The 143845-nt window shown below is 44.9% G+C and overlaps 3 protein-coding genes across 8 annotated transcripts; 1 reads left to right on the plus strand and 2 right to left on the minus strand.

The window, feature by feature from the left end:
• Positions 1-28763: 28763 nt before the first annotated feature.
• On the minus strand, positions 28764-33399 carry RPL15 (ribosomal protein L15). 2 transcript variants are annotated; one of them, XM_036760896.1, is made up of 4 exons: positions 33132-33399; positions 32635-32823; positions 31977-32113; positions 28764-29123 (listed from the first exon to the last, which is right to left on the minus strand). In XM_036760896.1, exons 2-4 carry the CDS (start codon positions 32804-32806, stop codon positions 28818-28820), a joined length of 615 nt encoding a protein of 204 aa, XP_036616791.1. In that variant the 5' UTR covers positions 32807-32823; positions 33132-33399; the 3' UTR covers positions 28764-28817. The 2 variants fall into 2 exon arrangements, with proteins under 2 accessions (XP_036616791.1, XP_036616792.1); XM_036760897.1 differs by having other exon boundaries at positions 32635-32818; positions 33132-33175.
• NKIRAS1 (NFKB inhibitor interacting Ras like 1) lies at positions 33303-48406 on the plus strand. Of its 4 annotated transcripts, none has more exons than XM_036760899.1 (4): positions 33303-33548; positions 43434-43542; positions 45646-45887; positions 47843-48406. In XM_036760899.1, exons 2-4 carry the CDS (start codon positions 43449-43451, stop codon positions 48083-48085), a joined length of 579 nt encoding a protein of 192 aa, XP_036616794.1. In that variant the 5' UTR covers positions 33303-33548; positions 43434-43448; the 3' UTR covers positions 48086-48406. The 4 variants fall into 4 exon arrangements, with proteins under 4 accessions (XP_036616794.1, XP_036616796.1, XP_036616795.1 ...); XM_036760901.1 differs by having other exon boundaries at positions 33326-33480; positions 47843-48405; XM_036760900.1 differs by lacking the exon at positions 33303-33548 and adding an exon at positions 33630-33881.
• A 3598-nt stretch (positions 48407-52004) lies between these two features.
• Positions 52005-108472, minus strand: UBE2E1 (ubiquitin conjugating enzyme E2 E1). Of its 2 annotated transcripts, XM_036758482.1 has the most exons (6): positions 108239-108472; positions 107455-107546; positions 99236-99286; positions 60655-60787; positions 55502-55649; positions 52005-52851 (listed from the first exon to the last, which is right to left on the minus strand). In XM_036758482.1, exons 2-6 carry the CDS (start codon positions 107493-107495, stop codon positions 52754-52756), a joined length of 471 nt encoding a protein of 156 aa, XP_036614377.1. In that variant the 5' UTR covers positions 107496-107546; positions 108239-108472; the 3' UTR covers positions 52005-52753. The 2 variants fall into 2 exon arrangements, with proteins under 2 accessions (XP_036614377.1, XP_036614376.1); XM_036758481.1 differs by lacking the exon at positions 108239-108472 and having other exon boundaries at positions 107455-107638.
• Positions 108473-143845: the final 35373 nt, after the last annotated feature.

Below are 143845 nucleotides of genomic sequence, written 5' to 3' on the forward strand. Positions count from 1 at the left end.
TTGTTCAGGTTCAGGGGAGAGAGGGACAGAGAGGAGGAAAGGCTCACTTCAGTGGCTTGTTACTGTTGCAAATATTTGGAATCCTCCTTCCTTCAAAGCCCTGGGCAGAGCAGCTCTTCAGAAGTTGAGATCTGAGGTCACTCAGTCTCAAACTTCGCTGAGTGGGTGCCAAAATACAAGTCCTGCCATATGGGGTGGGAGGCCAGGTGCATAATTGAATCCTAAAATTGTGAATTTCAAGCTGGAAAGGACTTGAGAGGTCATCTAGTCCAACCCCTTCAATTTTCTCATGAGGAAACTGCCCCAGAGACATTGTTATGTGCAAACAGTAACAGCCCAGCTTCAAACCCAGGTCCTCAGACTCCAAAATTTGTTCCAGAGATAACTCTAGCACAGTTTGCCGCTAGTCCCCCAAGGCCTTTCTGCCTGGCAAAGGGACTAGGTTGTGTTTCTTGCCCACACTTCTGTATCATGAGCTGTTAGGAGTGTATGAAATTCCAGAATTAAATGTTAAGATTGTAACAATCCTGAAAATGGTGCATCCATTCAGGGATCTAGTCTAGCTCTGAGCTGATTTCCAGTCTTGCTGCAGTAGGTATTCAGATATTTGTTGAATAAATAAATGTCTTTTACCAGGTTTTCATTTTTTTTCTTCAGGGGTCCGTGAAGTGCTAGATTGATTTTACTCGTATTTCAACAATCCGGCTAGCAGCTTCTGTGGGGGTGTAAGATCCACCCACAGCCAGCACCCAGAAAGCTGCCAACAGCACAGGTTCTTTTGATCTGCTTAACTAAGGAAAGCAAGGTTGACAAGCTTACTTTAATTCAGCATACAAATATCATTCACTTAGTTCAGGGGAAGAGACCAGCACACTGAACTTCAGACCAAATTACAAACATCAACAGACAGACCAAATACAGATTCATAGTTACCAACATCTAGGTTCAGCCCAGGAGCTCGGAACAAGGGCTGGCCCAGAGTCACACTCGCCACCACAGCTGTGGGGAAGAGCTCCAAGGAAGAGGAGGCCAACCCCTGGTTTTATATCTTTTTCAGCATCAGGGGTGAGTCACACATGTGACTCACCCACATGACCTAGAATCATCACCAAGAGGTGACAAACCCACGTGGTCTAAAAGCCTCTGCTGTCCCAGACAGGTAAACTAGGCCCTCCCTGGAGTTAGCCCCACCTTAGTTGCCAATCCACACGCACATAGGTTTTACACCTAATAGGGGTTTGAGCCTGGGGCTTAGTACTTAGTAAGACTCAATGAAATACATTGAATTACTCAAAGCAAACAAAAGCCAAACTCTTCCAGGGCACTTGTTGAACTAAGTGCTAAGGAGCCCATTTTGCTTACCAACACAACTCGGACCAGCTGTCCGAAGATATCCTCAAAGTTTATCGAGATCATTTATGCTGGGTATTCAGGATCAACCTATACTTTGACCTTTTGGATTTCATGACTCATTTTAAACCAGAGTGAAAAATCTTCCAAATGACTCGAGCAAGACCTTTGTGGCCCATTCCTATACAAACCTACACCTCTGCAGCTATAAAATCACTTTAGTAGTTGAAAATAAAGATCCAACAGTAATCATGCAGGGATGGTCATCCCACACACAATAAGCAAAAAAGGGTGGGTTATGAATACCTTCTTAGATCTTGGCAACCTGCTCAAGGACCCTTGGCCCAAGTGACGAGAAGTAGTTTTCCCTGACAAATGACTACTTGGAGAGCCTTCCACCAAATAAGAAAAACACCTCCATACAAGGACATTTCCAAGAGAAAGGTTGGGTAGAGAAAGGCAAGATTAAACAATATCTGGGAGGCATTTTAAGAAAGTTGTTTAATTAAATTAGGAGTCTACAAATACAGACTTCAGTTTTTTCGCTGAAAGTGGTAGAAATGTTCCAAGTATAAAATCATAATTATATTCTTTTAATGTGTGTGGTCTGTTGAGCTAACTATAATAATTAGATTAATACATCTAATACCATCCTCATTCAAAGATGTTACTGACAGTGATTATTATGTGCATATACAGGCAGAGGGTGACAAATATAAGTTCAACCAACAATTTCTCCATGGTACATGCCTTTGACTTGTGGCTGCAGTTTTCTTTGGCCTAGTTTAATCATTCTGCTTCCTAGACTGACCTTTGACATGAGTTCTTCACCCAGAAACCCCTATCCCTCTCTTCATAGCCACATGAATATTTGCTACACAAATGCGCACACACACACACACACACACACACACACACACACCATCGGGTACTCTGCCATTGAGTATAACTCCTGGATTATATTCAAGTGGTCAAGAAACTAGCTATATCCACAATTACAGACACTCTATCTGTAAGGACTAACTTTGATAGACTTGACTCTTCTCATCAATGCAAGGTTCAAAGACAGCTCCAAAAGACTCATGATGGAAAAAGCTATGTGCATCCAGAGAAAGAATTACAGAGTCTGAATGCAGATGGAGGCAAACTATTTGCTCTCTTTTTTTTCTCCTTTTTTGGTTTCATTTCTTCTTTTTCATGATTCATTCCACTGGTTATAATTCTTCTTTACAACTGGAATATTATGTAAATAAGTTCAATGTGAAGGTATATGTAGAGCCTATATCTGCTTACATGCCGTCTTGGGGGGGGGGAGCGGGGGGGGGGAGGAGGAGAGAGGGAGAGAAAATTTGGAACTCAAAAACTTGTGGAACAGAGTGTTGTAAACTAAAAATAAAAAATAATTTAAAAAATGCTTTGGAAATTGTAAAAAAAAAAAAAAAGAAAAGAAAGAAACTAGCCATATCTACAGTGTATGAGTAGGCCACATAGGAAATTAGGAGGCATAGACCCTATAAAAAGCTTCAGTCTAATTTGGAGCCTAATACCATATTGGTTCCAGACTTGATCTATTCATATTCCAAAAAGCCCACCATCATTTTTTGACTTGAGTTTCCCCTTTTTTGTCAATTAATGCATCATTGGACAGTACTGCCTGCCTAGTAGAGTTCAGTAACAGTGTTCATCCTGGTGTTACCACCAAGAATCTTATGCCATACATAGGGAGGTCTTCCTTGGTACAAGCATTCTTTCATTAATTCATTCAATATTTATTGAGCTTTTTTCCGTGAGCAAGATCTTGTGTCTGCAAAGGTGACAAGACACAATCCCTGTACTCCAGGAGCCTCTCGGTCTTCTCCAGGATTATTGCCAGCCAGTATTTTTGAATTGGCCCTGCAGAGTAGTACACAATTAGTCATATCTTGCTTGGCGTGTGCATTCAAGTGCAATCACCCCTCTTATCAGTTCAGTTCCTGGATGACTTCCCTAGGACTCTGATGATGTTCCTAGGCTATTCAATTGGAGTTTCCTAGAGGACCTGACTGTAATTGCAGGCATCAGCATGCTTAATTTTGGATGCCTAGAACAGGTTGAATAACAATCTACTTCTCTTTCAACCCTACTTAATTACATCAATTCAAATCAACAAGCATTGGTGATGGAAATGGGTCACAAGGAGCACCCGTCATCCACTCTAACCAGCCTATGATGAAGTAAACTTTGGATGCACCCAAACTGACTTAGTGGCATTTTTCTCTCATCCTCCTCTTATTAGCATTTCACCAAGTCAGCGAGGGGGGATGGGGGAGAAAGCAGTGCTGGAGAAAGAAGGAAACCATCAGATAAATATGAAGGACAGCAGAATCACCACCCTTCATAAAGTCCCATTGCCCTCTTCCTGTTTGTTATTCAGTTGTGTCCAACTCTTCGTGACCCCATTTGGGGTTTTCTTGGCAATGCTACAGGAGTGTTTTGCCATTTTCCTCTCTAGCTCATTTTACAAATGAGGAAACTGAAGCAAACAGGGATAAGTGACTTGCCCACAGTCATACAGCTAGTGTCAGAGGCTGAATTTGAACTCTAGGCCCAACACTATCCACTGCACCACCATCTAGCTGCCCCACCCTATGCAACAGGCAAAAAGTGTTCTCGTTGAGCTGCCTTCTTTGCTTGGTTCAATCTGTTGCCCTCTTGGAGTTTCTTCCTGGTCCATTCCCAACAGAGGAAGGGAATGTTGTCTTTTATGTCTCACCTCCCACTCATAGATTAATCTTTGAGGGAAAAATGTTACAGTTATACCCAATGAGTGTAACCTATATAACATTAAAAGAAATCAAAGATAATTCATAACGAAAACCATCTAGCCAAGATGGCCCATTAAGTAGAGTGAAAAAAATACGTGATTCCACCTGGTTGCCCAAGTAGAATTCTTGAAGTTGCATCAGCTTAACAACGTCCTTCAACTGAAAGAAAGAGCATAAAAAGAAGAAAATGATGACTCAAGCATGCACAAATAGAAGTGCTTTTAGAACTGTCCAATTGTATCCAATACTCTGAAATTTTTTCTAACAGCTTCACAATTCAAGTAATAACTTCCTAGAAGTGAATCATTAAAACATCAAACCTAGCTTTAAAAAAAGGTTGTGTGTCATCTTACCAAAAGAGCACTGGAAAAGAAAAAACATTTTTCCAGTGAAAATTTCTTGAAATGCTGTCATTTTATATGACTTGCAGTCTATGGACTAATCTAATTTTAATTGGTCAGCTCTGATTTTCTGTTTTGGGCTTCAGGTATTGATGTATCAGCTTTGTGACCATCTTATAATAAGGGCCAAAGGAAAATTATTTCCTTAAATGCTGAGCAACAACCTAAATTTCTTTAAACACTACAATATTCAGATATGTTAGCAATGTTAGAAATGTCTGCAGCAAAATTAGGGTTTGAGATTTTATGATTGTTTTATGGGCTACTTTCTCTCCAAGAAGCTACTAAGTATAACAGAAGATGCTGGGTTTTTTTCTTTAAAGTTAATTTTAAATTAATATAAAATTAATTTTATGTAAAAAAGCCATACTTATGGCTTATCAATGCCATAATGCAAAGTATTCAATATCCAAATTATTGCACTCACAAAACCAATAAGGGTTAGGGAATGGAAGGGGGGAAAAGGAGTAACCGTAAGAGAGAGCCTGCAGACACCACAGGACAAAGCTGAGAAGCTGGTTTTCCAAATCTTCCAACTCTTCCACTGACCCCATGACTGAATTGTTTTTCTTTGTTACAAGGCAGGGTTTAGTTCCAGGGTGGGATTACTATTGTTAATGATAACAACAGCAACCAATTATATAATGCTTTAAGGTTTGCAAAATGTTTTTCAAATATCTCATTTGACCCCCCTACCTGAGAAACAGGTCCTCCTATTGTCTCCATTTTACAGATGAGGAAACCAAGACAGAGGTTAAGTGACTTGCCCTGAGTCGCACAGCCAGTAAGTGTCTCAGACTGAATTTGAACTCAGGTCTTCCTGACTCCAGGCCCAGTACTCTGTCTATTGCCCCACCTAGCTGTGATAGAAAAACAAAAAGCAACAAAAAACTTTTTTTTAAATATAATGTTTTCACTCTCAGAATGTCCAAGACCCCCATTAGAGACGGAGAAACTCATCATACTATTTATCTTGAGTTCTACGAAATGAGAGGTATAAAGTTACCTTGGAACTATGAAAGAGAATGATTAGAACTAAATATCATGTTAGCAAAGAAATAATTTTATCCTCAGAATTCAGCAACTTGGTTTTAGCAGGGACAACAGAAGGCTTGGTTCTCCCTTCTAAATTCTATTCTTTTGTCCTGGATATTGCCAACCCAAGTTAATCTGAATAACTCTGACCAGTGTGTTACTGCCTGGGTGCTTGGGGAGAGAGGAAGAAAAACTGTGAGATTCACCTGGACCTACCCTGATGGTGAGACGACAATGGCCTTGGAAGATGACAGGAACCACTTGTTCCTGATCATTTGAGAGGCTTCCAAGAAGCCAGAGGTCAGCAAGAGCTTCTTAGAGTTGGGGGGACTAAGTCAAAGCTTAACACAGGGAGGACAAATGTCTCAAGCTAAGTGACAGTGCCTTGAAATGTGACCCTTGTCTAGTATGTGTCACTCAAATGAGAAACTCAGGTGACCAAAAGGGCTGAGGTACACTTGAGGCCATTTCTCCCTTCTCTGGCTCATTGCCCTCACCTAAACAATCTGGGAACTTTACTGTTCCATACCATCCAGTGAGTTATCATTAACTCTCTTTGGAAGCACACAGTTTACAAAACACAAAGAATGAAAAGATATATTTACATGGATTCTCCATGGTTCCTGTGGGAGCTCAAGCTGTGTGACTCTAATCCATTTCTCCTGTAAATTCTAGATCAGGACATGTTATAAGGATTTTGTTTTTCTTTCTTTTCCTATGAGGGCAAGCGTGGGGTGAGGGGAGATGGAAAGGAGAGAAGATAGATTTTCATTCATCAAAAAATGAATAATAAAAAAGCATGGAACAAAAATAACGATAAAGTTTAGTAGCACCCAACATGATACTGACCTTCTTGTAATTCTCTTGATGTCAAATGGATACCAGTGAAGCATGCAGGCTGCTGGTTAACTTGGCTGCCTTGTTCTTGTTACGTGACCAACCCACCTTTTCCCAGCCACATTATCTCTGATAAAATCCTTCATGATGCTTCTTCACAATCCTTTTTTTGGTAATGTGTTGCAGCTAATTCACTACCACCCTGTGCCTTTCCATCGTTCTTTGGGTGACCTGTCATGTTAATGCTTTGTTGACTGTGGCGTTCCATTTCTAGGAGCTGGATGAAATCAGTGGAAGAATATCTATATAAAATATATAGCCCTATTTCATGGAAAAGTTTGTGGATCACCGAAACAGCTATATTCTTTCCCTATTGCAATCCAGCCTGCCTTCCTCGTGTTTTACTGGTAAGGAAAGCTTTTTGGTTCTTTCCTGGGCACTCATTCAAAAGATACTATCCAAATCAAGGGTTTCTCTCCTTTCTTTCCTATTTGGCTGCTTTCAAATGAGGAAGCAATGACTGCTGCAAGCCTCAGGGTAGGAGAGAGCTCGTACTAGTACCTTTATCTTCCTAGATGATTGACATAAAGCCAGGAGCACATGGCCCAGCAGTATCTTCTATCCCATTTGTATATATTCATTTCTGGTTTAGGTGAAAGAGTGTTGGAGATAGTACAAACTAGGCTGTGACCCTGTGACTTTCAAAAGGTTAGAAGAATGAGCCACCAGAGGTCAAGTAGTAGAAAACTATGCCAGAATTCACAAACCACTTACTCCAATGGATCAAAGGTGACCAAGAAAGAACAGTCCATGAGCTATGTTGCAAGGTGGATGGTGAATACTTTGCAGAACATGCTTTAAGTTTGAGCTCACTCTCCCCAGGGACTGAGGAAGAATAAATGTCCCCAGGTACTGGGGGAATGCTTTGTGCTTCTGTTCATTCTAGATTTCCTGAGAAAATAACTAAAAGCTAATTGATGTTATTTGGTTAAGTGATACCGAAGGGCTAACCATTGGATCAATCAATGGTATAATGATATGGAAGAGATATTAACTAGCTAACAATGTTGGGGGAACTAAACTGGAATGGGACTTGAAACGGTAGCAATACAAAAATAACCCTGATCCCTCAAGGGTATTCCTAGAACCCTGAAGGTAAAATGTAGCTAAACCTTTGGAGGGGGGGGAGGGGGGACAGGATCTGCCTTGCTGATAAGAGATGGGCTGTAGATGGGCTGCATAGTACCCTTTCAGCCTTTACAACAGACATTGCTCATAAGCTTTGATTATGCGTATGGCAGTCTTTTTGAAAATGTTCATCTTGGGCTCTATAATACAAGATGACCGAACGGTGCATAGTGTCATATTTCTTTTTGTTTTTGGACATGTGGTAAAACCAACTTCACAAATTCCTTTACTTGCCTCTTCAAAGAGAACCTATGAGTCATTATTCCATTTAACTAGAACTTCCATTTGTTATTTGACTTCACCGCTAGCAAGCATATCAAAAGAGATGTGACTCCGTTCCTCCAGTGGTCTATCCCCTCAGTGACCACTCTACAAGAAACTCAAATTTAGAATACCAGCAGCTTAATTAATAAATAATAAATTAATAAATTTAAAACTTCAGTGATTCTTAAGTCTTCTGCCTCTTTTCCTACCACTGCCAAGTTCACTGTAGAAACAGAAAGGATATATAGAAGGTTGTGGTCCATTTTGTATTCTTTGTTTCATGGGTCACCATAACCAGAGAGATAATTCATCACCAAGCCTCCATACTACTGGTTATGTGCCTCTCTGCACTTAACTAGGCTGGTCCTCAGAAAGTGAATATACTATCATCTGTTTCTAGGACTATACTCACAGCTTTTCCAGAATAGAAAAAAAAGAAGGGGGGGAATTAACTCACCCAAGCTCAAATGGGTAAGAAATAGCAGAGCTGGGATTTGAACCTAGACCTTCTAAATCCAAAGCCAACACATTTTCCAAGCTACCATACAAAATAGCAATGCTGATCTATGACCAGTCTGCCCTCAGTGGCCCATATAGTTTCAGTCACTTAAAATCACGCTCTGGATAAGGCTCCCAGCAGAGGTGTTGCCCCTAGGGAGGCTGCTTTGTACAGCTCCAGCAGGAGAAACTCATGGTCAAGCCTCATCTCGTTCTCTAGTTGTGGTTCTTCTCATAGCCACCACATCATCACTCTCCTGTTGTCTTCTACAGCTCTTGGCCAGCTGTTACCCAGTGAGTCGGGTCCCAATAAATATACCTTCCCTTAGAAGTCCATCCCAGAGGTAGGGGGGATTCTTCAGAGCTCCTTTGCTTGACCAGAGATACCTAACCCCTCTGCATCCAGCTCTTATCACAATGCCAAGCAAGGACCCCCACTCTGGGTTTCTTCAGTGTGCTCCAGCTTCTGCTAGCCCCCAGCCTCACAGGTTGCCCAGTGATCAAAAACACACCATTCTTCTCATTTTCCAAAATATTCTCCATTCCCAAATCAAGTTGCAACAGAGTAAATTACATAATCAGCTAGCCTGTCTACTACAGCACTTTCTGCCTCCCTCAGCAGGCCCCCCCTTCTAGGTCTGGAGGCTCAGAAGAGCCCCAATATCCCCCTAATACTAGTTTTTGAGCTACGCAAAGCTCCTTTTCACTACATAAGGATGACAAGGGGGAAGTCAAGTAAGGAGTCAATACATTTTTACAACCTCTCCTACATGTATTAGCCATAGTGAACAAGGACCCCTATTCAGTCATGCCACTCTTTCGGATTTGAAAACCATTTATAATGCCCTTCCCTTAAGCATCCCTCTAAAGACTGTAAATAAAATTCTGCAGGATAGTGAGTCTCTTGAGATTCCTGAGACATATTTAATGCTTCACAGAGCATGAAGGAAGGAAACTAGATGCCTATAGGTCCCCTCAATTTTTAAAACACTGAAGGATTTGTCTTATTCCCCACCCCACTTGAAGAACACAGGCAAGCTGTGAATAATCACCATTGTAGTTATCTTTAATTCCTGCACAGTTGGTCCTTGTAGGTCAACCAGCTCTCTTTCTTATAGTTTATAAATTACACTGAAACAGTTCCTGCTGACCTGCTCATGCTGGCAGTGTTCCCAGAAGTGCCACCCCTGAAGGCATCGTTGAAATGAGCAGATCCAGAAAGTTGATCTCAGCATAAATAGCATTTCAAGCTGAGATTTAAATTTTTAACACATTTGCAGCACTAAAACAAAATAGCCAGAAGGAGCCAGGGCAGAATGACATCATTCAGATAACAGAATAATCATTTAAAGAGCTTAATATCAGAAACAACATGTAATTGGAGCATAATGTTACTTGCAATTTCCCTCGAAGCTGCTTTTAGGGTCACTATGTGCTTCATATATGTGCCTTGGATAAAACATATGGATCCAATCAATGGAACGCTTCATCATCTTTTTTTTTTAATGAGATTTTCCATATGTGGAAATAAAGAGAGGAGAAGATGAAAAACTCCTGAATTTCTTCTTGACTGGTCAAAAGTACACAAAGAATATCTAGCTCATTAATTTAATGCCATTTTGTATATTTAAAAATTATATACCACAGTAAAAAGCACCTTTAAAGTTTAAAATGTAGAACACATAAACAAAGAAGCTAAAAAAAAACTACTCATAAATATATCAAGGCTGAATAAACTTACAGAGATCATTCCAGTGAGCATATTCCCCTATAAACAACCAGGGAGTATTAAAAAAAAGGTGACTTTGGGTGATCAGGCCTTTGGGATAATGAATTTTCTAGCTACTACCAACCATGGGGTAGCCTAGCAATGAAAGGATTTTTTTGTGCTTTAAAATGATGTGATAGAGCCTGAACAGTCCCTTAGTCACTGACGGCAGCCCCATAACAGCAGAAGATGTGGGGTGCTACATTGGATAAAAGAGACTCCTGGCTGGTGGGTCTCTCTTTGGCAGAGGTTTCCCAGACAACAAGATGTGATGCGATTGAGGGACAGATAGAGGTATCCTTATCCCAAGGTCAGAGAGGTCTCACCAATCTGCCATCATCCAAGGCTGGGGGAGTTCACCAGACAAGCCTGAGCCAGGGGCTGATTTTGTCTCCTTCTTTTAGTTTTTTCTTTTAGTAGGTCTGCAGTGGTGGTGGCAGTGAGGGGAAAGTAGTACCCAGGTCAGAGGCTTCCAAATCGACCGTTGCAGCAACAGTGAAAATAGATTAGATGGAGGGAAAGAGTCAGCATCAGAGAGAGAAAGGCCACCAGAAAGAAAATTTTGATTGGTGCTTGATTGCACTATGCTCAGAAGAGGTAAAATATATGCTAATTAGCAGCCTTGTAAAAACTATTTATGTCCCTATGAGACTTAAATACTAACCTCCCAGTTGATTGTACAAGGAGTGACAAGTTACTAAACTTTCTTCTAATCATTCTGTAATACACACCGTGATGCTTTATGGTTAGCATTCCCTTTTCTGAGAGAGAATAAACATATTCCATACCTAACACATATTTGTACATTGAGTACCTTTTTATACACACTCAGCCTTTGAGAAAACCCTAGGACCAAAGATAGCCTTATCATAATTAACAACTTTCCACAGGAAACTGAGCTGAAGATGATGAGCCAATGAGAGTGCGAACTGAGGAGCATACTTTTCTTATCAAGAAGTCAGTCTTTCCCAGCAGAGAACCAGGTATAAGACTAGTTCTGGGTATGGAACAGGGAAGAAAGTACGTACCCTGAGCCCCTTTAAGTCCTAATGCCATGAAATCCAACCATCTGTACCTGTGGTTGGTTACTGCCAGCATCCCCCAAGCACAGAAAGAAAGCAGTGATCACTAGAAACCAGTATGAGTTCGCTAAAAATAAATCATGGTGTCAAGTATAGTCACTGTATTTGATGTTTTTGCTTAATAGTTCTCAGTAGCTAAACTCAGATTAAATGTAATGAACAACCTTGGCACCAAAAAAGAGGTAAGCCCCTTTCCCCCCATCTTAGCAGAAAGGAGAAAGACTAGATATTAAGAATGTTTCATATGCTGGGAGAGGAGGTAATTATGTTAGCTGGTTTTGCTTAATGGTTTTTTTACTCAAATAGGGCTGGGGTATATCAAGATTTAGCTGTGTAGCACAAAACAAAAAGTATCCACAAAACTTCTAAATAGATAGTTTATGTGTATCACTTTCATGTTGTTAATCAGCAAGCATTTATTAAATGCCTGTTGTGTGCTAGGCATTATGCCCCCCATGGAGCTTATAAAGACAGAAACAAGAACATTCATTCCCTCAAGGAGTCCACATTTTAACAAGGGAAACCACATAGGTGCAAATGTTCAAAGTATCGACTTCAATAATTCCATGGATCTGTAACATGGGATCTCCTCCAAAAAAGTGCACATAGCATTCACAGCTGGTGCCATGGAATGAGCAGAGGGTCCAGGGTGGAGGTTCTGCTACTAAATTACCTGTGTAAGGGCCTCTCTGTGCCTCAGTTTCCTCACCTATAAAATGAGGGGTTTGGACTAGATGATTTCTCAGTTTCTTTCTTGTTCTAAATCTGCAATTTCACGCAGTGTGACTCTTGTCCATGTTCTTCCATAAAGAATCCTCCACGGCGGGTATACCTAACATAATAAACAACAAAGTTATTACATGCTACAGTAGGGGGAAGGTCTTCCTCTACACTTTTTTTTAAATTTCTTTTATTTTTAGTTTACCACACACGGCTCCACACAATTCCGAGCTCCAGACCCTCTCCCCCCCCTCCCCCCTCCCTCCCCAAGACGGCATGGAATCCAACTACCATGTGTAACTTCGCATTGAATTAATTTATACACTAGTCAAGTTGTGGAGAAGAACCACGACCAATGGAATGAATCATGAGAAAGAAGGGACAGAACCAAAAAAAAAAAAACCCAAAAACAAAAACAAAAGAGAAGAAAAAAGGTGAGCACTCAGTGTGCCCCAATCTGCACTCAAACCCCACAGTTCCTTCTCCTGACGAAGACAGCACTCTCCACCGTGAGTCCCCCAGAGCTGTCCCTGCACCCTGCGCTGCTGAGAAGAGCAAAGTCCGCCAGGTTCGGTCCTCACGGAATCCATACATCTGTGGTTGTGCACAATGTTCTCCGGGCTCCGCTCAGCTCAGTCAGCACTACGTCGTGTAGGCCCCTCCAGGCCGCTACGAAGTCCGCATCATCCCCACCTCCTACGGCACAACAGCACTCCACCACCTTCATACTCCACAGCTTGCTCAGCCACTCCCCAATTGATGGGCATCCCCCCCGATTCCCAACTCCTGGCTACCACAAAGAGAGCCGCCACAAATATCCCTGTACATACGGGTCCCCTTCCCTCCCATGTGATTTCTTTGGGATACTACCCTAGAAGTGGTATTGCCGGGTCAAAGGGCATGAACATTCCCATGGCTCCCTGGGCATAGTTCCAAACTACTCTCCAAAACGGCCGGATCATCTCACAACTCCACCAGCAATGCAACAATGTTCCAATCTCCCCACATCCTCTCCAGCATTTATCATCCTCCTGCTTTGTTATTTTAGCCAATCTTAGGAGAGATGTGGTATCTAAGAGTTGTTTTGATTTGCATTTCTCTAATCAGTAGTGATCCAGAGCATTTTTCCATATGCCTGTAGATAGCTTTAATTTCTTCCTCTGAAAACTTCCTGTTCATATCCTTTGACCATTTCTCAATTGGGGAATGGCTTGTATTCATTCCTATATATTTGGCTCAGTTCCCTGTATATTTTCTTCCTCTACACTTTTAATGTCATATAGGTACTGATGCAACATAAAGTCTGTCTGTTACCTTTCATTCTTGCTAGATAATAATATAGCTAACATCAATACAACGCTTACTATATACCAGACACTGGGCTAAGCACTTTATAATTATTATCTTATTTGGCCCTCACAACAATCCTGTCCCCATTTTTACAGATGGGGAAACTGAGGCAGATAGCAGTTAAGTAACTTGCCCAGGGTCACACAGCTAGTAAGTGAACTCAAGTCTTCCTGACTCCAGGTCCAGTACTCTATCCACTGCACCACCTATGTGCCCTTGCTCTTAGATGAGTGGCTCACCCCCTTTTCCGTTGTACTTTGAATGCCTTCTCTTGTTTCAAAGTTGTTACTGATAACATTTAGAGCACACGGTCATCTTTCTCCATTGCCCTCTACGGGAATTAGGATTTTGATTCTTCAGAAATTGTGATTTTCTATGGGTTGAGGCCGTTTTACATGACCAGAAGATTAGTCGTGTTAGAAAGGTTGGGTTTTGTTTCAGGGAAAAGGGGGTTATTGGAAGCATTGGCAAGTTTGCCAAATGTAACCTGGTCTAATTGAAAACTGACAGTTTATTTCTGGGACTCACTGGTGATGCATGTTCAGAGCATGTTAGCTACATTACATGATTTAAGCTTTTTTAAGAAGGGGGTGGGTGGCATAATAGAGCGCTGTGCCTGGAGTCAGGAAGACCTGAGTTCAAATCCAACCTGAGACACTTGCTAGCTATGTGACCCCAGGCAAGTCACTTAACCTCTGTCTGTCTTAATTTCTTTAACTATAAAATGAGGATAAAAATAGCACCTATCTCCCCAGGTTGTTGTGAGAATAAAATGAGACAATATTTGTGAAAAAAATTGTGAACAGTTAGCACAGTAGGTGGTACATAGTAGATACTTAATAAATATTTATTTCCTTCCTTTTTTCTTTCCTATAAATCTTCCCTGCAAAGAAATGAATGTGTACTGTGAATGGTTGGGCTGAAAAAGAGTTGTTAGTGGTTTTGTGTTAATTTAAAGGAAGGTCTCTAATGGAGCGTCACAGGGATCTGTGCTTTGCTTTGTACCATGTGTTTTCATTATTAATTTGGATGGTATGCCTCTCAATCTGCATATGATGTAAAGTTATTGCAAACTAACATATTGGATATGTCAGGATCCCAAAAATCTAGACAGACTAGAACATAAGCATGAATCTATCAAGAGTGCATAAAATAGGGATAAAAGTAAAATATTACATTTCGGTTAAAAACATAATTTTACAAGTATGAGAAGCAGGAGGCATCTCATGCCCTATTAGTATATTTGGGGAGGGGGTAGGGGAAATGGGGGTTTTCTTTATTGTTTTAAAATATGTTTAATCAATGACTCTTCCCTTTACAAGCCATTTCTCATCCTAACCCCATTTCAAATTTCAACTCTGCCTTGTAACAAAGAGAAACAATTAAGCAAAATACAACTATTATGGAGACCTTGTCTAACAACGTATACAACATTCTGTCCTAGTAGTCTCCAGCCTTGACGCTATATGGGAGACAGGCCAAGGAATTTCATTGAACTATAAGCTTGCTGTGGGCTATTAAGTGAACTAATGCAATATTATGGGACTTCTTCCATTTTCCTTTTATTTAATTTTATTAAGCTATTCCTCCTGGAACATTTGGCTAATTGAAGTCTGTTTCCTGTTAATATTAATCTCACCTGGCTAAAACATGACTTATGGAATAATAGTATTAAGGGAAGACTTTTGACATTCCTGAGATAAGAAACCAAAGGAGAGGAAGAAGGAAATTTAGCATAAGAACTTGTCTGACACCAAACCTTTGGTTCTCTTTGTGACATATATATATATATATATATATACACATACATACATACATACATATATCACTTCCCTTCAATTAGTCCATTGTGACATCTTTAAAATGAAGGCTTGTAGTTTTCTAAGTATAGGATTTCAAAAACTCTGTTTAAATCTATAACTTAATCTACTTACTAAATTGTACTAACTTAGTTTGTTCAACTTTAATTTAAGGAAGCATAAGATAAGGAATCTGACTAGACCTGTGTGACCTTTATAATTTGAAGCCATAAAGGCTGTTATATGTTAAAAAAAATTATATCTCTGTCACTCTGACATAATTTTCTCTATAAAGCCTCTGTCAGAAACTCCACTCTTGGTTCCTAAACCTATGCTTAAACATAATAAAACCTAGGTTTTCACCTCTATAATTTCTGCGTTGTGATAGGTTTATTCTGTAGCAGAAGCCTACCTACCACATGAACTCAAAAAGGAGATATTTTCCCATAACAGCAGTATTGGGCTAGGTTAAGAGAAGCCTAGCTTCCTGTAATCAGAATGTTCCAGCTAGTCCCACTATACCCTGCCCTGCTCAGATTAAATCTAGAGTGGCACGTTCAGTCTGGGGAGCCAAGATTTAGGAAGAACATAGATAAATTGGAGAATGTCAATGGGAGAGCTACCCAGAGAGATAAGGACCTCAAGTTTGTGCTGTATAAGTATTAGTTAAAAATAATAGCATTTATATAGCTTTTTAAGGTTTGCAAAGCTCAGTACATATGTTCTCTCATTTAATCCTCACAACAGCCATGGGAAGTGGGGGCTATTATTATTTCTGTTTCACAGATGATGAAACTGAGACTACCCAGGGTCACAGTTAAGTGTGCGAGGGCAGATTCTACCTGAGACTTACCTGACTTCAAGTCCAAGTGGGTAAGCACCCACTGCATCACTTAGATGTTCATTCCAGGATTAGGGAATATTAGAGGGACATGGTGACTGTCTTTGAGGATCTGAAGGCCTGTCCTGTGGAAAGGGAATCAGATTTGTTTGGGCTGGCCTTAAAGGGCAGAACTAGGAGCAATAATGGAACCTCAGTCTAAGGAGAACAATGTCTGTATGTTGTCGGTAAACATTGCTTAACCCTAAGAGTGGTTCCAAACTGAAATGGGTTGCTTGATTGCAAGGTGGTGGTTTTCCTTTACTGAAGGTGTAAAAGCAGGAGCTGAACACTCACTTGTTGGGTGGGTGAACTGTGGGGATTCTCTTTCATGTAGGGGCTGGACTAGACAGGTCCCTTTCCACTCTGAAATTCTTGGATCTAAACACCCCACACGAGAGTACGTGTATGATAACCACAGACTGGACACTTCAATGTGCCGGCCAGCAAACGGCACTAACCCGGCAGCAGATTCTCTAACGGCTGAGACACCAGACTGAGCAGCTGTTCATATAAATAGCCTCCACTGTCAGTTTATTTTTTCTCCATAAAAACATGTTGTGATAGAGTCTTTGGAGTAATATATTATTAGTAGCACAGAGCATTTCGACTTAAATATCTGATGTGTTTTAAAGTATACGGATGTGAATAGAAGACAAATGACAGGGATGTAATCCTGGCATCCCAAACTCAACATGGCCAAACTGTCCCCCCACATCTGTCCCACTTCCCAAATTCTCTATTTCTACTGAGGATGTGACAATTACTACAATTACTTTCACTTGAAAGTTTAGCATCATCTTAGACTCTTCTCTTTCTGTCGGGTTGTAATACCTCAATGATTTTCCCTCCCCACCCTTGCACTCCATCCCCTTCATTCCACTAACACTGCCACTCCCCTAGTTCTGGCCCTCATCCTTTCTTGCCTAAACTATTTTAATAGTCTAATTGTGTTTCCTCTACCTCCACTCATGTCCCTCTTCAATCTATTTTTCACATTTCTGCCTTAAGAATCTCTTTTTCCCTTTCTGTTTTTAAATTTACTTTTATTTATTTCACTAAATATTTTATGATTATATGTCAAAATTTTTAATGATCATTTTTAAAATTTTGAGTTCCAAATTCTCTCCCCCCTCTTTCCCCTGCCTCCTTCTTGAGAAGGCAAACAAGATTTCAATTATACATCTGTACTCATACGACATATTTCCATATTAGCCATGTTACAAAATAAAACACAACCAAAATAAAACCATAAAACTAAAGAAATTTTTAAAAGTATGCTTCATTCTTTATTCAGAGTTCATCAGTTCTCTCTCTGGAGGTGAATAGCATTTTTTATCATGGATCCTTTGGAATTGTCTTAGATCATTATCTTAATCAGAAGAGCTAAATCTTTCACAGTTGATCATCTTTACAACATTGCTGTAACTGTGCACAATGTTCTGGTTCTGCTCACTTCACTTTGCTTTAGTTCATATAAGACTTCCCAAGATTTTCTGAAACCATCCTGCTCATCATATTTTACAGCATAATAGTATTCCATTACAATCATATACCACAACTTGTTCAGCCATTCCCCAAATCAAAGTACCCCCTCAATTCCCAATTCTTTGCCACCACAAAAAGAAGTGCTATAAATATTTTGGTACAGATGAGTCCTCTTCACTTTTCTTTGATCTCTTTGGGATGCAGACCTAGTAGTATATTGCTGGGTCAAAGGTTATGCGAAGTTTTATAGTCCTTTCAGTGTAGTTCCAAATTGTTCTCCAGAATGGTTGGATTAGTTCACAACTCTAACAGCTGTATATTAGTGTCCCAATTTTTCCACACTCCCTCCAACATTTGTCATTTTCCTTTCCTATCATTTTAGCCAATCTGATATGTATAAGGTGGTATCTAAAATTTGTTTTAATTTACATTTCTCTAATCAATATTGATTTAGAGCATTTTTTTCATGTGGCCATTGATAGCTTTGATTTCTTCTTCTGAAAACTGCCTGTTCATATCCTTTGACCACTTATTAGCTGGGGAATGACTCTTGTTTTGATAAATTTGGTTCAGTTCCCGATATAATTGAAAAATGAGTCCTTTATCAAAGAAACTTGCTGCAAAGTATTCCTCCCAGTTTCCTGTTTTACTTTTAATTTTGGTGACATTAGTTTTGTTTGTGCAAAAGCTTTTTAATTTCATGAAATAAAAATTACCAATTTTACTTTCTGAGATCCTCTTTATCTCTTATTTGGTCATAAACTTTTCCCTAATCCATAGATTTGATAGGTACATTTTTCCTGCTCCCCTAATTAACTTATATCACTGTTTATGTCTATATCATTTATCCATTTTGACCTTATTTTGGTATATGGCATGAGATGTTGGTCTATGCCTAGTTTCTGTCAAACTGCTTTCCACTATTCTTAGCAATTTTTGTCACATGTTGAGCTCTGACCTCCAAACCTTGGGTCTTTGAATTTGTCAAACACTATATTACTGTGGTCATTTACTACTGTGTATTGTGTATCTAATCTATTCCACTGATCTACTAGTCTATTTCTTAGCCAGAGCAGATTGTTTTGATGATTACCACTTTGTAATATAGTTTGAAATCTGGAACTGCTAGTCTGCCTTCCTTAACAATTTTTTTCACTTATTCCCTTTGACCTTTTATTCTTTCAGATGAATTTCATTAATATTTTTTAGCTCTGTAAAATAATTCTTTGGTAATTTGATTGGTATGGCACTGAATAAGTAAATTAACTTAAGTAGAATTGTCATTTTTGTTATTTTGGCTCAGCCTACTGATGAGCAATTAACATTTCTCCAGTTGTTTAGATCTGTCTTTATTTGTGTGAAGTGTTTTGCAATTGTGTTCATATAATTCCTGGGTTTGTCTTGGCAGATAAACTCCCAAGTGTTTTGTATTATCTGCAGTTATATTAAATGGAATTTCTCTGTCTGTCACTTCCTGCTGGGTTTTGTTGGTAGTATATAGAAAGGCTGATGATTCATGTGGGTTTATTTTATATTCTACAAATTTGCTTAAATTGTTAACTATTTAAAACTAGTTTTTTAGTTGATTCTCTAGAACTTTCTAAGTATACCATTATATTATCTGCAAATAGCGATAGTTTTGTTTCCGCGTTGCCTACTTTTATTCCTTTGATTTCTTTTTCTTGTCTTATTGCTATTATTTCTAGTACAATACTGAACAATAGTCGTGATAATGTACATCCTTGCTTCACTCCTGATCTTATGGGGAAGGCTTCAAGTTATTCCCATTACAGATAACACTTGCTCTTGGTTTTACATAGATCCTACTCATCATTTTAGGAAAGTCTGCACTGATTCCTATGTTTTCCAGTGTTTTTAATAGGAATGGGCACTGTATTTTGTCAAAGGCTTTTTCTGCATCTGTTGATATAATCATAGGAGTTTCCTTATTATTGTTATTGACATGATGAAGGCAAGCAATTCAACATAGGCCACATGTGTATCATTATGCAAAACCTTTCCACAATGCTCATGTTGTGAAAGACTAACTATATTTTGCTCCTTCTTATCCTATCCCCCTTTATTCAATTTTCTCTCTTGACCCTGTCCCTTTTCGAAAGTGTTTGCTTTTGATGACCTTCTCTCCCTATCTGCCCTCCCTTCTATAATCCCCCCTTTTTTATCTCCTTCCTCCTTCTTTTCTGTGGGGTAAGATACCCAATTGAGTTTGTATGTTATTCCCTCCTCAGGTCAATTCTGATGAGAGCAAGATTCACTCATTCCCCCTCACCTGCTGCCCCTTCCCTTCCTACAGAACTGATTTTTCTTGCCACTTTTATGCGAGATAATTTATCCCATTCTATCTCTCCCTTTCTCCCTCTCTCAATATATTCTTCTCTCATCCCTTAATTTCATTTTATTTTTTCAGATATCATCCCTTCACATTCAACTCACCCTGTACCCTCTGTCTCTCTATATATGTATATTCCCTTCAGCTACCCTAGTACTGAGGTCCCATGAATTATACACATCATCTTTCCACGTAGGAATGTAAACAAAACAGTTCCACTTTAGCAAGTCCCTTATGATTTCTCTTTCTTGTTTACCTTTTCATGCTTCTCTTGATTCTTGTGTTTGAAAGTTAAATTTTCTATTCAGCTCTGGTCTTTTCACTGAGAAAGCTTGAAAGTCCTCTATTTTATTGAAAATCCATATTTTGCCTTGTAGCATGATACTCAGTTTTGCGGGGTCGGTGATTCTTCGTTTTAATCCTAGCTCCACTGACCTCCAGAATATTATATTCCAAGTCTTTCAATCCCTTATGTAGAAGCTGCTAGATCTTGTATTATTCTGATTGTGTTTCCACAATAGTCAAATTGTTTCTTTCTGGCTGCTTGCAGTATTTTCTCCTTGATCTGGGAGTTCTGGAATTTGGTGACAATATTCCTAGGAATTTTCTTTTTTGGATCTTTTTCAGGAGGCAATCGGTGGATTCTTTCAATTTCTATTTTACCCTCTGGCTTTAGAATATCAGGGCAGTTCTCCTTGATAATTTCTTCAAAGATGATAATCTAGGCTCTTTTTTTGATCATGGCTTTCAGGTAGTCCAATAATTTTTAAATTATCTCTCCTGGATCTATTTTCCAGGTCAGTGGTTTTTCGAATGAGATATTTCACATTGTCTTCCATTTGTTCATTCCTTTGGTTCTGTTTTATAATATCTTGATTTCTCATAAAGTCACTAGCTTCCACTTGCTCCAATCTCATTTTTAAGGTAGTATTTTCTTCAGTGGTCTTTTGGACCTCCTTTTCCATTTGGCTAATTCTGCCTTTCAAGGCGTTCTTCTCCTCATTGGCTTTTTGGAGCTCTTTTCCCATTTGAGTTAGTCTATTTTTTAAGGTGTTATTTTCTTCAGTATTTTTGGGGTCTCCTTTAGCAAATCATTGACTTGTTTTTCATGGTTTTCTCACATCACTCTCATTTCTCTTCCCAATTTTTCCTTTACTTCTCTAACATGTTTTTCCAAATCCTTTTTGAGCTCTTCCATGGCCTGAGACCAGTTCATGTTTTTCTTGGAGGCCTTTGATGTAGGCTCTTTGACTTTGTTGACTTCTTCTGGCTGTATGTTTTGGTCCTTCTTTGTCACCAAAGAAAGATTCCAAAGTCTGTGTCTGAATCTGAGTCCATTTTCGCTGCCTGGCCATGATCCCAGACAGCTACTTGATCCTTGAGTTTTTTGTTGGGGTATGACTGCTTGTGGAGTAGAGAGTACTTTGTCCCAAGCTTGAGGGGCTGCGCTGTTGTTTTCAGAGCTATTTCTACACAGCAAGCTCTGCCACACCAGTGCTCCTCCACCCCCAAGAACCACCACCCTGGACCACAACTCAAATCTAAGCAGGCTCTGCACTCTTGCTCTGATCTGCCACTTAATTCCTCCCACCAGGTGGGCCTGGGGCTGGAAGCAACTGCAGCTGTAGTTCTGTCAGAGCTGCACCACCCCCCGAGGTCCCAGGGCGGTGGCCGAACTGTGAACTCCTTTCACTCTGTCCCGGCAGCTTTTCCCATTAAGCTTCTCTGTTGTCTTTGATGTTTGTGGTTTGAGAAGTCTGGTAACTGCCACAGCTCACTGATTCAGGGCGTGTTCCACCCAGCTCCCAGTCTGGTTGGTCCGGGTGTGTCCCACGCTGGGCTCTGCTCTTCTCCCAGCTCCATGCGATAGACCTTACCCAGTGACCATCCAGGCTGTCCTGGGCTGGAGTCCTGCTTCCCTCTGCTATTTTGTTGGTTCTGCAGCTCTAGAATTTTTTCAGAGCCATTTTTATAGATGTTTGGAGGGTCCTGGGGGAGAGCTTTTGGCAAGTCCCTGCTTTCCAGTCACCATCTTGGCTTCATCCCCCATATCTGGGGGAGGGGGATGGAGAGAGGAAGAGACTGTCTCAAACTTCAGGTTTTTTCACACAGCTGTTTTCAGAGCTAGTTCTGGGGATTTGGCAGTTTTCAGTGTTTTCAAAGTAGAGTAATCCGGGGGGTAGTCACTGCTTTCCTGGTCTGAAATCTGGTCCTTACCAAGGAATGGCCCTGATCCCTTGGAATTGCAGTCAGTACTGCCCCTCAGGGCTCTCACTCACTCTGGACTGAAAGTGCTCCTCTTTGCCCTTGAACTATGACCCCGAAGTGGACATAGGCAATGGAATTGCCAAATGGTGTCTGGTCCTGTGTCCATTGCTAGCACAGGCTTACTTGTAATCTGTTTCTGACCTGTTGCTGGGTCCCCTTACCATCTCTGGCTTAAGAGCTCCTGAAACTGCTGCTGCTTCTGTTACCACCACCTATTCCCACCACTGGTGTTTCATCTAGTCTCCTACTCTATGTCATAGATCTCTCTGACCTCCTCTGTTGTCTTGGGCTGGAAGAATGTCCCTATCTGAACTTTTATTGGCTCTGCCACTCCGGAATTTAATTTGAAGCATCATTTTAAAGTTATTTGGAAGGAATGTTGGGAGAACTCAACTTTCTTTTACTCTGCCATCTTGGCTCCCCTGGGAGTCACCTAAGAATATTTTTAGTGCACAGGATTGAATATGTCATGAATATAAGGTTTCCCCAAGTCTCAGTGCAGATAATGCTAAGTTATAAAAGCTTAACAGTGTGTTAGGACTTGGAGATACCCTGTACTAAGGAAATGTAAGCCCCTTGAGAGCAGGGACTGTTCTGGTTTTGAGACAAAGGTAACTCCAGCACCCAGAACAGTGCCTGGCGCATAGATAGCAGGGGCTTATAAATGCTAAAAGATTGAATGTAACAACAATGCTGCTAGCAGCCAGTAACTCCAGCATGCAGGAGGGCTGCTAGCACAGGTTCTTTTATCTAAAGAGAGCAACTTTAAGGGGTTTGCAATCTCACTTTAATTAAACATACATTTATCATTCACTTAGTTCAGGGGAAAAAGCCAGCACCCTGAACTTCAGAGAAAACATAAACAGAAATTATAAGTAGAAATTATATAAACAGAGCAAATAACACAAATCAGCAGACAGGGCTTTTGTCTGTCCATGGCAATACATACATAGTTACCAAAGAAAGAAGCACCAACATCTGGGTTTTCAAAGCTGGGGAGGGGTGGGGGGCTCTTTAACGGCTATCCAGAGTCTCCTCTGCTAAATCACAGGAATACTCCTGGAATGAGTAAGCCCCCAAAGCCAAATTCTAATGTCACAATATATACATGCTTCTTCAGGGTCAGAGGGTAACACAACCATGTGACTCAAACTCATGTGACTTAGGCTTTCTTATGACTTAAACAGGTCATAAAAGACTCTTGATTCAATCAAAGACTCAATCAAAAGGCACTTGATTGCCTTAGTGCTGAGAAGCACTCCAAAAGAAAAAATAATGAAAAGTCCCACTTTGCTTGCCATGAAATTGAATGAATGTCATTTCCCTGCTCCAAAAACATTCAGGGGCTCTCATTGCCTGGAAAATAAAATGCAAACTCCTTAGCCTGGTTGTAAAGGATTTCCAGAGTTGCAGTCTGCCTTAGCATTATGATCTGACTCGATATTTATACCCTTCCTAGACTCTGCTCCAGAACAGAGGTATTAAACATATGGCCTACAACAGTCCTGAGTTCATTCAGAAATGGATTAAAATGTAATTGGGAAATAATAAATAAATGAAGATACAATAAAACATAGATAATATCACATTTTAAAGCTGCCAATATGTGGCCAGCAGAGAATTTTGTGTACAGCTTTGTGGTCCCCTATTTCATTTGAGTTTGATATCACTTTGCCAGACCAGAAGTTATCAAACTTTTTGGTCTCAGGATCCTTTTTAAAAACCTCCTCCCCCAAAGTTCTTTTGTTTGCCAATATTTACTGCATTAGAAATTAAAATATCTTAGTATTATGATAAAAATAATTTTTACCTCACAGTTATCCTGAAAGAATCTGGTGGACCACATTTGAGAACCATTGTGCTAGATATAACAGATGACTCATTATTACTCGAATTTCAGTATGGTTTGCTCAAGGTCTTCCTCCATACCTGGAATGCATTAAACTTCCCCAACTCTGCATTTGAGATGGATCCTATCTTCCTTCAACACCCAGCTCAGGTATAATTAGGAAAATAGCAGGCACATATTTATGGCACTTAAACCTCGCAAAGTACTTTTGTCTCCATCAGATCATTTGATCTTCCTGAGCTCGTGAAATAGATACCATTATAGGCATTTTCATTCCTACTTCATAGATGAGGAAACTGAAGCTCAGAGAAATGAAATGTTTTCCTTTCCTACAGTTACACAGACAATGGGACCCGGAGCCAGAATTTCTTCCTGATTTCAAATTCAGAGTTCTTTTTGTATGGCCTCTCCACCAAATACTTTTCCTGACTGAATGACAGTTTTAAGTATTCTCAAGTTTTCTTAGGGTGTTTTGTCTGTCTCATTTTTGCACTTCATACACCTGCTTTGTACTATACATATAAATAAGAAAAAAGCTGCTGAATATATATTAAATTAAAATGGTTTTGCACAAACAAAGCCAAATGCAACTAAGATTAGAAGCAAAGCAGGAAGCTGGGAAACAATTTTTACTGCCAGTTTTTTTGATAAAGGTTTCATTTCTAAAATACTATATATAGAAAACTGAGTCAAATTTCTAAGAATACAAATCACTTCCCAATTGATAAATGGTCAAAGGATATGAACAGGTAGTTTTTAGATGACAAAATTAAAGCTATCTATAGTCATATGAAAAAATGCTCTAAATCACAATTGATTAGAGAAATGAAAATCAAAACAACTCTGAGCTTCCACTTCACACCTATCAGATTGGCTAACAATGACAAAAAAGGAAAGTGATAAATGTTGGAGATGTGGGAAAATTGGAACACTAATGCATTGTTGGTGGAGTAGTGAACTGATCCAACCATTCTGGAGAGCAATTTGGAACTATGCCCAAAGAGCTGCAAGATTGCATACCCTTTGACACAGCAGCACCCCTATTAGGTCTGCATACCACAAAGATCAAATGAAAGTGAAAAAGACCCACATATACAAAAACATTTATAGCAGCTCTTTTTCGTGGTGGCAAAGACTTGGAAATGGAGGGGATGTCCATCAATTGGGGAATGACTGAACAAGTTGTGGTGTGGGAATGTAATAGAATACTATTGTGCTACAGGAAATGATGAGCAGGCAGATTTCAGAAAAACCCAGAAAGACTCACATGAACTGATGCTGAGTGAAATGAGCAGAACCAAGAGAACACTGTACACAGTAAAGCAACATTATGCTATGATTAACTATGATTGACCTAGCTCTTCTCAGCAACAGAACGATTTAAGACAATTCCAAAAGACTTGTGATAGAAAACGCTGTCCTCATCCAGAGAAAGAACTATGGAGTCTGAATGCAAATCGAAGCAGACTATCTGCTCTTTTTTTCTTTCTCATGGTTTTCCCCTTTTGTTCTTATTCTTCTTTCACAACATGACTGACGTGGAAATATGTTTAATATGACTGTACATGTATAGCCTATATCAGATTGCTTGCTATCTTGGGGAGAGGGGAGGGCAGAAAGGGAGGGAAGGAGAAAAAAATTTGGAATTCAAGATCTCATCAAAGTGAATGTCGAAAACTAAAAAAATAAAATAAATAATAAAATAAAATAAAAATAAATAATAAAAAAATAAAAAAGCTGCTCAATATAGAGCAGAGTTTGGAGTTAGGAAGACCTGGGTTCAAATTCAGCCTCAGACAAGTACTAGCTGTGTGAGTCTATTTCCTTATACATAATAATAGCATCTGCTTCACAGGGCTGTAGCGAGGGGGAGATAAATGTTCATAAAATACTCAACTTGTGCATTGGTGACATCTCTACTACTTTGAGAGCAGAGGCTGTCATTGTTTATCTTTGTATTCCCAGAACCTAGCTATTTGGCACACATATTAGGTACTTAATGTTTGTCGCATTCACTGAGTTGAAGGTCCATTTGTTTAATTGCTTTTTCATTTGTCTTTTTTATTGAATCATTTAAATATAAAATTAAGATACAAGGCCACATTAAGAAAAGACAGTTTGGGATGGTAGAGCAGTACATATCTATCACATTTAATTTGTAAATTGGTAAATTTAGATCAAATTTGCTAAAAACTAATTGACCCATTGCTTAATGAAATTACAGTTTGAGCTTAAGAGTAGTCAATCACAAAAATCAAACTTGTAAAAGGGATCCTGGCCTGTACATCACAAGAAAACTGACCCATTTGGCATATCCTTACTGGGGTCAGTTGACTTCTGGTAACTCCTTATGTTGTCAGTCAAGAAGTGTTTGTAGGCAGTTGAAACCACCTCGTGAATAGATTAAGAACAGGGCTGGCTGTACTGGATCCAGATATCTGCCATCTCTGCAACCCTTAAGGCAATGGGCAAGAGAGGCTAATCGATACCCAAGCAACAAAGGATGCCAGCCCAAAGGCCTGCAACTGTGTGAAGGTGACCATCATTAACAAGCCCAGGAACTACAGCACAGAGCAGCCCCACAAGACCCTTTGAAGAGCCAATTGCTACACAGACTTAGTTTGTATATGCTCTAAGAATGATGTGATTCTTAGCTTACAGGTTGTTGTATTTGTCCTTCGTTCTCAAAGAAGACCGTGACATCAGGGGCTTTTTTTTTTTTTGGAGTTTTGATTGAAGAGGCCATCCTTTGATTAACTTCTTAAAGAGGCCTATTCACTGAATGGACTTTACCTCCTCAAAGTTAGAACCTAAAAAGACCTTAGCCGGAAAGGGCCAGGGTCTCCCAATGCATCCTGGGCCATCTCCAGTCATCCTGGTGAATATCAGGCCACTGGACTTGGATGGCTTTGGAGGAGAAAGTGAGGCTGGTGACCTTGCACAGCCCTCCTCACTCAAATCAGTCAACTGCAAGTCAGTCATTTTCCTGATGTCTTGGTCCTCTTCAAGAACAAAGGACAAACACAACATTCTTGGCTTATCTTTCCTTCTTCTGTCATTGCTAGAAGTTGGGTGGAAATAGGCCACGTGGGATTTGTATATCATTTTCATGACCAGCCATGATACCCATCCCCATTCCTCACCCCCAGCCAGATCAACTGATAATCTGATGGCCAACCTAGGCTGGTCTCTAGCCTGTCAAGAGCTTCTAATTGAAACCTTTCAGACTCGGAAAAGCCTTGAGTTCTGCTGCATATCTTTAGAGGACTGAGGCTCATCATCATAACATGATGCCATATAGTGCTCTCAAAGGAATACTCTTAAAAGTAACAATCCAAAGATCAGGGTTATAACACTTTTTCTCTCATCAGATCTGTTAATTTAAATGGAATTACATTTTTGCTTCTGGCTAATTTGCCACAGGGCCATACTTAACTGCTTTAGAAGTATTAGTTAAACTAGGCATTTAGAGTACAGTATACTCCCAGATCTTTCAATTTGTAACCCTAATCAGTCAACCAAAAAGGCAAGTGCCAAACATTAGACAGGATGGGAGAACACAGGCACATGTGTTATTGGTGGAGCTGTGAATGTGTGCACCCATTCGAGAAAATCAAACTATACAGAGTTACTAAATCGTGTATAATCTGACCCCGGAATGTCATCAGGAAATATCCCAATGATATCAGAGGGGAGGCTCATATACAAAACCGTTTATCTAAGTTCTTTGATGATGGCAAATACCTGGAAATAAGCACAAATACTACTGTGCCACAGGATGAAAAAGATGGTTTAAGACACCTAGATGTATGAGCTGATGCTGAGTTGTGAACAAATCCAAAGTGACTGTATATTAGAAAAAGAAACAACTTCGAAAATTTAACACTTGGGCCAACTAATCTATAGGCAGAAAATACATTTTCACCCAGGGATCTTTTCCAAACTAGAATCAAGTACATAAAGCACTTTATATCTAGTACCTGTGATTTCTAAGCACTTGATGAATTCCAGAAGCGTACATGAATTAAATCCTTTCATTCTCTTTGCTCCCCTTCTGCCAAAGAATATATAATAAAAGCACCGATCATCAAGCTTTTTGAAAACTTGGGTTCACCCAAGAAGCTATTCTATGGAAGCCCACAGTAGTTACATTGCAGGGCAGGGGTTGTAATACCCCTGTGGAACATCTGACCACCTGTCATTTAGCAAATGATTTCACACAGAACCTTGAACGCAGCTATTTAAAATCAATTACTACAAGCTACAATTTAGACATCACCTTAATAATTTGACCCTAAGTATCCTAGAATTTCATCTAATCTCTTGCAGCCTGTCATTTCCATGTAGGCCCCTCCCAGTGAAGAGCTGACCATCACAGAACGCTGCTTGCTCTAAAGCTTCAGTGAGGACTTGAATCTGGGTCTTTTATCCAAGGCCAGCTGTCTATGCTCTTTTCTGTAATTGTAAAAACTTAACTTCTGGTGCCAATTCTTAGATGACTTTTTCTAATGCATTAGGGGGAAAAAATCCATTCAAATAATAACATTACATTTCTGATACTTTCCTTTACCTTTTGGTAGGATTCCGTATTACAGACTCAGTTTCAACTTAGGGTCATAAATTAAAATAGCATGGCAGTATGTTGCCATAATTATCAAGTTTAGGTTGCAATACACCTATCAGTTAAATCTGCATAATGAGTGAATTAGTTTTCTTCAAAGATTTGGCCACAAAGTTTACATTTTCCACAATTACTGCCTTTTGTTAACCCTTATCATCTGGCAATCCCTTTATGATACCTACATTTTGGACACATCGAAGACAACATAACATTGTCACAAATGTCATTTATTAAACACTTAAGTTTACAAATTAATGTGCACCAATTAGCGGTATCGATGTAGTTGGAGAGTATTGCGCCTTCTCCAAGCAGCACGACGAGAACCTCCAATGGTATGGTGGAATTTGTGACCCTTTCCAAGACCCCGGCTCTTTCGGCCAGCTGAGGTAAGCCCCCGCATCTCTCTGTGTTTGTGCACTGGCTTGGTGATCCATTGAGTGTCGGGGTTTCGTCTGATAGCTTTATGGAATGGGTCAATAAGAATAACCTCAAAGAATTTGTAGGTTGAATCTTCACCCACCCAGTATGAGTTCAAGACTCTCAGGGCCCCACAGTGGCGGCCAGCACGTTCCTAAAATAGAAGAAAGCGAATGTTAAAAATCCAATTCCTGTATTTTTACTGGAGATGCTTACAAGACACAGTGCTAAAACAGTACAGTCTAAAGCCTGTAAAAAAAAAAATAACCAACACACACAGACAGACCAGAACACACTGTTCAAGGAACACCTACATACTATGTATCCCCAGAAAAATAGGTCCTTGGGAAGAGCGGAAGGTAGTTCTTCTATCATAGTACTTAGCGATAACTGCTTAACCAATGTCTACTGAAGTAACTGGTATTATGCTCAGGGAGGCAGTGTATGTAAAACTACCATCACACTTCTACAAGATTGTTTTCCAATGTGTGTTGCTTCTGTGCAGTCTTAAGGGAAAGGGAGATGTAAACCAAGATAACAAAAATATCCAAAGTAACTTTTTATCCCCCATAAGAAAAAAAGGTGTCATAGTATCATAATTAAGAGTTGGAATCAGCTTTAGAGTAGTCTAATCCAACTCCTGGGAAACTGAAGCTGCTCAGTCATCTGTCCCCCACTGCTTTCCTTGTCTCCTCCAAGACTAAGCTTACGCCCTAACTTGTACAGGAAGTATTTCCTAGGACCACCAGCTACTGAGTGCCCTCCGAAATGGCCTTCCACCTCCTGATCAGATGGAGGATGCACCTCAGTCAGGTTCATCATTATGTGGGAAGGTTGTCTTGTTTTTCCCCCAACCTTTGTATCCAATAGAAAGCACTGAAATGCTTGTTGCCTGCTGAGTGCTGCTGGGTCACTGGACTCAACTCCAGCGCTCTTTCACTAAAACATAACGCTTCCCAATTTGTGACAAAACGGTGAAAATTAAGCAAAGCACCAAGGGAGAATAAGCATATCATCCAATGTGCTTATTAGATATGCCACATGTCATCTGATCCTCATAGCAACCCTGGGAAGTAGGTGCTATTATGATTCCCATTTGACAGTTGAGGAAACTGAGGCAAGGGAAAATTAAATGAGTTGCCCAGGGGTCACAGAGACAGGAAGTGTCTGAGGCCAGATTTGAACTCTGATCTTCCTGATTCCAGAACCAGAACTCTACCTCCTCCACACCCCCCTCACCTGTCTCTGGGTTCCCAGGTTAGAATACCTAGCTTCAGGTCACTAAATGCCCCAGGGATTGTTTAGAGTACACCCATGAAACTTCCACAAAGCCTAAGCTTGACCTAGTGCTGAACTTTATTGATGACTTGCTTCCCAACACTTAGGGGTGTGACCCTGGGTCACCTAAATCTTATTTTCTTGCCAACAGCCCTCCCCCCTCCCCTTTCAGGGGGGGAAAATTAAATCAACACTACCATTGCTAAGGAAAAGGGTGTGTTATTTGATTCTTCTGGCTTCTCCCACAATTTAAAAATCCCTTTTCTGGCCCAGATCCACTCTAAATTCATTTTCAAGGTAAGTTCCTTGAGGGCAGGACTGATTTGCTGTGTTATCTCCAGGGCTTAGAACAAAGTTTGGTTCAAAAGAATCAACAGATGCATAAAGGACTTATATATAAATGCTTTAAGGGTTTGCTGAACATAAACTGACAACAGCAGATCCCTTAGGAAAAACTAGTAGAGCTATTAAGTGTGTATGATGAGGATGTTATGGTGATGGTGGGTTTTATGGTAACTGCAAAACAAAAGACTAGTGGTTTTCCATACCATAAATAACAAAACTAATATAGACCTAGAACATATGCCTCCTGTTAACACATCCAACTCTTCCCAATCGAAAACAAAAAATTTTGAGTATAATCTGTTTTTAACTTTTAGCAATCAAACTGCAATCAGTAAAGGCTTCCAGAAAGATAGTCTCTGCCTCTGCCCTCAAGGGGTTTACCACCTAATGAGGTAATCTAAGGGTACGGTTAGAATTAAGTTCTTTTGGCCATTACAGCTTTTCAAAGTACCATCAAAACAATTTCTAAGATATTTCTGCAGTTGGATTAGTTTTGTTTGTGCAAAGTTCTGTTCAAGTCTGAAGTTAAGAGCCGTAATATTTAATGAGTCCCCACTCCTGAGCTTATGAATAAATAAATGCCTTTAACTCTTCAAGTTCCACCTACCCCTGTCATGCATTAATAATCTTTCCATACCAACATTTATGCCAATTATTAAGATTGATGTTAAAGCTGAACATGAGTAACAGTTCATCTCTTCTCAACAGCCAATAAGCACTATTAAGCATCTCCTATGTACTTGCCATGTGCACTAGGGATGAAAAGAAAAGCAAAAAAACCTGTCCTTGCTCTCAATCTTAGTCTAACGAGAGACAAGCTTTGCACAAGATACATACAGGGATAAAATGATAATCAACAGAAGGAAGACACTGGGTATACACTTTTTCTCAGGAAAACCTAAGGGCTTCTCAACCTTTTTTGTGACATGTTTAACACCCATAGCAATCTGGAGAAGCCTATGGATTCTCAGAATGTGTTATTGCTTACACTTCTAATTGAAGGAAATACTAAATTAAAGTTAAAGGCTACTGAAAATAAAAATTTAATTTTCTCCCTCTCATCCAATTCATTGGCCCTAAGTTAAGCACCTTTGGCCTAACCAGCTGACACCCATATACTATCTTTCAGTACCCAAATTCCACGGCATTTCTTTTGAAGGATATCTTAATGGCAATTTTAGTTCTGAGCTTGTTGAAAATGCCCTGTAGAAAAGCAAACCACGACCTCTGAAGCTCACAGTTAACTAACTTCAGAGTCACACAGCTCATGCTAAGGCTTGGACAGACCTGAGCCCAGGTGTTCTGCCTCAGTTGAAACAGGATTATTTCATCACACCATATTGTTTTTCATCTCCAAAAGAACTACTAGTTTACTAAGTCTTACTTCTGCTACAGACTGAAGGCTCCTGGCAAACTTCAGCTGATTGACGCCATGATGCACGGGTTTACCGTAGGTTGCACCCTTGGGAACTGGACGCTTCCGGCCACCACGGCGAACTCGGATACGGTAGATGACATAACCTAAAACGAACAAGGTTTTTCTAAAACGGAAGCTATCACAGCCAGCTGCCTGTAAACCTCCCCCGCCACAACAAAGATTTACATGCCTCAACCTCGAGTCAATTGTTAAAAATCAGAGACTAAATTATATCAGAAATTACTCTTCTGGGCACAGGAATACCTTAACTTGCATGAGGCTTTCCAGTTAGGTGGGCATTATACTATTTTGTCAAAGAGTAAAGAGAGGCTCAGTGGAGTCAAGTGACAGAATCTACCCGCGCCTCTTAACCCGATGCTCTACTATGACATAGTAGGAGTTCTCGAACTCGAAATGGTAAAAGCAAATCACCTAAGACACCGAAGGTAAATAACTGGAATGAAATACGCCCAGCCTCCCCCGGAATCTCTGCATGGACTCCCTGGGCTCCAAGCTGAAAAGCACCATGCTCCCTGCCTACGCTCTTTCGACATTCGTGCAAAGGCAGGGCCAGGTGAGCAGGCCCCTTTCCCGAGTCCCGTCCCGCCCCTGCCCGCGCCGTCACCTTGCTTGGCCTTGTAGCCCAGCCTGCGGGCTTTGTCGGGTCTGGTGGGCCGCGGCGCGCGATGCAGCGCTGATAGCTGGCGGTACTGCCAGCAGCGCACGCGCAGCAGGAACCGCATGACATCCGACTGCTTCTTCCTCCACAGCTCCTGAATGTACTTGTATGCCCCCATCCTGGCTCACGCCTATCCTGCAAGAGAGCGCGCCCGCCTCACAACCGCGTTCCTGGAAGGCTCACCGGCCGCAGGCCCGAGTGTGCCCGGCCGGCGCCGAGAGTCGGCGGGCCGGCGGCGTCGCCTCCCCGGCTCCGGCCCAGTCTCCCCCCCGCCCTGCCACCGAGGCCTCCTCTCCCCGCTCCCGCTGCCCCGGGCCCCGACCAGGGCCCTCATCACGCGGCACACGGGCCGAGGCCCCCGGGCGCATGGGGCCCGGGTTCGGATGGCCCAAGAAAAGGGCAGATTACAAGCGGATGGCCACAACGCCGCAAACGCTGCCTACCTGCCTGATGGCTGCCGCCGACCGGAAAGGAAGAGTCTGCCTTCCCACAATCCTTTATGGGTTCTTCCTCTCCACAAACCCTCTTTCCGGCTCAGGCATTGGGCGGGCGCACAGCCTCATGGGAATCGTAGTCCTGGAGGCCTCGGAGGGGGCGGGACGGAGGCTCGGCCTACACGAAGGGGAGGAGCCGGGGATGGCAGTGCCTGCCCCGAACGCTTCTCCTCCTGAGGGGCACCCCGGGCGGCTCTTGCTCCGCTGTTCCCTCTCTGGTCGGAGCATGCTCGGCGCCGCTCCAGAGGGGCAGTCGAGAGCCTAACGTACGGATCCCGCTGGGGCGGGGGAGGGGCGGGTAAGCCCGAACTGTGCCGGCGAGAGGACGCATGCGCGGCATCCCCGGCTCGGCCCCTCTCCGGGCAGGTAACGCAGGGAATAGAGCGTGCTTCCCTCGGCCTGTAGACGGGGAGGGAAGGGGGCGCCTCTCCCTTGTTGGGGCAGGGCGAGTACCGCTTACCCCGCCTCACCCCCTCAGCACCCTGCACCCCTATCCTCACCTCGGGAGGACCTGGGGGCGGGGGCGAGGTACGAAGAGCTCTGACGGAATCGTGACCCTGCCGGGCCACCGTCTCTCGCAACCCCCTCACCCCCGCCCGAGGGGCTCTCCTTGCACTTCCCAACCCCCCGGGCAAGGAGTTGGGGGCGGGGCACCCCCCCCTCCAGCTGCTTCGGAAACCCACCCCTGTCGTGGACCGGGTGAGCTAGTCCGGGCGGTTTCCCGGGCAACCCCCTTCCCCCGCGGAGAAGCGCCGACAGCGGGGGTCTGGGTTCGAGTCCCGGCTCTGCCTCCTGACTCCCCGGGAGCTTGGGAGAGTCCAATTCTTTAGGTCGGTGGCTAGGGCCTGGAGTCAGCAGGACACTGCCCCAGCGCGACCCTGGGCAGGTCCCCCTTCCATCCGCCTCAGTTTCCCCTTCCGAGAAATGGGGACAATAAGAGCCCCTCCCCCGCGGTGGGCTGTGAGGATCGCGTGAGATGAGGACAAAAGGAGGACGCTTATCCGCAGTTTGGGCCCTTCCAGTAACGAGGTCCCCTGGGGATAGACCGCTCGAGGTTTCCGCCCAAAGCCGCGGGGTGCCTCGGGGGCTCGGAGCCAAACCTCTGGAGCCTGCCCCTTGTTTGGGAGACGCCGAGGTTAAAAGCAGGGCAATGCCCAGGACGCCTGAAGGGCATTTGAAATGATCCGTACACGCGCGCACCGGGCATAGAATAAGGATGCTTCTCATCCCTCGGAAGTTCTCCTTTGGAGTTGTTAGATTTTCCTGCCACATAAAAAACGGGGACGGTCTTAGTGTTGTCAGTAAAAGGGCCGCGTGCCGTAGAAACGGGAACCACGCGGGCGGTGGGGGGCCGAGGATCGCCTCCGCGGTTTAATAGCGCGCTCCCCCACGCGCTGTGCCCTTAGGCTGTATATCTTAGGTGACCCATACTTCTGCTGCCGTTCCTTCTCCCCACCATCCGAGCCGTCTCATACCGGTGTGAGACGGGAGGGCCAGGGCAAAGTGAAGACTCGATTTGGAGTCATAGGACCTGGATTCAAATGATGACTGCTACTTTCTGTGCCAGGAGGCAATTCGATTCTCCCCGCCGGCCTTCAGATTCCTCACCTGTAAAGGAACTGGGCTGATGCTATCTCAAGTTGATTCCGGCTCTGGAGCCCATGATTCTGTGAATATGATGTCCGTTTGATGCATTTTGGAATTAAAAAGTTTTTAAAGATTTCGTGTTAGATGAGTATTTTAAATGTTGTTTCAGTCAGTAAGAATTATGCTGTTGAGCGTGGCTTCCCGTAATTAGAGTATTGAAGTCCGTATACATAGGAAATTGAGTATTTTACATGATTACGTTTTGTAACCCAAAAGGGCAGGATTTAGTTACTTAGGTCAGACTGAACTCTGTGTCCTTTTCAGATCTCACTGTTTTCACTTGGTAGATTGTGGCCACTGTATAGTAATACATTATTTAAAAGAACTTTTTAAAATTATCTTAACAAACGTGAATATTTCTGGATGCAAAGAATAGAAAAGGAGGATTGCATATGAAACAGGGTCTCTTAAGTATAGCTTCTTCTTTCTAAAGTGTATATTACATTAACCTGGTAGAGCCAACAGGGCCGTGCTTGTCCATATTCCTTTCTCAGTGTGCTTCTGCCTTTGTTTTAAAAATGTTTTATTGACACTTTGTTTCTGCATGACTAGCACTCTCCCCCCGGATTCATTACTTTGATGGAGCCCTGGCTCCTTCCTCCGGGACAGGATAGTGCAGGGTGGGGAACCTGCCGCCTGGAGACCACATGTGGCCTCCTTGGGTTCCAGGCCTCGGGATAGAGGAAGAGATTTAAAGTTGAGAGAGATCTCTCGTACAGATGAGGAAACTGAGGCCCAAGAAGGGGGATGGCTCACTCAAAGTCAGGAAATAATGACGTAGCAAGAGCCTTCCCCAGATCATCCTACTGCCAGCAAGTTCCTGTCCGCTTGCCATGACTCTCTCTTACTGGGGGCGCTCTGAATCGGCCACCTAATCCTCGTGAAACTCACTGTATTTTCTGAAAGATGCTGATAATAGTACTTACGCTGCCTTTCCCCTAGGGGTGTTACTAGTATCAAATTAGGTAATATATGCAAAGCTCTTTGTAAACCTTAAAGCATATAAATGCTGAGCTTAGCTATTGTAAGTTTTTTTGGGGGGGTGGGGAGGAGAGAGAATGGGATCCTGGACTCAAACTCAAATATAAACAGATTCCTGCAGGCTGTATACTGATTTAGAAAACCACAAATTAATGTTATGTTGCATCTTGATTTATTTTGTTAAACATTTCCCAATGACTTTTTAATCCAGTTCTGCTGAATTTGACACCTCTGCTGGGAATTCCTGATGAGGAAATTGCTTTTACTACTTGTTAAAATTTAATTTTTCAGTTAATAAGTATTTGTTTTCTCTCCTTCCCACCCCTAGTTAAAAAGAAAAAAGAGCCATTGCTATATTTATGCACAGTGAGGCAAACCATTCCATAGTATCCAAAAATGTATCTCTGTTTTGCATCTTGAATCCATAAGCACTCTGTCAGAAGGAGGGTTGCTTGCTTCATGAGTCTCATGGAATCATGGATGGTCTTTGTGTCAATCAGTGTTCTTGGGTCTTTGACAGTTGGCTTTGCGGTGTTGTCACTGTATCCATTGTTCCCTTGAGTTTGCTTTGCTCTTTTTGGCTTACTTTTCTCATTTACATTTCTTATGGCATAATATTCCTAGACATTCATATATCTTAATTTTATGATATAAAATTCAAAAGGGAAACAGTTAATTGGGGGAAAAGTCTATGCAACTAATTTCTCTAAAGATTTCATTTCTGTGATGTATAAGGAATTGATGGAAATGTCTAAGAGTCAGGCCATTCCCTGCAGTGGTCATATGAACAGGCAGTTCCCCAAGGAAGAAATACAAGCTATCCACAGCTATAGGAAAAAATACTACAAATCGCTCATGTTTTGAGAAGTGTAGATTAAAGCAACTCTGAGGTTATACCTTGGCTTATACCCACTGTATTGGCAAAGATGGCAAAAAAGGAAAATGACCAGTTAGAAGAGATGGAGTAGAACAGGCACATTGATGCTCTGTTATTAAAACTTTGAATTGGTACAGCCAGTCTTGGAAGCAATTTGTCATTATGCCCGAGTCACTAAATTTTATTATGCTTTGACTTAGCCACAGCCCACTAGGTCATACCCAAAACCATCCAGGAGAGAGAAAAAGACCCACATGTACAAAAATATTTCTGTCAGCCCTTTTCAGTGGTGAAGGACTGGACCAGTGGCACCCGACCCCCACCCGAGGGGCAAGGAGGGGCTTCACTTGGTGTGAAACTCTCACTGCAGATCAACATCTATTCTGTAATTGAAGTCTTTTAGACTTTAAGTGATGGCACTGCCCTTACAAACGAGGCCTGGCTGACTTCAAAGCCAGCTCCAGCTTCTTGGCTAAACTGCCTCATTTATTGTCATGAACAATTGTGGTATCACCTTTCCTTTTGAGCAACTTAATCCCTTTCAAATACCCACATTTTAAGTAATTTGATTGGAAATTGGCTTTTTATAGGCTTTGTAGTTTTCACACTTGGTAAACTGTAATTTCTAACTTCTGTCTGCTTTCTGGGTTCTTGCCCTCAGTTATACCCATCCCTTTAATCTTCTGTGGTCTGGGAATCCAGATAACTAAACTAATTGGAATTGTGCATGAAGCAAGAATCAATAAATCCTGGGCACTTTTGCTATGAAGTAAAAGTACGTGGGGTTTATGACGGTGATTTGAACTGCTCATTGGCATTTTCTGCTGTTCCCAGATTCAGGCTCTGTTCTACAGTCTAGATAGTTGAGGTGGCCTAATTGGGTAAGTGTCTTTCAAACAAATGAGGTGTTACTCCAAAAAAAGATGTAAACTTGATTCCTCTATGTCATGTTTAATATTTTGAAAGCCTTACTTTTACAGAGGGAACCAAAGGAGGAACTTTTTTTTAATAGTGAGTTGGCTACACTTGACAATTCATTTGTCCATTGACAAAATATTAACTTTAAAAATAACTTCCGAACTCAAAATTTTTTAAAATGAATGTTAAAAGTTGTCTTTACATGTAACTGTGGGAAAACAAAGTATTGTTTTTTAAAAAAAGAGGAAAACCAAATAACCAACATCAAAAATAAAAAGGGTGAATTCACCACAAAATAACATAAAATGTAATCATTGACTAATAAAATAAAAATTAAAACTTCAGAGACATGTATCTTTTGTGGAAAGTAAGATTCATTAGCTGCTTCCTCTTGCCTCTGTATTGGTAATTAAGGTGGGACTTTTTTTTTTTAACTGTTTCAGAATGCTAAATTAAGTGTCTTTGATTGAGTCTTACTAGGTACCAAGCTCCAGGCACACACCCTTTTGCTAATTGAGTATAAAGCCCCAGGTTCATGCCCTTTTGCTGATTAGGTGTGAATCCTTTGAGCCCTGCACTGAGTATAAAAGCTCAAAAGTTGATGTTCTGTCTGGCGGCTCTCAGTCACTGGAAGAGTGGTGCAGGACTCTGGGCAGCCTCTTTAAAGCTTGTGAACCCAGATGTTGATGCTTTTCTGGTAACTATGATTTGTACTTGCTCTTAGGTTCAGGTTGTTGGCTTTTCCTCCTGAACTAAGTGAATGATATTTGTATGTTGGATTAAAGTAAGATTGTTAGCCCCTTAACGTTGCTTTCCTTAGTAAAGCAGATCAAAGACCCTGTGTTAGCGGTCTTCTGTGTGCTGGTTGTTGTTGGTTTTACACAGCCACAGTAGCTGCTAGCAAGATTGTTGCTACACCCTCATCCTTTTTTCCCCTTTGAACATGTTATATCTGGATCCTTTTAGCTAGGGGAAGTGAGGGTGAAATTAGGATATGTGATTTATTTGATTAGCATTAATTTCTATTAAGGGAATTGTTTTTTATTGTCAATGGATTTTAATTCTAGCAGAGTGATGTCCTTTGAGCCTTTTCTGTTTTACTTTCTCAGCATTGGCAAGCTATTTAGAAATAGGAATGTTTAAAACTTTGGCTTTGTGTACAAAATGAAAGGTGAAAAAAGTGTTTTCTCCAGGTTGACTATTTACTTTTTAAAGAGTTGAATTGTGAAACTGGCTTGGTTTTTGATTCATGGAGAAACAGCGTTCTATGTATTTTTCTGACTAGTTGTTTCCCGACTTCTAAGAGACTCCAGGCCTTAGCCTAAAAGGGCCAGGGTCTCCCATTGCAGCCGGAGTCATCCCCAGTCATCCTGATGAATATCAGGCCACTGGACCCAGATGGCTCTGGAGGAGGAAGTGAGGCTGGTGACCTTGCACAGCCCTCCCTCACTCAAATCAGTCAACTGCAACTCACATCATCATTTCCCTGATGTCATGGTCCTTTTCAAAAATGAAGGACAAACACAACAAGAGACCCTAGTGTTTAGCAATCAAGTATTTAAAAAAAATTATAAGAATTCTGAGAAAGAAGGGTTAGTACTTAATAGATGCTTCTGGGATGAAACTTAGACCTTGTACCAACTAGAGGGAGAGATAGGAAATAACGATAGGAATTTAAATTTAGATTGCAAAATCTCCTAATAAGGACCTTACCACTTTGTCTTTTTGGTGGCAATATTCTTCCTTTCCCTCTGAGTTTTTAAATTTAAATTCAAGCAGTACAGTGAAAAACCTTTATTAAAATAATGACCTGTGGGGACAGAGCCAAGATGGCAGCTGGAAAGCAGGGACTTGCGTGAGCTCCCACCCAGGTCCCTCCAAACACCTAAAAAAATGGCTCTGAACAAGTTCTAGAGCTGCAGAACCCACGAAATAGCATAGGGAAGCAGGGCTGCAGCCCAGGACAGCCTGGATGGTCGCTGGGTAAGGTCTATCGCGCCGTGCCCAGACCAACCAGACTGGGAGCCGGGCAGAACAGGCCCTAGCACCCTGAATCAGTGCGCTGTGGCAGTTACCAGACTTTGCAACCCACAAACACCAAAGACAACAGAGAAGGTTAGTGGGAAAAGCTGCTGGGACAGAGTGAAAGGAGTTCTTGGTTCAGCCGCTGCCCCAGGGGCAGCAGAGGTGGTGCAGCTCTGACAGAACTACAGCTGCAGTTGCTTCCAGCCCCAGGCCCACCTGGTGGGAGGAATTAAGTGGCAGATCAGAGCAGGAGTGCAGAGCCAGCTTAGATCTGAGTCCAGGTCTGGGTTGGTGGTTCTTGGGGGAGGAGTAGTGCTGGTGTGGCAGAGCTTGCTGTATAGAAATGGCTCTGAAAACAACGGCACAGCCCCTCAAGCTTGGGACAAAGTACTCTCTACAAGCAGTCATACCTTGATGAAAAACTCAAGGGTCAAGTAAGTTGGCTGGGAACGTGGCCAGGCAGCGAAAATGGACTCACATTCAGACTCAGACTTTGGAATCTTTCTTTGGTGACAAAGAAAACCAAAACATATAGCCAGAAGAAGTCAACAAAGTCAAAGAGCCTACATCAAAAGCCTCCAAGAAAAACATGAATTGGCCTAGGAAGCTCAGAAAGGATTTGGAAAAGCAAGTTAGAGAAGTAGAGGAAAAATTGGGAAGAGAAATGAGAGTGATGTGAGAAAACCATGAAAAACAAGTCAGTGACCTAAAAAAAAAACTGAAGAAAATAACAACTTAAAAAATAGACTAACTCAAATGGCAAAAGCATTCCAAAACGCCAATGAGGAGAAGCATGCCTTGAAAGGCACAATTAGCCAAATGGAAAAGGAAATCCAAAAGACCACTGAAGAAAATACTACCTTAAAAATCAGATTGGAGCAAGTGGAAGCTAGTGACTTTATGAGAAATCAAGATCTTATAAAACAGAACCAAAGGAATGAAAAAGTGGAAGATAATGTGAAATATCTCATTGGAAAAACCACTGACCTGGAAAATAGATCCAGGAGAGATAATTTAAAAATTATTGGACTACCTGAAAGCCATGATCAAAAAAAGAGCCTGATATCATCTTTCAAGAAATTATCAAGGAGAACTGCCCTGATATTCTAGAGCCAGAGGGTAAAATGGAAATTGAAAGAATCCACTGATTGCCTCCTGAAAAAGATCCAAAAAAGAAAACTCCTAGGCATATTGTGGCCAAATTCCAGAGCTCCCAGATCAAGGAGAAAATACTGCAAGCAGCCAGAAAGAAACAATTTGAGTATTGTGGAAACAAAGCCAGGATAACACAAGATCTAGCAGCTTCTACATTAAGGGATCGAAGGGCTTAGAATATAATATTCTGGAGGTCAGTGGAGCTAGAATTAAAACGAAGAATCACCTACCCAGCAAAACTGAGTATCATGCTACAAGGCAAAATATGGATTTTCAATAAAATAGAGGACTTTCAAGCTTTCTCAGTGAAAAGACCAGAGTTGAATAGAAAATTTGACTTTCAAACACAAGAATCAAGAGAAGCATGAAAAGGTAAACAAGAAAGAGAAATCATAAGGGACTTACTAAAGTGGAACTGATTTTTTTTTTTTACATTCCTACATGTAAAGATGATGTGTATAATTCATGAGACCTCAGTATTAGGGTAGCTGAAGAGAATAAACATATATAGATAGACAGAGGGTACAGGGTGAGTTGAATATGAAGGGATGATATTTAAAAAAAAATAATCAAATTAAGGGATGAGAGGAATATATTGAGAAAGGGAGAGATGGAATGGGGTAAATTATCTTGCATAAAAGTGGCAAGAAAAATCAGTTCTGTAGGAAGGGAAGGGGCGGCAGGTGAGAGGGAATGAATGAATCTTGCTCTTATAATTGACCTGAGGAGGAAATAACATACACACGCAATTGGGTATCTTACCCCACAGGAAAGGAGGAAGGAGATAAAAAGGTGGGGATGATAGAAGGGAGGGCAGATGGGGGAGGAGGTAATCAAAAGCACTTTTGAAAAGGGACAGGGTCAAGGGAGAAAATTGAATAAAGGGGGATAGGATAGGAAGGAGTAAAAGTCTTTCACAACATGAGTATTGTGGAAGGGTTTTGCATAATGATACACATGTGCCCTATGTGGAATTGCTTGCCTTCCTAGGGAGGGTGGGTGGGGAGGGAAGAGGGGAGAGAATTTGGAACTCAAAGTTTTAAAAACAGATGTTCAAAAAAAAATTTTTTTGCATGCAACTAGGAAATAAGATATACAGGCAATGGGGCATAGAAATCTATCTTGCCCTACAAGAAAGTAAGGGAAAAAGGGATGGGGAGGAGTGGGGTGACAGAAGGGAGGGCTGATTGGGGAACGGGGCAACCAGAATATATGCCATCTTGGAGTGGGGGGAGGGTAGAAATGGGGAGAAATTTTGTAATTCAAACTCTTGTGAAAATCAATGCTGAAAACTAAAAACATCAAATAAGTAAATAAATAAATAATCAAAAAAATGACCTGTGACGTTTTGGCTTGGATTTTTCTTTTTTTTTCCTATTGGCTTGTATTCGTTTATGTATACTTTATTACCCCCATCTGCTGCCACCTCCTTGATGAGCTAGATTGGGAAATAGAGAAAAATGAATTGACTCACCCAGTTATCCGTCACCTCCTAACTTCTGCACTGAGCGTTGGCCCACCCTCTCTAGAAGACAGCAAGAAAATTATAGGGGGAAAAGACCCTAATTTTCCAATAGTCAAAGTTGATATCATCCATGCTACTTTCCTATGTAAATGATAAACCCTTTAGGGAGGTAACTTTTTTAGGTGTACACAAAGATGGGAAGAGATGACCTGAGATAGACTAAGCTTTGCTTTTCTTTGGAATATTTATTTGGAATATTCCAATGTTTTTGTTAGCAGGGGAATTGTGTTGTACAATTTAGGCAGGAGTCAGTGAAGCATCTGCCATGTGTTAGGCACTGTGCCAAGTGCTGGGGATAGGCAAAAGTCCTGGGGATAGGGATAAGGCAAAAGATGGTCTCATGGGGGAGATGAGTAATAACTGTAGAAACAAAATGTACACGGGATAAATTGGCGATAATGGACTGAGGGGTGGCAGTAGCCTTAAAGGGAATCACGAAGGCTTCTTGCAGAAGATGGGATTTTAGCTGAGCTAAGGAAGGGCAGTAGGTAGTGGCTTTGTTCCCCATCGCCTTCCAGTCAAGAGAATTTTGAGTGGGCAGTGGTGGAAAGAAATGTGGAGATGCTTCACTTCCTCATTCTTGTGTGAAGATATTTTCTGCCCTTTTAACCAGTGGGAAGAACTTCTTGTAGAGAAGGAAACCTTCTCCCCTTCCTCCTTCCCCTTCCTGAGGTAGCTGCTGAGAGTAGAGTTGGAGGTACGATTACCCTGTCCACCCCCCACTCTCCTCCCACTTCTCTGTAGTTCAACCCACCTAAGCAGTTTTCTAGACCCAAGCTTATGTGGCCCAGCTGAACTATTAGGAGGGTTAACTAGTACCACAGTTATTGAGTCTTTGCTAGACTGCTCTCCAGATTTTTAGCTATACTTTTTTTACCTTTGGAAAAATTTTCCAAGCATTTATGATGAGTAGACAAGCTCTCTTTTCTGTTTTCAGCCTAATCCATGACTGTAATAGGAATTTTTCAGATTAAGTGTGGCAACCATTCCTATATACTCTGAAGTAAAACTATTAAATTTAGTTTCAACAAAATAACATTTTAGCTAAGTTAGCTAACTTCATATTCTCTCCACTTATCTATAATGTTCTTTAATGAAAACAAATGTACTTTTGTCTGTGCAGAATTTGGCAGAAAAGATGGGAAAAGGCTGCAGGGTCGTGGTCTGTGGAGCAGTATCTGTGGGGAAAACGGCGATTTTGGAGCAGCTTCTTTATGGGAATCACATTATTGGTGAGGCTGGTTTCCTTTAGTGGGGCCTGGGCACTACATGAGGCAGTTGGGACTCCTTCCCAAAGTATGCTATTGGAATAAAGACTAGAGGTCATGTCCACAAAGGCTCAAGTCATAGAGAGAAAACTTCATTAGTTTTAATATATGCAACACCTCTAATACTTGGATCATGCCTGAAGTTATCATAGGGCCTTCCAGACACCCTATTTGGGCACTATTTAACTGCTACTGGTAATCAGTGTATACAAGTGGCAGCCACTTTGTCTAGAGCACGTGATGGGGGTTGGGAAGAGAAGGATGGTCAGTGCATTGAGATCAATGAGGAAGGCTCATTAGTAAGAGGATTTAAGCCTGAGATGGGAGATACATCCCAGAACAATAAATTTGTAAGCCAACATATATTTAAGGACATTTGTTCTATGCACTGTGCCAGGTGCTAAAGATATTAGGATAAAGAATGAAATAATCCTTTCTCTCAAGGTATTTGCATTCTTCTCGGGAGACAACTATACACATAGACATAAAATGAATAAATACAAATATGTACAAAGTCATTGAGTATCAGGTAATCCAGAGGGGAAGGCATTAGAAATTGAGAGGCAGCAGTGATGACTTTATGCAGATGATGGTGTTTGAACCAAGAAGGATTTTGAGGTGGATGGAGAGAGGAGACAGGGAGATGGGAGACAGTGTCATGTGTGAGGAACAGAGAGAGGCCAGTTTGGCTGGATGAGAGAGAGAGATGGATGTAGTTGGGGTGAGCTTGTGCATAGGGCTTTAAAAGCGAAACAGAAAAGTTGGTGTTTTCTAGAGGCAACAAAGAGCCTTTGGGGCTGGTGGAGTTGCTTGAGGAAGGTTCTTTTGGTGGCACTATTGTTGGGTGGATTGGAATAGTGAGGGACTTGAGGTACAGAGACCATTGAGAAGGCAGTTTTGGTAATGTCCATGAGCGATGAGGAGGATCTGGACTGGGGCCTAGCCGGGCTGGCTGTGAGAGATGTTGTGAAGGCATCGCTTGGGCATGTGGAGTTAGGGAGAGTAAGGAGGCTCGGTTAGCACTGAGGTTATAGATGTGGGAGACTAGGACAGTGCTGCTACCAGCTGAACAAGGCATGTTTGGAAGGAAGAGCTTGGAAAGGGAGGAGGTCAGGAGTTCAGTTTGGGACATACTAAGTTTGATAGGAAGAGAGACATGTACATTGCAATGACAAGGCAGCCCGAGCGCTGGAGAGGCTGCCCAGCAAGAGTGTGGAGAGCGTCTCAGTCAGACCTTGGGGGGATGCCCACACTTAGCTCCTGAGGTATGGATGTAGGAGCTGGCAGAGGACACAGAGAAGTCACATGGGTAGGAGGAAGACTGGGAGAGAAGAGGGAGCATCCCTGAGGAGGTGGCAGCGGGACTTATGGAAGCACATCCACAAAGAAGGTAGAGGTACTGGGCAGTTTTTATTCATTTTTATTGCAGGGCAGTGGAGGGGGCTGATGGAGGGAGGTCAGAGTGGAAGTGGTGGCTGTCTTGAAAGGAGAGAAGGGTTTGGGGGAAGGGGTTTTTTCTTTCATACATTTCTGCTTTCTGTAGCTATGACTAAGTTTTGAAAGTTATAATACTTTCAAAACTTAGTTTTATTCCAGTTTAGTTCTTTATATTATTACCATCAGTCATGTAACCGATTTTTTGTGTGTAGTAGTGATTCTGGTAGGAACTGCCTGGGTTTTTACCGCTTCTCTCAACACTAGAGTGGGAGCATTTAAAAAGAATGTTTGTGTGCTCTTCAGCATCAGAAAGATTCATGAATTCATCAGTGTTGGATGCACTCTCTCCTGGCACAGAATGTAATCTTCCATATCACTATGGCAGGTTTCAGGAATCACTGTGATCAAACCATTTATGACCTTGTAGCTCTGTTCACTTTGGGTAAATTTGAGATTATTGTCCTTTGGCTGGTCCACACTGGAAGCCTTTCCAAGATAGTAGGATTTGCACTCATAGCTTTGAATCCCCTCCACCTCACAGTGGGATTAGGATATTTTACAAACAATGACATCCTGATAGCAAAAGAAAAATGGAATGATTTACAGTGCGTGTTTTCCATCAAACAACAGGTAAGGAAGACAGTGAAACGGTGGAAGATGTGTATGTGGCATCAGTTGAAACTGACCGAGGGGTGAGGGAGCAGCTGCGCCTGTATGACACCCGGGGCCTGCAGGACGGCGAGGAGCTCCCCAAGCACTACTTCTCCTTTGCCGATGGGTTTGTGCTGGTCTATGCTGTGAACGACATGGAATCTCTTCGGAGGGTGGAGAGCATTAAGAAAGACATAGATAAGTTCAGAGACAAAAAAGAGGTAAGCAGCTTTGTTAGAAGTGCTGAGTGTTTCCCATCCAAATTGTAGGTGGGATTTGTAAAACTAAATTGGACTTTAAAAGATTGTATTATGTGTAACCTCGTCATAAAATAAAAATCTGTTTTTCTTGATAGATTATGAAAGCTGGCACCAGCCACTTGGCCTCATCACTCACCAACTAGTTGCATTTTCTGCCTTCATTCTTTAGTTGAGAGATCAAAACGACTTTTCCTGTTGTCCCATATAGAAAATATGATGTGGCATGATAAGCTACGCTTAACTCCTTTTAGGATGTCAGAAGGGCTGGAGCAGCTACTTTTATCCATGCTGAGCAAGGGGCTTCTTACTGTTTTCATTAGAATAAATATAACTTGTCTCAGAGGCCATCTAGGCTAACGCCTATGTGGAAGAATCCGTACTGTAACACACCCAGCAAACCATATTGTACACATGCAGCTATACCACGGACATTGGCTTACTAAAAGCCTAACATATTGTCACTTTAGAGCTAGGTGTGGCAGGGTTTGGGGAGGGGTGGGGAGCCTGTGGCCTTTTAGGGTCCTTAGGTGCAGCCTCTTGACTGAGTCCAAGTTTTACAGAACAAATCACTTTATTAAGGGGCTTTGTCCTGTGAAGTTTGGATTCAGTCAAAAGGCCACACTTGAGGACCTAGAGGGCCACATGTGGCCTTGATGCTGCAGGTTCCCCACCCCTGGTTTGGGGGGTGGAGAAAACAGAATGGTCTTCCTCCATGTCCAGAGAAGTACATTCTGATAAAGTAGCAAAGTAGGGGGAAAGATAGGAGTTTAAAAGTGAAATGAAATTTATACTCGCTTAGAAGAGTTGGAATCCCGTTCTTCTTGCCCCATCTTTTCTGGAATTCTGCACATTCTTTGACATTTTTTTTTTTGCTTTTTCTGAAGTATGCTCAAACTATTGAAAATAACCAAGACTTTTCAGCCGTTTTTTCTTGGTTTGCTTCCTGGCTTCCAAACAGCTTAAAATTCTTTAAAAAAAAATCACACTGATTAGATTCCATGCTGGTCTTCATTTTCTTCCCTGCTGCTGGCATTGAGGAATTTAAAGGATATGAAGTGTGCCATTGCTGCCGTAAATCCCTGTAATAAAATATTGCTTAGAGAAATTTGAAGTTGTGGCCTAAAATGACTGGTATTTTGGAAATTGCAATGAACTCAATTTTAAGGTGCAAAAAACAACGGCAAATTGTGCTCTTACCTTTTTTTTAAATGACCTCACTACCTTCTCCACTTGGTCACCTCTATTGACTTTTCCCAGTGTTGCCACCTGTGTGCCAGGGAAGGAAGGAGTGGGTAAAGCAAAAGCATGGGATGTCTTGATGGCCTATTGAGCTGGAGCTTTATTCCTTTGTTTCGAACTTATTAATTCCCCAAATATTAGGCATAGCCATACTAAAATTTGTTGTATTTCAGTCAGATAATAGTATTTTGATTCTCTGTGTGACACCTCCATTCTATTACTAGGGATGATCAGTAGTTGGCTGTGACCATGGATTTAAATATTCGTCTCATCTTTCATTAGTACCTGTAACCAAGTTACCTCCAGATACTGATGGGTTATGTACCATGTGGAAAGCTGAAAGCATCAGCAGTGTAATGATGTGGGGGCTGTGAGAAGTTCCCTTTGCCCTTCTCCCAAATACCTCCCTTCCCTCCCTCTGCCTAGAGGGATGCTCCAGTCAGAAAGGCACTACTGCCTGCTGATACCCCATCAATTCTTACCTGTCTTCTTAGTTTCAGGATGAGGTGCGGCCTCAAGAGTAGATGTTTGACTGCCAGAAGGCAGAAGGAACAAGGCTAGGGACCCTGGCGCTTCATGTTTCTGCACTCCCAGGCTGCTTGACAAAAACACTCCTCAGTTTTGTGCTGGGGGAGGTTCGTGGCACAAATTTTATGTATCCTTTTTTTTTCTTTCAGGTGGTAATTGTGGTCTTGGGAAATAAATCTGACTTATCTGAGCAAAGGCAAGTGGATGCTGACATGGCCCAGCAGTGGGCAAGGACCGAGAAAGTGAGACTGTGGGAGGTGAGCGTGACTGATCGGAAAACGCTGATTGAACCATTCATCCTCTTAGCCAGTAAGCTCACCCAGCCCCAGAGCAAGTCAGCTTTCCCCCTGCCTGGGAGGAAGAACAAAGGGAATGCCACCTCAGAGAATTAGCCAGAATGGCAGGAAAATGGCATCTAGGGAAAAATCCGCCTCATTCTCTACTTCTGTTAAGAGTGGGCAGATCGAAAATAATAAGCTATTGCCTTTTCCCCTTAGGAAACAGGTCCAGCCAGGTCTCTAAAAGCACTTTATAAAGTTGGGTTAGAGGGGAAGGGAGAGAACAGGGAAGGGAGATCGCTTACCATTTCAATGTGAAATCATCATATAGGCTGTAAATACAATTTAAGTATTCATTTCAAAGCAGTGTTTTTTAAAAATGATGATGTACTTGTATTAAAGACTATGAAAATAAAATGTGGGTGGCATAAATGCAGCCATGTAGACTTTTGATTTTCCTTTCACCTAAACAAAGATGCCTTAAGGTGACTGAGACCCCCCCTCCCCCGCTTCTCACTGAGAACACTTTAATACATCAGTAACATGATTAACTTGAGGCCTTAAAGTGCCTTACTGCTCTCATTCAAGAAACTTAACCTTTCATGTTTTTCAAATGTTAAACTAGTGTAGTGTAACAAAAGCAGTGCTAGGGGTTGTTACCTCTTGATTGAGGCCATCTCTACAGTCACAACTCAAGTCAGCTCTTGATTTTACCACTGGCAACAGCAGGATGCATGGGCATTAGGTAGAGATAGGGCACCTCTGGGGGTATGTGTACTGTGTACACACACACACACCCCAAACCCAACCACCCACACTCTCACTCTATATTACAGTGGAGAATCAGGGTTGCTTTCACCCTGGGGCTACCCTCTTGCCTTCTGTTCCTTTGTCAGCTACCTCCCAGTTACCCTGTTCAAGAGCATGGGTGGTGGGAGATACTAACTCTGGAGAACTTAATAACCGGGGTGGATGGGAGAAAAGGCCTAATTACTGTGGCTGAGGTAGATTTCATGAGTAAAGAGCAAAATTAAGATTCTAAAAATATTTTCAACTTTTTCACCCAACTGTACTTTGGACATAAAATATGGGGTGTTGGACACCATTAGCAACAAAGATTCCTTTAGGGCAGGACTGTCCAACCTTAGGTTATCTTAGGGCCGCATTAAAATAAAATAATTATTCGAGGGCCACACCCAGAATAAAAAAATACAGTACACTAATAGAAAGTGAGGGAACGTGTGTCATCACTATGACACACGAAGGCGCGAAGGATGAAAGCAAACACAAAACAACAAAGCAACAACACAACAGTATAAAGGTAGGTGCATACTAACTAGTCTGCATTATGCAGATGGAACGCATCCCACAGATTGATTGAAAATTCTGTGTGATGTGTTCTGTCCATAATACTGCTTAAAAACACCAAAGAAAATTAACAATCAACAAGATTATTTATTAGTGATGGAATTAAAAAAATCTAATATGCATTCCATGCAAATTATTTTTATTTTTTTGCTTGTGAAAATTAAAACCCACAGGCAGGCTGCTTAAAATTGCATATGGTGGAGCTAAGAAGGCAGCTGGAAAGCAGGGACTTGCTTAAATTCTCCCCCAGGTCCCTCCAAACACCTGTAAAAAATCGCTCTGAACAAATTCTAGAGCTGTGGAACCCACAAAATAGCAGAGGGAAGCAGGTCTCCAGCCCAGGACAGCTTGGATGGTCGCTGGGAAGGGTGTATCTCACTGTACTGGGAGCACAGCACAGTCCAGTGCGGGCTGCGCCAGGACCAAGCAGACTGGGAGTTAGGCAGAGCAGGCCTGGGAACCATGAATCACTGAACTGTGGCAATTGCCAGACTTCTCAACCCACAGACACTAAAGACAACAGAGAAGGTTAGTGGGGAAACTGCTGAATTGGGGCAAGAGAGGTACGTGGGCTGGCCAGCCCCAGGGGCAGCAGCAGTGGGAAGTTCCTGTGGTTGCTTCCAGAGCTCCAGCATCAGCTGCTTTGTTGGCGCAGAAGCAGGGTTCTTTTGCTTTGCCCTGATCGGATCTGGGTTGTAGTCCTGGTTGGTGGTTCTTGGGGGAGGAGGAGTGCTGCTGTGGCAGAGCTTGCAGTGATGGTGGAGCAGAAGTAGCTCTGAAAACAGCAGCGCAGCCCCTAAAGCTTGGGACAAAGTACTCCCTACTCTATAAGCAGTCATACCCTGACAAAAAGCTCAAGGGTCAAGTAGTTGGCTGGGAACATGACCAGGCAGTTAAAAAAGACTCAGACTCAGACTCCAGAATCTTTTTTTGGTGACAAAAAAGATCAAAACATACAGCCAAAGGAAGTCAACAAAGTCAAAGAGCCTACATCAAAAGCCTCCAAGAAAAATAGGAATTGGTCTCGGGCCATTGAAGAGCTCAAAAAGGATTTGGAAAAGCAAGTAAGAGAAGTAGAGGAAACTCAGAAGAGAAGTAAGAGTGATGCAAGAAAACCATGAAAAACAGGTCAGTGACTTGCTAAAGGAGACCCAAAAAAATACTGAAGAAAATAACACCTTAAAAAATAGACTAACCCAAATGGCAAAAGAGCTACAAAAGGCCAATGAGGAGAAGAATGCCTTAAAAGGCAGAATTAGCCAAATGGAAAAGGAGGCCTAAAAGACCACTGAAGAAAATACCACCTTATAAGCAAGTGGAAGCTAGTGACTTTATGAGAAATCAAGAAATTATAAAACAGAACCCAAGAAATGAAAAAAAGGAAGACAATGTGAAATATCTCATTGGAAAAACTACTAACCTGGAGAATAGATCCAGGACAGATAATGTATCCCTGAAAGCCATGATCAAAAAAAGAGCCTACATGGAAAGATATTTGTAACTCATGAGACCTTTCTCAGTATTAGGGTAGTTGAAGGGAATATATATATATATATATATATATATATATATATATATAGACAGAAGGCACAGGGTGAATTGAATATGAAGGGATGATATCTAAAAAACAAAATTAAAGGATGAGAGAAAATTATATTGAGAGGGAGAAAGGAGAGATAGAATAGGGTAAACTATCTCACATAAAAGTGGCAAGAAAAAGCAGTTTCTGTTGGAAGGGACGAGGGGGCAGGTGAGGGGGAATAAGTGAATCTTGCTCCCATCAGATCTGACTTGAGGAGGAATAACACACTCAACTGGGTATCTTACCCCACAGGAAAATAAGGGCAAGGGGATAAAAAAGGGGGGATGATAGAAGTTGTTTTTGCATGCAACTGGGAAATAAAATATACACGCAATGGGGTACAGAAATCTATCTTGCCCTACCACAAAGTAATGGGAAAGGGGTGACAGACGGGAGGGCTGACTGGAGAATGGCGCAATCAGAATATATGCCATCTTGGAGTGGGGAGGAGGGTAGAAATGGGGAGAAAATTTGTAACTCAAAATCTTGTGGAAATCAATGCTGAAAACTAAAAATATCAAATAAAAAAAATACAAAACAAAACAAAACAAAAAAATCTCATGCAGCCTGTGGGCCGTATTTTGGACAGCTCTGCTTTAGTGCATAGGTTCCCAAAATAGGCTAAACTGCCCCCCTTAGGGGTGCTGGAATGATGAGGTTGGGGTGGGGGTAGTTTGAAATGACAAAAATTTAAACCAAAAACTGTTAAAGGGTTAAACAAAGTAGATTTCCAGGGGGGCACTGAGTGAATTTTTTTTTTGAAAAGGGGGCAGTAATCCAATTAAGTTTGGGAACCACCGGCTTTAGGGCTCGAAGGCTAAATTATCATTCACTTCAGCATTCTGGTGGTAAAGTTAACTCTGTAGGCCAGTCAGTCTTGTAGAACTCTAAACCTCTAGGCAGTAGAATGGCTGGGTTGGAATATTCATATGTAAGAGTTTTCACATCTGCAGTGGAGAAAAGCAGCCCCAGACCATTGCTTTCATGAATCAAACCCTGCCTGACTTCAGTTAACATTACTTCTTTCCTCAATAAAACCTCCACCAAGAGACAAAGAAAGTGACTCAGCACTAGGGGTGCAGCCTTGTTTTTTAATAGCTTTTTATTAGCACAGTAACAAAGGCAGACTGAAGTAGCCCACAACATAGAACCAAACCAATCCACTGAGTGACTCCTATTCCACGCCTCACACTTCAACAGCTTAAGGTATTTTACTACAGGTTTCTCTAAGTCCTGATTAAAACCTCTAATCTTTTCATGCTAAAGTAGATTGGCATATAAAATAAAATACATTAACTACTCGTTTCCTGTATGGTGCCATATATCCACTTGTCCATATTATATATCATGAGATGACAGTCTCTAAAAAGCAATTGTTAAATATCAACGTTCCCTCTTACGGGGGAAAAAACCAACATCTTTTTTACAAAAAAAAAAAAAAAAAAAGAAGAAAGGGAAAAAAAGGGTAGTCTTGGAAGGACTTTCCATAAATGCCATGTGTACCTGTACAAAATTAAGCTGTTTTTAATCTTTTACATATTGCAAGCAACAGAACCCAAATGTTTAAGTGTACATCCTCTTCTGCACTAGATTTGAGCTAATGTTGCAGAACTAATGACAGTCTTTAAAGATGCTATTACCAATTCTAACTGTCTACTGTAGCAAGATACCTTAAGTTACAACAACAAAATCTTAGGAAATAAAAGACTGAATAAAATCTGTTATAGAAATACCCTACTCTTTATCAGCTCCCACCCTCCCCCCACCCTTTCAAAATCATAAGCAGCTCTTTCCATCACAGACAAATAATGTAAATTTGGTGAAAACCCAATTTATGTAGCGTATCTCTTGGTCCACTGCCTGGCCATTCTGTCGTGTTCTGCTCTGTTGGTCATGTACTGAGTGGCGATGCTTCCCACTAAGGGGTCAGCTAGAAAGAAAGCACAGGAAAGCATTACTTATTTAGACCAGAAGGAGCAAATAAAATTTAAAGTCTTAACGCATGGACAAACACTTGCATCCAATGAACATGGACGAAGCAATCAATGAACAATTTTGGTGGTGGGCAGAGGGTGGATACGACTAGGCTACCCAAGGTGGGTGAACTGGCTCTGGTTCAAAGCTCTCACGCTGCTAAGCTGTGGGCCTAACGGCCGTTCTGTTTCCAACCTGGGCAAAGCAGGGACAACTCGGTCCCAAAACAAGCAAAAAAAGTAGTAAACGTTTGAAACAACTGTGAGACAGGCACTAAGTTAAAAACATTAATGCTACTGTAATGTTATTTTAGACTAGCAATCATATTCAGTATCTCCAGGGTATTGTGATTCTGTAGTTATTTTTTCTGCTTTTAAAAATTTATCTTTTCTTCTCTGCTGTCAGTGTGCCTGCATCTAGGATCCTCTTCTCATATTTTACTCTAGAGGAAATCTAGATAATTTACAGAGTTTTGTTAGGTTTGGTTAAATCAGAAGACTATGAGAAGTGCAGATCAAAACTCAGAGGTTTTGCCTTTCACCCAGCAAAGTGGCAAAGATAAAAAAAAATGGGGGATAGACAGTGTAGAAGAACTATGGGAAGACAGGTGACACTACTACGTCGTTGATGGAACTGTGAATTCTTCTCACCGTTCAAGAACCCAATTTGGAATTAGGCTAAGAAAGTGACTCAAATGCTTATAACCCTCTGATTCAGAGATCCAATGAGTTTAGTGCCTGTCCCAGTTTTTCTCTCTATCACTGCTTAGTGCCCTTCTAATAGAAGACTACACATATGTACTGATACTTGGTCAAACATCCTCCTCCCAGTTATGGACCTGGCTGCACTTAATTCCTAAAATGGTCTCCTCCCTTGGCTTCAAGATTCACCTCAAATTTCTTCTGCAAAAGCTTTTCCTTTTCTCGCCCACCCCACACTAGTGCCTTATACCACTGTGTGTGTATGCATACATGCATACGCACACACAAATCCATATAGACACATCCATCTCTCTCTCTGTCCCATGTGTGGACAATCTGCACACTGTCTCCTCCATTAAGAGATGAGCCCCTCCAAAGCAGGCATGATGGATGATTTTGCCCTTCGTTTCCTCAGTGCTTCGCACATGGCCTGACAAAGAGAAAGCTTGTGACAGAGGCTTGTTGTCTTGTCTGGCAGATAGGCCCCACAGAGGTCCAACACAACAAATGGTCCCTTAATTGGGCAAATCTTTACAAGAAGCCCTTTCTGAGGTAGAAAAGAATTGGAACCAAGCAGGTGTTCGTGAATCAGGGGACAGCTCAACAAATCATGATGGAGAAATGTAATGGAATATCACTGGGTCATGAGCCACAATGAATGCGAGAATCCTCAGAAGCACCATACAAGTCACATGAACCGAACTGGACACAATAACAACGTGTGCAAGCGCAAAGAATTAACCAAATGCTCTTGAATTATGACCAAGCTCTGTCCTGGGGAAAAGTGGAGGAAAAAAGACGCATCCCTCTTCCTGCACAGAGGTGCTCCATCCTGTGTGTCCAGTGGTCGGCCTACTTCTTTTCAAACTTCTAAGGGCTAGTTCACTGGGCAAAGACAACTGAGTGATAGTGACCCAGGGGCCTAGAATGAGCTCCATTTGCTCAGAGGAATTGTTTCCTTCCATCCACTTCTATAACTGTATTTCACCTAGCTGATGCTGCCTGGAGTGGAGCCTTCATAGAAGTGAAGGATTACTATGGAATTCCAAGTTTAAAGCAATCTACTTTGCACGCAGTAGGCATTTTGTAAATGCTTCTTGAGTTGAATGGCATCCAATTTTTCAGGAAACTTACAATTCAAGATTGTAGCCAAAATACTTTCAGCTCAATTTCCTAACTTCCATTTAAGTGCATGCTGAAAAGGAGATGTTTGCTATTTAAAATGCAGCAGAAATATTGTAGCTCTGCAAATATGTATCATATGTGTATACATACACACACACACACACATCTCTATATATCTCCTATATGTGTGTATGTGTGTGTGTGTGTGTGTGTGTGTGTGTGTGTGTGTGTATGTGTGTATGTATATATATATATGTATAGTGCGTTCACAGACAACCAGCACGATAGCAAAGGTGGCAGTCTTAGGTGGAACTGGGGAAAGCTGAGCTGCCAATACAAAGCTGAAGACACTGCTGGGGTTTGTCAGATTAATGACTTCTGGACGACCAGTTGGCCAAAGAGGCTAGGAGAGAGAAAGATCCAAGAGAGAGAATGATGCAGATAACCTGATCTTCAGCTAATGAGCCAAGAAAGGCCCCCCAGCACCCAATACAGTGTCATGGGAGTCAGCTAAACTCCACTGCTCGAGACCTCATTTCTTCCAATAGGACGCATTTCTATAGACTTATCCTGATTTTCTTTGTTCATATACATACACACACACACACACACACACACACACACACACACACATATATGTATTAAGGTTAATGTTAAAGTAAAACATGCATTGTATCTTTTTTTTTTTTAAGAAATCTTGGTTAATCTGTTTAAAACATAAGACATGTTCCTGAGGGTTCGAGGATTCACAGGGTCAGTTAGGGCAGCCTCTTATCTTACCAGGGTTGCAGTCAGTGAGCAGGGAGCAGATGGAAAGGAGCACTTTAGATATGGTAAGGGCCGGGCTCCAGTTGTCCTTCAGAATATCCAAACAGATCACCCCTTGGCTATTGATGTTACAGTGATAAATTCTTGTCCGGAACGTAACCTAGGGAGAAAAGTTACCCTGTGACAACAGCTGAGACACCAAGACATTTGAATTAAATTACAATTTCTCCTTTTCTAATCCCACCTACAGGGGAAGGAAGGAGAGTCTTCTTGCTCAGTCTATCCCTCTGCTTTGATGGCAATGCCTTCCCCAATACTCGAGACCCTGCTCCATTCTACACCAGCTAAAATACAGTAAGCTCTCTCCCCCATCCTAAGAACATCCTCCCTTGACTGTATCACCTCAGCCAGCTGCCATGCCATCTCTTTTCCTCTTTACTGACAAACTTTTATAAGAAAGTGTCCTACTTGACACTTCTGTTTCCTCACAAACCCTTTCAAGTTTGTTGGCTCCCATCTCCACCCACCCACAAACTGCTCCCCAAATGATCCAGCGGTCCTAATTCTCCAGTGTTTCTCCTACTCAGTCACAACGGCCCAAGCCTATTGGTTCTACCTATGCAACCGTTTTCCAATACGTCTTCTCCCAGTTTCCATTATTACCTGCCTAACGTAGGCAAGACTCTCGTTGCACCCTGATCTCCCAGCCTCCGTTTCCCCTTCTTCAATCATCAGGTCACATCCCTCGTCTCTTCAAAAACTTTAGGGATGCCCCACTGGGTCAACTCCAAGCTTTTGGCTGGCGTTCAAAGCATACTGCTCTTTCAAATCTGGCACTCACCCCACCTTTCCAGCCTTTTCTTGTGACCAAATATCTGTCTTGCCTTCTTATGAGACTCCCCTGAGGGCAGGGACTATATCTTTTCTAAGTGCCGTATTTCCCCTAGCACTTGGCTCAGTGATTCCTACACAGCAGGAGCATAACATATTTTGCTCAATGGGTCTCACTTTTGTCATCTGTAAAATAAGCAATTTGGGCTAGGTGATCTGCAAGGTTCTTCTCTCCGATCAGAATCTCATGCAAACTTATTCCCGATATAACAGTGTAGCTACAAGGGCTGTCAACCCCTCCCTTGTGGGCACAGGGACCTCTCATCTCTCTATCTCTCCCAAAGTCCAGTCCAGTCCCCCCCCCAGCCCAGAGCAGATGCTAATGAAGGTAGAAAGAACAAGGACTTGGGGAGAAGCAGGTCTGAGATCACCCCTGCCAGTGACGTACAAGGTTGGCTGAAATAAATTTCAAGATGAACAAATGTTAAGTGCAATAAGTATTAAGGCCAGCAAAAAGCAGTCTTCTATGTAAACCACATCTTCCCTACCTTCAAGGCTAACTATGAGGATGGCTGGTTATCTGCTGACCTCTTGTGTTAGCTGGTAAAATTACATGACTTGAGAGTGAATAGAAAGATCATTCCAAATGGGCTGCTGCAAACTTAGTAGAGGTTAATAAAAAGACAAAACGGTAACCCAAAAACATGGAGGAGAGGTAGCAAAATCTGTTAGCTGGCCCCAGCTGAGCAACACTGCTCCAGAGTCTCTCTGGAAGGACCACTTTCTAGCCCTGACATTCCATGTCACCGGGTGCTCCAACCCCATCTCCCATACTTGGCTCCTCTTGTCTGAGAAACAGGATTTCCCAGAAAGTCCCCAATTCCACATGGCTCAGAGAACGCATTTATTGAGCAAACAGAGCTGGGCTCTATGGCGCTTCAGGACCGCCAAGTGAGAGGGAGGAAAGCGGAAGGGATTTCACTCTGCTGGTTCTGTGGGAGGATGCCTCCCTGAATGGCGAGCATTGTCACTTCCAGAGTCCAAATAGTCTCCATAAAAGCTACGAAACTAGTTGGGCTATTTTTGAGCTCACAAACACAGATTAGTCCAATGTTTCATTATGTCAGAGAGCCCCCCGGTGTCTGTGCTGTTTGTTTTGGAAAGCTGATATGTGTCAAGGAACAAAAAAAAAATGACCCAAACTATTTTAATTTCAAGAGATGAATGAAACCATCATCTTACTGTCAATGAACAGAACTGTGCGTTTGCAGAGAGGACTGATGATTTCTGAGGGGTGCAGGTACTCCCTCCACCACTGATCACCACCCCTCTGGATACATGGAGAAAGCGTGCCTGTGCTGCCAGCTGGCAGGACCTGCTATCCTGCCCTCTCTGGTACTCTGGCCGTTACTCTGAAGGGTAACGTGGGATAGGGCTGAAGATGCTGAACCTGGAGTCTGGGAAGCGTAGATGTGATCCTGTCCCTGCCACGAGGCCTTGGTCAACTCCCTTAGAACTCTTAGATCTATGAGGTCTCTCACGTGTCACTTATAGTTACCCAGGTGGGCTCCGATCCCTGCGGCTACCTAGCGCACAGGATTCTGAGGAGCCAGTGACATGCTGTAACTCATCTGTATGAGAAAACCACTCCTTCCTCTTCACAGGCATGAACACCACCCCAAAGAACCTTTTGGTAACTTAGTTCTTTTCATAGAAGAAATACAGCTCTCGTGTAATCCAGAATGGAAAGATAAAAATAGGACAGAATCTACAAATAATTTATATATGGTTTCAGAGCAATTTATAATTTATTTTGTTTAGAGTAACATTAAAATTAGTTCATACTCCCTGAGCATCCATTACGATGTTGGGGAAGTAGCACAGATGTGTGTGAGGAGGCGGAGAAAAAGTGGTTGTATTTTACTTGAAAAAGTAAAAGTGATATTAATGTGTTTGGGAAGTCCTGCACAATTGATTTGTTTGCTTTATTAATTAAAAACACATAGCTACAGCACGTCACAGTAACTGGGAAAATCTTAAAAATGAGCCTAGTCTGTGCTTCTCTAGTTTGACATGGCCGGAGAGAGAGGAAGGGATGAGACACTGGTCTGATGCTGTCAAAGCTCGTGGCAAGTCTCCTTGGGCATCCTCTGTTAGGCTGCCTTGGGAGCCGCACAACACAGGGGTTAGGCCATTATCAACAAGGAGAGAGGGGCTAAGAAGAACAGACATCGCCTATTATCATGCTGGTAAAATGACCACAACAAAATACACAGGCATCTTAAGCCTGAATTAAGTACTAGGATTTCATGCTTACAGCCCAGGGAGACAGTGCACACACCCTGCTCTGCAAAGGGCTGGCTTCCATGGGCCCGCAGATGCAGCAGAGGGCTGGTGGCCGAAAGGAGGGCGGAGGAGCCAGCCAGCCAGAAACTGTGGGCCGGGCTCTGGGGGAGGTGCAGGGGGCAGAGAGCCCCAGGGTGAGAGAAGCACAACACTGCCTGGCTGCCAATCAAACACATTTCTGGGTAAAACATTCATTTCGTCACAATTTACCCATGGAAAGTACTGATTAGCTCTGAAGAGCAATGCTGTGAATTGGCCATTTACAGCCAATCAGCGTTTATCAAGCGCTTCTGTACCAGGCACAAAGGAAGGCAGGAGCTCCCAGGCTAGGAGGGCAGACAATGTGAAAACTCTCTGAATAGAGGGGACACAGACAGGATAAACCGGGGACAATCCACAGGAGGAGCCCAGGCACTGAGAGGGACGGGCTGGGATTTTAGCAAGGACTGTCCAGCCTCTCATGGGGGAGTGGAGAGATGGGTGGTGAAGAGCTCTGAATGCCAAGTAGAGGAGTTTCTATCTGCTCCTGCAGGCAACACCGAGCCACTTCTCGGGTCTTCCTGACTCCTGGTCCAGTGCTGTTCACAGCACAGTATTTTCCCAATAACATCAGGGCTGCTGCTTCCTGTTCTCAGACATTTGTGGGGTCCCACTCCACAAGGAAGGAGGCGGTTCTCCCTCCTTGAGGGGCCCTCACGCTCTCCTACCATGATCCATATAGAACATCTCCATCCCTGGCGCACCCCGTGCATGGAGTCCCAACAGCAGGTGGAGTGTCCTGCACAGGGAATCGATGTGTCTCTGTAAGCATCTACATCTTGAAAACAGTTCTACCAGAGGGTGCTGCCCCTCTTTTTGACCAAATTGCACTGCAGGAGCTATGGGGGCGTTCTGGGCTCAGTGCCCCAACACTAAGAAATCCTGTGTGGCTGGGTGCTTGGGGTTTTGTGTCTGCTTTTTATAGTTCTTCTCTTCCCCTCCTCATCTGAACTCTAACCATTCAGGGCTCTTTCCACAAACACCAGGGAACTAGGTGAATCAAGCACAGTCACTGTGAGTAGCACAATCTAAGATCTGCCCTCCCTCCAAAACGAAAGCCTCTGCCTTGAGCCTTTCACGCTGACTGGTGAGCTCTGCTAAAACAAATATGAAAGCACATCATTAAAGTAGGGCGCCTAATTTTCATGTCCACTGTCCAGTCTGCAGGGCTGTCAGACTGACAAATCTCATGGAAACTAAACAACTTAAGCACAGAAGAAGGAAAATAAAGACACATGCTGACAAACATTTCAGTTATTTACATAGATTAAGAAGTCTGCCAAGTTTTGACATCTATAATCAAGTAATAAACTTCTAAGTGGCTGAGAAAGATGATTTTCTAGTTGTGGCTTTCTAAAACAAGACTCCAAGGTCCTTAATGTTATATGAACAGAATATTAAAAATAACCACAATTTCCCACCTTTTCTTTGGCACTTGTAAATTTACCCAAATTATACAGCTTAGAACAATTTACTCTAAATCACTGTGGATAATTGGATTTCCACAGTCTAATGGACAGGAGGTGAGAGATCCTGATTCAGAAAAAAGGTCAGGACGATGAAGCATGTTCAGCTCTGATATTTGACAAGTGAGAGGCAAGATGGAGCCACGGCTGACATTTCTGCATGCTGCCATGAAAAGGCCAGTTTGGCGGCCCCAACAGGCAGCAGCTGTCTTTTTGGTGCACTCTGGGGCAAAAGATGTGAGGCCTGAAGCCAAAAAACACAGAGCCCAAGGGCCAAGGTGGGGGCTCTTTCTTGACCACTCTGTCCACAATCCCATTATAAAGACCCTCAGGCCCAGGTGGATTCTATTGTGGATGACCTGAATCAGGTTCCGACTCAGTGGGCTTTAAAATGATAACAAATTAGGCCAACCAAACCCTTTTGTTGCCAGGTGTTCTTGGGGGAACAGATAAGATTCAGCATTCACTCAGGATGCTTCTTACCTTTGGAGGCTTGAAGGGATATTCTGGTGTGAAGGTTATGTCAAGGAAGAAGACGCCCCCCTCATAGACTGATCCTGGAGGCCCCAGAATAGTCGATCTCCATTCATAGATGTTATCACCTTTGGGGCCAGCACTATGGGAAAGAACACAGAAGTGGTACAAAGTTATTACAAGGCAGAGGTAGGAAAACCATTCTGAAAGGCCCAGAACGTGGATGCTACGAGCAGCATTTCTGCAGAGGGTGGAGGATGAAGCCCCCTACGGGAGGGGGCCAAGCAGCAGAAAGAAAGCCTCATTTCTGGACATACAGTGGGAACTGGTTTTGCTGGACTGATCATTTGTCACAAGGGCTTTAGGGCTTTCTCTCTCTCCTTCTTCCCCCATCCCAAAATCTGGAGACAGAAAAAAAGGAGGGGTCGGTCAATCAATAAAAGCCAATAAAAAAGGTCATTTGAACTTTTTTTTATAAGTGCAAAAATGAGAACAGAAGGAAATTCTGGAGGGAGTGCAGTCAGGGAAGTTTTGAAAGTACTCTGAGGCATTTTTATCATGTTTCTTGTACATGATTTTAAGCTATTAAGGCTTAAAATTGGAGATTCAGTTTCATTTACAATCCTCTTCTTTATAATTAAAATAAATTAAATTACAAGGGTCACTTTCAGCTTATCAACGCATATATCTCTATGATAACAAAGAGGAAAAAGGAACCTTTTTGTTCTGTCACCCCAAACTCCTCTTCCAATAAACATATGGATTCCACCCCCCCCCCACCAAGTACAGAAACAAACCTCCACATGGAAAGGCAATTAAGTGATAAATCATGTTAATCCAGAAAAGCAATTCAGTAACATTTCCACAAACATTCTACACCCTTTAAAGTATTACGCCAGGTGATGGGGTGGGGTGTAGAGAAAGATGAAAAACTTCACAGCATCTATTCTTGAAAGGCACCAGCGAAGTAGAGAGTGCTCCAAGGATGAAGAGGGGAAGCCGAGTTGTGCCAGGGGGCCAGAAGCAAAGTGTAAGAAGGCTAGGTAGGTGGGGGCTAGGCGAGGCATGAAGGGCCTCGAATGCCAATTGGGATTTTCTATTCCATCCTGGGGGCGACAGGGTCACTTTAGTGACATTCAGATCACTTTAGGGACTGAATGGAGGACGGGCTGGAGTGAGGAGAGACTAAGGCAGGTAGGACCCTCCCCCCCAGCAGCTGTGGCAAAGGTCCAGTGGTGAGGTGATGAGGGTCAGAGAAGGAGGAGGGGGCGGCCAGGGTGACCTGAGATTTCCAGTCTGAGTGACTAAGAGGGTATGTGTCTCAGTTTGCTTTGCTGAACCTTCAGATATGCATCTTTCAACCCCTTCCAACTGTTATATGCTCACATTTTTTGGTTGCAATCCAACTAAAATTTTCCATATTGCTCTTGCAAACTAACTGGGAAGCGTGACCTTTTTTAGATTTTCAACAAACTGGTTCCAAACTCAACGACCCTCTCAGCACTCTTAGGCCAGTTTTTTAAAGCATGCAGAGATGAGAGCTGCACACCATTGTCCATCCTAATAACTAAGCACCATTAGCTAATGTCTCAAACGTTTATCACTAAGGAGAGAAGACACCCCACAGGGTTTCAATAATCTCTCATGTCAAATGTGGGGGTGAGGGTTTCTGAGTCGAGTTCATTGTCGGTTTTGCTCTGGAATGTGACTGATCAGGAACCCTGGGGCCGACTCTCCTGTTCTTGCTATTCAGTCATGTCTGCATCATTACGGTTATCTTCTTGCAGTTTCTTCCCAAGGATTTTTTTCAGCCACATTTCCATTTTGTGAGAATTAATCCAGTTAAAACTATGTATTATGATCTGAAATACACGTGACTGGGCACACATGCCGTAACATGCTAACAGCAAATGCATATGGGGGGTACCATACTATGGAATTGCCCCTCTTCTGGCACCCAACAGGAAGGACACCTTGAGTGCCACATGGGCCGTGGGATTGGCTGTCATATGGACTGATGTTAATCTGTGTATTAAACATGAATGAAGCTTGAGTTCTTTCTTTTTTGGTAGAAACAAAATAGAATTTTGACATTCACACATCTCTATGGACAGTCTTGCAGACCCCCTGGGGTGCATGTGCCCCATTCTGGAAACCACTGGTCCAGAGAACCAACGATGAGAGTGCAAAAGGAGGAGGATGGGTAAATATTTTAGCAGCAGGATCGGTGGCGATGGGCGACTGCCACGTACGGTGGCAGACGCTGTAAATGGCAGGCTGGTAGGGCCACTGACAAAGAAGGAAATGGGGGCAGTTTGGAAAGGTGGGAGAGGCAATAAGTGAATCAGTGAAGAGAGCCCCAGAAAATGGGGGGCACCCACTGTTAGTGACTGGGGAGAAGGGCACAAAGAAGTCCCCAAAGGAGAGGATATCTTGAAGGATGGGGCGATGAGGGCTGACAAAAAAGTCAAAGAAGGGGGCCTTAGACTCGGCAACCAAGAGGTCGTCAATGACCCCCAAGAAGCAGGAGAAGAGGAAAGCAGCCTGCAGGGGGTTACGGACTGAAGGGGTGGTGCCTGATGTGGAAGCAGTGGCTTCTCTTCCAGGGGTGTGAAGGGTGGGGGAGAGGAACCAGTGGAAGCAGAGGAGAAATGAGGGCTGGAGCAAAACCCCAGAGAAAACTGCCTTTGGGATGGGGAATTCAAAGGCATAAAGATTAGTAATAACCTCAAGACTACTTAGCCATCTTTAAAAAGACAACACTTTGTTAGAGATATACCTTTGAAAGGCGAAAAAGTTTTATGATACACTCCAAGACTAAACCTAGCTTATCAGGCAGTAGCAAGGACCAGGTGAGTGATGAACCAGCCCAGCCCCAGCACCCAGTGGCCACGTGGTCTCTGTCATTGACTCGGTTATGAGTTGGGAGCAAGGCTTGCCAAGCCTCTGCTCAGGTATCAGTCTGGAGTTCTGGACTTTTGAATCCATATCCATTAAAAACTATATTTTGGGCAGACCCCTCAATAATCTTCCAAACCAAACCTATAAAACGCTAATGATTGGCAGTGAGACGGAGGTGGGGGGTGGGGGCAAGGAAAAGCTTGGGTACAGTAGGGGTTTTTATGTTCAATTTAAAATCCCTTTTGTATGGCCAGAATAAGGAATAAGGAATCTCAAATGACTAAGCTGGGCTGGAGAGGGCACCCACTGGCCCACACGTCCCCTCTACAACCTTCCCACAACTGTCACTGCGGCCACTGCCTAAAGACCTCAGGAGAGAGGGATCACTCATCGTATGGAGGGCAGGCCTGCTGTGAGCTCTGGAAAAGCTGTCTTTTCTAATATGGAACCCATGTTTCTACACACATCACCCAGTATGGAAGACCTCCTTTGTCTTCAATGACTACAAGAGCCACAGAACCTCAGAGCTGGAGGGTCTTGAGGGACCGGCTGGTTTTTTGACTCTCCCTCTACTGGCCCCTGGGAGGACAACCAAGGATGATAGAGGAACTGGAGCCAGTCATATCCCACTGGAGGAGACTTAATGATGGTGGAATGATGGGGTTCACCTCTGCGGCTGTGGTGACCCCTGAAGCCAAGTCTTAGGGGAGGGGGGTGTCTATGCCCTCCTCGTCCTTGGGATGGCAGGCTGTGCAACAAGGAGGTACTGTGTCTAAGGACAGTGTTTGAACAAACTGACCGGGGAGTTGAAAAGAGGCACATCGGGAGTTGTCAGGAAAACTGTCCCCAGTGACTCTGAGCAGGGGCAGCAGACCTGACTGGATGGCTCTTGAGGCTCCTCCCACCAACGCCAACGTGCCCAACAAGCACCCAAGTATTGAGGACCCACTCTCCACTATCGCCTCTGGGAGAGTCAAAAGCGCGGCGGACAAGAACACGGCTCGCTTCCTGCCATCGCCCCGCAGAGACTTCCAGGGGCAAACACTCAGTGACCGGAGGCCAAAGACTGGCTTCCGTCCTTCCTGTGCTATTAAGGAGCTGAGGGATGAGTTAAATCATGTCATTCCTCTGGGCCTCACGCAGCTGGCTGAGGTAACCAAAAAATATTTTAGCTGATGCCTTTTGCTTTAATTGTCACATTTGTTCTGCCCAAAGGTTAAAATCAATAAAGGGCAGAAATAGTTCAGCAGAACCAACCCTACCCACTGATGCTGTTTGAGACTATGTAAAATGCTCCACCCTCCCCTACTGCCCCCCCAAAAGAGGGGGGCTCATTTCTCAAATGTTTTCTGGGATAAAATTCAGGCATTTCAAGCAGGCAGTGCACAACTGCGTCAGACCATTTTTTCTATTTGGTTTGGTGGACTGCAGGTGGGGTTTTTTTTTCCAAATAAAAATTGATATTTTTTGTATCCATGATTACCTTGACTTCCCAGTATATCCCCTACCCTACACTGGCCCCCCCTCTTTGTAACAGATATGTCAAACTTGGGGCATCCAGGGTTACAGCCCCTGAGACTCCTGAGTGGGAATTAACCAGATTAAAATGTCCCTGAGAAATGTTTAACAAAATAAATAAAAATACAACACAATGTTAATTTGTGGTTTTCTAAGTCAACATGTGGCCTGCAGGGATCCATTTCTACACACTGACTAGGGCATCCATTAGGCCCCTTTCAGTGTGAAGCTCCTATGACCATTTCTGCTCATGGTGAGCCTGTGGGGAGGGGAGGCTCCTGTTCCTGTCTTTGCTGCCCTTCACCAGACTAGGAGGCAAAGTGATAAAAAAGCTGGAGAGCAGACAGCTAGACACCTGTCTAAGGTCAAAGTCAGAGAAGAACCAAAGTGTCCCATCCCCACCCCCTAACACTCTACCAGGCCTTCTAAAAAGGAGGATGCCCAGCCACCATGTTCTCCTGCCTTCAGGCCAAGCTGCCTGGAAGGGACCGCTGAGCAAAGACAAGGAGAGGGGGCTGGAGAAGTGATGACTCCACCAGCCCTAGACCTGCAGGGCAGTTGGCTGCCCAACCACCCAGTCCACTAGGAACTTCAACAAGTTAACTGGAAACAAGATACCTCATCCAACTATCAGTATTCATTTTAAAAAGCTTTCCAATTCTAAATGACAAGCGAAAAACTGCCCGGTGACACGTTGGAAAGTATCTGCACAGCTCCTAACTGTAGGATGGGGCAGCCCCCTTCTCAGGAGTTGGGGGCATTTGAGGGGCTGCTGTGTGGAAAGTCTAAGTCCCAACTGAAATGTCCTCAATAGGCTTGTCAACTGGGAGCCTCTGTGGGCAGGTCTCAGGGAAAATGGAGGGAAAGAGGGCACGTCTAAAGGGAGAAGGCCAGTAAGAGTCTGTGTCCTGGGAGAGCCAGAGAAGGAGTCCCAGGTGTGTGCCAGGCCACCGGGCAGGACCAAAGCCACCCTAAAGGCTAAATCTGGGTCCACTTGAAGAGGGGCGTTCACAGCAGCGGCTTCCTGGCACTTCTGCTTGTCCCTGAATATCAACTGTGATTCAAGTAGCTCTTCCAGACTCTCCTCTTGGGTGGGGGCATGAAAAGAGCAGAATGGATGCCCACAGACAGGAGGAAGGCAAGGCCAAGTCGGCAGCTGCAAAGAAGATGGACTTTGGGCTGGGTCAGCCCTGTCTTGCGCCCTCCTGGGAGGCCAAGATGATTCTGCCCTCCTAAGGGCTCTAATGACCTGGATCACAGAATTTTACAGCTGGACAGGGCCTCATTAGCTATCTAGATAAGCCCACACTCCAAAGGGCCTCCTCACTGCAAGCGAGGGGCTTCTACCTCAGCCCCCCAAATTCACTTCTGGATGGTTAACATGAAACTTTTTTCTGGCATCAAACTCTGTCATTTTCAACTTCTGCCTCTTGTTCTTAGTTCTGCTCTCTCTTCAAATACACAACAATGTCATTTCCTGCCTGATGACCATCCCATCCCCAAGTCTTCCTGTGGGGATATTCCCTCAAGGCTGCATCCTCTGGACAGTCACCAGCCTACAAGTATAGTCCTCATGAGGTGGCACTCCAGGCCTGTTCTGATCAGGGCATGGTACGCAGTGATGGTGGAATCGGTCCCAGACCTCTCCAGTCTGACCATGCCTCCCCCATCCTGTGCTGGCTATGTCGAGATCTTTCTGGACGCTGGTTCTGTCACTGGGGGAGCTACCGAGCCCCGCCGGCTGTCTGACCCCTGCTCATCCGATATGCCTTTGTCCACACCATCAATGACAGTCTTACACATGCCAGACAGCCCACTCCCACCTTGCCATTAAACCATTCTAAATCTAAAGGTAGCCTGGCCTGGCTGACACCCATCCATCTTCTCCCTAAGAATGGGCCGAGACACTTTATCCGACGCTCTGGCTAAAATCCAGGTAAACTCTTATCACAAGCCACATAATCTTCCCGGCTCCAGGCCAACCTGCCCCAAGTCTTTCAGCTGACCCTACTGTGGCATCCTGGCCCTGTCACTGTCCCCGTACATTATCAGGAAGCTCTCCAGTTTATGAAGATTAAAAACATTTTTGCACAGTTTTGTTTCCAGTGGACTAATTTAGCTATCACTGGGTTTTCAGTTTAAGCAATTTGTTTTTCTCCTTGTTTGTATCACTGTCACTACCCTCCTTCCCCCTCCTAACTCTCACCACCAAGGAGGGCAATAGCTCTCCCTTCTAATAAATAAGGACAGCCACTGAAAACAAATGCACACCGCGGCTGGCTCCTTCTGCACCTTCTGACCACCCCCTTAATGTGGTTCTACAGCCTGGAATACAATCAGGCCTTCCATGTGACTCAAGATTTTTCTGGGGCCAAAAGGTATTTCATCGCAGGTGAAGCCTGTACCAGTGATGCTCAGCAGTCAGGTTCCTTTGCAGATACGATACTGTCTGACCTTCTCTGCATTCCATGCATCCCTGTGCTCTGTGCTGCTCTGGGCTGCTCTCACTTGTGGGGAACCTATCATGGGCTGAAACCCAGATCTGACTCTTCAACAAAGGCAGCTTATGGCCAAGTAGCAGCTTCACTGTGTCAACCAACACCCACAGTGACCTCCCCTCCAGGTCATGCCACAGAGAAAAGACTGGACTCCACACAGGCTCCTATTTCTTAGGCCTCACGCCTGAGGAGGTTCAGCTTGGGCTTCTACACATCCAACCCCCACTGACCAAGGACGATTTTTGTTTAAAATGAGTCTAACCTCACAGTTCCAAGCACAATTATCTGAATGATAAGGAATATAACAAAAGTTATTTCGTCTAGGGCATAAGACTAAGGAGTTACCAATAATGGAAATTTTAAAACTATTAAAGCAGTGACAGAAATCTAATTTAATGTGCTTTTGAATTGAGATGTGCCAACCTTTGTAATTCTGTATTGAAGTAATATAATGGTAAGGCCATGACTTCTGAAAAAGCATGTTCCCAGGAGCAAGCACAGCAAGGCACTGCTTTCCAGTGGCTCAGTGGACCCGACATTCCAGCCCTTTCATATCTAGAAGCAACTGGAAACAGTCGTACAAGCTCCATTTTCACATAGTATCAATGACTACTTAGAAAGAAACCCCCCAAATGAGGAGAAAATGGGAGTCAGTTGTAAAATGGGGTTAGTGTTGTAATGTTCTTAATTTTACCAGAAGGAGAGAGACAGCCTTCAAGATGTCTCAAGAACATCCAACAAATACAGAGGAGGATCAGATGTAAAAGGGAAAGCACCACCTGATTCTCAGCACGTGGTGCTTTTCAAGAAGCTCCTACAGCCCTCTCCATTCCGGCCTGTGCTGCTGATGGCCAGACAGATCTAAGCCTATCTGCTCACCTCTAAAATGGGATGCTATGAATTCCTGCACTATCTATTCCACAGGGCTGTAAACTCTAAAATGCTGGGTGAAACTGGACTCTCACTCTCTTTTTGCTTTACCTCTTCTTTCTTCCATGAAAAATCTTTGTGGTGGCTGGGAGTGCAGTGGATAGCATGAGGCCTAGGTTCAAATTCTCCCTCAGACACTCTGGGCAAATCAGTCCACCTGTTTCCTTGATGGTAAAGGGGTCATAACAACACCCCTATGTTGTGAAGATCACACAAGACAAAACAGCGAGTGCTTTGCACGCCTGCCCTCGGTGGGCCGCCGGCCCCCCCCCCCACGTTCTCCTCTGTCCTTGCCCCCACACTTTCTGCTTTGATGTTTGAATCCCGTTCCATTTCCTCGAGCCAGTTCTTTGGAAGGCCTTGCCTAACCCTCGCTCGCGTCCCCTTTGGAAATGCCTGCTCGCCTGTGTCCTGGATCGGGGCACCAGGTGTGCCCACTTTGGGCCAGTGAGGCCAGTTTTCCACTTCAGCTTGCAGAAGTATCTGGGGCTACTCCTCCACCAAACTTTGCTTCCTGCTCCATCTCCACACGTTCCTTGTTCCTCCTCAGCCCCGGTTCAGTCAGCAGACTAAAGTAGGCCTGAGCTTCTGGGCAGCTGAAAGGCTGTTTTTTAGTGCCAAAACCTTTTTTTTTTTTTGGTAATGATTGGGGTTGGAAATTTTAAAAAATATCCTATCCCTCCTGCTTTTTAAAACACACTTCAGGTGACCTTTGTTCTTGATGACTCAGGGTCATATTCTAAGTACCCATCACTGTAGAAGCCCAATGGTATGAAGGCTTTTACTGAGGTCCCCTGGGATGGTCCTGGACTGCCAGGCTGGCTTTGATGTTTTAACTTACTGATAGGCAGGGGTTTGGGTTTGTTTTTTTTTTTTGGGGGGGGGGGAAGGATCTTCTCCCACAGAGTCAGCATAGGTCTATCTCTAGCAAGTTCCCTCCACCCCTTTAATAGGCTATTTCTAAGCAGCTGTGGGATTAGAGACCAGATCGCCAAGTTTATCAGGACTGTGTGGACAGCAGGCTGTGTGGGGGCTCGAGGTCTCCTCTATTAGCAAAGTGCTGTGGGGTATAGACTCTGCTTGGTCTCCAAGCTACTCTGCTCCCTTTCAAGGTCTACACTGGGAGAGGTTTCTGGAGAGCTGGGAAGACATGCTTAATCCTGTCCTTAATCACACATTATTTCAAACTATTACAAAAATAGCAACATCATTATCTCTGAGGTCCCACACACATTTGAAAAATATCTAGCCGGCTCTCTCATCTCCAGATCAAACTCTGCATTCTTCCCGAGGAGAGGCCCAGACTTCTGACTTCTGCCACAGACCTCCTGGGCTCTCACCTCACTGTTATATCTAAGTTCACCCACCCATCATTTATGAAGCACCTGCTGTGAGCCAGGGGCTGGGGATGGGAGGACAAAGAAGACTCTTCACAATGGCTTACATTCTAATGGAGGAGTCAAGTTTATATTCATATGGACACACACATACAGATATAGCTCATGCAAAGGGGAAGGAGAATGCCCCGGGAATCCTTCAGGAAGCACCAGAAGGATGTGGATGGGGTTACAGCCTGGGTTAGAGGGAACCCCAAAAAGCAAAGGCTGCTGAGGGGGGCACACCAAGTGGTCACACTTACCTTCCAGGACCAAACCAAGGGGTGGCATGTGGCGAGGGAGGGGAGCAACCAGTCGCATGCATTTGTTCTGTTCTACTATGTGCCAGACACTGAACTAAGTGCTGGAAACGATGGCCAGCAAGGCAGTGTTATCTGTATGGTATGGCTGATAAGAGAGCTGGGTGGATCCAAGGCTGAACAGGTGATTCACAGAGGCTGGGGGCAGGTCTGGGGGTGGTGCTCTCCCAGGGCCTCAGGTTCAATCTCAGGGCCACTGATGACTCTGCAGAACAACCTCAGCAGAACAACCAGGAGGGGAGAAGAGAGGGGGGTTCTGGGAAGAATTCTACAAGCCCAGAAGAGGAGAAAGAAGGGGCTTTTACTTGGCTCCAAAGAGGGGCCCTCGGTAGCCTTTCTAAGGAGGTGAAAATTTGTCTTCTTTCTCCTTCAATCTCCATTTCCACACATCTCCTAGACCCCTTCCCCAATCTAGGAGACTTCCAAGGAAGGTTCCACTCCTGACTCAAACAGGCAGATGGCTAGTCCTTGATAAAAAGCTTATTGATTGACCTACCTTGGGTCAGCCAGCACCAAGGCACACTAAGGGAGGATAAGGATAACAGCCTGTAAGTCTCCCCTCCTCGGTCATCACCCCTCCTAAGTATTTTATAAGATAAATTAACCAGAATAAAATTCTAGTGAATTAGAACTGTAGGCGGTGTAGGGAATGGGAGGGGAGAAGCTGAGGAAAACATGGTGATTACATACAAAAGCATCCATCCCCACAGGATTACTGAGGAGGAGACCATCACAAACAGGATGAAGGAAGCCGGCCACGAGATCTTTCATGGTGAGCTTGAGGTACAGCGGCCCTCTCTACTGGCAAAGCACCTCCCAAAGAAGGACCTTCAGACAAGAAGCCAGAAGTGACTGGGATGTCCCCACAGGACACCAGAGTGAAGTCATATGCTGTGGGCCCATGTCATGAGCAGCCATGAGCGGGAGGGGCTAGAGAGAAGGCCTGACCCACGGAGAGCCCTGGATGGTGTCTAGAGAACCAGGCCGGTAGGTGGGAGGTCCAGCCTTCTCAACTGGCCAACGACTCTGCTTTGGTCAAAACTGACTTGAGACATAGCGGCAGTTCAAGGCAGAAATTCAGACTCAAGGGCAGTGAAGAAGACCCTTCACATCATCAGAGAGGGAGTTTAATGAAGGGGGCTAGAGGGAGGAGGGCTGGGGTCTCAACAAGTCTCCACAGGAGACAGATATATGTGTCTATTGGGTTGAGTGAAAGCCATGCCATCCGCTCCTTTGTTGGGGAAGGGCTAGGAAGGAAAGATCCCTAATGACAATGGTAATGGAGTTTCCCAAGACTTTTAAGGCTCCCTAAACACCGTGCGTCTCATCTCATCTGACAGCTGTGACCTGTAAGGGAAGTACTAAAGTCATTGTCATTCCCATTTCACACATGGAGCTCAGATAGTGTGGGGGCCAGCCCTCACACAACCCAGGCCTCTCCTGACTCCCAGACCCTTATTCTTTCTGCTCAGCCACAATGACCACATGTGGCACGTCCAAATTGTCTGGTAATTACAGCCTGGAAGCCAATCCCTGGACAGTGGTGGCAGCAGCGGCGGCAGCAGAAGCAGCACAGACACCTCAAATGGACCAGGATCCAGAGGTGGGCCCCCAACTAAAGGGAGACTTCACAAAGGGAGCTCTAGGTTTAGGGTGGGAGGAGCAGGACTAACAGGGACTGAGGCTGGGAAGATGCAGGAACAAGCACGGAGCCACCAGGCAAGGAAAGGGGAAGGTAGCTGCAAATGAGCAACAGCATTCTTACCTTTCCCTCCCTCTCAGGCCCAGCAGTCAAGGAAGACTTGGGACTACCTTGAGGATCAGGGTCAGGGTAAGAAAAGCCTGATGATCTCCTGGTTCTAGTTCAGGGAGCATGGGGAGGTCCAGTCATTGTCGAGTGACCTCCACTCAACTGTGAGGTCATCCCCTGCCTGAGGCTATGAAGTGACAGGAGCCTTGAAGAAATCACAGGGTCAGAGATGGCCCTGGCAGCTCTGGAGGGAAAGAGGGGAGGGCCTGCTTGCATTTGCAAAAACAACGGGTCTGTGCGCACTGGGGAACGGGAATGGGGAGGACAGGGTACAGTGACTTCTTTCTTCTCTTAGACCCTAAACTGAGGTACCTGCAGGCGGGCATCCGCAGGGGACGACGGTGCATCTGTGGGCTCACTTCAGCACAGCTGATCTATCTGGTGTGGATGGCGGGCTGAAAGCTTGACAGCTTCAACACCCCTGCTCTCAAGTCCACAGAATAGCAACGCAGATGCTTCCTTAAACGCCTGATTGTCACTTAAGAATTAATAGTCAGAGGGCACAAGTACTCCACCCAACACGCAGAGAGACAATGGGCCTTTTCTTCTAACAAGGACATTTCAGGACCATTCCTGATTTACATAAGCCACCCTAACTTCGCAGGCATTTGTCTGCTCAGGACAGGTTTCCCGGAGGAGGGCGGTGGCTGAAGAAAGGTCTGAATGAGGGGCGAGTGGACTGACAGATGGGAGATGGGGGGCTGTTCCAGGCCCGGAGATTGCACAGAATAGGGAAGGGAGTTTGGAACAAAGGAGAGGGCTTCGTTTTCCCTGTGGGCAATAATGTGGACAGACAAAATCAATCCAACGGGGGCAGCTTTTAGGTCTGATCTTCCCATGAAATGTCTATGCCCCGTGGTTTTAAATGGTGTCAGAACGTCAAGAAGTGTGGTCTGCAGCAATTCTGCCCCGAGCCACAAACCCCTTGATCATGGTCCCCAATCCAAATCTCAACCAAGTGTGCTAGGAAAGGGCAGACTAGCCACGCCTCAGAAAAGGAAGGAGACAGCTGACTGACGGAGGGACCAACAGGCTTCTTGGGACCCTAATGTAGTTGGCAAAACTGGCACAACTATTACCACATGGTGACTCTGCATGGGGCTGTGAGGTGCCCTTCAGGTCCCAAGATTCAGCAACTCATCAGGTTTCACACGCTCTGACACGTGATGAAAACAAGAATTAGAACATGCTCCTCACGGGCCTTCCGTGTTCAACCAATCGCTGAGGACCTGGCGGTTCATTTATAGCATAATGACGCCCTGGGAAGGCACAGTGTGGATCTAGGCGATGGAGTGAACAAGGCCATGAACGGATGAGACAGAGAAGAGAAGCAGAGGCTTTTGCATCTACAGATGAGGGGAAAGTTCTGAACTAAGTAAGAGACCAAAAACACTGCCGGGGATAAACCCAGACACTTCTGATTGTGGACACGATCAGTGCAGCTAGAACCAGAAGGCAAACTGCTGAGCAAAGATCTGTGATGAAAGCCTGGCACGAAAGATGAAGGGAACCAATACAAAACAAAAAATGATCTAAGGACATAGACAGGCACAAAAAGAAATGCAAACTATCAACAACTACGTGAAAAACCTTCAAATCATTAACAATAAATGAAAGGCAAAGTTTTTAAAAATCCTGAGGCTCCCTCCACTCCCAGCCACTGTATTGACAAAGATGACCAAAGTGGAAAATGGCAATTGTCCAAGGGGCTGGGGAAGAGTAGGCCTAGGCAATGGTTCCACCATTTGGGGAAGCAATTTGGATCCGTTCCCCCAACCTCCTGGGGGGAAGGGGGCAAGAGCATCAAAGGGAGGAATGTTTGTAGGGCACTTAGTACAGTGCCCGGCACACAGCGGGTGCTTAGTAAACATTATTCCTTCCTTCCCTCCCTCCCTCCCTGCGACACCACTTCTAGGTCCATATCTCAAAAGATAAAAGACAGAGGGAAAGGACCCAGCTGTACAAAAACATTTCGTGCAGTACATATCGTTGTAGCAAAGAATTGAAATCAAAGCAGCCACCATTGGATGTGGGGGATGACTGAACAAATCACCCATGAACTCAATAGGACTTCACTGGACCCCACAAGGGGTAGAAAGGGATAGTTTGAGAAAACCCTGGGAAGCTGTGGAAGAAGGAAGGCCTAGCACAAGAAGCTGAGCTGCAGGACAGTTCTGCAATGACCACAACAATGTACAGGAGAACACATTAGAAAGACCGAACGTTGGTCCCACTGACCCACACTTCCCTGTCCTCCGGGGGGGCCTCTCCTCTTTGAGGTTGGGCCCAGGCCATCCTCACTGCCCACTCTCCTGGCTCGGGGGGCACTCCCTGTCACGGGACCTTCTCCCAATTAGAAGGGATCTCCCAAGCACTTAATGCTTACTAAGGGGCTAACAGGTTGTAGAGGGGTGGGAGTGGGGTAGGTAGTGACGGTAAAGCACAAAGAGAAGAAAGCTGACGTTGAAAATACACGCAAGAGAAGACATTCAGCAGAACAGCACTAGATGGGGTGGGGGTGGGATGGGGGATGCACGGGGCTCCAGAGGAAGCTCAGGGACACCATAGTTGTTTAATAACTTAATGTGAACAGTGATCATGGGTTTTACAGTTAACTTTCACAAACTGGTGCTAAATGATCAGTGTCCCCAGAGTGTGCCATTGAAAGAGGAGGAAAAGGCTCTGGCTCCGGGGGTGGGGGGGGATGCCCTTTCTCCCCTCTCACTCCATCACACATGCTCCTGGCAGTCCCAGATGCTCCATGGCAGCCATGGAGACCGAGCAGGGTGTGAGGGGATCAGTCACTGCAGGGCACACACAGGCCTGTGGCTGCACTTTGTAGTGCTCTTACACTCGCCTGGTGGGTGCACGCTCAGAGCAGGAGGGGCATCGCTCAAGGCCCACAGTCCCTCCTGTCCATCTGTCACTCTGTGATGAGGCCTGCCCATCAGAAGGGACCGAGAACCTCCACAGCACTTCCTGACCTCAGTGTTGTTGTGAAGATCCAATGTCCAAGTGCTTTGAACACTATGAAGTGACTGTAGAAAGGACAGATAGCAAGGCATAACGGCTGGAGCACATGGGCTAGAGGCTAGCCCCTCAGTCAGGAGTGTAAGCGGGTTAGCCTTGGAATCAGTCAGCATAAGGGCTAGAGAGCTAGCCCAGCAGCCAGGAGGGTGAGGGCTAGCCTTAGAATCTACAGCATATGAACTGGAAGGGTAGCCCTAGAGTCAGAAGGGTAAGAGTTAGCCTTGGAATCAGTTACTGTAAGAGATGGAGGGCTAGCCTCGGAGTCAGGAAGACACAGCTTTAGGTTGGACCAGCTCAACCTCTGAGAGAAGCTGCAGATTTGCCTCTTAGCCATCCCGATGAAACTGCAGGTACCGACAACACAAACACACATGCACACTATCCATATCTAACCTGGCTTTCAGTTTGCAATATTTAAGATCTTTTACATTAAAGTAGTTTAAGAATTTATTGAACCACAATGGCAATTTGGCAGTGGGCACCTACAGCGTAACCAGAAGGGAAAAAAAAGCCCAAGTCAGGCTGGGGGGGGGTCGTTGGTGTTTGCTGATTCCACACGGACTACAGCCCTGTGTGAGTCAGACCGCAGGTTTGTTCCTCACTCTCAGCTCTGTGGCCTTGTGAATATCTCTTTGTGCCTCAGTGTTCCCATCTGTACTGGGCATCGTTTCCAATGCTGGAGTCCAAACATGGGCTCTGTGTCAGGTGCGCTGGGGGGGGGCACAGGGGGCCAGAAAGCCCACTTGGTCTCAGTCTTCCTTGTCCTCGAGGGCCTTTGTGAGGCACTCTGGCTGAGAAAGCTCTCTTACAGATTACAGATTGCAGAGCTCCTTCTGTTTTAGCCAACATACAAGAGCGCTGATGGGCCAGCAGAACTCAGCAGAACCAATGGTTACTGACAGTGCCTGGACAAATCCAAAGTCCAGTTCAGCTTTCTAATAATGAGTTCTCACAACTAATGCAGGTGCGACGCTGGGAACAAGGGGGACGAAGCAACAATGAAGCGGTCATCGGTGAGAAGCACATGTGGCTGTTTGTAAAATGAGGCGCAGCTTCCTGGGACACCAGGCTAATGAGAAGCATGGCAGTGGTGGACTATGCAGAGAGTCTGCATGAGTTCCCTAAACCCATGCGGGCGGAGCCCACTTCGCGCCTGCCTAACGCTAGCTATAAACGGAAAACCTCCCCCCCTACTCTAGGAGAACACTCCTGATGTCATTGTAGACCAACACACATCCATGCACAGGCTATGTGACCCAAGAGAACAGAAGTCTTCTGAGGGCAGAGACAAACCTCTGTCCTTGGACCTCCAAGCCCTAACACATGCCAAACACTTACCTGACCAAGCGTGATCCAACCTAGCCAAGCCACAAGGCAATCCCCTCCAAGACCCCGCAGATCTGGGGCTCCTTCCTGGCTCAACATTCCACAAGCCAACAGAGAGCGCCTCATAGTCAGCAGAGATGGGCTCCAGGCACATTAACTGGGGATAACGTCATGGCTCCCTGAAAGCCCAAATGCAAATGGTGGTTTCTTTCCCCAGCTGTTCTGAACACCTCACCTGACAGTTGTACACAAGGGCACTGAGAATATGATTTCTAGCAACAGAGTCATTATAAATCTCACCAAGATGCATTTAGATGTAAATGTTCTCATAATAGGGCTTGACCCGTATTAGACTTAATAACATATACTCACACAGACTTCCCAAGTCAACAAAATAAATTTAAAAATCAATACTTAGTCTGTTATGTATACATAACTGGAAGGACATAGATGAAAACATTTAAAATTCAAATTGCTAAGTGAAGTTGACATAGACAGAAACAGTACAAGCCTCCAAGCATCAAAATGAATTTGAAAATAAAATTGGACTGCTGCTCATTTGTTTCAGACTGAAGATGAAAGAGGCCATTTAGAATAAGCTGAAATCTCTTTTTTTACCCTTTACTGAAAGAATCCAACAATCTTCTCAGTTTTTTTTTTACTGGTAAAATACATATTTTGAACATTCACAATCACACAAAAATATCAGCCATCTAAATGTACCAAACAGCAGAACTCTATTCAATGCATTCTTTACCAAAAGCTCTTTTACCTGCACTGATTTAAAGGTATTAACTCATGACAACACAGAGAAATTGGCTAAGGGTAAGGGGACAAGGAAGTTCTCAGAGATAATGCAACCTTGCATCAATACATTAAAGCGTGGTTGGTTATTCCTTCACGTGGGAGCTTCTTCCACTCATGCAGAGAGGAACCAGTTGACAGCGTTGGAGTTGGCGCCAGGGTCCATCAGTGTCTGTTGGAGAGGGGACGGGGCCTCTGACGGAGGAGGCAGCTGAGGCTTGTTCCAGGTCCCACCAGTGGTCCCAGAGGATCTGCACCCAGGCCTCGATTCCCAAACCAGTATCTGTCCCATTGCTGCAGTGTTCATCGCCATGCTGCCTGTCCTGACCAAGAATGATGATCCCCATTTTACCAGAGCCTGTTTTCTAACTGAAGTTCATTTTTCTCATGATGATCACTAAATATTTTCCCTTTCTTTAAAAAAAAAACATACTTAGAAAGTTTTGAATTAGATAAATCTAAGGCGAGTACTTGAATATACAGGGTGGTAGTCAATCGGTAAGACAATAGACATTTATTAAGTATGTACCACGTGTCTGATATGGTGCTAGGAAACGAGGCAAAGGCAGCCCCCCACCCTCAGGGAGCTCACAACCATGGGGGGGGATAATGAGCAAACACGTGTGTACGAGTAGGTTCCCTATGGAATAAATAGGAAACGATGAACACAGGGAAAGCCCTGGAATTAGGAGGGATTGGAAAAGGCTTCCTGTAGATGGTAGGATTTCAGCTGGGATGGAAGACAGGGAGGGGGAGCCTTCTGGGCAGGGGGATGATCAGAGAAAATGGGGCCCAGAGTTGGAAGACTCCCAGCTGGAGAGGGGGGTGTGGTGAAAAGTGGTGAAAGGCTCTGAATGCCGAGCAGAGCATTCTGTGTTTGCTCCTGGAGGCGGGAGGGAGCCACTGGAGTTTACTGGGGGGGGGGGGGGACACAGTAGGACTTCCTTTTTAGGAACGTCACTTTAGTGGCTGAAGGGAGCCAGAGAACAGTGAGGAAAGACTGGAGGAAGGCAGACCCTCCCCCTTCAGGTGGGAGGTGATGAGGGTCTGCACTAGAGGGGAGGCAGGGTCTGAGGAGAGAAGGGAGCAAAGATGCTGAAAAGGTGAATTCGCCAAGCCTTGGCAACAGCTTGGCTGCGGGGAGCCTGGGAGGACTCCTAGGTTGTGGGAGGAGGGAGGGGTCAAAGATTTAATGCAGTTTAAGCTTTAGTAGCTTAAGAAGTGACTAACAGCTCTTTAAGAGCCTGTACATGATATCTGTTAACTTTGTATTCAAAATTAAGCCCAACTGATGGGTGAAAAGCCCACTCCATGTGGGAGACAGGCAGGCAGGCCTCCCCAGGGCACAGAATAACTCCCACTCCAATAAAGGAAGGGGAAGGGGGACAGGGAGGCCTTCACCAGCAACTGCCTCTGAAAAAGGAGCTAACAAGGAGAGTCCATACGGTGGTAGAAACTGGGCTAAAACGACTAGTCACCAAAAAGAATGCATTCTCAGCTCTTGCACAAGGCTAGTTTTTTTAAATGACGGTTATCACTAAACACTCTACACTCTCCCTAGGGGCAAATATCAAAGGGACCAGAGTTTTTACACTCATTTTGCATCAGGGGACAGAGGACCAGCACCCCGGGGTGGGCATGGGAGCTCCCCCACCATGAGACATTTTCACACCCAGGTGGTCCAAGCAACCTCTTATTTCTAGGATGATTTCTGTAGATCGTTGACAGACCGAGGCAAGGCGTGGAGATTTCATAAAGGCTCCTTCACTAGCATTCTTTCAATGGATCCAGCCAAATGCAGGCTTACTTTCAAAGCCTTTAGAAGGAAGCAACACTTGTCAACATAAAGATGATTCACTAACTTTCGCTCTCAGCTAGTCCCACGTTTCAAAGAAGGTACATGCACAAGTCAGTACACAGTGTATGCGGAGGCGAGTGGCCTGTGTGTCATCGAGGGTCACCTCTAAAATACAAACCTCGTGACAGGGGGCCTATGCCCGGCTGGGGGCCTGCCTGGTCAGCCATCCTCATCTCTTCTCCCAACAAGAGAGCCTTACTTCCCTATTTCTGACAAAGAGCCACCATCTGTCTGGAGACACAAAGGAGTCAGGGGCCCTGGGTTCAAATCCTGTCTCTGCCACTCCCTGCTTGGGTGAGCTCATTGTTGGTGCAGATGCCCCCTGAGGCCCCTCCCAGCAGCTTCCCGGCTCTCTCCCCCAGGGACCAAGTCTTGATTCTGCCTCCATACCGACTCACCCACCGACAGCCCTGATTCAGGCCACCTTCACCTGGTGGCAGGGAAAGTCTCCTGGGTCATCTCTTCTCCCATCCTTCCTAGGACGCCATATGAGGGGGCCCCTAAAGCCTCCCCATCTAACTAGCGCCCAGCTTTTCTGACTGACCTCTTCCACATCCTCTTCTGGGGAATACAAAGAAAGGCCCTTCCTGGCCCTTGCGCGGCTCTCATTCTGAAGGGGGAGACTGCGTGAAAGGAGGGGTAACCTCAGGGGGAAGGCAGCCTAGGGGAGCCTGGAGGAACAGCCTGGGAAAAGGAAGACATGGGAGAGGGAGAGCCTTGTTTGAAGTTCCCCAGGGTCTGGACCATCGAACACAAGGAGGAGAGTGTTAGCAAGGGAGCTGGTCAAGGGCTCTGAAGACCAAAGAGGATTTGATATCTGATTCTGGAACTAATAGGAAATGAACAGTTTATGAGTAGCGGGTGGCGCAGTCCAAGCTGCACTTCAGGAAGATTGCTTTGGTTGCTGCATCGGGACGCTATGTCAGGGCCTGAGTGACGAGGGCCTGCACCTGGGCGGCATCTCAGTGAGTGGACACTGGAGCTCACCATACCAGGGAAGCCGGGAGGAGGCTGGTGGTCAGGTGGAGGCAAAGCCAGTGAGTTCAGCTCTAGCTTTCGGCCAAACTGGCCCCACTGCTGCACCTTGTGCCAGGGGCCAACTCGCAGACTGCCTCCCATGAGCTTTCTACAAAGCTCAGCTCCATGACCACCTGCCCCCCACCCCTGGCATCTACTCAGCATCTCTTTACATGTCTCTCTACTCACTGACATAACAACGTGGTCAGGTGCAGGGGAGTTGGCACAGCTTTGTTCTTGTCTTTGTACACTCCAGAACCTAGCATGGTACTTGGCACATAGCACCAGCTTACTGCCTGTTGGTGAATAGATTAACTGAGATCCCAGAAAGGAAGGGCTGATTGGGGATGAGTGGATAAAGATCTCAAGAAAAGCTGGTCTCCAGCAGGTAGGGGAGGGAATACCTAGCACTGGCCAGCGATGGGCAGGACACAGTCACAGTTCAAAAAAAAACCACCTTGACAATCTACTCACCTACAAGGTTCCTGTCCCTGCTGGTGTCTTTATCGTGCACAGACCCCCTGGGCGACAGAGCCTCCACCCTCCAAATGATTCCTTGTCAAGGGGCCCAGTGCTTTCTTGCAATTCTAATCTCTAGATTTTTCTTGAAAATATAAGACTTCATTAATGCATTTTAATAAGAGGGGGGAAACAACTTTAAGTTAGTTGGAATTGGAGGGTTTTTCTTTTTTTTTAAAGAAAATGTAGTTTCATTATTTTCAAGTCATTATAATAACTGGAACAACTCCAAAAACGAGTAGGGACCTGGGCTGGTTTGTTTTAACAAAGATACTCATTTGGAATCAGCAGTAGCCAATGGCTCCCTGCAGTGGGAATCAAGTCCTTCCGCATCACTGAAGCTCACTCCCAATTCGTCTACGTCACTGATTTGCAAACCAACCCAGAAATACCTTTTTCAAAGTCACACCATGTTGATTGAACCCCAGTGTTCTGCTGGCTACGGATACAAGTGAAGGTTCTGTAGGTGAGTACAGCTGCCTGCCATGACGTCAGCCTCAAGACTAGAGCTACGACCCAATAAACAAGGGCAGCTTTGCCCACCCACATTCCACAGATGGGTGCAAGCAGGACAAACCCCTCACTCACAGGGAATGACTCTGGGCTTGGGGGATGGGGGATTTGCCACAATGAGCAGCAGAAAGGACTGAGACCCATTTTTCAGACTCCTGGTGCAAGGCCAAGACTCAAAGCAAAAGGCGCTGGTGGCTCAATGGTTGGAAGAGTCAAGCTCCAAACCGACTTCAGACACTTCTTGACTGTGTGACCCAGGCCAAGTCACTTAACTTCTCTGCCTCAGTTTCCTCAACTGTAAAATGGGGAAGACAGCAGCACTTTCCTCCTAGGGCTGTTGTGAGATCAAACGGGATCACATGGTAAAGTGCTGGGCACAGAACAGGGGCCTAATTAATGCTTGCTTCTTTTCCTTCCTGTATTTTTAGGCATTGAGACTGCAGGATGCCCTCAGGGGCCCAGAATCATTAGAAACCAGCCAGAAGATCCTCCAGGAGGAAAACTTGAGAAACAGGATAAGGATTAGAGCTGCCTGGAAGAAGGCTCACCAGGGATCTGGGGGGCAGAGGAGGAAGGGGGCCTGGGACAGGGGAGAAAGTCCAAGCTTCACAAACACCACAAAGGTGAACCTCATCTGATAAAACAAAAGGCTCCTGCAGACGCCACCAAGGCCGTTTCACCTGGCTCCTACGTGCAGGCCTATTCTCCTTTAGAAGCCTGGTTTTTAGACAAAAAGTATTTTAAGAAACACCTGATATGAATAAGCAAAAGGACAAATCCCTAAGGAGACAGGTCAGGCCCACTGAGCAGCTCCATCAAATTCACGTTTGCTTACCAGTCTAAGTACTTGTGTTTCTAAGAAGACTGAGCTCAAGCAACTTCGCTTACAATTGTGGACTCTAGTTCTTTAGAATGGGGCAGCAAGGTGGTGCCATAATGCCAAGCTCCAGGCCTAGGATCAGGAAGACCTGAATTCAAATACAGCCTCAGACATGAGCCGTGTTACCCTGAGCAAGTCACTTAACCCTGCTGGCCTCGGCTTCTTCATCTGTAAAATGAGCTAGAGAAGGAGACGGCCAACCACTCCAGTATCTTTGCCAAGAAAACCCCAAAGGAGCCATGAAGAGTTGGACACGGCTCAACAACTTCTGACTTCCAACCTAGTGCTTCTGCAGTGAATGTGGACATGAAGGCTAGACTAGAGGACACTCTAGGATGAGCAAAGACACAGGACCCCATGGATGTTGGGAAGGCATGAGGAACCTTGAATGTCAAGCCAAACCACTTGGATCTCCCTATCTCTAGACAAGATGGAGCAGCAGCCTGGCTTTAACCTTAGGCCATTGACCAAGGCTCTTTGGAAGAGAGTGATGCTCAGAATGGTCAGTTGTGTTGGCCGCTGTCCTCTGACTGTAAACAGGGGATGGGTGGCCAAAGTGCCCAGCTACTGAACTAGCCAGGGCAGTGGGCACAGCTGGCTGGGCTGGAGGGAGGGCCACCTCTTGGGGGCCTTGACCCAACCACCAATCAGCATCAGACAAACACCAATTCAGCCTCTTCCTTGGTACAAAAAAAAGCCCACTGTTTTCACAAGTTATTTGCACAAAACAAAAAGTTCATAATCTTCTCTTCTTTCCTGTCTCCTCCCCCACCCTCATTCTCCCTCCTCTGCCTTTCTTCATCCCTCACCCTAACTAAAATGGGCAGGGATGGGGTAAGGGGTGGTGGAGCAAAGGGTGAAGAGGGGAGGGGCAAAAACCCACCTTCCAGTTGAACTAGGTCATGGTGCATCATAGAAGAAAACAATTAATATTCAAATGTTCCCTTAGTCTTCAACTGAGTTTGGGGAATAACTGTCAATGAGAAATCAATCAGAACTAAAGCCTTTTAAAATCATTCACATTATAACATATGCCAGAAGGACAATGTGTGTACAAACACACCCAAGGGGGAATGGTGTGAGGGGAGGCGCTGTTCTAAATGCTTTACAAAGATTATCTCACTTGATCATAAAATTAAGGTGCTGTCGATATGCAGCATCATACACAGAAATCTGAGAAGTTTTCAAGGAAAAAAAATCTGGGTCAGGAAATCAATTTATATTCCAGTTTATTTTTTCCACTATAGTTTTTAATTAATAGAACAATCATCTTATAGAAAGTATTGCTTTCAATCAATGTTGAATCAGGAAAAAAAGAGATTTCTTTCTAAATGTGCTTTCTGCAGGTCTACATGCAGAATGATCTAAAGGACTGATATTGAAAATGAGGTCAGAATATTCTGTACAGGTGGCACACTCAGAACATGGAACTATTCTAACCCCAAATGCCTGGAGACAAATGATCCCAGCAAAGGTGGGTGACCTGATCAAAGTCATAAAAATCACTGGACTTCTTACTTAGGTCAACAGGCAATCCCAATGTGGTCAAGGGACCCCTTAACAGCCCTTGCCATTTACTAGTAATAAAGATCATGAAAACTTAATTAAAAAAAGAAACCTAATTTCTAACAACAAAAATTTTTAAATGTTTAGGAATTAATGTGACAGAGTAAGATAATACAGTCCCAAAGAAGACCTCAATGCCTTGGGGGCAGAGGAGGATAGCAGAGTCCCAGACCCCCTCCAGCCATGAGTGCTAGCCTGTCCACCTTGAGGCCAACCCCCCCCCCCCCCCCACCGTGGCTAGCCGAGTAGGCCTCTGGGGGCCTCCCTCAGGCACTGGGATCAATCTGCATCTTGGGAGGAAAAAGGAAATCACAAGTTTGGACTCACATCAATACCTACCACAATAGCAAGGCCCAAGGAAATTGATATAGAAAACAGTAGGGTGAGAATATGAAAGGGGCCCTCCGCAAAAAGGAGCTGGAAATATCGGCCCCAGGCAAGAAGGAGCCCAGGGGTCCGTCCAGCCCAACAGACCAGGGAGAACATCAGACAGACTGTCCTGAAGCTAAAGACAACTGGGGAAGGATTCGTGATTTGACAAGGGCAGCTGCAGAAAATCAGTGGGCATTTTGGCAAGAAAAGGGATGTGGGTGCGAATCTTCCCCTGTGTCCTGCTGAATTCTGGAGAGATGAGAGACTTCAACATTAGGAAGACTGAGGTGAGAGAAGATGGAATGAAGCATGGCTATTTCAGCTGTGCAAGGAAGACACGTTTGGGCATCCCAGAAAGGGAAGGAGAGGCTGGAGGAGAGGTGAGTTCCCCCAGGAGAAAATGAGAAAAGACATCATCCTTGAAATAAAAGGAGCAGGGCTGTGGGCGGGCGCCCTGCTCACTGGACCCCAGACAACCACCCCCCGCAGCAAGGGGTCGGTCCTGGGTGTGCACACATCCACCCACAGGCAGGCCCAGGAATGACTCATACACACACACATATGTACATATGGACTTGTGATCTCACAGCCTTAGGTCTGGGGTGGGGCCTCAAGTACTTGCTAGCTGTAGGACTCTGGGCGAGGCACTCCCCCCGTTTGCCTGTTTCCTCTGGAGGTTGGTGTGAGCATCCAATGACACCATCACTGTAAAGTGCTCAGCAAACCTTAAAGCCCTGTCTGAAGGCGTACTCTCATTGTCCTGTGACAACAAACTGAAGTGCTTTGCATAGGGCAGCTAAGGGGCACTGGGCCTGGAGTCAGGAAGACTCAGCTTGAGTTCAAATCTGACCTCAAATACATACTAGCTGTGTGACCCTGGATAAGTCACTTAACCCTGCCTCGGTTTCCTCATCTGTCAAATGAGCTGAGGAAGCAAATGGCAAACCACTCCAGTATCTCAGCCAAGAAACCCCAAAATGGGGTCACAAAGATAGGACACAACTGAACAACAACAAAGACTCAAAGACAGGAACCAAGCAGCTGCCCAGAGCCCAGGCATTCTTCTGCTGGGAACACTGGGGAAAAACCCAAGGGTCTCCCTCATAAATGGGGTTGGTGGTCAGCTGCCAGGGATCTGCTAGCCCCTTCTCTGGAGCAGGTCAGGCTCTGAGGGGTAACTGGCAGCTGAGCCACAGTGCTGTGTGTGAGGGACAGTATGATCCTTGTGATGGAGTGGCAGGGTGAGGAGGGAGACAACAGACAACAGGGCTGTGGAGGATGGGTCCGGATGAGGATGGGGCCAGTGAGAGCCAAGCAAAGTGCAAGGATGTCAGAGAGAGTCGAGGTAGAGAGTGGGGAGCACCAAGGAGAAGGCGAAGACACCTGGGTGACTGAAGCATGGCGGCCTCTCGACAGGAACGCAGAAGCCGCAAGGGGGGGGTGGGTTTGGAGGAAAAGACCCTCAATTCTGATCTGGGCATGGGGAATTTGAGGAGTCCCTGGGACATCCAGGCTGAAGTGTCCCAAAGGCAGCTGGAGATACAGGACCAGAGGTCAAGAGAGAGACCAGGAGTCATCGGCACAAAGACGGCCATGAAAACTCCGAAAAACCATCGAGAAAGAGAGGACAAGGGTCCAGACCAAGTCCTGCCATGTGCCCAGTCAAGGGCCCACTATGGACTGTGGGCCAGCAAAGCAGACCAGGAAGTGAGAACAGGGTTGTGGAAACCAAGAAGACCGAGTTAAGAAGTCTGAAGCCTGACTAGAGGCCACCAGAGCCAGCCAACAAAACTTCAGGGGTAACTCTGGAAGGACCAAGGTCTAGGCTGCATTAACAAAATTAATTCCAAAGTCAAATATGTGTGATTTTTGGATTACATCTCTTTTACATTAGCAATAACATGGCTTCTCCTCCATTAGTACAAATAATTAAGGGTTGACTACAATGAAATTCCCTATTCATGAGCTTTCAAAATAGCATACCCAAAATAGCTATAATCAGCTAGTAAAAAATTCCTAATATTAAGTGTTGATTTTTAAAAATTACTAAGATGATAATACAGCTGTAAATTATCTATGACAATTTTAGAATGTTTATATGAAAACATCTTGTAATTACTGTACAACTTATAGGTCACATCTTTACACAACCAAATTTCTACTTGTATGTGTCACATCAACGAATGTTTGTATTAAGTAAAAACTTCACATTCGCTCCAATGGACTCAGTGACACAGGACATCATCTCCATCTCCTGCTCCTTGGAGAAGAGCTAACTGCTAGACAAAGGATTTTGAGAGTAAGTATAAAACCGGAAAAATTATTCCATTTAAATCTTCACCATGTCTCAAGGAAAACAGAAAGGAATTCTCTTGGTGGTTAGATCACAGCTCTAGTTCCTTTCTGAATGTCCATTTACAATGAGTCTAACCAGATTTCAGCAGGCAGTCCAGAGGGAAGGGGAAAGAGGGCTTGCCTGCCAGGGGGCAGTGCCCACTCCCTTGCCAGGCTCTGAAAGGGCTCTCAGCTGCAGCTGTGCACCCTGCTCTTCCCCTAAACACCCCCATTGGGACTGGTTCCTAGGGACAGGAGGCAACAGGCTGAGCACAACACAATTCTGCCCCTGGGACCCTACCCACATACAACCAGAGCATGAAACCGTGACCAGACCTAAGGATGGCTGGTCCTTCCATCCACTGGAGTGGCAAATTACTCGAAATCTGGCTATTCACTATTTCTTTGGGAAATCTAGCTTTCCTCTTCCATGCTGGTGGAAGAGGAAACATTTTTAAGAGATTCTTTTGAAAAACACATTTTTTTAATGTGCACAGACACCCCTAATTTTAAGTTTTGCTTATCTAAAATGCAGTAATGTCCCTGAAGTGGGGAATGTCTGTTTCAGGACGTAAGCCCACCTGGCTTGCAAGCTCTGGGTCCATCCCAGTCCAAAGGTCTGGGGGAAATACTATTCATTTGGGGCAGGCAGGAGAGGTATGAGCTGGCCGGGCTGCTTCCCCTGAAGTATGGTGTACTGAGAAACAGTGGGGGAAGGCTCCCCATGGTGGGCAGTCCCGAGTCCCTGCTGGCCCAGTGTCCTTCAGCCCACTGGAAGAACCACCAACAGGAGGCAGACAAAAGGCTGGCCCACAGTCCCTCGGCCAGAGGCTGCTCCATCCCTGGACACACACAACATCCCAGAAACAGCCCTCTTGACCAGAACGCCCACATAGAAGCACCTCTTCTTTACAAATTAAAGGCCACACAAGCAATCTGAACATGGGACCAGTGGCTGTTGACCCATCAGCAAACTGCTTTGAGTCTCAGAAACCAGTAAGCCCTTGGAGAGCCTAGGAATGCTAGCAAACTAGCCCCATGAAAGCATGGAGGCCCAAATTTTCATGTCAGGGTCCCTCTGGGCCAATTGGGACCCTGTTAAGAGAGGGATGGGGACTGGACTCATGACTTCATTCCCAGGTGACAAGCCCCTCTTCTGGTGTAGCCAGACACCTCCTGTGCGCCTGGATTCAAGGCAGGCTCACCACTGCCCCAATCAGATGTAAATGCAAATGAGAAACACATAGCAGCATAAGATACAACATGGCCCAGATGGCATTCATAGGTGGTTTTCGATGTCAGTGTGAGGCCCCAAGGGGTGGATGTAGGAGGGCCACGGGGGCCTTCTGTTCAACTTGGAGGTTGGAGGTTCAATGTAATTTGTTTCTTTAGTAATCCCAGGTGTTTTATTTTTACAAACACACCTCTGAGAATAGGTCCATGGGCTTCCCTAGAGAGCCCAAGTGGTCCATGACACCAAAAAGGTTAAGGGTCCCTGGCCTACAGGACAAATACCAAGTCCTCAGACTGGTATTTCAAGATCTCCAGTTTTCTGTCAACCCTGCTCCCCAATTCCCCTTCAAACATTCTGTGCCAATAGCTGGGCAGAGCTTCACCATGGGCTGACCTGTCTGGTCCTCTACACCAACCCTGACCCCTTCCGTCCTTCCTTTCCTGACCCCCAGGAGGCCTCCCCTCCCTCACAGTCTCTTGCCTGGAAGGTCTGTTAGAGCCAAGTGTCTCCAGTCTCCAGCGCCAGGATGGCAGTACTGTCACTTTGCCCTGGGGTCTCCACGGTGCCATGTTCAGGTTTGCTGAGTAGAATTGTACTTTTTCCCCCTTGAGGCATCTAATCTCAAAGGCTGGTTTTCTTTCTATCAATGTAGAAACAGGTGACACAGAGCTACAAGAGGAAGCTCTGAATATTTTTGGAATTGCAAAATGTCCATTAGGAAAATATATTCTGGCCCCTGAATCTGAACAGGTCTAATTTCTTTTTTTTAAATAGTTGTATTGCTTTTCACTCATAAGGATCAGTCAGTCAAAAAGCATTTAGTGCTTACTATGTGTCAGTCACCATGCTAAGCACTGGGGACACAAAAAAAGGTATCTCTATGTTATTTTATAAAAATATTCGTATACATATACATATGTATATGCATATACATGTAATCCAGCAGAGGAGAGAACAGCACTGCAGTGACTTGCACTAGTCAGGATGGAGAGATGACAAGCCAGAGTCTCAAAGGCACCGATGCTCCTCAGAAGAGGAAGAGAGCCTCCAGACCAAAGGGTGGGGGAAGAGGTAGTCAAGGCAGGTTCCCAAAGAGCTCAAGGAGCTGGGCCTCAAAGGACTTCAAGAGAAAGGTGAGGTGGGGACTGGACTTGACTGCCTGGATGAGGGCCATGACAGCACCAGGCTGGATGACAGCTACAGTTCCAGATCCCACTAGTCATTTCCTTTTTTCTGGGGGGGGGAAGGCAGGGCAATTGGGGTTAGGTGACTTGCCCAAGGTCACACACCTAGTAAGTGTCAAGTGTCTGAAGCTGGATTTGAACTCAGGTCCTCCTGACTCCAGGGCCAGTGCTCTACTCACTGTGCCAACTAGCTGCCTCCATTAGACATTTTCTAAATATTTTCTGGTTCCATATCCCAACTTTCACTTTCTAAAATTTAACAATTTCTCCTATGCCTGAGAATCTCCTCTTCCCCAAATTTTGTTCGTTTTCCCATTTCTGCCTATGTATTTACAACGTTTCACAGAACTGAATTCTCACAGTATAATCTGCCAAAAACTGCCTCCATCTAGCACATGAAGCACTCCAGAATTCTTTTAAGTATGTTGTTTCAGGTTATTCAAAATAAATTAATTTCCTCCTTTAACAGTTCTCCAAGTTAGACATTTTATATGCCAAATTTAATAAAGAACATATAATATTTATCTTCTAAAAACTCAATATAGTATAGGCATAAGAGAAGCTAGTGCCACTGGCTTAAAAATATACTTGAAGTACAACTTACGGAACCTATTTCCCACCACCAGGTTAATTCAGTTTCAGTAAGGTACAATATTGGCCAGACTGTCAAAATGGCTATCAACCTTGGCAACACGTGAATGTGAGACAAGACCAGCTCCTCTTACACAGCTTGAGTAACTAGGAGGTGTTTACTCAACAATTCCCTCCTAATGCACGCTCCCCTTGCTTCTAGCGAGGGATCGCGGTCAAATTCTTTAATCTTAAGCTACTAAATCTAAACTTCTTGTGCCTTACTCATTTGCCCACTAGAACAGAAAGATAAACACACTGGCAGGCCTAGGTGATCTCAGGACAAAGCGGTCAGAGTCATCACAAAGTCTAGCGACTACTGCCTGGATCTCGCCTCCCTCGGCTTACAGAGCGTGCCACGACATGCAAATCATGAGAAACAGCCCCAATTATTCAAGGTCCATGGGACCAAGAAACCTGGTCCATCAAAACCTTATGACAGGAAGCAATTGCTTCTTCTGGGGATGAAGACACTGGACAGGACAAGATGCCTTTCTAGCGGGGTTATTTTGAGCAAGCTGTCAAACCGAGCTTCAACCACCTCATCTGAAAAACGGGAACAGGACGTGCACTGTCTCCAAACCTAGGAGAACCACAGCTGTGCCAAGAGATATGAAGGATATGAAACGGGAAAGGATACGAATGGGCTGTTCTCTAAGGAAGACATCCACGTCATCAACAGGCATGTGAATAAATGCTCCGAATCCTTAGTAATTAAACCAACGCTGAGCTGCTGCAAGCTTGGCCTCAGTTCAGCTCTGGGAGGGGGTGCACACATACCAGGCTGGTGCAGCTCTCCCCCAAAGACTCCACAGGCCCATGACTTTGGCTGGAGGACTTCATGGTACAGGGCCCTTCCATTTCCTCAGGTGTTAAAACAAGAAGGATATTTGCATACTGACTTCAAAAGGTCTACTATGGATGAAGCTTCCTGTCAAGCCCAAGGTGCTACAGGAACATAAGCTATTCTGAACACACAGCACAATGCAGACATACCTAGGAGACACCAACATTTGTTTTTAAAGATCATACATGGCACTGGGAGTTGGCAAGCATCTCAAAGCCATGAGGGAAGTTGGGCCAGACCACAGCTCTGCACATTTCAGATATGGTCTGGAGCCTGGCACCCAACAGCCCAGGTCTCTGCAGAGATGATGACGTGACGAACACAGTTCTCTACTTCTTTGTTAAACTAAAGCTTTGTTTGCTAAGACATTCCTCAGGAAGCAATCTTATAGCAGCCGTTTCTTTTTGCTTGGACAATGTTTAGCTGGGTGAGCACGCCCAACTTCTCTGCTGGTGGCTGGTGCCCAATTTCAGTCCTGCCCAAGACAGCATCCTCGCCCCACATGACAGAAGCCTCCACAAAGCTGCGCCCATCATGTGCATGTCCACTTTCAGAGGGCAGATGTTAGCAGCCAGCAGTCCCATATGACGGTTTTCAAGCCAGGAGCTCTGATGAATTCCCCGGAAGCCAATGCCGACCCGGCTCACTCTGGAGCATGGCTGTCCAAGAGAGACTCGACAAGAATGGACTTATTGGGAAATCCTGCTTCCCTTGACTGGGAATGGGGAATGGGTCACAGGGTCAGTCAGGTGGGCAGCATCAGCACAAGGAACCACCTGCATCAACTTTAAGATCTGGGGAACCTTATTCGACTTCCAAGCTTTGCTCCACAGCCCCATTCTACCATCAGGAAATAGTGGGTTCCTAAGGCCAAGGCCCACTAACGGAATCCTTCTTGCTGTTTCCCCTGCCCAGATGTTTCTGGTGACTGGCAGCCAATACGGGAAGATTCTGCCAGCAGAAAGAGGATCCTGCCCAACTCTGGCCTTGGTTCTCTCATTCTTCTCCCTGGCACCTAACCCAGTGCCTGGCACATAGGAGATGCTCTATCAAGGCTCACCCAGTTGAACTGAATGGAGAAGGGCATTATGGTGGCATCATCTACCTTTTAGTTCAAATTGTTCCTCTTGGACTACAATGGCAACATAAAAAATTGAACCAAATACAGTGCTATCACACCTTAGCTGATTTTCCAAACTTTCCAGGTTCTTATTCTCAAAAACAAAAGTTGAATTAAGGAAACAGTCCAAGTACTGCAGCAATCTCCGAAGGATTCTCTCCCTTCCAAAAAACAGAGTTGAGTCCATTCCACACTGTGCTGCTGCTGATTCTAAAATAAACTCTCAGATCTGTAACAAAAGGGATCATTTGGTGGTGAGGTCTGGTGGGTCCCGCCACCTCTCCAAAAACACATTTTACTCCTCCAAACCATGCTTCTTTACCCAATGGAAAGTACAACAGAGATCACACTTTTTGGAACAAGAAAAGCTCCAAGATATTTAACCACCTAGAGTTTGCTTTGCATTTCCTCCAAGAGGCCCTTCCATCCAGCGAGTCATGGCGAACATTATTACCTCACCATAGCTTTTTACAATAGCACAGATAAATGTGATGGGCAGAAGTCTCAAAGAGTTCCCTACAAAGACTAAGACTTGATGGGGTTCCTCAAACAGGCTGCCATGTTGTTGTAGCTCAAAAGCAAGGATACCAGAAACCGCTGGGAACCCTCAGCTTTATTCCAAAAGCCCCGTAGGGAGAAGCAATTAGCTTCTCTCAGGGACCAAATGGGTCCTCACTAAAGACTGGAGCTTTGTTTGGGATAATCTGAGGGCCCTTAGCATTCACAAGGACCCACTGGAGAGCATCTCCACCAAATGCTCCCGGTTGCATACACTATCTTCAAACAAGACAAAAATCTGCACTTTTCCTTCTTATCTTAGGGTATAATTGTACGGCTGACTTTACAAGTCAGACCAGTTCCCTTGAGATAATCTCTGCTTGTTTGAATGCTTTCTATACTGAGGTCTGTTCTATTACTGTACACATTGGTGCAAAATCACCCAACGCCTAGCAGTCTGCCTAAAGCACAACTGATAGCTCGGAAATGTTTCTTTTGTTTTACAATTTTTACTTTGCAAGCAGGTCTCGATTGTTTGCCTTACTGTCAGATCTTCATGGATTGTAGGTCCAATGGATAAGGTTTCCCTCCTGGCCTAGAAGCCTCAAGTAATCCGCCCCAAGCACTTAATCCCTTTTGGGAGCCCCTCAAGTGTTCAGGGCTTACCTGACCACCCTGGTTTTTTTTCCCCCTTTCTGAGCCTGCTTGTCTTACTGTGGGTGAACTTCAAATTCCATTCAGACTGCCACTGCAATAGCAGGGATTCACTGCAGGAAATTTTGGGTGATGGGAACTCAAGAGGAAATTTGCCTGGGGTTGAAGGCGGTTGAAGGTTGCCTAAGGAATAAGAACCCCTAGAAAAATATGGGTAAGCCCTGTGTGGGAAGGCCATGTAGAACTTTTGTCCAGCCTCCCCGCTGGAAGACCCGATACACTGAAGGAGCCATGGAGAAAACTGCATCCAGAACTATTTGGTTTTTCACCTGATGAGGGGGTGACTTCCAGCTGCCTCCAGGTTCTTACCCCATGGGGAGTACCTCCTTTGTTCTAGAAAGCTCTATATGGATCAGGCTTTCCTATTGAGATAGGGAGCTTCATTTTCTTTGCCTTTTTCACTAGGGAAAAAAGGACCAAGAGAGGCCCTCTGTGAGTACTAGGCAAACAGACCTTCTGGGAAGCTCTGCTGTGCCTGGGGACAACTGTGACTTTTATCTATGAGTTCAGGACAGCGCGAGACCTGTGCCACATGTACTTTTGGGAGGCTCTTGAGAACAAAACACAGGAGAATTCAGAAGGGAGAATGCTTGAACCTCCCGAGGGCTCCAGAGACTCTTCTCAATGGGGAATATGGACAATGAGCAGCAAGTGTGCCCCATCCAATTTACTGAGCTAAGCAAATGCTAACCAGGGGAAGAAGACAGCCAAGGAGGGCCCAGTCCTTCCAGCATGCTCAAACGTGTTCTTTTGCATGGCTTATACAGAGCATGGATGGACAGTCCCTGCCTGGTTCTATCCAACATGTAGATGCTTGGTGAGCCTACTTTGGTTCCAGAGTGAAGAAGGGGCTGGGACTGCATGGGAATGAAGAGTCTTCTGGTAGCCTGGGGAACCAGAAGGAATGGGCCTCAAGTTAATGGGCTAAAATTGAGCATGGATATGAAAACAGTGATCCAGCCCTCGGATAGTCCTTGCCTTTTCTTCCTTCCTGGTGCTAGGGCAGGACTCTTGGGAACTGCTGAGGGAGGGGTATAGAGGCCAACTGCACTCTCTCTCTCTCCATCCTACCTGGTCACCACAGGCCCCTTCAGCTTGTCTTGGTGGTTCTTCTTTCCTAATCTTAGGTGGAGAAGTATTCTCAGAGCACAGTACTCAGCCAACGTTGAAGGCTGTAAGTGTCAGACTGGCTCCTGTACCAGAAGCAGAGTCCACCAGAATGGACGTGGTGAACCACTGAGAAAGGGCCTGCAGCTGGAGTGGAGAAGATGCAGCCCCCTGGGACAGAGGCAGCATCAGGGGCCATCATCCCTCGTGACACAGAGAAGTGCTGGGGATGGACTCTGGTAAGGCACTGACCTTCAGCGCCCAGAGTGAGCTCAACTCAGGCTAGATTCAATATGAATTCACAATAGCAAGACCAGGTCTCATGGGGCCTGAGGTCAGGAGCTCCAAGTCTGAGCCTGCCCATCCCAGGGACTCTTCTGTAGCCATTCTTCTTGGTCTGCTTTCTAAGGCAATTCTTTTTATAAAAGTTAAGAGTTCAATTGATTCTGATTGATAAAGGGAAGCACAAAGGATGGGACTCATGTGTAACAAGACTAGAAATCCCAGTGACCCCCTGCCCGCCCCCCCCAGCCAGGAGCCAGCCCCTCTGCAGTGTGAGCGATCCTATTCTCCTTTCTACCCTAACATTCAAATCTTTGAGAATTCCCACCAATGAAATACACACACACACCCTCTCCAATTCCCTACCATAACTAACAAAGAACAAAATGGCCAGATGAGTTTTCTTTTCTCACTCTCTCCTTCTATACCCTTCACCGCAAGTGAGCAGCCACTTGCCAGAAGGCAAAAAGGAGGCAGGAAAATGAATGGTAGATATAATCTACATAATGGATTATCAACACCTAACTAGGTTTTGAAATGGTAGACTCTAGAAATGATCACAACTTGAATTATCAAGGCATCTGTCTTCTTCTCACGCTGGTAAGACTCTGATCAGCATTCAATTTGGCTCCTCACTGCTTAACATTATCAGCATATTTCATATCTACAGTAAAGTCCAAATGGGACACCCTATTTACATGAATACAATTCTGCTAAGTGCCCGGGACTTTCTTTAGAGACTCATAACTACTTTATCACATCCCAAACACCTACAGAAGATTGGTAATAAATGTTTAACATCTTCAGAGGTTCCTCCTAGGCTGATGCCCAAGTTAACACTACAATAAATAGTGCGGGTCTGTCTGATGATTTGCTGGTGAACCTTCCACATCACGATGGCCTTTACTGTATGAGGAAGTACGACTTCGGAGTTATAAATCCCTAGGACAGACGCATATACACAGGGATGAACATATGGCTGCTCCATACAGTGGAAGCCCAGGACTGGAGCCCCCAGGTCTGCTGCTGATTTCCTGGGTGACCTTGGGCAAGTTAAGTCAAGCTCTTTGGGTCTTATTTTATTCAAATACAAAATAAGAGACCTCTGAGATCTCTTTTAGCTATTAATCTATTAACTACTAAGATTATTAAACCATGACAAGCAAAATCCCTAATTTTTTAGTTTTCTGTAACTGATGTTTTCCATCATTTGTAATATTTCAAACAGAAAATTTTTTAAAAACCACTTTGGGGGGTTATTTGTCTTATATTTGGGACACCTGGTGAAAGAAAAGTGCAAAGCACATTAATAAAAATCTTAAAGTTCTTTTCATAGACTTAATTCCATTCAACTGACACCAAATTAACTTGAGTTCTCAGGTAACTATGAGGTATTTTCCTGAGAAGATCTCATCAGCAGACAACGGGCTAATCTGTTTGTTCAGTCTTCTGACAAAGCTAATCTATAGCTGACTACCTAGCCTAGGGTGGCTGCATCTTTTCTGCTCCACATGGCCATGAAGAGCCGACGTGGTACCCAAGGTGGGCAGGGGCAGCCTCAGGGCCATGTGAGTATAGCCACAGCAGAAACAGCTTTGCAAAGTGGGAAGCAGCGGGAGGTGTAGGGGGCAGGAGGGGCTAAGATCAGATCACCCCTAAAATAAGTTTCAATCCACGAATCCAGGAAAAGCTGAAACTTGAACCCAGGCCTCCTGATTTCAAGTCCACTGAACCAAGCTGTCTCCAAAGCACGTTCCCAGGCAGGGCATCATAAATCCTAGGAATTGGAGCTAGAAAAGACCTTCAGATCATCAATTCCAATGACCCCATTTTACTGATAAGGAAACTCAGATTTAAGATAAGAGACCAGAGATAGGTCATGGACAGAAATGGCAGAGCTGGGACCAGAATCCCAGTCTTTGGGATTCCTCATCCGGGGACTGACCCTAATCCTAAATCCAATTTTATAGTATCTTTTATACTAGTGCTTAGATAATTTTCCCCCTCATGGGAATGCACATGTCTTCATTTGCGTATTGGTTAGTTCTTCTTTCTATCATCCAAAATCAACAGAATCTAAGCAAAAAGCACCCTAGTTCCCAAAAGCTATGAAACATGAGCAGCAAACAAAGTTTTGATACAGAAGAACCAGAGACAACATGATTACATCGTGGATTGTGAAACGTTGGAGAATGCACTAAAAGAACAAGGCAACGATGCTGATGATCCTTCCTCTCCCTTTAGGTTTGTGCATTGGACTGGGAGCCGGCAGGGCCCAACATCACCGTGATCTGAGAGAAGACTCCAGTGCAGCGGCCCAGCCCTGCCCTCCACCAGGACACATCATCCCCCCTTCTGCAACTAGCCCCATGGGGGAAGGGAGCCCCCCACTTGAAGCCTCTCCAGGACGAGATCTCCACCACCTTCTGAGAACCCAGGCCTGCCTCCTTCCCAGGGGAGCTCCGTAGAGGTGAACACAGATCCTGGAAAGCCACACAGTGCTGCAGGGGCAGGTGAGAGCCTGGCATGTCGATGGATTTTGGTCGGTGGAACAGAAATGCACCCGATAAAGAAAATACCTCTGAAGGTAAGGGGACCTGGACAAAGATTTCATCTCTGTCCACATGCACCACAATGATAATCACCGTTTTATACCATCTCCTGTGAGCCCCACAATGAGCCCCACTGAGGCAAGCCCCTGTTTTACAGATGAGAAAAGGGAGGGTCAGAGATGTTAAAGGACATGCTCACCCACAGTCACACTGCCATTAAATCCTTCTGACTCCAGGTACTGACCTGGAGGCACTACGTTAAACACTGAAGACACAAGGAAAGGCAAAAACATGGCCCCTGCCTTCAAGAAGCTCAGAGTCCAACGAGGGAGGCAGAAGCTGAGTACGTGGGAGAAGGCAGGTGGGGGTAGCACATGGGGCTTAAGCTGAGTCCGGAGGAAGCAGGGAGGAGGTGGTGGGTAAGGGGGACAGCTGGGCAGGGCCAGGGTAAGACGGTGAAGAGAAAGAGCTGTAGAGACAGGCTGGGCCTGAGCCTGACCACTGGGCCACACTGCCTGTGAGTCACTGGAACTTCAGTTATGAATAACAGAGCAAGCCAGTTGGGATACTGCCTGTGGTCAGCTCGGAGCATCTCTTATCCCTGGCATAATCTGATAAAGACGACACCAAATCCATGGTGGGAACGCAAGCTAGTAGAACACCCAATCACTGGGCTGGCACCGTGCTTTTCAATATATGAGCAGTGATTCAGAAAATCTACAGGACGAACTTGGGTTTTACGACAACAAGATTAAAATAAGTAAATTATAACATTCACAAAAAAAAGTTCAGCCTTTTCATTAACCATATCTTATTTAATCTCCATTTAATGCCCATGAAATGTTAATTAAACACTTTGTACTTTTTTTTTCAAATGACAGCTCTGGTAATCGCACGTTGGCATTTTGCAAACAAGGACAAAGGCCTCGAATGAGAATCACTAAATAACCTGCTAGCCCCCCACACTGAGGACGGGCCACAAAAGGCCAAGAGCTGCCCAGAGAGAACGTGAAAAATAAGATAGGTTTTTACACTAACATTGTCAAAAGCCAAATGTTTAAAAATAAAAGATCTGGTTAAAAGATTAATCCTACTACGAGTTAACACCGAACAACCATTAAACAACTAACACCTGGTCTCCAAGTACACCTGTTCATCTCACCCTCTTGAGTGACCCCCAAAAGACTGGCAATGTTTGCCTCAAGGTATGAAGATTAATAACTCTATCACGGAACACCCAAATCATCATTCCTTTTCTCAAGACAAAACAAAAAGCACATTTTCTGTAAAGACAGCTTAACACAAGTTGAAAAAAATGCCTGTGATTTCTGCAGAGAAAGTATTCCCCTCACAAATTTAAATTGAATATTCTGCAAAGTTCTGGAGAGGTACATTGTGTTCCCCTTTGGCTACAAGGGACCCTCCCAGGGTCACCCCCAGGGAGGTTGTCTCAGACAAAAAAGGCCTAACATGGAGTCCATAGCACAGACCCACCACCCGGAAGGCAGCAGCCCACTCAACCACAAAAGCAAGTTCAGGACTGCTTGGCTGGGGGCGGGGGAGTCCCAGGAGAAGCTCAAGATCTCTCATTCAGAAGAGCCTGTCACACAAAAATGTTATTTTCTAACAGTGTGTGGCCCTTAGCAAATCAGCAGGACCTGACCCCAACAGCAGCAACAGGCCAACCAAACTCCGTGCTTTCAGGTGACATTTTGAGGACCCAACTCGACAATCTAAGGGACCTATCGGTTACCCCACAAGAACTGCTCTCGGCTTCTCCCATAGTCTGATGAGACTGCTTTGAGGCAATGGCCCTCCACAAAAAGAACAATGAGGATAATAGTTTCCTGTCCAGAAAGTTCTGAGACAAGACGTTCGGGTCACAAAATGGGCTCAGCAGAAGCATATTTTAAACCAGGTAATATCCTAACCTCCCAGACCAAGCAGGGCAGTTACTCCCAGAGCTCGCCACATTCAAAGTGTAATTTTAAAGACACATTTAGTAAATCACATCAAATTAGAAAGTGGCTATCTTTGATTTTTAAGAGCATGTCCATTGTTTTAATGAAGTTAAATGCCTCCTATCTTCTTCATTCACCCGGCCTTTCATGCCAACACCTCCCTCGGCCTCCACTTTCCCATCTTACAAGCTGCGCTCTGAGAGTCCGTGTCCATCATCCCAAGCCTGAGCTGGCCTGTCTAAACACGGGAGCTACGAAGCTGCCTTCGATCCCTAATACAGCAAAAGGGCTCATGGAAAAGGACTTAAGAAATCACCCCAACCTTTGAGAATCGGTCCCAAACGGCTCAGCTACGGCAAATGGGGGAGACCACCTTCAGCTGAACCTTTCAGGACAACTCGAAACAAAGTCTTTTATGAAAACAAATGCTTCATTAAATCAGAATGTTTAAATTATATTTGATATATTACATATCTCCTAAATAATACTGACATTAGCAATTCAGAGTATTTCATCTAATTTTGTCACCTGCCAAGGTTACGAGAACACCAATCTTCCCTCACTGACCAAAGTAAAATAGAGATCTGAACTAGTGTAAACAAACCTCTTGACTGACAAGAAAAGGCACACAGAAATGCATTCTCTTCCCTCCCTCCATCCACGGTCACGCACAACCAGGCCCAGAAGCCCCAGCAAGGACTCCCCCCCTTTTTTTTGGCACAAAATCTGAGGCCGTTCTTCATGTCCCATCAAGACAAGCATTAACCAAGAGCGTACAAAAACAAAAGCATGCAGGCAGAAGAAAACAAGGACGGCTCTTTCCTCTCGGGGAGGAGGGGGAGCAGAGAAGAGAGGGGTAGGTTGGAGTTTAAAAGGGAAGGAAACTAACCTGCAGTTGGGAGGTGGGTCTAGTGTGATGTCGGCCAATTCCTTCTGAATCCTAAGCCCAGGAGAGTGAGGAGAAAAAGAAAAAGAAAATGGTTAAGTCTTTGGCAAACACCTCCAACAACAGAGACATTATGACTAGGCAGGGAAGCCTGCGCTGCCCACCGCCTGCCCACCCTGGCCTTCGAAGCTGGGGAGTTAAGCTTGGATCTGTGCTAGTGACAGGAAATAGTGGGAAGCAGAGGCTGCACCTGAGCATGGACAGAACTCATCCTCTCCCGTCCCAGGGCCCGCCGGGAAGGACATGATGCCTTCCTGGACACAATCGGTACCCACACACCTGCTGCCAGAAACAATAATGGAGATGGGCATTTACAGAGCACTTTCAAGTTTATGAAGTGCTCGACAGACACGCCCTGTGCCAAGTACTCTCGGCATCACCCCATCTTCCAGCTCAGAGGTCACACAGCTAACGAAGGGCCCAGGCAGGATTTGAATCAAGTTCCCTGCTCTTCCCACTATACTGAGCTAAGCTCTCCCTCATCCCACCCCGAGCCATACAAGATAAACCTCTTCTTCCCTCCCCTCAGCTGGCAACTATCACTTCTTGATAGACAGTGAAGGTATAGATTGGACGCAGCCTAGACCCAGCACCTTCCCGAATACAAGTAAACACCTTTACAAACACCCCCACTCACCACAGAACCTTCCCACCCTCCCACCTTCAATGAGGATTCTAAAGGTTAGCTTTCCATACTCAAAAACAACCCCTGACCTCTGGGCCCAACAGAGGACATCATCGTCCCCTATTATGGGCACTGTTCTCCAGGAAAAAAAACCCACAGGACCAATGTCTAAACCCAAACATCCCTCCCAAGGGGTCTGTGGCCGTGCCTGTACAACAAGGGGGATGACAAGTGGACACTCTTTACAGCCACCTCTAGCTCTGAATTCTATGGTCCTTGGAATTTTTAATCCACCCTCCCCCCCACCCATGTCCACTGCACAAGCATCCTGACATAGCCTAATGACCCCCAACAAGCCACCTTCCCCTTCCCTCCTCCCCACCACAACCCGACACATGATGTCTCCCTCCCCCAGGGCTAGTCATACCCCTTTCCCTGTGAACTTCCATTTATAGTGAGGAACCTAAAAAAAACCCAAACCCACCAAAAAAAAAAAAAGGAAAAGGAAATAAAGGAAGGACACAATCCCTGAAATGATTCTGAAAGGACCACTACCCTCACCTCAAGAAATCTCTCATCCCACCAACTCTCAACAAGCGTCTACTCTGTGCCAGGCAACGTGGTAGACCTTAGGAATGCTACACAAAAAATGGAATATTTTATCGGGGAGAGAGGCAGGAAGGAAACATGTGACTAAGTGAATACAGAAAAACCACAAAATGAATGAGAGAGGGCAAGAGTAGCTGGGGCGGACTTCATGGCAGAAGACTGTGCTGGAGGGCTTCTATACGGCAGGTGTGGGCCACCTTCAGGACAAAAGCCTGGAGGTGGGAGATGGTGAGCTGTGTGAGAAGAATAGCAAATGGGCTGGCTTGAAGTCTGGGAAGGTACATCGGGGCCTCAGACAGATGCCTTTATTTGTTCTTCTGTGAAAGCAAAGGGTCAGCCTCCATGAACCCATCAGACATACACGGGAAGCCTCCCATTGGGTCTCCTCCGTTGGAGGGCAGGGGATGTCTTACTGTTTGTTCTATCTGTACCCTCAACGCTCAGCAGTGCTTCCTTCATTCCTTTCTTCCTTCTCTTCCAGCTCTAAATCCTGTGATCCCGACATCCTCCCTAACACCTGACCTAGAGACGCACCAGAAAAACCACCATCTCCCCTATCCTCCATCCCAGCAGGGAGACAATCGCCCAATAGAAAGACCAGACACCATACACCCTGTCCCCTCAAACCCCTCCCTACCCAGAGGCCTCCAAAAAGCACCCCTAAAGCTCTAGGTAAGAAGTCAAACAGGGATCCCTTCTGTCGAGCAGCGCAGTTCTTCATCTGCAAAACAAAGAGACTGGACTGATGGGAAGGTTCTTTCTAGTTCTGTCACCTAATGGCTCTTCTCCAGCCTTATCTACTGGCAGTGCAGTGACTAGAACCCTGGCCCCAGGAGTCAGCAAGATCAGAGTTGGAATCCAGCTTCAGACATTGACTAGCTGTGTGACCCTGGGCAAGCCACTTAAATCCTGTTGGCCTCTGTTCCCTCATCTGTAAAATGAGGCCACCTACTTTGAATGTTGTTTCGAGGATCCAATGAGAGCATGTTTGTAGCTGGTCAGCACAGGGCCTGGCATGTAATCGGCTCTATAGAAATGCTTTCCCCTCCCCCTTGGGCACAATTACCATTCTGACCTCCCCAAGCCGACCACACTGAGAAGCCACTCCTTGATTCTCCCTGGTTCTCCCCTAGCCCCAGCCCGACAAGACAACAATTTCCAGGGTGAGCCCCTCCCCAGAAAAGGCAGCTCAAATCTCTCTCCTCATCTTCCTCCCATCCCTAGCAAGTCCTCAGTTAAACGGATTTAAAAAGAAAAGCCATGGAAGCCTCCACTCCAAGAGAACCATCCCCTGACCTAAGGCATACTCCTCCCAACAGAGGAGGGGATGCCTGATTCTACACTCCAGCCTCAGGCAGGCACACACCCCTCCCTCTCCCAACACTCCAGACCTGAGGTCAGGCATGGCACTGACAGAAAGCCACCCCCCCATTCCCAACAGGGCCTGCCTCCATCTCTCCCAAAATCAGGGGCCTCAAACCGAAAAGGCCACAACCACCTCCTCTCCAGCCAACAGACAAACACCTTCACCCAAAGGGCTTCCCTCTCAAAGTCCTCAGATGCCACCAGCCATCATCCTAGCCTCTCTGCCTCGGGCAGACCCACATCCTAAGCACCCTCCCTCCTCCCCCAGGGACAAGCCCAGTAAATCTACTGCTCCCCAGGGCCAGAGTCAGGAAGATCTGAGTTCAAATTTGGTCTCAGACAGTAACTAGCTGTGTGACCCTGGGCAAGTCTCTTAGCCCTGTTTGCCTCAGTTTGCTCATCTGTAAAATGAGCTGGAGAAGGAAATGGCAAACCACCCAGAGGACTGAACAACAAGGCACACCCACCCCAATATACACAGATGCTCACCTCCAGACTCACATGCCGATTCCTAGGGCACTGAGATGGATCTGGAGTCAGAGGACCTGGGCTCTTTAGGGGCTGCTCCCCACCTCCCCTCCTTAACCACCCTCCCTCAGCTCACCGTCAGGAGCAGTCTTGTTGGTCTCCCCTCTCCCTAAAGCCCTCACAACCCCTGCCCCCTTGCGGGTCTGAGTGTCCTATACAAACCGGGCACACAGAGAGGCCCACCGGGTCACATACAGACACAGCCCCTCGTCCACAGACGCTCACCCACATGGTATCACCCAGTCTCGGGCACCCACGCAGGGTCAGTTACCCGGAAATGGTCAAGCGGAGCCATCTCCAGCTGCACAGCTGCAGGGGTCCGGGGATCCACAAACCCGGGGCAACGCGCACCCAGCCCAGCCCCCACCCTGACATTGACATGCACTGATATTGAGGCTGCTGGGGGGGGGGAGGGGCCGCGGGGGGTCCCGGGGGTTCGGGCGCCATCATGGCGGCGACTGGGCCAGGCAGAGGCGGGGAGGGGGGCCGGCACAGACTGACCTGCCGGCCATGGCGCGGGCGGGCCGCTGCGGGGGCGACCCCCGACGTGGAGGCGGAGGGGGGGGCGTGGGCGGCCTCGGGCCCCGGAGCCCCACAGCCCCGGCCTCATTCAGCGGTGGCAGCGGCGGCAGCGCCGGCCTGACCCCGACCCCGACCTGGCCGCGTTCACCAGGGCCGCGCGCCCCGCCCCCACCGCGTGCCCGCGCCCTCTCTCGGAGGAAGAGAAGTTGCTGTGGGGGAAGGGCGCGGCTGCCGGAGACCCGCCCCTCCCCCAACACCCCACGGCTTTTGAGGGCACGCCTCCCCCTCCCACTAGGGAAGGGGTCAGTGCCCAAAGGTGCAGCCCGAGGGGATGGGGGCGGAAGGGGGGGGTCGGGGTCCCTCATTCGTGGCCTCTCCTCGTAGACCCCCGAGGGATGGAGGCTGGAAGGCACCTCCAGGGGCTTCCGTTAGGCCTTCCTCCGGAAGGCCAGCAAACAACCTCCTTTGGCAGCTGGGGAAACTGAGGTCCAGAGACCCTCCTCAAGCCCACACCCTGGAGCTGTAAAGGCCCTCGGGGACATCTAAGGAAACTGAGGCCCAGAGAGGTTAGAGAGTAGCCCGAGGTCACGAGGAGGGCTGAGGCGACACTGGAACCCAGATCCTCGGACTCCTGGGCCAGCATGCTTCCCACGGCACCCCAAACCCCTCCCTGCACACACAGCCCCTTCCCACTAAGCCCCCGCCCTGCAGGGAACCTGCCCTGGTACCCCAAGTCCCCAGTCCGTGCACCCCATGTCCCCAGTCTGCCCTCCCAGGGCTGAGAACCATCTCAGCAGCACCTGGCAGGTCTACCAAGCAGGGGCCCCCCACCCCCACTGGGGAGACCAGGAGACCTAGGGGTCTGGTTAAGGGACTGGCCAGGGTCACACAGACAGAGGCAGCCCGAGTCCTGCCTTCTCTCCCTGCCATACCTTCCTAGTGTGACCCTAGTCCAAGCCACCCTGCCTTTTACAGGTAAGGACCCTGGGGAGATTTCTAAGTGCCTTCCACAAGCAAGGCCACACAGCTGCTAAGTGGCAGGGCATACAGTGAGTCCAAATGCAGACCTTTCTTTTCTATTCTGCAGCTACCCTTCCTTTGTCCTCTGGTTAACTAGACTATTATATAAGCAACTGGCAAGCCAAAGTCTGATTTGTGATTTTGTTTACTGTAAAATTCTATCACTCTGGCCTCCAGTCCCTACCTGAGAATGCTGTTTACCCCCTTCCCTTTAATTATAACAACTTACAGTTATAAAGCGCTTTACAATTACAAAGTGCCTTCCTCCCCAACAGCCCTCTGAGATGAGGCAATCCAAGTAATGCCATCCTACTCTATGAAGGGGGAAACTGAGCCCAGAGAGGCTGAGGACATAAAGTCACAGAGCTGCAAACTGGTAAACGGGGATTTAAATCAGAACTCTCACTGAGATAAGACAGGATGGGTAGAAGCGGGCAATTTCACAGGTACAGGGACCACCCCAATACAAGTCAGCCCCCTTCTCTGCTCTTAGAGAGTTACCTAAAACAGAATTTAAGTGATTTGCCCAGTCACACAGCCTGGATGGGTCAGAAGTGGAAAGTAAACTCAGGATTTCCTGGTTCCTAGGGCAGCTTTCTATCCATCATACCAACTTCCTCACAGCAACCTATCTCAGACATAATACTTCAATAAGTACATCCCCACCATCACCAAAAAATGTCAACTAAAGGTAATAGATAGCCTTTGTTTTCTCTTTCTAGAAAGAGATTTTTGGACCTAATCCCATCCGGACTCTCCCTCCACCTCCACCCCACCTCCCCCCCAGGGTTATTTATGAAAATATAAAGTGAAAACTTGAGGATGGAATTTGGAAATTATTTGAACCCCCAATTTCAATACCCCAGAGGTCACTTCCACCTTCCTCAAAAAATTAAATGATCCTTTAAAAAAAACCCTTCTCAATCTCTGATAATCTTTTTTTTCTCAAAATTCCTACTACCATCAGCTGTGTTATATCTCTGACAGTAATACTGGACTTAAGAGTTCTGAATGTACTGAGCAAGTAAGGAACCAAGATTTTTGGATTCCCCTCTATTTATACTCAATGTAATATTTTCTGTCTATATACAGAAATGCCTTTCTCCCTAGTTCAACACACTTGGAAATACTTATTAGCTTTTTCCCTGCCAGCCCAATTTTGGCTAACATCACAGACTAGACAGTTGTTGCTTTTAAGAATAAAAAGCAGTCAGCTGTTTGTCCTCTGCATCTCTGAGACATACCTTCCCATCACCTACCTCCTACTAGGCAAAGTGTTTGCCAAAGTCACTTTCACACACATCTATTTGACATCAAACTCTTTATCCACAACCACTTGCAATCGGGCTTTTAGGAAGAAACCACTGTTCAAGTACATGTGGTTATTAGTCTTTGTTCTGCTCATCAAGGCTCTCTGGGCTTTCTCTCTCCCACCCCTAAGGCTCTTCCTGCCTCTTTCAATACTATGGACAACTCTACCTTTCTGAAACGTTTTTGAAAGGCTTTCTGAGTTAGGAAAACCTGGGTACCGGTCTAGCTTCTGATATACACCAGCTGTGTGAATATGGGTGAGCTATATTAACCCCCCCCAATACCTTGGAGTGACCCTCTTACACTCTAGGCTGCCTAAGAGTTACTGTCTCTCCGAATGCCCTTGGCAGGAACTCCATATACCAAAGAAATCACAAGTTCAGGATTTCCCCCTGCAAAAAATGCCAGACACATTGCTGGACTACCCCCTTTCCCCTTCTCAAGTCACCTCATTTTCCTATGGTTCCCAAGCTTGCTCAACTTTCCTCCCTCAAAGGAACCAATTCTGTCTCCTAAGAAAACAACCATAGCCTTTCTGCTCTGAAATTCACTGACCCTAAACATAGCGTAGCCTGTATTTGTCACACTTGCCTCGGCCTGCTTTTTATCCTTGTATAATAGGGATGCTTACCCAACTACAAAATGAGGAAGGAAATATTCGGGAGACACAACCCTCCCCCCCCCCAACCTCGAAGGTCCATTTCTGCCTTAGTCAAAGAAACTGCAAGTGGCCCCCTGGCATTCCCTGAAGATCAGAACTCCACCAAGACTATCTCGAAGGTTCAGGGCAATCAATCCTACGTGCTCTCCCCGTCCCAGTACACCCCTTGCTCCCACTCCTAACCAGCCCAGCCCAAAAGGAACCCTGGGGACTAGCATTCAGAACCACCTGGCAAAAAGCAACCTTGCTGAGGCCCAATGACCACCACCAATTCCTTATACTGCCTGTATTATACATGCACAAACTCCGGATCCTCACAATCACCCCTTGTGGGAAGAAGGGCAGATGTCATTATCCCCATTTTAGAGACCAGGAAACTGAGGGTCAGAGAAGTTAAAGCCACTGCCCAAGGGGCCACCTGGCTTACAGGAAGCCGGCTGAGGACTAGGGTCTTTTCACACAGTCTTCTGACTCCACCATGAGCTTTGTCTCAATTGCCTATTGTTGGGGTGACCGTAGCTTCCTAGATCCCAATTATTCCAGATTGCAGCCAGTGAAGAACACCAGGATAATGAATTATTCTCAAACAAATCACCCCCTTACTAGAGAAATCAAGGATCAAACAGCCTGTCTTATTTTTAATTTCCTCTAAAGGACTCACCCTAGTCCAACCAAGACACTTATCTCCCTCCTGTCCAGCTTGTGGTCACTTCAGTGTCTAATAACTGTCTACCTAAGAATCTACCCCCTTTATAACTGAGTTTGATTAGAAACATTTCCCCAAGCCTTATGTGAGGGCTCTTGCTGATTGGCTAAAGATCAATAGCAAAGAAGAATTAAAAGATCATATTAATGGATAGTGGAGAGGAGGAGTAGCTGCTGACAGGGCTATGCTAAGATGGAAAAAAAATGTAAGAACTGTATAGAGAGGGAAAGATTTACACTCAAGGTAAACCATGAAAGGAAAGAAACAGTGTTTTAAGGCTTTAGAGCAGGAAAGATAGGATTGCCAGGAAAAAAGTTGTAAGGCTTTCCCTGAAATTTAATGAGTTGACAGTTGACAAAAAAGGGGGGGGGGGATATTCGTTTAGATGGAGTTTCTTGTAATTCTTGACAACTCATCAAAATACCCTTTTAATTTCAACAGAAAGTACCTTCTTATTTGCTTTCTTGACCCCATCTGTACTTTTCTAAGGTCTGTGCCCCTCTGATAAAAGCAAATGATTTCATCACGCTGGATATGGGTACAGAGCAATATTCAAAAATTCTTCCATGCAACAGGTGAAAAGAAAGGAAGACCACAGAGTTTTATGTGGCTATGAGGCTGTTCGGAAACAGATCCAGATGACCAGGGTGGAGGCCACCAAGAGAAGCTATACGGCAGGTAACTACACCTCTGATTCGGGAGGTCAGCGCTCAAACCTGGGCAAGGTGAAGACAAGAGTTCGAGGTGGGGTGGGGGCCGGAACAACGGGCCCACCTCCCTTTTTAGAGGGTCCCGGGGCTGGGGGGGGCACTCACCTCTTGGCGCTGGTGGAGAGGAGCTTGGAGTTCTTGCTCATGCTGACTTTGCTCTCCTTCTTCTTGGGGGTGGTGTTGCTTTCTTTCTCAGTCTGTTGGTTGGAAGATGAGGATGAGGAGGAACTGGTGCTGGCTCTCGAATCGTCATCCGACATAGCGAACCCCCCCACCCCCACCCCACCAACAATCCCTGCGGGAGACAGAAAAGACAGACCATCCGGTGAGTGTCCGCGGCCGAGTGGGCGCCCGGGGGAGGGTCTGGGGAGGGGGCTGAGCCTGCCCCCCCCCCCCGCCCCCCGGGCCGGCTCCTTTACCTGGGGGCCCTGGACCGCTCTGGCTCCGAGACGAGACCCCCTCCCTAGCCAGGCCCCCCGCCCTCACGTCCAGGGAGGCGGGGGGCTTTAAAGGGCTCGCCTGGCGGAGGACCGGGAGGATGGAGGAAAGGGGGAGGGGGTCGCCGACTACGGACACAGCGCGCATGGGGCCGGGGATCCGGGGGGCGGCCGAGTGCCCGATGTGGGGGAGGGGAAGGAGCCGCCGGGGCCGGCTCGGGACCGGGCTCGAAACCTCTCCGTGGAACCCCACAAACTGCGCCCCCACCCCCAGGACCACCCTCTCCCTGCCGCCGAGCCGGGTCCGGGATCCGGGGCCACGCCGGCGTCCCCACCCCCACTCGGGCGGGGGGAGCAGTAACAATGAGCCGGCGGCGCAGCGGGCACGGGGGGCACGGCGGGCCGGGCCGGGCCGCGGCGGGGGAGGGGCGGGGGGCTCCCCGGGACCGTACCTCGCTCCTCTTTGTGTCTAGCTGCTCGGGGCCGGGGCCGCCGCCGCTGCCGCTCCTCCTCCGCCGCCGCGCCGCCGCCGCTCCGCCCGCCGCTCCGCCCGCTCCTCCCGCCGCTGCTGCCGCTGCTCGGGCCGCCGGGGCTGCGGCGGCGGCGGCTGGGCCTGGCCACTCGTGTCTCTGCTCGCTCGCTGGCACCGAAGCGGAAGTGCTGCAACAGCAACTATTAAACAGGCAATGGCTTCCCTCGGCCACACTCGCGCACACTCACACTCACGCGCGCGCGGCCCCGCACGGCCCTCCTCCGGGCAAGCCCCCCCGGCCCGACGGGGCCGGCCACGCCAAGGGGCCGGGGGCTGCGCGCCGGCGGCCACGTGCGGAATGGGGCCGGAGAGCCGAGCCCCGAGGCGAACGGGCCGCCCACTGGACGCGGGTCCGAACGCGGGCCGGGCCGAGCTCAAGCCGCGAGTGTGGCCGCAGCCCCGGTGCCGTTTACACCGCGGCCATCCCGCCCCCCGGGGCTGTTGTGGGTCCCTCTGGGCGCTTCTACAAACCGCACGTTTTCTCTGAGCGTTAAGCCGGCCCCGAGCATCTCCTGACCCCCTGACCCCCCAGCCTTCGGGGGGCCCTCTGAAGCCACCAGCCTCGAGAACAAGGGGGTACCCGGGTACCTAGCCCGCCCCCCAGCCTTTGCCAGAGGCGACTGTACTAGGCCGCCACCATTTCCCATGGCAACAGGGGCTCTGGCCACCGCCCGAAAACGGCCCGAGATGCAGCTTCGTGGCAGACTCGGAACCGGGAAGAGGCAGCTTCGTCACAACTGGGGTGCCCCCCCCCACCCCCAAACTCCAGCTCCATCCATCACCTTCCAGACACAACTTCAGTCTTGCTCAGCGCTGACCAGGAAACTTGCCCGAGATCTGGCCCCGAATCCAGGGATCCTCTAGCTGGATGGACCTCCAGGAGGTCAGTCCCGGTTCAGTCTCCCTGCCCCAGGCACGACTCAACCCAAGACAGGCGCGTGTAGATCATTTTTAAAGCTCTCCTGGGAGGACCGTCCCGGATCTCCCCCGGTGGCCTGCGCCAAGAGGCCTGGTGTGCCCTGCAGAGTGCCGCCCAACCGCCCCTGATGAGACAGCATTGGGGGAGGTCTCTAAAACCATCCTTGTAGAGCCTTAAAAAAATATTCACTGGAAGAAGAAAATAAAGACTTGGGTGTGACAAAATCAAGTGCATTGTCCTTAAAAAACAAAACCACTTTAGGAATAGTGGATAGAGATTTGGCCTTGTAGACCTGCATTCAAATGCTACCTCACACATGCCTAGTCATTTTACCTCAAAGTATACTAGGCCAGAGTGTCACAGATGTGGCAAGAGGCCCATAGTTCTCTCTGCTGCCAAACCAAATTAAAACATTGGAAAATATTTAACAAAATACAAATACAGTAAAACAGATAATATTAACGTGATTTTCTAAGTCCATACAAGACCCACAGGGATTCTCAAGTGTGGTTTAGGGGCCCCTGTTTCGAAGTGAGTTGGATACCACTGCTCTAGGCAGCGCTCTTAAGACTCTTAGGTTTCAGAGAAGGTGCTGAAGTCCTTTGGTAGAGGGACTTCCTCATGCAGGAATCCTTCTGTCAAGGAAAGCACTGGTCCACATGCTCATTTGTGTGGGTATGCTTGCCATGACAATAAAGCACGCTCCATTGCTGGTTTCTGTGTTACACTGAGCCACAGAGCAAAGACACGGTATCATAAGGTTTTACAGTTTGAAGTCTCCTCCTCTGGGGTCCAGAGGTTCCCTCTGACAAGGCCCTCTATGCTTTTTGCTTCCTTTTTTTCACCTACAATTCACTTCTCAACTCTTTATGGCTTGAGCCATTAAATTGCAATGGCCTTTACAAGGTCCTCCATGAACTCCTTACTGCTAAACTTAATGAATGGCCTTTCTTCATCCTCATCATTCTTGACTTCTTGAAAAGCACTTGACCAGTGTTGATGTCTCCCTCCTTCTGGAAACGCTTTCCTCCCCAGGTTTTGCCGTTTTCTTCCTACCTTTGTAATCATCCTCCTCAGGACTCCTTTGCAACATCATCTGTGTTTCCCCAGCATCCACCCATGCCTGGATATACCCCTAGGGCTGTGTCCTGGGTCCTCTCCTCTTTCCTCTATACTCCCATCTCTATCCAGGTGACTCCCATATATACATATCCAGCCCTCATTCCTCTCCTGAGTTTCAGTCCAGCATCTCCAACTGTTTGCTGGATATCTCCACGTGGCTATGCCATAGGCATTTCATAATCAGTGCATTCAAAACGAAACTTATCTTTCCCCCAATTCCTTCTCTCCTTCTGTGTTCCCTGATTCTGTTGAGGGCACAACCTTTCTCTTCATCCAGGTTCTCTACTTATCCCCACCCTCCCCACACCCCATCTCAGTCAGTTGTACTGCCTGTTGTCCAGTGGCATCCATCCCTTCCTTTCTATTCATGTCCCAGGCCCCTCTCCCCTAGACAACCACTATGGTCTCTTAATTAGTGTCCCTGGATCCATCCTTCCCCTCTCTAATTCTTCCTTTGTACAGCTGCGGAACTTGTAGTCCTAAAGCACAGATCTAACCGTATTCCTTCCTCTTGCTAGAGCTTCAGAGGCTTCCTGTTGCCCCTGGGATAAAATGCAGACCCCTCTATTTAGCTTTGAAAGCCCCTCCCATTCTGGGTGCAGCCTATTTCTCCAGGCTTATTACCTGATATGTTCTAGGTAAACTGACCTGCTTAGTTAGCAGTAGCATTCGATCTAGCCCTAAGCCTTGGCCAAGCTTCCCATCCCTTCAACTTCCATCCCTGAAATGCTCTCTCTTCTCACTTCTGCCTCTCAAGGCTCATATCCAGTGCCACCTCCTGCAAGAGGCCTATCATGATTATTACAGTTGTTAAAAAACCTCCCCAAACTACTTTGTATGGATCTATGTAGTCATCATATATGTAACATGAATATCTTTATTTATCTGTGTACATATAACATCCGTCAGTAGAGTGTAAACTCATTGAGGATAGGGGCTATCTCATGTTTGTCTTTGTTTCTCTAGTGCCTGGCACACAGTAGGTGATTAATAAATGCGTTGAATTCTCTACTCCCCATATTTTAAAGATCTCTGCCTTTTCTCTGTGTGTTCCTTCTCATCAAACTATCTTGGTTGATTATTATGGTTTCAGAATGGCCTATTGAATTCAATAAAGATTAAATTATTGAGGAAACCCAAAATTCAAGAGATTTGGGAAAAGAATCGGTTCTCAAAGTACAGTTCATTTATCAGGTATATTATTTGAAGTAGGCTGTTATCTCAGGCAGAAAGAATAAAATGCGTGCTTCCTAACTATCCCCCCTCCCCATTCCAGCACTACAGAGACCCCCATCCCTGCCTTGCCTTCATCCAGAGCTGTTTCTTGGATAAGGGACAGGAACTTTTCCCAAGGCCTTGAAATTTACAGAACAATGATAGAGCTTGTAGCACTTTAGCAAAGTGCCCCCCTCCCCCCAACTTAGCACGTAGTGAGCAAGAACGATTCATTAAAATAGGAGCCACCAGGTGATCCATTTCCTTTCCTGTCCTCCAAGTGATCTTTTCCCAGCATTATTTTTCCTCTTTCCCTCCCCCACAGTTGCCTCCTCCCAGTAGCCTTATGCTCCATCCCAGCATGTTCCAGGACATCTGTCTCTTACCACCCCTACCTCCAGGCAGCATCCTCCAAATCTCCCCCCATCAGGCCTAGTTTCTGGAAGTACATGGTATATCTCTCTCCCCTTCCCAATTGAAGCTGATTTTAGGTTTGTTTTCTTCTCCTTGCCCCCAGGGTCCACAATGCTCTGTCCTTAGGAGGTGCTCCCTGGTCACTCGTCATCCCCTCTGTAGTAAGAGCAGATGGGATCTGGAGGAGTTGCGGGGGAGGAAATGACGGGAATCCTTGAGAATAGGGCAGTGCCCACTGATCTGGCTAGGCTTCCAAGGGGTCTCAGAGCTCATCTAGTCCACTCCCTTCATTTTACAGATGAGAAAAACTGAGGCCTCAAAAGGTGAGACGATCTACCCAAGGTCACACATGGAGGAAAGGTCAAGAGGCAGGATTTACCCCCTATGACTTCAATGTTGGTATATTTTCTCTACTTTAGATGTAGTTTTAAATGATTAATTCATTGAATATTTGGCTAGTGACATTCAGTGGGTCCAAATTCAGGCCCAGAAGTCTGTGATATATACTTGTTGGGTAGTCTAAAATATAGCTTTTATGTCAGACTGAAAAGGCCTTGAGCAAATGAACCAAATATTTTTCAGAAGTCAGATTCCAGGAATTGATTAATTGAATCATTCATTTATTTGTTTGGTTATTTATTTATTTACTTATATATCCATTCATTCCTTTATCTGGCTCGAGGCACCAGGCTCCCCACCCCTGAGCTAGATGAATGAATGGATGGATATATAGGGATTTGTTACACGAAGTTTGGATTTAATCAAAGGGCCACACGTGGCCTTGAGGCCCCAAGTTCCCAACCCCTGATCTAGCTATTTATTTTTTCTATTACATACCCTGATTTTCAGAAATATAGGGCTCATCTTTAAGTCACCTTTAGAATAACCAAGTGTTTGGAAGACATGTAAAGTGGATTGGGCAAAGATTCAGAGGTTTGAATCCTTGTTCTGACATTAATTGTGAAATCATGAGCAAATACTTATCTCTGAGTTTCAATTTCCTCATTTATAAAATGGGGGTAATGATATCTAGCCCACACAAGGCTTACCCACAAAGAGAAATATAAAAGCCCATCATTATTATCAAAAAAGATTCCCCTTAACTTGTCACCTGAATAATAACAGGTGGGAATTTCTAGCCTTTGGAAAGAACACTTGGATTGATCTGGGAGCTCTTCCATATGGCTAGTCCCTCTAGTGATGAAGATGGTAACCCACCTGTGCCCTTTTGACCCACGTTACTTATCCATGCTTGTCCTTCCAGAGGCGTTCCCCCAAATTACTGGGGAGAAATCATAGGATGGTAGATGTAGCGCTGGAAGAGATCTTAGAAGACACTCTTTTAACAGATGAAGAAACTGGGGCCCCTGGGGGTTAAAGACTTTACCAAGCTCACACATGACTAAGTTGGGAGTCCAATTGTTAAATAAGTAAGATTATTAAGTCAGGGTCAGATGTTCCTGGAGGACTGCTACACACAGTAAGAAGTAAATGTGAGGAGTACGTTGAGCTCAGTACATGGTACACGCAGGAACTATAAATGGGCTTTATTAAGGTTTTGATGCATTTCTGAAGGACACCTAGATCTAGATGTAGATCAGAGTCATAGATTTAGATCTGGAAGGCAACAACAAGAGCTCATCTAAACCAGCCCTGTCCCCCGCCCCCCTTTTACAGGGGGAGGAGAAGTCACTTTTCCTGGAGGTGACAGAGGTAATAAGTGACAGAATGAGGACCCCACCGATTTCTCTGACTTTGGATTCAGCAGTCTGCCTTACTGAGCTGTACCCAGTTATCCTGGATTCATCCTACGTTTTGCAAACCCCATTCTGGGTTCCATCAGGCAGCCCATACTCTTCCCAGGCTCTCATTGCCTTAGCCATTTTCATGCCATCAAGTTATGCTACTAATAAATGCACCCATGTGGTGGCTCGTCTTCTCTTTCCAGACTCAGGTTTGGGATCAGGACTAAAACACCAGGGAACCCCCTCTTTCAGAAGGCAGACCAACCTTGCAGCTGTGCCAGTATCTTGTTTGTTAAGTCCTCTGCTCATACGGAGGGCAATTTCATCAGGCCTGATGGCTTCTGAGGCATTCATCTTCAGCCCCAGCTATTCTCCCCTTGTCCTTTTGGACCCAGAAGCCACAGAAGGGCCCGGGGAATCAGCCTTAGGGGTCCAGAATGTTGCTATCACAAGGAGTGAGGACAGAATTAAATTATTTTTTTCTGCCACATGGAGGCATAGAACAACCATGGGATTTTTTAAAGATTACCAAGACTTGATATCAGAGTCTGGGGCCCCACGGAAGGTTGATAAACACAAGTGGATAGCGCATCACAGGAAAGCCCTCACCTGGGTTTATAATTTAGCTCGTCCGAGGAGGGAGGAGCCTTTTGGAAGGGTCACATTGGGAGGGTGCCGGAGGGGTATCCGCTCTCACTTGGAGTGGGATCCAGGCCTTTTAGTTCATTGGTCTTGGATTAAAGGAGCGTATCTCATAGGACAATCACTACCATTTATACAGCTCTTTGCCAGTATGATCCCATTTGATCCTCACAGCAACCCTGGAATGAAGGTGCTGTCATCACCCCCACTTTACACTGAGGCCGGCAAAGGTTAAGTGACTTGCCCGGGGTCACACAGCTAGTAAAGTGTCAGAGGCAGGATTTGAACCTATCAGAGGGAGCCACAATCATGGAGAGAATTTTGAAAAAGTGATAGGAAGGTAGTTGCTTCCTCCTAAATTTGCCAAAATATTTCCAAGTTCCAAAGGCAACTGAGAGCGTTTAAAAAGGATCCCACGTGCAAGGGCCAGACACGCTATGCTTGCTCATGCAGAAGTCAGGAGGCAAGTGTAGAGGAAATGAATCAATATCGAGTGTTAATAGAGTGCTTTAAAGTTGGTAAACCATATGGCATTTGAGATTCCCAACGACCCTGTGATAGAACTGCAATCATTCTATTATCCCCACTTTGCCGATGAGGAAACTGAGGCACAGAGCCTAGCTCTGAGGCAGGAGCTGAAGACTGGCCTAAGAAGGCTTAATAGATCCTGAGGAATTTGAGCCAGATCTCAGAAGGCAGTTAGGATTCTGAAGGCTGCAGAAGAGGGGAGCTGGCATCCTAGCTGGGAAAGAATGATCAAAAGCCTGGAAGTGGTTAGGTGGGTAGAAAGAAACCTGGCAGGGAGGTTGGGAGTGGATTGTCAGAGGGCCTGAATACTAGGCTAGAGTTATCATGGGACATAAATCATTCTTTTACAGAGCCAGAAGGACCCTGGAAAGGCGTTCAGTCCAACTCCAGTGTTCTGGAGATAAGGGGCCCAAGAGACCGAGTGAATTGTTTATGGTCCTGAGGCTAGTAAGTGGCAGAGCTGAGGTCAGAACCTGGGTGGGAGGTGGGGGCCCTTTCAGCAGCAATCTCATGTCCTGGACTTCCCATTTACAGCTTCTTTCACTGTTCCATGATGCCTCTTGGATAGGTGCGTATGGATGGATACACACACATATATGTATATATCTACATCCCTATATCAGTGCTTTAGGAAGATCACTATAGTTGGAAGTCAGTGTTCAGGGTCAGAAGGGTAAAAGTGGAGGGCCTGAAGTCCAATTTGGAAGCCCTGGCCGCAGTCCAGCTTAGAATCAACCTGGAAGTGAAACCTTTTATTCTCTCAGTTTACCTTGGTAAACCATTATCCAAGAAGCATTATTAAGTACTTATGTCTGGAGCCCTGCATTAGCCATTTGCCTGATGGAATGGATCCCTGTGCTTTAGGAGTTAATGTTTTCAACGTTTTCAACTCTGTTCAGTTCAATTACATTGAACAACCCTTTGTAAGGTCTTACCGTGTATATACCTGATGTGCCAAAAGTCTTATTGCAGTCTTAAGCTGCCCTTCAGGCAGGAAGAGGGGGAAGGAGGCAGAAAGACTGGTTAAGCATCTGTTTCTTTAAAAACAAACAAAAACCATGTATCAATATCTTTTGTTTTTGCTTTGACTAAATTTGTCCCAGTCCTCCTTCCTTCCCCAGTCCCGGAGAGCCAGAACGCTACTTCATTAGACCAGGTGAGTGATGATGGGAATAAAGAGGGTGGGAAGAGGACAAGACTGGATAGCTAATTGGACAGGAAAGGTGATGGAAAAGATAGCACAAAGGATTTGAATATGGGAGATTGGGTTATTTGTAATGGTGTCCTGGAAGTTGGAAAGACAGGCTTGAGGGAGAAGATAGTAAGTTCTGTTTAGGACATGAGTTCCAGCTGCCATCTGGGTCCAGACATGCTGTAGGAAGTTGGAGGTGTGGGTCTGGAGCATGGGAGAGAAGGCTGGAACTGAGGGAGACCTCTGCCTAGAAATGAGAGTGAGGCTCTGGGAAGGGGCTGGAATCAATAAGACAAAGGCTGAGGAGGGCGGAGGACATCGCCTCGGGCACTTCAGAAATGCCGAGTCAGGATACTGAAAGAAAGCCTGGAGAATACCCATCTACAGCTTTCACAGCCACAGCACCTGCCACAGTTGGGCTCCCCTAGGAGGTCGTCGAAATATTTTGATTGATAGACAGATAGATAGATTGAATGATTAATTCATCGGTTAGTATAGTAGGTGGATCCCCTGGCAAAATATGAATGAATGGGTATGATAACAACTATCTGGATTTTGTGCAGAACAGTTCAATTTCCTCTGCAAAAGACAGAATGGTAGAAATACATATTTGCTTCTTAAATTGTTTGGGAAACTGTCTTACTGAAGGTCAGTTTCAGAGGATTTGTATCACCTGATATTAATTTTTTTTTCTATTTAGATTTGGAAATTAGCCCAGGGTGTCAAAATGCTCTGACAAAAGTGTAAAGCACACCTCACTCCCCTCCTGCATCCCCTAATGTCTTCAAACTGTTGATCCTTACTCCCAATCCATTATTTCACTGCTATGATATTGGTGCATAGGATAAAGATGGCCTGAAAAATTTCAGGTAGGGAAATTTTTTTTAGTAGGCACTTTTAAAATTCTCTTTTCTAAGGTTGATATAGTGAATTCCTGGAGATGACAGGGGAAAAAAATTACTGTTCTCTTTCTTTTTTTAAATAGTCCTTTCTTTGAAACATTATAATAGTTGACATTTTTATAGCATTTTAGCCCTTTGTATACATTGTCCCATTTGACCCTCCTGACAACTCTGTGAGTTAGCTGCTTATCCCCATTTTACAGAGGAAGAAACTGTCAGAAAAGTTAATTAATTAATTAATTGATTGATTGATTAAGGTCATTTAGCTAATAAATAACAGAGATAAGATTTGAACTCAGGTCTTTCTGTACCTACAGTACACCACCTAACAGGCTGCAATGCCTCTTAGTGCATTCACATTCTTGTTGCCAACTTTAGGAGAAAAGTTTAGAACTAAGTATTTTGGAGGCACATATGCCTAGAGCTATGAGTTTTTCCTCAGTTAGGGTCTCTCTGGGTTTTCATCTCCTCTGCCCCTCATAAGAAAACAGAGGAGTTTTTTTTTTGTTTTTTTTTGTTTTTGTTTTTGTTTTTGCTTGAAGGATTTATATTAGGAAACCCTAGACTAGCAAAACCCCAACTGTTCAACAACTCTTGGTCACTTTGCGGCACCCACCATGGATCCTTGTGCTCCACAGGACCACAGATTAGAAAGATTCTTTCTAAAGCTGAGATTTAGGTTTCAATTTTTAGAGTTTATTTAGTTCCAGTTGTATCTCAGCTTAAAATAAATCCTTAGGGTAGTGGATTGGTCTAAGAGGTATATATTTAAGATGTTATTTTTGGAAACCTTCAGAGAATGAAATGAAAACTTGTGATTTTCCTGGAACTTGGCTTGAAAAGAAAATAAGGATTTTTATGAACTCTGAGGTGAATGAATTTGCTCTCAAACCTTCTCACTTGTGAATGAGTGGTTATCCCAGGGCATTCATTCTCAGGAATCTGAACTCCTACAGGCTCTGCCCAGCATTGTCCTTTCTCTCTATGGAATCCTGACCAAGCCAACCAGCCTTTCTCTGACAACAACCATTTTTGTTTGTTTATTTGTTTCACAGACCACATAATGCTAATTTTACAGGGATTTTACAAAGCAGAGTCAAATAGCTGTGGGAAAGTACTTGAAATTCCTTTGATAGCAACTGTACAAACACAACCTGAGTAAAAAAATCTGGCCTCAGACATTAGAAGCTCTGTGATACTGAGCAAGTCCCTTTAAACTTGTGTGCCTTAGTTTCCTCATTTGCAAAATGAGACTAATCAGAGGGTCAAAGGAGATGAGTATGAACATGAAGCATTTGGCAACCTTTATAGCGCTGTATAGATGCTATTACTGTTATCATCATGAAGTTTAGTTATTATAGGTTTGCCACCTAAACATCACACAATCACAAATGAAGTCCATTTTGGGACTTTATAGTAGAGCTGATTATTGGTAGAGAGTGGCTGGAAAGACGACTCTGATGATGATGTTGGTTGCACGGTGAGTGGCTGGCACACAGTCGGCACTTAATAAGTAAATGCTTGTCTATTGACCCATATTTTAGAAAACCTCTTTTTCCTTTTCTGATCTGCTCTTTATCCAGTACCTAGCAGAGTGCCTAACACATAGTAGACTTTTAATGCATGCTTGTTGATTTATTGTTTTTTTTTTAAAAGAAAACCTGCTTTTCTTCTGATAACTTACTTTTATCCAGGGCTTGGTACATGGAAGATACTTGATATATGCTTGTTGAATGAGTGAATGAATAAATGAATGGATGGATGAATGGACAGATGAATGGATGGATGGACGGATGGATGGACGGACAGGTGGATGGGCGGACGGGCAGACGGACAGGTGGACAGGCGGACGGGTGGACGGGCAGACGGACAGAAGGACGGATGGATGGACAGATGGACAGATGGATGAATCAATGAATGGTTCCTTCATATTAGGTAATAGTTGTTATATTTTTTTTCAGGGAGAATAAATCTTTATTCTACACTAAGCTTGATTCTTTCGGTAGTTTCTGTATGTGTAACTATCTTCTATTTGTGTGTGATATGTATGATAATATGAACACTTTAAAAGCTGAGTTGTGTGTTGAACCTTGTTAACCTTCCGATTTCTATTTTAACATGGTGCTGTGATAGGTTTTGAAAGGAAGAATTTGGTAAATAGTGTCAGCCTTTCTGAAGCTTCCAATCTAAGATACGTAACACTGATGGAAAGTAGACTTCCACAGACACTTGTAGGCAAGACATTTAACCTCCCTATGCCTCAATTTCCTTATCTACAAAATAGGGGTGATAATACCTGTAACACCCACCTCTCAGGGCTGTCAGGAAGCTCAAATGAGATGTATGTAAGACGCTTTGCAAACCTTAAAGTGAGCTGTCACCGTCATTGTCACTATCCATGACGCTTCATTAGTGTCTATTGTAGTAAAGCAGAAAACAGGATAAAAATAGCAAACTTAAATTTTGGATTAAAGGAGATAATGCCAAGTTATTTTGATGGATTGCTGGGTATTCTCCTCCAATGGTGCTGATTACAACCCCTCCAAAATTTTTCAGGTAAGTTCCCCACAAAGAGTCTGTCCAACCCTCCAGGGACCTTCCTTTAGATGGCTTGACGTGGATACAGGAGACAGTACTGTCCATTCTCCACCTGCCCCTCCCTCTTGATACATCACTACCACACCTCCTTTCCCATTTCTACAGATCTTCAATGATGTTAGTGTTAGTAATATGCTAACATCATTTGTCTTTCCAGCATCTTTTCCATGTCCCACCGTTTTAATTTTCTCAGAGGTCTTGATATTCCATGATTCACAGTCACATAGCTTCCCAGAATGAACACTGGTGTTTTTAGAAAATGGGTCTTTATTTCATAAAGAAACTTGAGGTTATTAAAAGAGCTACAGGAGAGGTGGGGGTGCATAGGTGTGGAACATCTCATGTAGCATAACGTTTTTTCCCGTGTGTTAATTGGTTTTGCTGATTTTTTTCTCTTTCCTTTAAAAAATGGATTTGTTATAAAGAATGACTCTCTAGGAGGGCAGAGGGGAGGGAGGAAGAGGGATATGTCAGTGATGGAAAAACAAAAAATATTTTTAAAAACCTCTTTTTAGGAAGGGCTTTGGGATTTTCCCAAAGCAATCCTCCTCCTCCTGTTCCATTCTTGGTCTAGCCCTGGTTTATCTGCACCTTCTGTCCAAGCCATTCATGCTGATGGACCAGCTCAATGGCTCCCTTTCTACCTGTATGCTGAAGCCTGGACAACAAGTAATCCTTCATCCCCTAGGCTTTCCTATGTGAGGCCCTTTGAGAGAGAGTATAGGTAAAGCTTTCCAAATCATTTTCTGAACGAATCATGTTTGCTTCCCAAACGATTTAGACAATCATAACAGAGCTGGTACTCTCTGACAGAATACTGAACTGCTCTGGGTCTCAGTTTCCTCATCTGTAAAATGCTAGGGTTGGGGTAGATGAGCCCTAAGGCCCTTCCCTTCACAGATCCCATGATTCTCTGCTCTGCTCTTTCTTTCTTTTTCAGGAATCTTGCAGAGAGTGAGTTGTTTGACTGGGCCCAAGCTTATTGATCATCCTTTAAGAAACCAAAGAAACAGTTGATAAAATAATTCAAATATAATATAGTGGTCAGTGGTTGCTTTGTTCAACCTATCAGATGAGCAATTATCTATACCCTCCAAGGCAGGGCACGGAAGACAGACTGTGTCAGTATGAGTCATCCCATGGTACTCTTTGACCAGCATAAACCGTATAAAGTCAATGATCCCAAAAGGGCCTTTGCCATTGAATTGTGGAGTTGAGGACTTTTTGATTACTGGGGGTTTCTCTTCCATTCCTCCTGCCCGTCCCCCCACTTTTTTTCAGTTGTGTTGAAAGTCAGTGATCCAGGGTTTAATTTTGTTTCTTCATTGATACAAAACTCTGAAGATATGAATTTCTGTTTCATAGCAAATCCAGTGACATCTTGGAAATAGCTGGGAGAGAAAACGCCCAGTAGGAAGGGGCTAGGGGAGGGAAAAACTGAGCCAGCTGCTGAAAAATAATAACTTTAAAGCATCCCTTTAATTGTTCATGTATATGTGTTTATGGGAGACAAGAGTGGGTTTCATGCAGATTCCAAAGCCCCCTCCATCAAACTAAGCTATCAGAGTTTCTGAGAATCAAACAGAAGAGATTAGGAATTCTGGGAAAGGTTCGAAACAGCTGCTATAGGAAGAAATATGAGAATGTCCCTCCCTGGCTTCTTTTTTCAGAGGTGGGGGACTATGAGTATGGAATATTATATATAATTTTGGACTTGATGCATGCATTTGTTAGTTGATAACAGGAGTTTGTAACCTGGTCTCTTTAGGCAGTGAGTCAGGTGAAACCTGTGGACTCCTCAGAATATATTTTTTTAATAATTGGGGAAAAAGCCAGAGTTTACTTAAAGGTTAATGAAATAAAGATATAACTATTTTCCCTTCTAAGTTCATGGATCTTTGAAATCTATCCACAAAAATCCCCAGGTTAAGAATCTTTGGTTTATAGGATTATAAAATTAGAAATTTAGAAGAAAACTTGGAAATTGTCAAGTCCAGCCTTCTTATGTTACAGATAAGGGGACTAAGGGGAGGAACGTTTTGAGGATTTGAGAAGGTGATGAGAAAACCAGAGACTAGATTTTTCTTTTTTTCTTTTCCTTCCTTCCTCCTTCCCTCCTTCCTTTCCTTCCTTCCTTCCTTCCTTCCTTCCTTCCTTCCTTCCTTCCTTCCTTCCTTCCTTCCTTCCTTTCTTCCTTCCTCCTTCCCTTCCTTCCTTCCTTCTTCCCTCCCTCTCTTCCTTCCTCCCTTCCTCCCTTCCTCCCTCCCTTCCTCCCTCCCTCCCTTCCTTCTTTCCTTCCTCCTTTCCTCCCTTCCTCCTTCCCTGCCTCCCTTCCTCCCTACTTTCCTCCCTCTCTCCCTACTTTCCTCCCTCCCTCCCTCCCTTCCTTCCTTCTTTTCTTCCTTCCTCCCTCTCTCTTCCTCCCTCCCTCCCTCCATTCCTCCCTTCCTCCCTACTTTCCTCCCTCCCTCCCTCCCTTCCTTCCCTCCTCCCTCCCTTCCTCCCTCCCTCCTTCGTTCCTTCATTCCTTCCTTCCTTCCTTTCCCCTTCCTTCTTCCTTCCTTCCTTTCTTTTTTTAAGAAGTAGCTACCTCAGGAGATTGGAGGAATCAACAGAAGGATTGCGGTGCTGCCTCGAGGGCCCCATGGAGGTGAATCCCTAGGAGTTCACAGTGGCACGGATGTTTACCTCAATAAGTGGTTTAGTGTAAATTGTGTTAACTAGTCAGCATCTCACTCACTAATGTTGAGATAGAGAGGTATTTCACTGTGGTAGAGAGAGCCCCTACTCAGAGTCCACTATTCAGAGTTCTGAAGAAAACTAAGGAAATCACAGGTCTGGAAACCCCCCTTCCCCCTCCCTCCCCCCAAGTGAGGTAATAAAAGGATTTAAAATTTGGACAATTATCTAATTTTTGTCTTTGTATTCCCAGCACCAAATACCTTTTCTGGTACATTGCAGACAATAAATTTGCCTGAATTATCTTGCCCCTCTGGATGCCAAATAAATCTTCAGTAGTAACAATGAATTTCCTCCCTGCCGGTCCTTGTCCAAAGGAGGCCTCGTTGTTACATCAAGGTGACATTGAATTCTCAGGGGATTGGCAGATACCACCACACTAGAAAGTGTGGCCCAGTGACAGATGTGGTCTGACAAAGAGCCTCTCTAAATTGGAAGAGTGAACGTGGTCAGTCAATTCATAAACATTCATTCTTTTCCTTCCTCAGCACTGTGAGAGGCCCTAGTGATACAAAGAGCTTCCATTATACAGGTGTGTGTGTATGTATATATGTATGCATGTGTGTCTATACACATATGATATATGCAAAATAAATAGCGGGTAACAGCGGGAGATGCTCTAGTTGTGGGATCCTGGAGAAGGTGGTGAGTGAGACAGGAGGAGGGGGGGGGGGTCGCAGTGATAGGACCTGGCTGCTGGGGGTGAGTGAGCATGAGAGAGGAGAGTGGCCCCAACACGTGTGAACCTGGATGCTTGGAAAGATGGCAGTGACCTCGAACAGAAGGGGGGTTGGGGGGAATGTGGGTCTGGAGGCTTTGTGCTGAGTGCTGGGGATACAAGGAGAGGCTGAAACAGGGTAGCTCTCCAAGGAGCCCACGTTCTAGTGGATGCAGAGATTCCCAAACTTATTTGGCCTACTGTCCCCTTTAAAAAAAATTACTCAGCAGCCCCCTGGAAATTTACTTTCTTTAACCCTTTAACTTTTTAAAGGAAATTTTCGTCATTTCAAACTACTCCTGCACCCCCTGGATCATTCCAGTGCCCCCCCACCCCCATGGGGCAGCGTCTCCCACTTTGGGAACCTCAGATGGAGGGAGACAACAGGCAACCAGTTACTTTATGTATAAGGTATATACATGGTAAACTGGAGGTAATCCCAGAGGGGAGGATTTTTTTTTTTCAGCTCCTCTCCTGGTCCAGAGCATGGGGACTGGAGCCTGGAAGTTCTGAGTTCAAATCTAGCCTCAGAAACTTACTAGCTGTGTGACCCCGGGCAAGTGATTTAACCTCTGTTTGTCTCAGTTTCCTCATTTGTAAAATGGGGATAACAGCACCCCCGCCCCCTATGCCCCCCCCCCGACCCCCTCCCCCGGGTCGTTGTGAGGATCAGAATGAGATAATATCTGTAAAGCGCTCGGCACAAAAGTTAGCCCTTCTTAGTGGCGCTGCGGAATGACAGAGAGCCAGGCCTGGACGCTGGACGCTTCCCGGTTGTGAGACCCTGAGGAAGCCGCTTAGCGCTCGTTTGCCGGTTTCCTCCATAGTAAATGCGTATAATCACCGCATTTACCTCCCGTGGTGGTTGTGCGGGTCAGAACGAGATATTGGTAAGACCCTTAGCACAATGCCAGATCTTATTGTTGTTTTATTATCATCATTATTTAGGTGCCGATCCCCTGTACAATCGCAGAGTTGAAGCAGGTGGACCTCTCAGGTCCAGCTGCGATCTTCTTGTCTCTTTGGCTTTTTCCTCCTTTTCCCGTCCAATAAATATGTAGACTTTCTGCTTGGCTCGGGTCCGAGCCGCCTTCTTCCTCTCCACAGTCACTTGTCAATCGCTTCCCCACTATCACTCCGCTCCGCTTTCAGCCTCTCCCATCCTTTGTCCCCCAGCCGGATTAATCTTCCAAAAGCTCTCCTTTAATCTCCTCCCTCTACCCTCCGAAATCTTTAAGGGGTCTCCTATGTTTACTGAATAAGGTCTACTTCCTAGGACCTGGCATTCCCAGCCCACCCAACTCAAGCTGGATGTCTTATCTCTGAGACCTTCTCTCTTACTGTGCATACAGGTGTCTGCCTAACAGGACCGCTTAATGTACGGGCTCTGCATCTTGCCTCCCTTAGTTATGTGTAGAAGGGAGCATGAACTCGTGGGTTACCGTAGAATTGGATTTGGAGGCAGAAGACCTGGGGTTGGATCCTGGCTCTGCCTCTGACTACCTGTATGACCTTGGGGAAAGTCATTCATCTTTTCCAAGGCTCGATTTCTTCTTCTGCAAACTAAGGAGTGCGAGAAGGTGGCCTGGATGGTTTCTTTCAGCTTCAATTCTCTGATCCTAAGTATGGAAGAGGACAATATAGTCAGTCAACAATCATTAAAATCTGTGTCAGGCATTGTTCTAAGCCCTAGGGACACAGAGAAAGGTAAAAAAAAAAAATGCTCCATTCTCAAGGAGCTCTCATTGCAATGGAAACAACCGAATATATATGGGGTAGATGGAGGTAATCTTCTAAGAGAAGGGGGTGGGAGATGGGGTGGGGAGGGCTCCAGGAAAGGTTTCTTTCAGAAGGTGGGATTTGAATTGAGTGAATCAAGGTAGGGAAGCCTGAAGGGAGAGGTGAGGAAGGAGAGTATCCAGGCAAAGATCACAGACTGGGGTCCGGAGATGGAAAGTCCTGTTAGTTCCTCTGGGTTGTAGTCTGTGGAGGAGGGGAAAGTGCAGGTCTGACTCAGAATATTTCAGTTTCAATTCTCCACACCTTCCTTCCCATTCAGGAGGTCTGTAGGAGCCTAGACCAGTCACTTCTCTCTAATCTCTGATTTCTTTGTTTGTTGAGAGAGAGAGAGAGAGAGAGAGAGAGAGAGAGAGAGAGAGAGAGAGAGAGAACAGAAAAATCTGGTAAAAAACCTGCCTAAGGAACCTTCCCAGGGTTTTGTGAAGTTCAATTGAGATCTTGTTTGGGAACCACTTAGTAAACCCTAAAGCACTATGCAAATGTAAAGCAGTGGTTATTTGTGAAGAGATTGAATCTTCCCATTTAGATGGTGGCCTCCTTGAGGACAGCCCTTTGGTCGAGTCTTAGCTCCCTTGCCTTAGGACCTTCTGCAGTGCCTGGAAGGTAGGTAGGCACCTAACATTCTTTTGGATAACAAAGGGAAAGTTAACTCCCTCGAGGCTCCAAGGTATATTTGGGAACGAAAACATTTCATTGGTATCATTAATTTTCATTGGTTTTTGAAAGAACAACGAGAAATGCATTTGTTTTATGTCATTTGGAGCAAGTTGAAAGAACAACCGGAAATGCATTTGTTTTATGTCATTTGGAGCAAGTTGAAAACTTGAAGATTAACCAATATGTGACTATTAATTTTGATTTAGCACGAAACTAGCCTTGATATTTCCTTCTTATCTTCAAAGAAGTTTGTGTTCCTTTATTTGTTTTTTGGTGTTTAGAAGAGAGGCCAAAATGAATAAAAATAACTGGCATTTTCTTACAGGGTGTTCCAAAAGTCTTAGTGTCCTCAGAGTTTGGGGTTATTTCGTGTATTCCACTTTAATCAACGTGTTTTAGCACATCCTCTTGTTTGAAACTCAGGACGAGGCTGCATGGTAAGCAGGTACCGCGTATGTTATTATCCCCATTTTACAGATGAGACAAAAATGAGTCTCACAGAGGTTATGAGTTTATTCTATTTAAGTAACTTGCTGGCATTCACACAGCGAGTAAGTATCTGTGGGGTCTTCCTGGTTTCAGGTCCAACATTCTGTCTTTGACTCCATGCTGGCTCTTGAGAAATTGACTTTAGGCTATTCATCAAGTTTGGCAAACATTAATTAAAAAAAAAGAAGACCTTAGAAATTGGCAAATGTACATGTTGTTTAGCTGTTTCTGATTTTTGAATCTTAAAAAAAAAACGTTTCGGTAGGCCATTTTTTTTTTATGAGACAGAGAGAAAAAATAAAATATCAGTTTAAGATTAGTCAAGAAAAGGGCATTGCCATCCTAAATAGTTGTAGTCTCAATTCTCAAATGACATCCTTTGTTCTTCAACAGCCAGGTGTTGCAACGATACTTTCAGCTATGAAGGAAGCTCATATACCCCCATTTCCCTCCAATTGTGTTTAGTGCAGTGAAAGGGGTAAGCGAGCTGGATCTTGGGTCAAGAGACCTGAGGGTTTTTTCCCCCAATCAAAAAGCATTTACTTTTATTAAGGACTTACTTTGTTCCACGTGCTGGGCTAATCACAGAGAGACAAAGAAAGGCAAAAATATTTAAAGGATTTTGCGTTTATATGATCCCAAAGAAGTCAAAGTCAGAGGGAAAACACACATATACGTACACACATGTACGTATATAAATATCTCATACATATATTTTTTACATAAAACATTTTTAGTAACACTTCTTGTGTTCACAAAGAACTGGAAACAAAGTGGATGTCTGTCAGTTTGGGGGAACGTTTGAAAACAGACACGAACTCAAGCAGAAATGCATCTCTGCCAGTTGGATATTGACTTAGAAAAATGACAAATCTATGTTGTATGACATCTATATTGTGTGATATTTTAATTTAAATTGTAAAACATTTCCCAGTTACATTTTAATCTGGTTCGGACTCCATGTTTGACATCGCTGGTGTAGTGGGTAGAGAGCTAGTCTGTAAGCTAGAAAGATCTGGGTTAAAGGCCTGCCTCGGCCACATGCTGGCTGTACATCTCTGGGCAAGTCCTCTGACCTCTGAGGGCACTCAGAAGATTCTGAGTTGTTGAGAAGGTACTGACCTGCCCTGGCAGAAAGGGTTTCCACATTGGAGAGATCTTGCTATCAGTGAACTCTATTCCCTTTTCCTAGAAGTAAGGAAATAGAGGTACTCAGAAATGGAGAGCTCAGGGTCTCCTCAGACCTGGGTTCATTTCTCCCCTACCCCCCAGTGCCTGTAATGGCTCTAATGTTGGGCAAGCTTTCTAACCTCATTTGGCACTTGGTTTCAACTGTAAGATGAGGCAAGTAGATGGATCTCTGAAGTTCCTTGATCCTAGGAAATCTTGTAGGATTCCCACTGAAGCACACAGCCTCGTTATTACCAAGCAGTTATAGAGAATCTATCAGGAAGTATGTATGAGACACCCTCCTTCCCCTTGTAGGGTTTAGCATCTATTTTGGGAGGCAGGACAGAGTGAAATGAATGAAGGGCTCTTTGGGAAGGAGCCAAGGACACAAAAACTCAGGGATCCTGGGCACCACACTCCCTGCAACGTCAACACAATTAAAAAGAACAGAATCCAGCCCCAAGAAGGAGCAGATCCCCAGGGCTACCACTGGTTCCAATACATATGGAACATTCAGACCCACCAGGGAGGGCTTGTCAAAGGTGGGAACAGAGGCCTCTCCAGCATCCTCCCAGCAGCCATGCAGCCACACGCAGCCACAGCTCTCTGTCTAGACACAGAGCAAACGATCGGATTGTGTAATCAAGTGGCATCCCTGAGACAGCTCTGACCACGAAAAATGTTTTGCTTCAGCAACATCACCTGATGGGGAGGGTATTTCCTGTCAGTCAGGAGAACCCGAGGAAGCAGGGCAGACCTAGTCATTCTGTGACTGAAGAGAGAACCCTGGCCTGGCCTCCTCCACAATGCAGGGCTGATGAAGGCTCCTCTTCCCTCCCATGTGCCCCCAGCCCCTCCTCAGCCAGGGTGACTTCCCTTTCATTAAACCATAGGCAGGGCTCAGAGCATCATTCAGATGTCATCGGATTGTAATAATAAGAGCTAGCCTTTCTTTAGGACCTTGAGGTTAGCGAAGCACTTTTGACACTCCCCCAAACCTTGGGAGGCAGGCGCTGTTATTGCTATTGACGTTTTACAGATGTGGCACCCATCAGAGGTACAGAGACTTGCCCAGTTCAGCTGGGAAGCATTGGAGGCTGGATTTGTTCTCAGGTCACCCTGATTCCCAGATGCTTATTGTCTGATCTGTTTCCTGTCTCCCAGCAGATTGATTTTTTAAATTGGATCTGTTTATTTCATCAGCATAGGCATTGGCAGTCAGGAATTTCCTCTGTCGAGGCAGACTAGCACCTGTCCTGAAACTTCTGGTAGAGAGTGGCCCTGAGGACTCGCCCAAGGTCATCAGCCAGGGTGTGGCAGGGAAGAGCTAGAACCCAGGCTTCCCTAAGTCAAGTCATCAACAGATAATGTGGTGCCACGCATGGTGCTAAGAGTCAGGGATGCAAAGGGTGACAAGACCTGATTCCTGCTGTGCAGGGGCGCACAGTCCAATGAGTGAGAAAATATGCACACAACGGGGTGTAGACAAGGCATATGCAGGATAACGGGGGACGGCACTCGTGTTAAGGGGAGCAGGAAAGGCTTTTTGCAGAAGCTGGGACCCAAGGAAGCCTGGGAAGTCAGGAGGTTGAGGGAGGGAAGAGCATTCCAGGAATGGGGAGCAACCAGTGAAAAGGCAGTCTTTCAGGAGCAGCGAGGAGGCCAGCATCCCTGGGTCTAAGAGGACGTGGAGGGCAGTGAGGTTTAGGAAGTCCCGGAAGGTAGGAGGGGGCCAGACTCTGGAGAGCTTTAAAAGCCAAACAAAGGATTTTTATATTTGATCCTGGAGGCAACAGGGGTTTCTAAAATACAGGGGTGACTTTCAGACCTGGGCTTCAGAAAGGTTGATTTGACAGCTGAGTAAAGTGGCCTAGAACGGAGAGAGACTGGAGGCAGGCAGATTCCCCACTCCCTCCCCCCAGCGTCTATCACAATGGGTCAGGCCTGAGGCAGTGAGAGCCTGCACCAGGAAGGCGGCAGCATTAGAGGACAGAAGGGGCAGAGATGAGGGGTTGGTGAACAAGACACCTTGTGAAGGTAGAATGAAGGGGCCTTGGTAGCAGATTGCCTGTGGATGAGGGAGTCAGAAGAGAAAGTGGGGAGTTGAGATTGACCCCTAGGTGTGTAAGCCTGGGGATTGAGACCAGGATGGTGCCTTCAACACTAAGAGAAAAGTTAGCAAAAGAGGAGGTTCTGGGAGGAAAACTAAGTTCAGCTTTAGACATATTGAGTTTCAGACATCGGTGAGACATCCATTGGAAATAGCTAAAAGGTCCTTGGAGTGCCAAACCAGAGGTTAGGGCTAGATCAATTGATCTGAGAATCATCTGCATAGAGATGGTCATTGAATTCTGACTTAAAGGTCAGATTTGCCTGTATGTACTTAATCTATCATAAAAATGAACACGTTTCTTCAAAGCAGCAGAATTAAAGCTTCCAGAAGTTAGATGGCAGGCTGCTAAGAATCTGAATAAATTCAGTCAGTCAGTAAGTATTTAATAAGTACTATATGTCAGGTACAGTGCTGAGCCCGGGAAGGATACGGGGAGACAAAACTGCCCCTGCCCTTGAGGAGTTTACATTCTAATCCCAAATAAAATTCCACCTTCTACAGAAAGTCTTCCCAACCCTTCTACATTCCAGTTGCCTTCTCTCTGTGAATCATTCCTATTTTATCCCGAATATAGCTTGCTTTGTATATATTTGTTTTCTAGTTGTAATATTAAACAAATTAGATAGTAAGCCCCTTAGCATAGGGATGGTCTTTTGCCTCTTTTTGCATCCCTAGCACTTAGCGCTGTGCTTGGCTTGCAGTAAGTGCTTAATAAATGTTTATTGATTGATTGACAATTGGCAAATCAGGTCCTCAGAGCTGGCCGCTACTTGTCCTCCCAGAATCTAGGGGTAGGCCTGAAGTGTGTGTGATTCCGATGCTTACAGGTCTATAGTATTGTGCCTTCCTCCACGATCATGGGTCAATTACCAACTAACCAATTAGACTTAAATAGCTTTTTAAAACGGGTCTTTAAAGGTCTGTGACACATTCTCCCATGAGTACATACAGAGACAGGGGAATGAGGGTTCAAACTTCAGACAGCCCGTGCCACAAAGGAGTAACGCATCTCCTGGTTGACAGAAATCCATTTCTCCCCCTGGTAGGGGGGCTAAAGAAGTTCCCCTTAAGCTTGGGATAGCTTCTTTGCTTAAGGAGCCATCTGTATCTGCTTTCCAGAATCAAATCCAGTCTATCCTTGACTCCAGATGCATATACTGCTCCCTGCTATTGCTATCCCAAGAGATGATTCTAAGGTGCCAATGGGAAGATGAGAGGTCCAAAATTCTCCAGACTCTTCCACGCATGCATGGCCTTCTCTGACTGAGGGAGAGGGGTAGAGAGGGAGCAAAGGAGGGAGCTGTCAGCAGAGGCCAAAGATGAGGCCCTCTCCTCCCTCTCTGCTGGCTCTCATAGACTCCAGTCACTGTCTAGTAACAGGTTCTGAACCAGTCTTTTATGTTATGGAATAGATGACCCACAAAGCATGATCAGGTTTCCTCAGCTACTCTTGAATACTTCCAGTCAAGGTCATCCCAGTTCACCTGTTGACACTGAAGCTAAACTCTTTTTATGCTTAATCTAAATTCTCTCCTGGCTCAGCACCTGACTCTCCAGTCTTCAGTACCCCACCCCCCCAATCCCTCTTTCCACACCATCCTCCAGCTCCTCAGCTCCCTTAAGTTTTTGTCTTCCACCGTTAAAATTAGGCTCCTTAAGGGCAGGGGCTATCATTCTAAATAAATGGTTATTTATTGGCACATAGTTGGTGCTTAATAAATGTTTTTGGGCTTGGTCTGGATTGGATTTCTTCAACAGCATTTCACAGGAGGAGTCTGGAAGTCTGTGAACTTTGTTTATTAACAAAATTTTGATAACTATGTTTCCATAAATTGTTTTCCTTTGTAATCCTCTGTGTTTTATTTTTATTCATTGAAAAGCATTCTGAGAAGGTGGAAACCAGATTGCCAAAGGGGTCCATTATAAGAGCCCTTATAGTTGATAAAATGATATACTCATAGGATTCTAGTCCGAGTGGACCTTAGAGGGGCACCTAGTTTAATCTCCTTATTTTATAGAGAGGAAGCTGAGGGCTTAAGAAGGGAAATGACTTTCCCAAGGCCACAGAGTTGCTAAGTGGAAGAGGTAGTAACCTGGCTTCTTTGACTAACACTTGCGTGCTATTCCTTCACCATCCTTGGATGACTTCTAGGGTTACTGAGGGCTAGCCTCTGCCCAGAGGGTTTTCTATTACTCCCCCTTTCCCCATGAGAGAATTGGGAGATCTAGTCCCAGCTTGGCCAGGAGATCCATCCAGATCATTGGCATCCATGCCCCCACATTCCAACTTGTTCCTCATAATTATTACTGCTGCTACCACTGCTGCTGTTGTCAAAGCTTTGAGTTCCTGATTCTCTCTTTCCCTCCAGCCCTTCCCCCACCCATTGAAAAGGCAAGAAATATGGTATGCATTATACAGGTGAAGTCATATAAAACATCTTTCTATATTAGCTGTTACAATTCAATCAGAGATTTTTATTAAGTGCCCATAGCAGGGATTTAATAAATGTTCACTGACTACTGACAAGGCACTGTGCTAAGAGCTGGACACAAAAGACACAAAAACCGAAGCCTGCCCTCATGGAACTTCCATTCTCCCAGGAGAGCACGTATCTATGTGCAGTGGGGATGCCCAGTCAATGACTCTGAGTCCTTAGGAGCATGCCCAGTGTGATCTGGGCTTCCCCAAAGGAGCAGGGGTGCTTGCCAGTTTCTTGAGCCTTTTCATTGGCTGCTGGGCAGAACCGGGAATGCCTGCAGAAGGCACTGAGCCACCTCTCTTCCTGCCCGGGGGGCCTCCTCGGATTGGAGCTGGCGGGAAGCCAGGCTCTTAGGGCCCTGCTGCTGCCGCTGCTGAGACCCAAAGCAGCCTCCTGTCTTGTTCTTTGTCATCTTGCTTCGGTTTTCCTGCATCAGACTTGCTGTGACCTTGAATGAATCAATCAAGCAACACATTTTTCACAGTACCACATGCCAGGTGCTGTGCTAAGTGCTGGATGAAGCATTTATTAAATACCTACTATGTGCCAGCATTGTGCTAAGGGCTGGGACCTTTCAAAGCTCAAGATAGTGACTGCTAGGAGTCTGAGAGCTTGCATCCATGCTGGCCTTTGCCAGAGGCTGGGCACGTGTGAGGTAGCAGCTGATGCCCTGATGATGCCGGCGGTAGCTGAGACAAGGACTCCTCCAGCATTTGGAAAAGAAGCTGGTGCAGCAGATGCTTTGTAGCAGCACCAGGGACCTTCACCTGCTCCTTACTAACTCCTGAATAAAATGCAGCCTTTTTAGCTTGCCATTCAAGGCCCATCACAGCCTAGTTTCAACCTTATTCCACCTTCCATCAGCTTTTGACCTGGCCCTTCACCCTATGCTCCAGAGACATGGTTTCTTGATTCCAGTGTGGTCCCATTCCTAACACAAGCCCACCTCCAGGGCTTGGATGGACTCTCGCAACATCTCTACCTAGTGAAATCTTACCCTTGAGTCTTCCTTCTTCCTCCCCTCCCTTCTGTCCTCCCCCCAATATCCAAATAATAGCCAAATCTTATCCATTTTCTTATCAATTTGATTCTGCTTCCTTGACCTGTCTCACTTATATCCCCATTTCTCCACTTGATTTGAGACCCTCCCTGCCTCTTCCTTGGGTATCGTAATTCTATATCCTATTATCAGCCTCCTTACTGCTCTTCCTGTTTCCAAGTCTTTTCCCTTCCCAATCCATCCTCCACATAGCCGCCAAATTGATAGTCCTAAAATCCAGATTTGATTATTCCAGCTCCCTATCTAATCATCTCCAGTAGCTTCCTGTCCCTTCCAGGATAAAACACAAAATCCTCAGCCTGGCATTTAAAGCCCTGCAGAATCGGATTCCTAAGATCATTTTGGGTTATGTTACAGATTCTTCCCTTTCACACACTCTCTTCCAGTCTGCCAGCAGTTCCCACAGATGACTTCCTATCTCCCGTCTATGTGCATTTGCACTACTAGGTCCCCGTATCTGGAACTCAATGTAATTCAGCAACCATCTATTAAGCTCCTACTTTGGGCAAGGCTGTGCTGGGTGCTGGATAGATAGATAGAAACGCAAGATTTCCTGCCTCCAAGGAACATATGTAAGAGAAGCAAGAAGGGTAGGACCCAGGCCTGGGGCTCACCTACTCAGCCCATCGGCGGTGGCAGGAAGACCAGCTTTGGGGCTGTTCTGGTTAAGTCCTTGACTCTCCCTTCTCAAATAAAGCCAGGGTCCAGCGTCCTGTGGGGAACCAGCCCTACTTTCATGCAGGAAGGGGGCTGAAGGATGAATAAACTGAATTAAAAAAGACCCCAACCAAACATTTCTTGAGTTATATTGAATTCCTTCAAGGCCCTAAAGGGAAGGGAGGAGGGGAGGGGCCTACTTTCTCTTACTTTTCCCAACTAGAAATCTTCCGCCTCTTCATCTCACAGCATTTAACCAGTAATGTCATTACTGGTGTGTAATAAATTACATTTCTCTTTTAACTAGATTGAAAGCTCCTTGGGTACAGGACCATGTAATCATTTTCCCCTTTCTTGTTTGCCTTGTTCATTGAACTGAACTGAAAAGAAAGGAGAGCTTGGAGTAAGATGGGACACTCACTTCTTGCCACTCAGAGCTTTGGGTGGTTACTAACTGGTGGTTACAGAGACTCTTTGAAGATAAGGAGGTCACACCAATTATCAAACTTGTGTCAATGCTGCAGTGAAGGTGATCTGGGCTTGCCTTACCCGCAGTTATTGGCACTGGAACTGGGTGAATGAGGCAGGCTTCAAGCTAGGCAGGCTACCCAGAGTTCCTGAGGTTGCCGTGATCTAGGACTTAATCTAAAATGAACTTCTGGGAAGAAATTAAGAGGATGGCCAGAGAGAAGCGGGTCTCCCCTGGACTCTACTCGGGATCGTTTGAACATGCAACAGAGTGATGCTCAAGAGATGATTAGGATTGGAGCCAAAGACAAGCTGCCAAGCAAGACAGGAAGGAAGGAGGGAAACAAACATTTATTAAGTGCCTACTATGTGCCAAGCGCTGTGCTAAGCACTTTACAAACATATCATTTGATTCTCACAACAACCCTGGGTAGCAGGTGCTATTGTGATCCCCACATGGGATCATATGGGAAAGGGGGCTCCAGGAGGGATTTGAGCTGTCTTCAAGGAAGTCAGGGAAGCTAGTACATAAAGATGAGGGGAAGGAGCATTCCAGGCATGAAGGATAGCCAATGACGAGGCCTGGAATCAGGAGATGGAGTGTCATGTAAGACCAACAGCAAATAGACCAGTTTCAGCTGAACCATAAAGTTTGGGGAGGGAAGTAAAGTGTGATAAGACTGAGGAAGTGGAAAGGGGCAAGGGAAAGGGCTTCAAAAACCAGAGGACTTCATATCTTGGAGGATTTCGATCCTAGTCAGACCTGCACTTTAGGAGGGAGGGAGGGAGAGAAAGAGAGACAGAGAGAGAACGAATAAGACAGGGATGCTATTGCAACGGTCCACGTGAGAGGGGGACATAAATGACAGATTCTGTGAAGGTGAGAAATGACAAGACCTAACAACAGGTTGAATAAGTGGGATGAGTAAAAGGGAAGACTTCAATATGAGACTGAGGAGGGTGGTATCCTTGGCAATAATGGAAAAGCTGGGAAGGGGGAGTGTTTAGGGGGCAAACAATGACTTCTGTTTTTGACATGTAACCAGAGACTTGTCCATTAGTCCAGTCTTTATGAGAATGAGCAGGGTGTTTTGCTGATGTAGATGCCACCTGAACTTCAGAACATGGGCAAGGCATATTTCTGGTCTTCTTACCACATGAAGAAGAGGAACCTTTCTTTTGGCTACTGAACTAGCGGGGAGAATGCTTACAAAAGGCCTTGCTAATAGCCTAGATATTTTCTGTTTCTTGACTGTTTGAAATCAAGGCAAGATATACTGGGTTGGGAGAGAGACTGTGAGCCTCAGTCTCCTGATCTGCATGCTCATGTGGCCATGAACACAGGCCTGTGTTCTTTGCTTCTTGGTCTTTTCTACTTCTGAGTGAAGGAATATTGCATGTGGCTACAGCAATGAAAGCCTCAAAAGATCTGGAGAATGAGCCATGACAAATCCAATGACAGAAACCCAGGTAAGAGTTAACTCCTAGCCAAGACAGAACCCTGAGGAGTGAGGAGGGAAAGCTAAGCCCAGTGATAGCTTGGGTGTTATCCAGTAGTTACCTACAGGTGGAAATCAATTTGGTGGAGAAAGATGCTTTGTAGAAATGACTATAGGGTTGTGCCCACTCTCCACAGGTGACTGAAATAGTATGAAGAAAAGTGTGTCACTAGATATTGGGAGCAAATGTTTATACTTCTCCTCTTGAAATATCTTCTCAGTAAATATACCTTTGGAAAAAACTAATTGATATTAACTGGTTAAATGACGAAGGGGTTCTAATAACTGGTGATTAAGGTATTAGAGAGAACGTGCTGAAATGTATGGCTTGAGCTGATAGCATTAGAGAAGAAATCTCCAGCCCCTAGGTATCCCTAGAATCCCAAGGAGATGTAGCCTTGTATGGAATTAGGGTTGGACCTGACCCAGTGAGAGTAGGAGTTGAGAGAAGATTCTCAGAGCCTATGAAGGTTACAGACATGTTGAGTTTCAGTTATCTATGGGACATCCAATTCCAGATATCTAAAGGGCAGCTGATGATGTGAGACTGGACCTCAGGAGAGAGATAAAGGCTGGATATGGAGATCAGAGAGATGATGTTTAAACCTACAGGAGCTGATGAGGCCACTCAGCAAGTGTGATAGTATAGAGCAGGGATTCTCAACTTTTTGGGTGTGTATTGAAAACTGTGTCAGTCTGGTGAAACCTATAAGCCTTTTCTTAGAATAACATTTTTAAAATTCTTTTAAATAAATGAGGTTAAAAGGAAAACAATTATATTAAAATATTGTGTAAGCAATAGGAAGAGTGTGATCATATTTGAGCTAGTAGCCAGTCTGTTTACTACAGTAATTTTGGAGAGTATAAACTCAAGATATCTATCATACCTTTAAGGTTATGTGAAAATATTTATGATACCTATTGGTGACAAAGCCACAAGTAATATGTGTTTACCTTCGTAGTTGAAGAAAATTCTAAATTTCCATTAGAGCTTATTGAAAATAAAGGTGTAAATTTTTCCCATACAAGTTCACAGACCTTATGAAATCTATCAAGGGGTTCTTGGATCCCAGGTCAAGAACTGCTGGTATAGGATGTGAAAAGAAGAGGGTCCAGGATAGAGTGTTGGGATACATCCACAGTTAATATGCATCATCTGGATGAAGATCCATTTAAGGAGATTGAGAAGGAATGGTCAGATAGGGTAGGAGGAGAACCAGGAGAGATCACTGTCATGAAAACCTAGAGAGCAGAGAATGTCCAGAAGAACAAGGTAATTGATAGTGTTAAAGGCTGTGGAGAGGTTCAGAAGTACAAGACTTGAGAAAAAGTATTAGACTTGGCAATTAGGAGATTAGGGGTAATTTTGGGGAGGATTGGTGTTGATTGTGCCCCCAAAGAGATATCATTTTAAAAGAGACTGAAAACTGTCTTGCCTCACTCCTTACAGAGTGAGAGGAGCTTCTTTTCTTGGCTGATAATCCTCTTTGGCACAGCCTCCTAGCCATGAGGACTGGGAGAACAATAATGATCTAGTTTAGTATGTCCCTCAGCAAGGGGGCTGAGAATGCATTTTCTCCATGGAGCCAAAAAGCGCATGCCCAGACTCTATGGGGAGACCCCCAGGAGTCAGGGAGGGAGTGGACATTTCCAGGCATTTTAGGCACTTGTCTAGCACAGAGGCTGGAGGCAACCTCTCAGTGGAATCCCCGAGGCCTGATGAACTTCACCACTCCCTGGCCATTGCAATCTATCTTGGTTTAGTTCTGGGGAAGCCTGACTTCTCAATGAGGGAAGATTTTCCCTTTTCATATTCATTGGCTCATTCCTCCTCTCCCACACCCAACCTTCATCCTACCATCCTGGAGAAAGTTGTTAATTGTTCAGTAGGAATAGATACAACTTGAAGTCTAAGGAATATATCAGAAAGGAGGAAAGTAAAAAAGTAGCCAGTGCATACACATGAATCAAGTTCATGAAACAAGTCATTTATTCCCACACAGAAAAGGGAATGCCAAGCACAAAAGAATCCTAGTATGCATTACAGAATGATTAGAACAGAATTTAGTAGCTTAGGGATAATTACTATTGTAGTTGACTGGAAGCTATTAGATAAGCCTCATCAAAGCATAACATGCTAATTAGCCATTTCACATTTCAGATCGGCACTGGACATTTTCTATTCACATAGGCACTCTTTTATCGTTGTTATTGTGTTTATTCTGAACTTAAGCACCAAATAAAATTGGCTATTTCCTTATATATAGTAGAACAGAAAAAGAGAATTGTACATTAAACTATAGATCTCTATTATGTATGGCTTCTTTTTCTTTTAAACTATGTAATATCTGTATCCTTCGAAGCTGTCCTGCTTGTCTGTGCTTCTTTCTGGTCTGTCTCAATGCCTCATTTTCTTTCTTTCTTTCTTTTTTTTTTTTTTTTGCTACCCTATTCTTACTCCTCCCATTTCATTCCCCTACTTGAAAAAAAAATCTCTTGTAATAAATATGCAAAGTCAAGAAAAACAAATCCCCACATTGACTTACACAGTCAATTTTGATTTTCTTTCTGATGGTCTCTCTGCTAGACACAGCCTGTCAGCCTAAAACAGGTGCTTCTTTCCATTCTTCCTGCACCCCTGTATCAACCTTGCTGCTGGGAGATTTGGACAGTGCCATTTTCCCAGACCTTTTGACGCTGACAAGGGCACTGCTGAAGGAAGGAAACCCATAAGAGAGGCAAAGGGGACCAGGGATCCCAGTACAAGCCCAGCTAGTAGAGTCCCTTGTTCCATCCAGGGAGGAGCAGGGAACATTACTAGTCTGAATATGTATACTAGCTATGATAATTTGAGGCAGATTTTCAATTTTGATTCTGTTTCTTTCTTTACCCAAAAACCTGCTGTCATTCAAGAGAGAGCACAGTAGAGTAGATACAGTCAGGACTTGGAATTAAAAAGACTTGGGATCATATTTCATCTCTGACATGTAACAGTGAGATTATGGCCAAATCCTCAGTTTTGTCATCTATAAATTGAGCGAGTTGGACTAGATAAACCTCTTGGATCCCTTTCATCTCTAACTCTTTGGTCCTTTAAAGTCACATCTGATCCTCAGTTTCTGCATCTGTGTGAGTGGGATGATAACACTATTTCTAAAGCCTTCAGCTTCTCACAGGGTTGCTATAAGGTTCAAAATTGGTTAATGTATGAAAAGCACTTTCCAAACTTTAAAGCGCTCTGTAAAGTAGACAGTTATTGTTATTTCAGAACCCTGGGGAGTTTCACGTTGACATGACTATTGAAATGTAAATGCTTCTTTCTTGTGCAGTTTTTGAATATAAGTTTTAGAAAATAATTATGTTGAATCTCATCAGGGTATGTGCTGAAATGATAGATTAATAATGACACTTCCTTTAGAAATCTGAGAATGTCTTGTATTATCCAATCAATTATAATAGCTCCTCTGGACCCATTATGGCTCCTTAGTGCTCATTCCTGTTATTAGAACAGCGAGTGGGAAGATGGGCATAACCGCTCCTGTCACAGGAAATTATTTACCACACCTCTTCGGGCAGAAGAAGTGCAGTCACAGATCTTACAAGTTACAGGACACCACGGAGACTGCAGTAGAGCAGCCAATCCAGGACTTCTGCATTCTCTTTGGAAGCTATTTTGAAAACAGAAGCAGGGTGGGGTCATGCAGGAGATACTGACTGTGGAATCAGGAGACCTAAGTTCTAGCCTCAGCAAGTTCCATATGAATCAATGGGGCAGTTAAACGCCCTTAGGCAGCATGGAGATAGAACTAGGGTCTGGAAAAAGGGGAGGTGATTTTTCTGTAACACCATGCCCTGGTCAGACTGCAGCTGGAGTACTGTGATCAGTTCTAGGTAACACCACATTTTGGGGAGGATGTTGACAAGCTGGAGGAAAATGGTCAAGATGACCAACACGGTGCCTAGCACATAGTATGCTCTTTATAAATGCTTGCTAATTGATTAGTTGAAGAAACAAGGGATGTTCAACCATTATAATAAAAGACTTGTGGTGGGGGAGGGGAACATGGTGTTTATCTTTAAGAATTTGAAGGGATGTGTATGGAAGATGGATTAGAGTTGTTCTGCTTGGCTCAAGAGGGTAGAACTGTGAGCGAGGGTTAGAAGTTGTAGAGGGCTAGATTTGAGCTTGATAGAAGGAAGAAGACTAGATATGATGCCTGAGGAGATAGCGTGGGTGAGTATGACCTTACTGGAGACCTTCACATGAAGGTTGGATGACCTCTTGTTGGGATTGTTGTTGAAGGAATTCCCTTTACAACATCCTCTGGTCTGAAGAGCTATGATTTGGGTTGGACAGCTCCTCAAGTTTCTTCCTATTCTGAGATGCTGGGACTCTCTCTGTCACATAAGTTCTAGGGGTCTCAGCTTCCTCATGTAAGAAAGTGAGTACAGGGCCTCATCCAACTTTAATATTCCGTGATTATGATGTCCATAATTCAAATGGTGATTTGAGTGTCATCTTTCATCTAAGGATACCAAAGCACTTCACTCACTTCAATTCAAATTTATGCCTGTAATATATGGAGGAGGCAGATATAATATTTTGTCTTCATATTGTTGAAGAACTATGACAAGGTATGGATTGTGTGAAGCCTTGAAACAATGTATAACCTCCTAAATAATATCCATAATCACTCCCCAAAAGAGTTCAGCCTAATAATCCACTCAGGAAAGACCAAGTGGATGGAGAATGTCTATTGTCTAGATCAGTGGTATCAATAGAATTGTATCCGTGCCCCAGCATAGTGACTTAGAAAGCCACAAATTAGCATTATCTATGTTGTATTGTATTTTTATTGATTTTTATTACACATTTCCCAATTATATTTTAATCTGGTTTGTGCTTCACTTGAGAATTTTGATGTGGTATATGCCAAGGTAAGAGCTGCTATAAATATTTCTGTACCTATGGGTTCTTTCTCTCTTTCTTTGATCTCTTTGAGGATATAGACCTGGTAGTGGCATCACTAAATCAAAAGATATGTGTAGTTAAATACCTTTTGGGGCATAGTTCCCAGTTGCTTTCCAGAACGACTGGATCAGTTTATATCTCCATCAACAATGTATCTGTTTCCTTATAGCCCTTGCAGCATTTGTCATTTTCCCTTTTTGTCAACTTTTTCAGCCTGATGCTTGTGAGATGGAACAACAGAGTTGTTTTAATTTGGATTTCTCTTCTATTAGTGTGTGTGTGTGTGTGTGTGTGTGTGTGTGTGTGTGTGTGTTTAATATGGTATTGATAGCTTGGATTTCTTTCTCTGAAAACTGACTGTTCTTATCCTCCTGTCACCATTTATCAGTTGGGGAATGGCTCTTATTCTTACAAATTTGAATCAGTTCATAGGGGTCATATTTGGATGAAGGAATAAATTTTAAAAATTTACAACATATACTACAATGCATTGAGCCACAAATTGACTTGAAGAAGGAAAAGGGGTTAAATTGCCTTTGGGGAAATTTGTAATGTTTTTATTGAGCCCAAGATTCTCTTTGGACACTTGTAGGGAGAATTCACGGCATCCATCTGTGAGATCACAGATCCACCAAGTCTTCAGAGGATCATTCAGGAAACCAAATTCTGTATAAAAAAATTAAAATCAATGGAACTAGTGGTAATAAATCTTAGGTTTGAGGATATCCTCCCTGGGCAAGAAGTCAAATACCTCTAGTTCACCTCATTGTTCTTTCTTGTATTTTTTTTTTTTTAGCATTGTGATAGTATTTCCTAGTTTCAAAATAGGGCACATTAGAGTAATTTGGGTTTGGATTTTTTTAATATTTTACATATGGCCATATGGAGATAATCTGTTTGTTTGTTTGTTTTGTCATTATTGAAGTTCTGTCCCTCAACACAAATTACAACTGGTCTACCACTAGGTATATACATCCTCAGGAGGTGTCTGAGGCCCATAAGTCATCTGCTAGGTAATACAGTGGATAGATCACTAAGCCTGGAGTCAGGAAGACCTGAGTTCAGATCTGGCCTCAGACTTTTATTAACTGTGTGACCCTGGGCAAGTTACTTAACCTCTGTTTGCCTCAGTTCCCTCATCTGTAAAACAGAGATAATAATATCACCTACCTCCTAGGGTTGTTGTGAGGATCAAATGAAATATTTGTAAAACATTCTCAGTGTCTGGTACGTAGTAGGTTCTATATAAATGTTAGCTATTAACCATTATTATTATCTGTCCAGCTTCACATGACTAATGAGTATCAGGGGTGGGGTTAAAATCCATATCTTCTCAAGTCTAAACCCAACATTCTACACATTAGTAGGCCCACAGAAATTTAGAATTTGAAAGGGGCCTCTGCTGACATGTTGTCCAACTTATTACACGTCCCCCCAATTCCCACTGCCACAAATCTGACAAGTGTTCACTTGGTCTAAGCTTGAAGACCTCCAGTGACCTTTGGAGGCTGAGCTTTCACTGCACCCAGCCCAAATCTGCCTTTTTATAAATTCCACACATTACTTCAGCATCTGCCCTCTGCTGCCAAACAGAAAAAACCCAAGCCCTCTTCTGCAGGCCGGCTCTTGGAATCTCTAAAATGAATTATTATGTCCCTCTCTGCTGTTCTTCTTTAGGCTAAATGACCTTCATTTGGAATGAACCCAAGTACCTTCACCACCCTGGCTACCCCTTCTGGAAGCTCTCCCAACTTATCAATATCCTTTCTAACATTCAGTGCCCAGAACTCAGCACAGTGCTCCAGACGGAGTCTGTCAGGGGCAGAGGACTATGAGACAGTCACTTCCGTATCCCTGGAACCTCTGGGTCTCTCTTAATGCAGACTTAGACCACATTTGGTTTTTGGCCCCACTAGGCCCCACTGCTGACTCACGTGGAGCTAGCCAGCAAGGCACTAACCCACTGACATCTTTTCCAGATGAGCTGCTCTCTAGACAGACTTTGCCATACTCCATCTCACTGACGTACCACCACCAATTCCCCTCATCTTCTGTGGTAGCATCTTTTTTTTTTTTTTTTGTCAATAGTGGCACATTTTCAGCGGCTTTTAAAATCCTTTCCAACGCTTGAAAGAAATACCCAATCATAGAACTCAAAATAAGTAAGATGGGAAGAGAGATTCATTACTCACTGAATTTCACTTTCTTCCAATTCCCCAAAAACCGTAACAAGGAAAAACTTTGAGTCTGCATATTTATAGATAAGCATAATCACATAGAAGTGTGTGTTTTTTTAATGATAAAAAGAATTCCTGAATTCAGACGCTGCTCAAATGATCTTCCAAAATTTCCTAGCTGCTAATTCTTGGCAGTTTAGAAAGAGGCCTGCAAGGTGGAAAAATCCGAACTGGAAAATTGGCCAATTTAGAGGAATTCATTGGTAAGAATTCCCTGAGGCCTAACATATGTAGGCTCAGTAGCTGTTACATATTTCTGGGATTTCCACTTGCTCCAAAAGATCTCAGGTGCCTGAAATTTTTGCCGTAATACGATTAGGCGCACTCATTTGGTTTATACTCCTGGGTCCAGAAGGTCCAGAGTAGAATTATGAAGTCATTTTAGACTTTCACAGCTAGAAGGGGCTGCAGTAGTCATTTAGTTGAGTTTTCACTTGATTCTATTGCTTCATGTGACATGAATAAAGATATTTGGAGAAAATTTTGATGCTCTAATATTTCCCCTCTTTATCTTCCCCTTCCAGTTTGATTATTTATTTATTTTTTTGAGTTTTTATTAAAGGGGTTATCCCTTGATTAACTTATTAAAGAGGCGTATTCACTGAATGGGCATTGTCTCCCTCAAAGTGAGAACCTGAAAAGTCCTTAGCCTGAAAGGGCTAGGGTCTCCCAGTGCATCCTGGGCCATCTCTAGTCCTCCTGATGAATATCAGGCCACTGGACCCAGATGGCTCTGGAGGAGAAAGTGAGGCTGGTGACCTAGCACAGCCCTCCTTCACTCAAATCAAAGTCAACTGCAAGTCATATCATCATTTCTCTGATGTCATGGTCCTCTTTGAGAATGAAGGACAAACACAACAACAAATACTGATTATGTGTAACATTGTGCAGGGCAGTTGGGTGGCGCAGCAGCTAGAGTTCTGGGTCTGGAGTCAGGAAGACCCCCCTAACTGAGTTCAGATCCAGCCTCTGACATGTACTAGCTTGGGCAAGTTACTAGCTTGTGACCTCGGGCAAGTCACTTTACCCTGTTTGCCTCAGTTTCCTCATCTGTGAAATGAGCTGGAGAAGGAAATGGCAGATCTCTGCCAAGAAAAACCCCAAATGGGACCATAAAGAGTTGGACACAACTGAACAACAAAAGTAGCGATCTTTAGTATGAAAGTGGGCGTAATCTCCTCAATTTCATTT

This window comes from Trichosurus vulpecula, chromosome 5 (genome assembly GCF_011100635.1).
Source record: "Trichosurus vulpecula isolate mTriVul1 chromosome 5, mTriVul1.pri, whole genome shotgun sequence".
Classification (NCBI taxonomy): Eukaryota; Metazoa; Chordata; class Mammalia; order Diprotodontia; family Phalangeridae; genus Trichosurus; species Trichosurus vulpecula.

Bases quoted from the DNA above. Each gene is read 5' to 3' on its own strand.
- NKIRAS1 (XM_036760899.1), top strand. From the start codon at position 43,449: ATGGGAAAAGGCTGCAGGGTCGTGGTCTGTGGAGCAGTATCTGTGGGG. The intron at 43,543-45,645 runs GTGAGGCTGGTT...ATCAAACAACAG, and splicing joins TTATGGGAATCACATTATTG to GTAAGGAAGACAGTGAAACG. The intron at 45,888-47,842 runs GTAAGCAGCTTT...TTTTTCTTTCAG, and splicing joins AGTTCAGAGACAAAAAAGAG to GTGGTAATTGTGGTCTTGGG.
- RPL15 (XM_036760896.1), bottom strand. From the start codon at position 32,806: ATGGGGGCATACAAGTACATTCAGGAGCTGTGGAGGAAGAAGCAGTCG. The intron at 32,114-32,634 runs GTGACGGCGCGG...TGTTCGTTTTAG, and splicing joins GGGCTACAAGGCCAAGCAAG to GTTATGTCATCTACCGTATC. The intron at 29,124-31,976 runs GTAAGACTTAGT...CTTCTATTTTAG, and splicing joins GCCTTCAGTCTGTAGCAGAA to GAACGTGCTGGCCGCCACTG.
- UBE2E1 (XM_036758481.1), bottom strand. From the start codon at position 107,609: ATGTCGGATGACGATTCGAGAGCCAGCACCAGTTCCTCCTCATCCTCA. The intron at 60,788-99,235 runs GTTAGTTTCCTT...TCTTTCCCATAG, and splicing joins GACCCACCTCCCAACTGCAG to TGCTGGCCCCAAAGGTGATA. The intron at 52,852-55,501 runs GTAAGATAAGAG...CTTTCTTTCTAG, and splicing joins GCTCACTGACTGCAACCCTG to CTGACCCCTTAGTGGGAAGC.